The sequence below is a fragment of the Scyliorhinus canicula genome, chromosome 14, assembly GCF_902713615.1.
Source record: "Scyliorhinus canicula chromosome 14, sScyCan1.1, whole genome shotgun sequence".
In the NCBI taxonomy this organism is placed as follows: Eukaryota; Metazoa; Chordata; class Chondrichthyes; order Carcharhiniformes; family Scyliorhinidae; genus Scyliorhinus; species Scyliorhinus canicula.
Genome location: NC_052159.1, coordinates 143,415,662 through 143,559,840, shown reverse-complemented (window position 1 = coordinate 143,559,840; position 144,179 = coordinate 143,415,662). Strand labels below are relative to the sequence as shown.

Sequence of the window (144,179 nt, the reverse complement as noted above, 5' to 3'; positions counted from 1 at the left end):
CGTGTGGTGATATGCATCACTGCAAATACACAAGGGGTTAATGTAAATACATGTAGACTAGCTAGACACTAGAGGGAGCACCAGAGACATGGCACACAGACACTCAACCAATAGATCAGTTAGATAGGACACGACCAATGGGCATTACACCAACGCATATATAAAGGACACAACACACATGATCTTCCTCTTTCCAGTGGAGACAGTCAGTGAGTAGCGACACAGGGTTGATTCAATATTACACCCACCACGTGGATTGTAGCAGACTGGTTAGTCAGTCTAAGTAGCTATAGAAGGAGTAACAGTAGTGGTGAACCCGAGTAATAGAAGTGTAAATAGTTTAATAAACGTGTTGAAGTTATCTCCACGTCTGAACCTTCCTTTGTCAAGTGCACCACAAGGAAGCCGCTTATGCTACGCTTAGAGCATAACAAGACATCAAGGACCGATTGTGCGTGGGTTTCCTCCGGGTGCTCCGGTTTCCTCCCACAGTCCAAAGATGTGCGGGTTAGGTGGATTGGCCATGCTAAATTGCCCTTAGTGTCAAAGTAAGGTTAATGGGGGGGGGGGGGGGTTACTGGTATAGGGTGGATACGTTAGGCTTGAGTAGGGTGATCATTGCTCGGCACAACATCGAGGGCCGAAGGGCCTGTTCTGTGCTGTACTGTTCTATAGTTCTATAGTTCTATAGATTGTTTAGACACGTTCTTTTGTATTATAAAGCAGATGGACAAGATGTATCTCCGAAATGATCAGGAGCAATGTATGTAAAACAGTGTATCCGCATTATCTAATCGAGAATGATTGTAATCCCATCAAGCTGCCGGTACCGATAATCGGTTGCATTGTACTATTCGAATCTCTCGTATCACGTTGAATCATTTTGAATTACTCTGTAATGAGCCGAAACAATATAAAGAATTGCGTGGGGCTTTGTTCAAGAAGAGCGACTTGAACCAAGCTGCAGGTACGGCGGCCAAGTTTAGTTCTCCCACATGCATGTAGCATTAAAAGGCATTTTGTTAAAATCTCATAAGGTCTGAAGAACTCGACTCATTTAACTCTGCTAACAATCACATTGCTGTCTGTCAGTGTGTAAATTAGCTGCCATGTATACCACCGACAACAATTCAGCCGGAGCCCACGAGCTGTTAAGCGCTTTGAGATGTCCTGAGGTCATTGAAGGCACTGGGTGGGATTCTCCTCCCGCTGCACCGGTTTTCTGCTCCCCCCCCCCCCCCCCCCCCCCCCCCCCCGCCAACACCCCCTGCCGGCAGTGGAATCCTCCGTCCTGGCTGCCGGCTGATATGGGTTTTCCATTGTGGGCACCCCCACGCCGTCGGGAAATCCGTGAGTGCACTGCCGGCAAAAGGGAGGATCCCACCGACGGAGATTCCAGCTGACCAAATCAGTCGCATGTCTTTCTTTAATAAGAGTTATTAAGGGAAAACATTTCCCTGGGTCACTGGGGTGCAGCGAACATCAGAGAAGTGGGCATGTCCAAGTGGCATGCCTGAAAGATGGAGCCCGCCCAATATCCCCCAATTTTAATGGTACATTTTTTGTTACAGGAAAGGTAAGCGCACAGTGCAAAAGGACACCCTGAAATTAATACGACTGGAGAATGTCTGCCTGCGGTAAGGGGCCTATTCTCGAAAGGAGGGAGGGTCATCCTTTATGTGCAGTCTTTGGGGGCCTGATTCTCCGCCCCCCACGACGGGTCGGAGAATAGCGGGAGGGCCTTCCCGACATTTTTCCCGCCCTCCCGCTATTCTCCCCCCCCCCCCGCCCAACTCCCGACACGAATCGCTGCCACAGTTTTTTTACGGCCGGCAGCGATTCACAGCTGTTCGATGGGCCGAAGTCCCAGCCCTTTACGCTGTTTTTACGAACGGCAAACAGACCTGGTCTGGCTGTTCGTAAAAACGGCGGGAACAACTCGCTTTTTATAACCATGGCACCGATTGGCACGGCGGTACCACGGACGTGCCAAGGGTGCCATGGGCCCGCGATCGGTGGGCACCGATCGCGGGCAGCGGGCCCGATGCCCGCGCACTATTTCTCCTTCCGCCGCCCCGCAGTATCCATTCGCGGGGCGGCTGAGGGGCATCCCGGCCCGCGCATGCGCGGATTTCGCGCAAATACGTGATGATGTCATCCGCGCATGCGCGGGTTGGAGTCATCCAATCCGCGCATGCGCGGCTGACGTCATATGACGCGTCAGCCGGCGCTAACTCCGGCAAGCGGGCTTAACGAAATTCGTTAAGCCCGTGATGCCGGAGCTTGCGGCGTCGGGCTGCTAGCCCCGACCGGGGACCAGAATCGGTTCCCGGTCGGGAAGGGGCGCGCTGGCGTCAAACCCGCCCGGGTTTGACGCCAGCCTTACGATTTCTCCCGTTTTGGGAGAATCGCGCCCTGGGTGTTTTGCTGTGGCAATAGATTGCCAACTATCCCTGGAACAGCTGCAAAGGAGATGAGATTTTTATTCCTTTAATTTAAATTTAGTAAGGCCCGAGGGTTGAAATGACCTCTATAGTAAAGCCACTCATATATCTAACTATGAATGGGTTTCAGTAGCACTGTGATGCCTGAGTTGGGTAAAAGCCATGCACAGTTAAAATTAAAATGAGCCCTTTAGGTCAGGAAGGTTTTTGTGCTGATGCCTGCACAGTTAGTTGTAGAGGAGCTACAGCTAACCACAATGACTCTTGACGGGGAAGAGTCAGCAGATTCCTGATCTCTGCCTGCAGGATAGAATAGGAAAAATAGCTCAGCAATACAGAAGTCAGTAATAATACCTTTGTTTTGAGTGTTTTCTGTGTGCCAAAGGCTAACATGGACTCTGACAAAGCGTTGTCTCTGTATCTCTCTCAATAGCCTCCTTCTGTAACAATGCTGTGAATCTGCTCCCTTTCGTTCAGTTTGATTTGCTTATTTGACCTGCCAGTAATTCTGGAATTTTCTGCTTTTGTTTAACAAGGTGTTTAGGATTCCGTAAGTCCCCTCCCCCCTCCGGTTAAATAAGTGGAAGCCATCGGGGTAATACAATTTAGGAAGCACCAAAGGATTTGTGCAAGAATTATTGCTATTTGGGAGCCAACATGTCAACAAATCCACTGTTCTCATTCTGTTAAGGTGTGATGATTAGAACAATGCAAAATTGTGGTATCATCCTGAAGAATGGGGTGTATCTAGAGTGATATTGCCATCTAGTGGTGTAGTAGCAGATGGCTTAGAAAGATCACATGACAAAGATCACAACTGATAAGGTTGGACAGGTCACCTGGCACTGCCCATCTTGATGCACAACTCGGCTCCCTTTCAGTAATTCTGTGTTGAGAGTGTGTTTTTTGGTCAATGGTTTGCTGACCCCAGTGGATGATCAGTGGATATGTATGTGTATGTCTTTCTTTCACTTCCTGTCACTGCTAATAAACCCAATTTGTTGTGCCCCTGAAGTCCCATAACCTAGAAGAGAATGGACCAAGAACTAGAAATTGGAATTCAGCGGGATAGTAAACGTGTGGCCTGCAAAGGCACAATGTGCTGAAAGGCCTCTTTTGTGCTGAAAATCTCAGTGATTCCATCCCACTCCACATGTTCAACAGAAGTGATGCAGTATCAGAGTGGATTGTGCAAATAGTCGCATAGCACAAAGGAAGATGGTTGTGGTTGTTGGAGTTCAGTCAACCCAGCCCCAGGACATCACTGCAGGAGTTCCTCAGGGTAGTGTGCTAGGCCCAACTATCTCCAGTTGCTTCATCAATGGATCAGAAGTGGTGATGTCCTCCGATGATTGCACAATGTTCGGCGCCATTCACGATTCTTCAGATCCTGTAGCATGTCCAAGTGTAGCAAGACCTGGACAATAGCCAGGTTTGGGCTGACAAGTGGCAAGTAATATTCACGCCAGATAATGACCATCTCCTACAAAAGATAATCTAACCATCACTTCTTGACATTTAATGGCATTACCATCGCTGAATCCCCCATTATCGTCATTCTGGGGTTTAACATTGATAAGAAATTGAACTGGTCCAGATATGGCAGGTCAGAGATGAGGAATCCTGCAGTGAGTAACTCATCTCCGGATTCCCCAAAGACTGTCCAGCAAGGCACAAGCCAGGAGTGTGATGGGATACTGTCCACTTGCCTGAATGAGTGCAACTCCAATAACACTCAAGAAGATTAATACCATCCAGAACAAAACAGCCCACTTGATTGACACCCCATCCACAAACATTCACGCCCACGATCACTGACACACACTGGCAGCCGTCTGTACCATCTTCAAGATGCACTGCAGAAACTCACCAAGGCTCCTCAGACAGCAACTTCCAAACCCATGGCCACTACCATCTAGAAGGACAAGGGCAGCTGCCAAGTGGGAACACCATGACCTGTAAACTCCCTCTTGGACAATCACCACCCTGACTTGGAAATGTATCTCCGTTCCTTCACTGTTGCTGGGTCAAAACCCTGGAACTCCCTCTCTTACAGCATTTCGGTGGATCTACACCAATGGATTGCAGCAACTCAAGAAGTCAGCTCATCATCGCCTTCTCAAGGGCATTTAGGGGTTGGCAATAAATTCTGGCCGAACCTGCGAAATCCACAATTGAATTAAAAAAACACTTTTTGTTCAACGTGGTCCCACTTTTCATCTGTTTTAATGTATTTGTGTAAAGTCCGCCTCACAGTACATTAAGGACAGTAACCCTGGTTGTCCAGTGTAAATGCTGCTTGGAAGGAAATGTGGGTGGGAGATATGCATACCTAAATTCTTGCCTGGAATGGTGGAATGTATCCTTGTACAATTTCCCAGCATATTGAAGACAACTGTTATGAGCCGGGGTTTAGAGAACCCCAAAGTGTATCATGGAGTTGACCTGACCCACAACTTTTAATAGATTGTGGTATGGGAGCACACGGCCCACTCTACAGGTGTGGTACAGCACAAAAGTAAAAGTATTTTTTAAAGCAAAACAATGTTTATTCTATGAACTCAAGTTAACCTTTTTAAAACATACAGTGAACATCTTAGCAAACATCAATTCAAATACAACCCCTAAAGAATACAACACTAAGTAATCCTTTAAGCTTTCCTTTGAACATTCATAAGACTTAAAATACCTTTTACCAGAAGCACATCAGGTTAAAGTCACTACTGTTATTAGTTTTAAATCACCAGGATCGATTTACAGTTTTTTGATTACAAAGAGAGACTCTAATATACCTTCTGGCTGTGACTGCAGCTATCCAGCTCTGAAAATGAAACTAAAACACACCCTGCAGCAAACAGCCTAAAACAAAAGTAAAAAGCTGACAGACAGCCCAGCCCTACGCACTCTCTGACATCACTGCAGTAATAAACACTCATTTCTTAAAGGTACACTCACTACAGATACTTATATACACACCCATTTATAAACACCCATTTCTTAAAGGTACTCTCACATGACACAACTAAGAGAGCATCTTGGGGACTGGAGCTCAAAACCTCCTTATTGGCTTCTGAGCATTTATGAGAGCTGCTTCACTGGGCCTTTCTGTGGATGTCAGAGTAAATGCCTATTACTCCATGGGAAATTGAAATACAACCAATCCAAATCCTCAATCCTCTAGTTTGTGGGCTTGAATCTAGGAACCCTATGGTTGGAAAGCAAGCTCGGGGATCCGGCAATGCCTTCAGGAAGGAACCCCACTCCGTAGCACCCCCCCCCCCCCCCAAAAACCTTGGGGTGTCACCTCCTTTGTCTGTTTCTGGTGTTAACAGAAACAGCAGCGAACCATTCAGTCCTTTGAACCTGTTCTGTCAGACAATTAGATCATGGCTAACCTTTATCTCAATTCCATCTGTCCAGCTTGTTTCCATATCCTTTTATACACTTATGTAAGGGCGGGACTGTCGCACAGTGGTTAGCTCTGCTGTCTCACAGCACCAGGGATTCGGGTTCGATTCCAGCCTTGTGGAGTTTCCTCGTTCTCCCGTGTCAGCGTGCGTTTCCTCCAGGTGCTCCGGTTTACTCCCGCAGTCCAAAAATGTGCAGCTTAGTTGGATTGGCTGCACTAAAGTGCCCCTTAGTGTCCAAATGTGTGCAGGTTAGGTGGGGTTACAGGGATATGGCGGTGGAGTGGACCTAAGTTGAGTGCTCTTTCGGAGGATCAGGCCCGACTCGATGGACCAAATGGCCTCCTTCTGCGCTGTAGGGATTCCATAAATTCTTTGGAATAACCAAACTGCAGATCTTAGTTTTCAACTTTTCGGTTGACCTAGCTTTGGTATTATCATAACTGTAAGAACTGCAAGGGTTAACAAAGTGTCTAGAATAGCCACTAGAGAGAGCTACCGTTACCAGTATATAAGGCAGTGATGCTAAGCCTTGTGGGAGAGTACATGCAGGAGTTAGCTAGAGAGAGTCGGAAGTACAAATAGTGTGAGTCAGAGAAGATCATAGTTTATATCAGTTTTAAGATTAGCTGGAGATGAGTATAGTTCAAATGTTAATAATCAACTGTGTATTCTTTAGGAGTAGGTATCGAATCCAAATTAGTAGTGTTAATAAATTTATGGCTTTATTTAGGTTCAAGCTATTTTGTGGCCTTTGTGAACACTACGCAACTATCATGAATTCAGCAACACAAAGAACACCATGCTAGCCTCAACTGCTGTTTTTTTTTAGGGGGAGGCATTGGGTGGGAGGGTGGGATGAGGTTGGGGGGGGGGGGGTGCTCAATCTTTCCACGTCCCTTTTTTATGGAGAAGTGTTTCCATCCATTATACCTGATCAGCCTAGAGTCAATTTAAGGTAATGCTCCCTCGTTCTGAATATCGCCCTCCACAGGAAATTGTTTTGCGTTGTTAACCCCATAACCCCATCCACCCGGGGGGGGAGGGGGGGGGCACAGTCGATTGAATAGGAGGCCTAACATTTACAACAGAAATGAGGAGAAATTGCTTCACTCAAAGGGTTGTCAATCTTTATAATTTTCTAGCTCAGAGGATTGTGGATGCATTTAAGGCTGAGATGGACAGATGTGTGCTCTCTCAGGAGATATGGGGAAAGGCAGGAAAATTGGAGTTGAGGCTCTACATCAGCCATAATCAGACAGAATGGTGAGGCAGGATTGACAAGCTATCTACCCCTGCTCCTATTTCTTGTGTTCTATCTAATGCTTTAATTATTTTAAACACCTCAGTGTGATCATCTGGGATTAGAATAGATAAGTACTCGATGACAGGTGACGAAATGATGGGCCAAAGGACCGCTTTACCTCCTGTAAAACTCTAGGACTCCATGATCTCCTGTATTCAAAGGGGATACAAACTTTGTCGAGGCAAGGGTACTTAAATTTTTCGGTTTGAGCCGCAGCACCATTCTTCACCCCCTTCAGGCCCAATATATTCTGACAGAGAAGCGATGCCAAGAACTGAACTCAATTACCCCAGATGTGGTCTAACCAGACCTTTATACCATGATAGCGTTTTATATTCCAGCTTCTTTAGATAACAGCCAACATTCCATTTACCTTTCTGGTGATTTTTGGATCTGTGCCATTTCTGTACATGGACCCCTGTATCTATTTGCTATGCAGTGATATGCCTGTGCACAGTTTTGTATATAGTTGTCGATCAATTTACATAATTATCGATGCAACCTCCAACCAGTTGGTGGCGATAGAGATCTACCATGTGACTCGAGATATCCGGCAGTTGGTGGGAAGTCGTACTAGAGGACAGTTGCACGAGAAGTAGCTCTAGGAGAATGCACTGAATTCAATTATTTTGTTAGCGTTTGTATCATGGTTTGTTCCTTATCTTTCCGCATGTTCATCTTGTTAATAAAACTATCTTAGCAGTCAAATTAGATGCTCTGTATGCATCTGTGCCACGGCCACAACACAGAACATAACATGCTCCTCCACAGTTATTAGTTTCTCACCATTTAGTAAATACTCTGGTTGATCTTTTAGGTCCAAAGCTGAGGCTGTTTAGCACAGGGCTAAATCGCTGGCTTTGAAAGCAGACCAAGGCAGGCCAGCAGCACGGTTCAATTCCCGTAACAGCCTCCCCGAACAGGCATCAGAATGTGGCGACTAGGGGCTTTTCACAGTAACTTCATTTGAAGCCTACTTGTGACAATAAGCGATTTTCATTCATTCATTTCAAGTGAATTGCATCACCTTTCTGCCCCTTTCTGCTACAGACTTGCCCATTGACTCAATCCAAAAATGGCCCTTTGCAACCTCATGCTGCCATCCCCACTAATACCGTGCCTATTGTAATGCAAATGTGGATATATATCTCCCTGTTCCTCTGCCAGTGTCGCTGACAATACGACTTGGCATAACACTCTGTTCCTAAAAAAAACTCAGACTCACCAAAATCAATGCCATTTATTGGAAGTCTTATTTAGAGTGTTCCTATAAAGTAATGTTTAATTATTTGCTTCTGCCAAGCTAATTCACCAAGCCCGCTTGTCATATTCTTTTGATTAATAACCTTCTCCTTTCTCATGGAGTCACTCAAAGCTGGCCTCTTGCCTGACTCTGCTCACTGCTGCCTTCACTATAAGCCCTCCCAGGCTCAATGACCTTTGCACTGATCCCAAGCTCGCTCCTGCCAACCCTCGTTGTAATCCTGATCCCAGGCAGCCAATTAATCTCAGCCAGATTCTTGCTGCAGCTGCCCCAATAGACTAACAAAAGCAGCATTAGGTTCAGTCAGTGCTTTTAAATTCTTCGTTCTCCTTTCAGAGCATGTCACCAACTTCTAGCTATTGCCTGGTCATAACTTCTGTCCTGGGGACACAGTTCCCGAAACAGTTTTACCACCACTTGGCAAAATCTGTATGGTTTACAGACGGGTCTTATGTGATAATGTAACCTTTATTAGTGTCACAAGTAGACTTACATCAGCACTGCAATGAAGTTACTGTGAAAATCCCCTAGTCGCCACACTCCGGCGCCTGTTCGGGTACACTTGAGGGAGAATTCAGAATGTCCGATGCACCTAACAAGCACGTCTTTGGGTACTTGTGGGAGGAAACCAGAGCACCCGGAGGAAACCCACGCAGACACGGGGAGAACGTGCAGACTCCACACAGACAGTGACCCAAGCCGGGAATTGAACTGGGGTCCCTGGTGCTGTGAAGCAACAGTGCGACCCACTGTGCTACCGTGCCACCCATACTTGTCAATGAGGGACATTGGTTAGCTTGGATGGCTGGTTTGTGATGCAGTGGTGCCAACAGCGCAGGTTCAATTCCCATACCAGCTGAGGTTACCATGACTTCTCAACCTTATTCCTCGCCTGAGGTGTGGTGACCCTCAGGTTAAACCACCACCAGTCAGCTCTCTCTCTCTATCAAAGGGAAGAGCAGCCTATGGGACTATGGTGACTATTACTTGTCAATGAGTTAGAAGATTTGTTCTTTTATAAAATAGGGGTGCTTCTGCCATGTAAGTGATATCAAGGCCTCTGATTTACGGTGACTGAGACTGAATAAGTCAATGTTTGTTCTTGTTAAATGGTATTCTGAGATGTATTTTGTGTCTTGTGGATTGAATTCCAAGTTTCTGCCCATTTTGTTCTGTGAAAAATGTAAATGAGTGCCCTCTCTTTGTTTAGTTATGTAATGAATTCCTTCACCAACTTTAAAACGGAAAATATGTCGCAGCACAATCTGTAAGACATGAGGGAGGGTTAGGGCAGGGTTGGGTAAGTGAAATATGGGGGTAGCCTTGGGCTTTGAGGAAATTCTGAGCTATGATAACACTGGGGCATAGTTTGGTAGCATTAGGGTTGTTTTGGAGCTATGGTAGCACTGGGGGAATAGTTTGATACTTTAATTTGACTTTGGTTACCATAGGGAATGGTTCGCGGCTTTGGAAGACCTGAGGTGGGGTTTCTTGATTTGTTTTTTTTGGCAGAAGTGTATTGAAGTTGCAAGGCTTGGATATATTTTCATCTGTTTTCATTATAAGTGAGGGGTGGACCTGGGATTTAATAGAACTGTACAGTGTGAGCCTCAGGCATTGACACGGTCTGGGGTTAGAATGTTTATGGGGGTACGCTATGGCATCTGTGGGGAGAGGGAAATGGGAGGGCTTTGGTCTGATAACCGAGTGAGTGGGAAAGGCAGGGTGTGGTAGGCTGAAAATACCCACACTGATTTGTGGCTGGCTCAGAAGTTTGTACAAAGAACACACTTTGTATTTGTAGTTGGTGGCTAAAAGTGGATCTTGGAATTTGCCTCGTGTCTTCTCTGTATCTCTACATCTCTGTTATTGGCATTCATAATGTTTACATTTTCTTATCAATAATACAGTTCAAATTGAATAACAATTAATAAAAACGTGTTTATTTCCCAAACTAGCACTATAATGTGGCAGTAGACGTGTTTACTCCCTCACTCTCTTTTACAACCTCTCACATGCAAACACGATAATATAAATGGGCCATTCCCGTACCGGCCTCCCTGAACAGGCGCCGGAATGTGGCGACTAGGGGCTTTTCATAGTAACTTCATTTGAAGCCTACTTGTGACAATAAGCGATTTTCATTCATTCATTCATTCATTCATTCATAATGACCCATAATGTCCGAGGTCCCCAGCTTTAGGTTGTTGGAGTGCCACAAGATGCACTGGAAAAATCCTCTCGAAGTTCTCAAGTAAGCATTTACATCCTAATTGTCCTGACACGCTTACTACCCCTGGACAATTGCGCTGTGCTGGGAACCATGCAAAAAAGTGACTTAAATTGCTAACTTCAGGTGGTCCCGCAGGGTAACACTAATAAACATGTTCTAACTTCAGCATAACTATTTTAAACCCACCCCACCTCAGAGGAGACACCCCACTGTCCTCACTCCACACTATTAACACCCCCCCCCCCACTCCCCCTCACAATCACAACCTCACCCGAGCCAGTTCGATTCCTCTCTTGACCGAACCTGGCTGGACACCCTCCACCATCCAACCCCTCACCCCCCCCACCCTTCACAACCCGACCCGCCCCCCCCCCCCCTCCCCGACAAAGTTAGATCCTCCGCCTGCCTCCTTCCCACTTACCGTCCCCCAGCCTCACCTGACCTGACTTAGCCCGACTCCCACTCCCCCCCCCCCCCCCCCCCCCTCCCCAACCTGACCTGGCTGAACTCCCACCCCGACCAGACCCAACCTCCCTGTCCTGATCGTTGTCCTCCACCCCACCTTTCCATTCAGCAGAATCTCTGGTGAAAGTCACTTTTGAATACGATTTGAATTTTCAATTGAATAACAGGTTGTGTTGGGTGATTGTGTTAAACATAAACTCAGCCTCACTATGGTTAAGGATATCCATATAACGTTACCTGTATAAAGTCACTGGAATGTGTCATTCAGTTATCTTTCAATTTGCTGTGTTATATTATTAATAGTAATAATAATAATAACTGCTTATTGTCACAAGTAGACTTCAATGAAGTTACTGTGAAAAGCCCCTAGTCGCCGCATTCCGGTGCCTGTTCGGGGAGGCCGGTATAGGAATTGAACTCATGTTGCTGCCATTGTTCTGCATTACAAGCCAGCTGTTTAGCCCACTGTGCTAAATCAGCCCCTTGTTAGGTAATAAGATGGAAGTCGTTGTGCTGGTAAATTATATGATTCTGTAAGTTATGTGTACTGAACATTCTCACACTCCAGGATCTACCTTCCCCCTCACAAAATCGTCACTCTGGGCAAAAATCCTCAAGTTCCAATCCATCACCATTCCTAAATTGGTACCTTTCAGGATCTCTCAGCCAGCCGCCCTCCTCACCAATGCTCTCACACCCAAAGACCAAATTTTATAACTACTAGCGTGAAAGCCGACGCCAACCACTCTGGTCAACGGCCCCCGAAAGTGAGGAATTCTCCACTTTCTCGGGGGCTAGGTTGACGGCGGAGTGGTTGTCGCAGCTCCAGTCGCACCGAAGGGCCGGCGTGAGTTCACGCATGCGCGGACAGGCGTATTTCCACACATGCGCGGACAGGCCGGCGTATTTCCATGGGTGCACGGGGGTTCCCTTCTCCGCGCCGGCCCTCGGGCAATATGGCGGAGCCCTACAGGGGTCCGGCGCAGAGGAAAGAAGGCCCCCACGGAACCAGCCTGCCCATAGGTTGGTGACACCGATCGCAGGCCAACCCCCCCTCCCCTCCCCCCCACCCCCCCCCCCCCACCCCCACCCCCACCCCCTCCCCCCAGGATAGCCTCCACACACATACCTGCCAGGTCCCGCCATCCGTGAGGTAAGTAATTCATGCCAGTGGGACTGGGCAAAACTTGATGGCCACTCGGCCCATCGGGGCACGGAGAATCACCCGAGTGGCCGCTGTCAACGGCCCCCGACTGGCGTGGCGGGAATCCCGCCGGCCCCCAAAAAACGGCGCCGGAGAATAGGGCAGCGGGCGTCGGGGCGGGATTCGCGCCTCCCCCCGGGGATTCTCTGACCCTGCGCAGGGTGGGAGATTCCCGGCCTTTCAGTTTCATGTTGGAACATAACCAAAACCACCTAATTCCACCTCTGAGATATTGCTCACCCACAACCCTAATTGTCTTCACCACCACGGAAACTATCATGGACAGCTTCATTATCTCAAAGCTTTCTTTTCGCCATCCCTAGATTTCCCAGACTTTAATCCCATCAGTGATTTCCGCATCCTCTGACACCCAATCTGCGTGCAGTCAAACTGCAGCCTTCCCAGGTACTACTTGACCCCAGGAATACCGTCCAACACACACACCATCTGCATTATTCACAGGTTCCAAGATTGTGTCCTAAAGCACCTTTTCATCTTTACCAGAACATTGCTCATCTATCCTTGGCACACCTCTGTAAATTGGAGACCTCCTCCACGACTGTCCATCCAGGAATCCACCCTCCCCCATATTTCCGAACAACAATATAAGTCCACTTCCGTCCTTTTCTCGTCAGTAAGTAAATACGTGACATCCTCCTATTGCTATATCCATAATTGTGATGTAGTACTTTCCCACCTGCGCCTGGGACAGTTTCCCTATCCTCCTCCTTCAAGTGCCATGTCCTAAGAGGATGTTGAAAACCATGGATCCCCATTATATTAGTCCATAACGATGTTGGCAAAGTATTGCGCTGGTTGGCATTGCTTTTTTGCAAAATGGCTGACCAGAAAACTCTCCCACTTTTGACTGCAAATTGGCTTTTGGCCGCTCTGCAGATTTTCCCATTCCTCATGTGTCAATGCCTGATATTGGTGGGACCAGAACATCCAGGCCTTGAACCTTTGCTAGCTTTGATTCGTGAGCACAAAAGAAGTCTTACAACACCAGGTTAAAGTCCAACAGGTTTGTTTCAAACACGAGCTTTCGGAGCACTGCTCCTTCCTCAGGTGAATTCGGAACAGTGCTCTGAAAGCTTGTGTTTGAAACAAACCTGTTGGACTTTAACCTGGTGTTGTAAGATTTCTTACTGTGCTCACCCCAGTCCAACGCCGGCATCTCCACATTTTGAATCGTAATGCAGAGCAAGGCCAATAGCACGGGTTTAATCCCAATCCCCGTACTGGCTGAGGTTGTTCATGAAGCCCCGCCCTCTCAACATTGCCCCTCGCCTGAGGTGTGGTGATCCGCAGGTTAAATCACCGCCAGTCGGCTTTCCCCCTCAAAGGGGAAAGCAACCTATGGTCATGTGGGATTATGGCAACTTTCTTTACTGTACATAGGCTCGGCTGATCCAGTGTAGGATCCCCTCATCAATGGTGGCCTTTTGATTGAGGTGACTGCCAACGTAAACAAACAACAACTTGATGTTGGTTGAGGGATAACTATTGGCCAGGACATCAGGCATTGCTATTCTTCTGCACAAGAGTGCTGTGGGGATCCAATCTGCCCAAGATGGAAGATGGGCCCTTGGCTTAGCATTGTGAATGAAAGATAGCACCTCTGACAGTGCAGCACTCCCTCAGCACTGCACTGGAGTGTGAGCTTTACTTTCTGTGCCCCAGCTCAGGAGTGGAATTTGAACCCTGAACCTAATGATTCAGGATTAATTGTGCTATGAACTAAGCCACAGCTGACAGCCAATTTAGTTTTTAGCTCCATTGACTTCAATAGGAATACTTTAAAACATTTTTGGAGAGACGGTAAGCAGGCTGCCAACTTACTATCATCCATTGTACAATATCGTACAAAGGTTAAGCTGCATCCATGAATTCTAATGTTTACTTTGGTGAAAAATTATTCTCAAAGAAGTTGCTTATTTTTGCAACGAATGAGGTACATTGGCTCTAAAATTAACATGTCTTTCCTTGTAAAATGCAGTCATATCTCATGAGGTGACTGTACACCAGAGAGAGTTGCCATCTGATATCAGTGCATTGTATTTAAAGGTTTCCTGACCTCATGAAAGAAAATATCTGGGCCGGGATTCTCCCCTACCCGGCAGGGCGGGGGTCCGGAAGTCTCCACACCTTTAGGGGACAAGCCCTAACATTGAGGAGCTAGGCCTGCGCCGGAGTGGTTGGCGCTCCGCCGGCTGGCGTGGAAGGCCTTTGGCGCCCCGCCAGCCGGGGCCGAAGGGACTTCGCCGGCCGGCGGAAGTCCGCGCATGCGCCGGAGCGTCAACGGCTGCTGACGTCATCCCCGCGCATGCGCCGGGGAGGGGGGTCACATCTGCCTCTGCCATGGTGAAGACTATGGCGAAGGCGTAAGGAAAAGAGTGCCCCCACAGCGCAGGCCCGGCTGCCGATCGGTGGGTCCCGATCGCGGGCCAGGCCACCGTGGGGGCACCTCCCGGGGCCAGATCGCCCCATGCGCCCCCCAGGACTCTGGAGCCCGCCCGCGCCGCCTGCTTCCGCCAGTAAGGTAGGTGGTTTGATCCACGCCGGCGGGAGAGGCTTGACAGCGGCGGGACTTCGGCCTATTCTCAAAGCCGATTCCCGCCCCAGCCGAATCTCCGGTGCCGGAGAATTCGGGACACGGCGGGAGCGGGATTGACGTCGGCCCCTGGCGATTCTCCGACCCGGCGATAGGCCGAAGTCCCGCCGCTGTCAAGCCTCTCCCACCGGCGTGGATCAAACCACCTACCTTACTGGCGGAAGCAGGTGGTGGGGGATCGGAGAATCCCGCCCCTGGTTAGAAGTGCTGGCAAAACGCAGCATTCTCATTTCAGAACAAACAACAATTTGCATTTATGTAGCCCCCCCCAAAAGGAGTAAAAACATTCCAAGGTGCTTTATAGGAGTGTTATCAAAAGAAATTTGACAGTGAGTCACATAAGGAGATATCAGGACAACACAATAAAGAAGTAGGTCATGAGGACTCTCTTAGAGGAGGAAATGCACATAGCTAGAGAGGCAAAGAGGTTTAGGAAAGGACCTCCAGCACACAGACTACCCGTCATTACTCAAAGTTGCTTTGAGTTTCGGATTGACGTTTCCAGTTTTCTTATGGAACTCCATTTCCTCTTCTGTGAACTATTTATGGTGCTTAATTAAAATTATTGGAAAATTCAAATTTTAGTCGTGTCGAGGTGCTTTATGTTATCAATAGACTGTAGTCTTTGGGTGATAGTTTGACACATTAATCATTCAGTTATTTGGACCTAATATTGGCTCACCCTCTACAGTGTTGGTTATGTTAGTGTTAGTTTCACCTGCTGAGATATTGTGGCATGCCCTCTCTTCATCTCCGCTGTAACAGATGAATTCGCATTTTCCTTGACTGCATCAAACACATTTACACTAAACATGAGCAACCTTAACAAAACACCCCACAAAACACACATAGCATTCTAAAGCATTATCTTTTTTTAAAAAATGAATCAGTCAAACCACACAATGCAGTTATGCATTAGGCTACTCCACCCACAAGAGTTTTTGCTCAACAACAGCCTAGTATGTAGGTTTATTGCAGCCACTCCTAGTTACAGGTCAACGCCAAGAAACTTCAGCATTTTTCACTGTCCTGTGAACAATAGTCAATTTTGTTTCTATGGCAAAAACAGATCAAGGTTTCTCATCAAAAAGCTGGTTAAACCTGAAACACCTCACTGCCATCATATTTGCAAAGTGCTTTAAAGGTTCAAGCGCCACACCCCTATCAAGTTCACTACCCTTGCTATATTATTTGCACCAGTTTCTTTCTTAATAAATCACAGGGGTTTCAGCTGGAGCAATTTCCTTTTTAAGAATTAGTTTGATACGTGTTAATCCATCCATTTCTGAATCATCTCATAGTGACAGCTTCAAATCGGGGGATGAGGGGAAAATATGCCTTCTTTCAGAAGCACGCATTGTTGCCTTTAATGATGTTGCTTTCTTTTCCTGCCAACTGTCTGGATGCAGTCACATTTGTTTTATTTAAAATAGCTTTTTTTTAAAAGAAAAAAATCTTTACATGTGATGCACTATCAATTACGACGAGACGAGAGTAGAGAGTAATCGAGGATTTATTAAGCAGAGATGTGTTGCCTCCTACAGCTGCCGCCGAAATGGCCGCAGCTCGGTGAGCACACACATTTATACTCCGCTTACTGGGCGGAGCCAGCAGGCAGGGATCTACCCGGTCCCTGCAGTACAGGAGCCTTACCGTATTACATCTCATACGTGCACTACATACAAGAGTGGTGACTACCACATTCACATCCTGTGAAAAAAAGTGTCCGGGGGGGGAGGAAAACCAGTTACATGTAATTGAGCATTTTTTAAAAGTGTACAGTTCTGGAAAAGTTCACAAATTCAGCCGGTCGGGTGCCTTGATCCTCCGTTGCGAGCGCCGCAGTCCCGGTGGCGATGCCGGCGCCGGCTTGGTCGCCGGTGACTCTGGGAGTGTGTAGTCCTCATCTTCATCCCCGGGTGGAACCAATTGGAAGGACGGATCTTCCTGGAGCGGGGGCTGTGATGAGGTGCGCTGGGGGGAGGATGGGTGGCGCCGGGGCAGTTGGGGCGGTGGGTGGGGACCCAGCTGGTGCCAGGTCCCTGAGGGAGACTGTGTCTTGGCGGCCGTCGGGGTACGGTAGGCGTACTGCGGGTTTGCATGGAGTAGCTGCACCCTCTCAACCAACGGGTCCGCGGAGGAGAACGGGTCCTGCAGCTGCCAGCCACATTGGGAGCGAAACCCCGGAGATGGACTTCCTGGGGAAGGCAAGGAGACATTCATCGGGGGTTGCATTAGTCGCAGTGCAAAGTAGCGACCGGATGGAGCGGAGGGCGTCGGGGAGTACCTCCTGCCAGTGGGAGACCGGGAGATTTTTAGACCGTATGGCCAGCAGGAAGGCCTTCCAGACCGTCCCTTTCTCCCTCTCCACCTGCCCGTTTCCCCGGGAGGTTGTAGCGGGGAAGCCGAACAGATTGAAGATGGTATTGAGGGCCTTGATGACTGTGGCAGTCGTCATATCGGGACATGGAATGACGAAGGGGAATCTGCAGTATTCGTCGACCACGTTAAGGATGTACATGTTTCGGTCGGACGAGGGGAGGGGCCCTTTGAAGTCCATGCTGAGGTGTTCAAAGGGACGGGAGGCCTTCACCAGGTGCGCCCGGTCAGGCCGGTAGAAGTGCGGTTTGCACTCTGCGCAGACCTGGCAGTCTTTGGTGACCGCCCTGACTCCCGCAATGGAATAGGGTAGGCTGCGGGCCTTTATGAAGTAAAAGAACCAGGTGACCCCTGGGTGACAGAGACCATCTTGTAGGGCCCGGAGTCAGTCCACTTGTGCGCTGGCACATGTACCTCAGGATAGTGCATTGGGGGCTCGTTGAGCTTACCGGGGCGATACAGAATCTCGTAATTGTAGGTGGAGAGCTCAATCCTCCACCTCAAGATTTTATCATTTTTGATCTTGCCCCGCTGTGTGTTATTGAACATGAAGGCAACCGACCATTGGTCAGTGAGGAGAGTGAATCTCTTGCCGGCCAGGTAATGCCTCCAATGCCGCACAGCTTCAACGATGGCTTGGGCCTCCTTTTCGATGGAGGAATGCCGAATTACGGAGGCATGGAGGGTGCGGGGAAAAGAATGCCACGGGTCTGCCTGCCAGGATGAGAGTGGCGGCTAGAGCGATGTCTGATGCATCGCTCTCAACTTGAAAGGGGAGGGTCTCGTCGACCGCGTACATCGCAGGCCTTGGCGATGTCAGCCTGGATACAGTTGAAGGCCTGGTGAGCCTCGGCCGTCAGGGGGAAAACTGTGGAGTGAATGAGTGGACGGGCCTTGTCCGCATAGTTAGGGACCCACTGGGCATAGTATGAGAAGAACCCCAGGCATTGTTTGAGGGCCTTGGGGCAGTGGGGGAGGGGGAGTTCCATGAGGGGGAGCATGCGATCGGGGTCAGGCCCTAGGACTCCATTTTGCATCACATAGCCAAGGATGGCTAAGCGGTTGGTGCTGAACATGCACTTCTCCTTATTATACGTTAAGTTCAGGAGTTTGGCGGTGTGGAGAAATTTGAAAAGGTTAGCGTCGTGATCCTGCTGGTCATGGCCGCAGATGGTGACATTATCCAGGTACGGGAAGGTGGCCCGCAGTCCGTATCGGTCGACCATTCGGTCCATCTCCCGTTGGAAGAGTGAGACCCCATTAGTGACGCAGAAGGAAGCCTTAAAGAAGTGGTAAAGGCGGCCGTCAGCTTCGAACGCCATATATTGGTGGTCCTCCTTGCGGATGGGGAGCTGGTGGTAGGCAGATTTTAGGTCCACTGTAGAGACGACCCGGTACTGTGCAATCTGATTGACCATATCAGATATGCGTGGGAGGGGGTACGCGTCGAGCTGCGTGTACAGATTGATGGTCTGACTGTAGTCAATGACCATCCTGTGTTTCTCCCCAGTCTTTACAACAACCACTTGGGCTCTCCAGGGGCTGTTGCTGGCCTCGATGATGCCTTCCCGCAATAGCCGCTGGAGATCCGACCTGATCAAGGTCCTGTCCTGGGCACTGTACCGTCTGCTCCTGGTGGCGACAGGTTTGCAATCCGGGGTGAGGTTCACAAACAGGGAAGGTGGGTCGACCTTAAGGGTCCCGAGGACGCATACAGTAAGGGGTGGTAGGGACCCGCTGAATTTCAGGGTTAGACTTTGGAGGTTGCACTGGAAGTCCAGGCCGAGTAGCAAGGCAGCGCAGACATTGGGGACGACGTAGAGCCGGAAGTTGCTGAACTGTACGCCCTGGACGGTGAGGGTGGCGGTGCAGTACCCTTGGATCTCCAAGGAGTGGGATCTGGAGGCCAGGGAGATGCGTTGTGTAATGGGGTGTACCGTAAGGGAGCAGCGCCTAACCGTATCGGAGTAGATGAAGCTCTCTGTGCTCCCGGAGTCGAGAAGGCAAGGTGTCTTGTGGCCATCGACTTTCACCGTCGTTGTTGCGGTTGCGAGGTTGTGTGGTTGGGACGGGTCGAGCATGATGGAGGCGTGCTGCGGCTGGTGTTGGTGGGCCCCGGGCTGGTCGGAGGCGATTGCGGGCGATGAGTGGCCCGATGAGGTGCCTGACGAGCAGGGGTGCTGAGGCACCGTCCATAATAGCGCCAAAGATGGTGGCGTTAAAGATGGTGGCACGAGGTCTGATGGGGAAAAGATGGTGGCGCCCACGGGCCGCACAAGGTCTGATGAGGGGAAGACAGCGGCACCCACGGGCCACACGTGGGTTGCAGGGGCGAAAATGAAGGCGCCCACGGGTCGCACATGGGGGGTGCAGGAACAATGAGGCTGGTCACTGCGGCGATCGACCGAGCTTGGCACACCGCAGCAAAATGTCATTTCTTCCCGCAGGCCTTGCAGTGTGCGCTCCGCGCCGGGCAGCGCTGGGGGGTTGTTTTGTCTGCCCACAGAAGTAGCACTTGGCCCCCCCCCCCCCCCCCCCCCCCGGGGTTGGCTGGCTGCCGCGTGGCGCAGGCTTGGGGTTGGCTGGGGGCGGTCGCTGGTGGGGTCCACGATGTCCAGGAGGGGGTCGCCGTGCTGTCGGGGGCGTACACTTGCACATTACGGGAGGCCACCGTTAGCGAGGTCGCGAGTTCCTTGACCGCTGCGAGGTCGAGCGTACCCCCTTCTCAGAGGCGCTGGCGGATGTACGCTGACCCTGTGCCCATAACGAAAGCGTCCCTGATTAAGAGTTCGGAATGCTGAACGGCCGAAACTGCCTGGCAATCGCAGTTCCTTGCCAGGGAGAAAATGCTGCTCAAAATGGAGGCTAGCATCGTCACGTCACCTATTGAGTCATTTTGTGATATGGACCTCATAGACCAAGATATCTAACTGAGGGGTACAAAGGAGTTCCCAGTTGATTATAAGAACATAAGAACATAAGAACTAGGAGCAGGAGTAGGCCATCTGGCCCCTCGAGCCTGCTCCGCCATTCAATGAGATCATGGCTGATCTTTTGTGGACTCAGCTCCACTTTCCGGCCCGAACACCATAACCCTTAATCCCTTTATTCTTCAAAAAACTATCTATCTTTACCTTAAAAACATGTAATGAAGGAGCCTCAACTGCTTCACTGGGCAAGGAATTCCATAGATTCACAACCCTTTGGGTGAAGAAGTTCCTCCTAAACTCAGTCCTAAATCTACTTCCCCTTATTTTGAGGCTATGTCCCCTAGTTCTGCTGTCACCCGCCAGTGGAAACAACCTGCCCGCATCAATCCTATCTATTCCCTTCATAATTTTAAATGTTTCTATAAGATCCCCCCTCATCCTTCTAAATTCCAATGAGTACAGTCCCAGTCTACTTAACCTCTCCTCATAATCCAACCCCTTCAGCTCTGGGATTAACCTAGTGAATCTCCTCTGCACACCCTCCAGCGCCAGTACGTCCTTTCTCAAGTAAGGAGACCAAAACTGAACACAATACTCCAGGTGTGGCCGCACTAACACCTTATACAATTGCAACATAACCTCCCTAATCTTAAACTCCATCCCTCTAGCAATGAAGGACAAAATTCCATTTGCCTTCTTAATCACCTGTTGCACTTGTAAACCAACCTTCTGTGACTCATGCACCAGCACACCCAAGTCTCTCTGCACAGTGGCATGCTTTAATATTTTATCGTTTAAATAATAATCCCGTTTGCTGTTATTCCTACCAAAATGGATAACCTCACATTTGTCAACATTGTATTCCATCTGCCAGACCCTAGCCCATTCACTTAACCTATCCAAATCCCTCTGCAGACTTCCAGTATCCTCTGCACTTTTCGCTTTACCACTCATCTTAGTGTCATCTGCAAACTTGGACACATTGCCCTTGGTCCCCAACTCCAAATCATCTATGTAAATTGTGAACAATTGTGGGCCCAACACGGATCCCTGAGGGACACCACTAGCTACTGATTGCCAACCAGAGAAACACCCATTTATCCCAACTCTTTGCTTTCTATTAATTAACCAATCCTCTATCCATGCTACTACTTTACCCTTAATGCCATGCATCTTTATCTTATGCAGCAACCTTTTGTGTGGCACCTTGTCAAAGGCTTTCTGGAAATCCAGATATACCACATCCATTGGCTCCCCGTTATCTACTGCACTGGTAATGTCCTCAAAAAATTCCACTAAATTGGTTAGGCATGACCTGCCCTTTACGAACCCATGCTGCATCTGCCCAATGGGACAATTTCTATCCAGATGCCTCGCAATTTCTTCCTTGATGATAGATTCCAGCATCTTCCCTACTACCGAAGTTAAGCTCACTGGCCTATAATTTCCTGCTTTCTGCCTACCTCCTTTTTAAACAGTGGCGTCACGTTTGCTAATTTCCAATCCACCGGGACCACCCCAGAGTCTAGTGAATTTCGGTAAATTATCACTAGTGCATCTGCAATTTCCCTAGCCATCTCTTTTAGCACTCTGGGATGCATTCCATCAGGGCCAGGAGACTTGTCTACCTTTAGCCCCATTAGCTTGCCCATCACTATGTCCTTAGTGATAACAATCCTCTCAAGGTCCTCACCTGTCATAGCCTCATTTCTATCAGTCGCTGGCATGTTATTTGTGTCTTCCACTGTGAAGACCGACCCAAAAAACCTGTTCAGTTCCTCAGCCATTTCCTCATTTCCCATTATTAAAACTCCCTTCTCATCCTCTAAAAGACCAATATTTACCTTATCCACTCTTTTTTGTCTTATATATTTGTAAAAACGTTTACTGTCTGTTTTTATATTCTGAGCAAGTTTACTCTCTTACTCTATCTTACTCTTCTTTATAGCTTTTTTAGTAGCTTTCTGTTGCCCCCTAAAGATTTCCCAGTCCTCTAATCTCCCAGCAATCTTTGCCACTTTATACAGTATGCTTTTTCCTTCAATTTGATACACTCCCTTATTTCCTTAGATATCCACGGTCGATTTTCCCTCTTTCTTCCGTCCTTCCTTTTTGTTGGTATAAACCTTTGCTCCGTTCGGTTGATTGTTCCGTTGCAGATCGCAGTGCAAAGGGCGATACGTCATACCGCAACGTTCGGTATCATTGAGCACCGCGCAGGATCAAGGGTTCCTACTGGAAGAGACCTCAGACAATGAGTATCACCGTTCCACTGAGGCTGCTATATTTAACACCACAATTAATAAAAGCCGGCTTCAGCAATCCTGGGGACGGAGGGGCTCTAATATTACTCAGCAGTTAATGATTTTTTTTTTTTTACGTAGCTCAGAACCCTGCGGGAAACCACGGCAAGAGCTGGACTGCAGAACTAAAAGTGAGCGTTTCTCAAACCTCCTTCAAAAATCTGTGCTTGGGCAGATCAGTGGTTAATGTGGGGACTTGACTTTCAACAAAGGCATGTGGAAATTAACACACAGAAGCATGTTATACTGCAATATAGCATTAGCCTTTTGCCTGTATTTGCTCTGGACAAGTAACTTAAGGTCGAAAAACCACAACTTCAAAAACAATTATTGCAAATGGGTGGAATACCATAGTGCAAGTAACATACCACGGCTTATGATCAAGTAGAAGTTACTCATCTTATAAATTGTGAAGTGCGGCATGGTGGCACAGTGGTTAGCACTGCTGCCTCACAGATCCAGGGTCCCAGGTTCAATTCCAGCCTCTGATGAGTGTCTGTGTGGAGTTTGCACTTTTTCCCCGTGTCTGCGTGGGTTTCCTCCGGGTGCTCCGGTTTCCTCCCACAGTCCAAAGATGTGCAGGTTAGGTGGATTGGACATGCTAAATTGCCCCGAGGTGTCCAAAAGGTTAGGTGGGGTTATTGGGTTACAGGGATAGGGTGGGGGCAGCGCCGGCCCTAGGGTTGCTGGCGCCCCCGGCAAGCTGAACTTCGGCGCCCTTGGGAGGGGGCGGGGCCGAGGGGGCGGGGCCGAGCCGGGGGGCGGGGCCGAGGGGCAGGGCCGACGGGGGGGCGGACCCGAGGAGGGGGCGGACCCGAGAGGGGGTGCGGGGGGGGGCGGACCCGAGGGGGGGGGGGGGGGGGCGGACCCAAGGGGGTAGGGGGGGGGCGGACCCGAGGGGGGAGGGGGGGGCGGACCCGAGAGGGGGCGCGGGGGGGCGGACCCGAGGGGGGGAGCGGACCCGAGGGGGCCGCCCTGGGGGAGGGCGGCCACCGCGCATGCGCTGGTTGGCATCGGCCCAACTGCGCATGCGCGGGACCCGAGTCTCTGGCGCCCCCTAGCACATGGCGCCCCGGGCGACTGCCCGAGTTGCCGGTGCCTTGAGCCGGCCCTGGGTGGAGGCGTGGGTTTAAGTAGCGTGCTGTTTCCAAGGGCCAGTGCAGACTCGATGGGATGAATGGCCTCCTTCTGCACTGTAAATTCGATGATCTGTGCCACTTTCAGGCGGCACCAAATCTACTCCTCCCTGTAGAATATCACATAGGAGCAATGCAGTAGAATGGCCACAAGAAAGGCTGGATATACCACATGGGGGAGGCACAGCAGCACACGATGGTAAACAGACACGACACCTTTGACATTAACTTCAATATGGATGCAAAACACCACCGTAATTTTTAAAATACCTCGCCTCAATATCTCCAGAGGCTCTGGGCTCAATTCTGGAAGACATCCAGAGGGGAGCACCAGCGTGTAGCAGGGCTGAGCTGTGTCACCCATGATCCCGGGATTTCTCGGCCAGTTCTAACAGGAGGCTAAGATACAGAGTGCTGCCTCTCAAAGGACAAATTACACCCAGGATCCAGCCATGGTGATAGAGTCCCCATATGCCCAGATTTCCAGCTCTCCCAGCTTAGTTGGGAACTCAGCACTAAACTGGAGTGGTATGTGCCAAGTGAGGTGAGGTATTCCAAGCTCCAATTGGGCACTATGCACGTGAAGGTTATTCCCGCACATATTCAGTACCATCCAACTGATCACTGGAAGACACCAAAACCAATGGGATCATGGACCACAGATTTTTGAAGACCGTCAGTACTTAGTTTTTCCATATAAATGGAAAATGTTGGTTTGCAAAATAAAAAACAGAAATGAAAAGAGAACAGCAAAACCATGCAGCTTGCTGTCATGGCTGCTCTTCTGTTAGATTCTTGACTTCCTCATCATGTGCCACGATTTACAGCTGGTCTCGATCCACAAGCAAGAATATGTCTTTCTCCATCACTGCAGCATCAAAGAAATTGTGATAAAATGCATTTTTAATAATGCCATTGACAAACTAAAACATTTGCTGGGATGGCAGATTATACTAAGGGGATATAAATGCTAGTTGAGGAGGGCCTTTGAGAGGGGACAGAGAAAAGGAGAGGTTAGAGAAGGAAAGACAGATTTTACTATCCAGCCTTAGAGTGGGGCAAGGAGGGATTGTTGCACAAAAGTTTGGGATGGACAAGATCAGGGAGGGATTTAAAGGGGAGGAATGAATCTGTGAAGCATTGGGAGATGGGAGCCCAATGTAAGTCATTGAGGACTGGAAAGATGGATGGCCGGAATTTAGTATGGGATGTTAATTAGGAGGCTGAATTTTGGGTAACTTGGGTTTTCAAGGACGTTACGAATGGGTAAGCTATTTGGCTTCACAATCCTGTTCTGACATTCTATTAGATCAGGTAGGCCATCTTAATTTACCTGCCGTTGCTTCATAAAGCCCGGGTACTCTTTCCCTAACCAAAACCTAATGGTCTCAATTGACCCAGCAACTGCAAATAATGGCTGGTTTAGCTCAGTGGGCTAGGCAGCTGGTTTGTGATGAAGAACAAGGCCAGCAGCGTGGGTTCAATTCCCGTACCAGTTGAGAATTCTGAATTCTCCCTGTGTATCCGGAACAGGCGCCGGAATGCGGCGACTAGGGGCTTTTCACAATAACTTCTTTGCAGTGTTAATTTGTGACAATAAAGATCCTTTCCTGAGTTCCAGATTTTGGCTATCTTTTGTGTGAAGAGCAATGTGTCAAAAGATTGGTGAACTGTGCACTGATTAATTTATGTCGTCTCCTGCTGTTGTCTGAAAATACACAATCCTGCCCGAGACCATAAGGGAAAACCTACTCCTTACCTCCTTCCACATTTACCTTGGGTGCAAGTGCATAGTTCATCTATGTTAATGGTAATCTATTGTGGTACTGAACCTTCTTAGTCCTCAATATTTCCTCCTCTTATCCAATTTATATGCATATTATTGCACATATGTCACTGAAATATTTCAGATTACTTTTGCTATGATTTGAACTAGATCTCTGTCATGTTCCACCATTAATTAGCAAATGTGTAGACAACTGCGTACCAAAGAAAGTAGTATGTACATTCCCCAACCGGAAACCATACCTTAATCGGGAGATTGACAACCGACTGAAGGCCAGGACTGAGGCGTTCAAGTCAGGCGACCCTGAGCTAAACATGAAATCAAGGTATGACCTCTACAAAGTCATCAGGGATGCCAAAAGACAAGATCAGACCAAGATAGAGTCACAGACTAGTGTTACAAACTCTTGTCAGTTGTGTCAAGGCTTAAACAACATAATGGGCTACAAAGCGAAGCTGAGCAGTATCTGGCAGCAGCGCACCCCTCCCCGATGAACTCAATGCATTCTATGCTTGGTTCGAGCAGGAAACCATTAACTGCTCCAGCAGCCCCGGACAAACCCATAACCACCGCCACAGCTTCCGAAGTCAAATCGGCCTTCTTAAAAGTGAACCCTTGGAAGGTGATGGGCTCGGACGGGGTCCCTGGTCATGCACTCAGATCCTGCGCGGATCAGCGGCAGGTGTGTTTGCGGACATCATCAACATCTCCCTTCTCCGTTCCAAGGTACCCACCTTCTTCAAGAAGACCACCATCATACCGGTGCCAAAGAAGAACCAGGCAATGTGCCTCAATGACTATCGTCTGGTGGCCTTGACATCAATCGTTATGAAGTGCTTCGAGAGGTAGGTCATGAGGTACATCAACTCCATACTCCCAGAACGCCTTGATCCACTGCAATTCACGTAGCGCCGCAACAGGTCCACAGCAGACACCATCTCCCTGGCCCTACACTCATCCCTGGAGCATCTCGACAACAAGGACTCCTACATCACACTCCTATTTATTGACTATAGCTCCGCCTTCAACACCATAATCCCAGCCAAGCTCATATCAAAGCTCCAAAACCTAGCCTAGGCTACTCACTCTGCAACTGGACCCTCGACTTCCTGACCCACAGACCACAATCAGTAAGAATGAACAACAACACCTCCTCCACAATAATCCTCAATACCGGGGCCCTGCAAGGCTGTGTACTTAGCCCTTATTATACTCCCTATACACACATGACTGTTTGGCAAAATCTGGCTCCAAACTCCATCTACAAGTTTGCTAACGACGAGACCGTAGTGGGCCGGATCTCCATCAACGACAGTCAGAAAACAGAAGGGAGATAGAGAACCGAGTGGAGTGGTGCAGCGACAACAATTTCTCCCTCAATGCCATCAAAACTAAAGAGCTGGTCATTGACTTCAGGAAGCAATGTATCGTACACACCCCTGTCAGCATCAACGGGGCCGAGGTGGAGATGGTTGACAGCTTCAAATTCCTAGTTGTGCACATCACCAAAAATCTGTCCTGGTCCACCCACGTCGACGCAACGACCAAGAAAGAACAACGGCGCCTATACTTCCTCCGGAAACTAAGGAAATTCGACATCTCCACACTGACTGTTACCAACTTTTACAGGTGCACCATAGAAAGCATCCTCTCTGGCTGCATCACAATTTGGTATGGCAACTGCTCGGCCCAAGACCGTAAAAAACTACAGAGTTGTGAAGACCCCTCAGTCCATCACACAAACCCGCCTCCCATTCAGTAACTCTATCCACACCTCCTGTTGCCTTGGGAAAGTAGGCAGCATAATCAAAGACCCTTCCCACCCGGCTTACTCATTGTTCAAACTTCTTTCATTGGGCGAGATGAGACAGAGTACAGGAATGAGATAGAGAATCTGGTGAACTGGTGCAACGACAATAATCTCTCCCTCAATGTCAGCAAAACAAAGCAGATTGTCATCGACTTCAGTAAGCGTAGAGGAGAACATGCCCCTGTCTACATCAATGGGAATGAAGTAGAAAGGGTTGGGAGTTCAAGTTTTTAGCTGTCCAGATTACCAACAACCTGTCCTGATCCGCCCATGCCGACACTATAGTTAAGAAAGCCCAACAAAGACTACTTTCTCAGAAGACTAAGGAAATTTGGCATGTCAGCTACAACTCTCGCCAACTTTTACAGATGCACCATTGAAAGCATTCTTTCTGGTTGTATCACAGCTTGGTATGGTTCCTGCTCTGCCTAAGACCGTAGGAAATTACAAAAGGTTGTCAATGTAGCCCAGTCCATCACGCAAACCTGCCTCCCATCCATTGACTCTGCCTATAATTCCCTCGGAAAGGCAACCAGCATAATTAAGGACACCACGGACATACTCTCTTCCACCTTCTTCCGTCAGGAAAGAGATACAAAAGTTTGAGGTCATGTACCAACCGATTCAAGAACAGCTTCTTCCCTGCTGTCATCAGACCTACCTCGTATTAAGTTGATCTTTTCTCTACACCCTAGTTATGGCTGCAACATTTATTCTGCAGTCTTTCCTTCCTTCCCTATGTTCGGTATGCATTGTCTGTATAGCATGCAAGAAACAATACTTTTCACTGTATACTAATACGTGTGGTAATAATAAATCAAATCGAATCAAATCAAAATAAAGATTATTATTATCATGATGGAAAAACCAGTAGATGTGGGAACGAGGAGCTGTTTTTATTTCAGGTCAGCTTGTTTCTGAGTGAAGGCAAGTGAAAGATTTCCATGTGGGTGAGGCCTTAATTGGCAAGGAGATGGGTTTCCTGTCAAATTGAGGGTAGCCGGCGAGCTCTCATAGCTAGAGGGCCAATCGGTGGCCTTCCAGCTTCAGAGAAGGACTTGCCTCCAGCACGAGGTAAGTATTTAGGAGGGCTGCTCAGCAAGAAGATGCCCTCTCGACCACCTTTTGAAGCTTTAACAAAAAAAAGGCAATCTGGCGAACACTCCACCACTATTTGGGGCAGAAGGGCAGAATTGCTCTAAAGGGCTGCACCCTCACCCAGACTATCAGAGTTGGTAAGTAGGCCTGTCAGAAGCACTGTTCACCCCGTCTTCTGCTGGGTGCCTGTCATCTTGGAAGCTGGTCAGCAGCACCCCACCCCCACCCTCCCCCCAATCGTACCGTAAATTTGAAAATCCCAGACAGTGGCTTCAAGGAGGCTCTTATAGAGCCAAGTTATCTTCCAATTATCTTCTTGCTGCATGGGAGTGGGTGAATTCCATCAAGCTGTCCAGTGACAGAACAGGCATACTGCATCTGACACGCCAGCTGTCCCGATATCTTTAACCTCCTTCCCCGACTGCAGGTCCTGCCTACATCTATTGATTTCCCTTTAACTAGAATATTAGCCGCATCCTTAATAAATTATAATTCATTTGTCAAACACGATTTGTAAAACCCATGGGCTGGGTTCTCCACAGCCCCGCCCGTGTACGGCGCGGGGGCGGAGAATCTAATTTCATGCCAAAATCGGGCCCGGCGCCTGTCCGCCGATTCTCCGGGACCCGGCTTGGGTCACTGTCTATGCGAATCTGCACCTTCTCCCCGTGTCTACGTGGGTTTCCTCCGGGTGCTCCGGTTTCCTCCCACAAGTCCCGAAAGATGGGCTGTTAGGTGAATTGGACATTCTGAATACTCCCTCAGTGTACCCGAACAGGCGCTGGAGTGTGGCGATGAGGAGATTTTCACAGTAACTTCATTGCAGCATTAATGTAAGCCTACTTGTGACACTAATAAAGATTATTAAAGAAATGAGCCCTCCTTCAATTGAGTCTAATGTAATAGGTTTTGCTTACTAATTATAAAGTAATCATTGGGAAGGATTGGGCACAAGTATCAACCTCCATCTTCCATGGCATCGTTGAAAATGTATTGCATCTGACTGAAAGCATCATATATATTTGGGTACACTCCTACTCCCCAAGTTCAAAATCAGACAGCGTGAGAGCAAAATCTCAAAATTCAATCTCTACATTGCACAAAAAAAGCAAAGAGAAATTTACCTTCTGGTGTCCAATTAAAGAAACAGGGTGGTGCCTTTAAGGTATGAAAGAATGTAGATCCTAAATACTCAAGTCGAACCAGTGTGTTTAATTGATTTAGTAGGAGCGATGGAACAATCACAGAAAATAAAGGCAATGATCTTCACTTCAGGAATGTAGAATGCATTGCGTGACAAAGAATCATTTAACTACAAAAATCTTCTTTGTTCTTCTCGTTGAAAAAGGCAATGTTCTCGGTCAGTCCAGACGTAGCATTCTGAGCATATTTATTGATCGGAATCGTGTTGCAAAAGTAGCAATGTTAATAACGCGAGCCGTTATTAATTCACAAATTGGCCAAAAGTTCAGGAAACGATGAGATAAAGCCCGAGTTACGAATTTCCAGAACTTCCTGGTCATTTTATACAACTCTTGCCCTTGTTACGACCCCAGTGGGGTACCGTGAACCAAAATAATCAAATTGACCTTCACCACTCCCAAATGAAGAAACTGGATTTCACATTTTGTATCGTCTACTTTGTCACAAATCAGAACCCATCCAAATTAATCATGAAATAATTGGCACATGATACTTCAAATAACAGGGTGAATTTCACTTTAAGTAGTCAATGCAAAAAAATGCATCTTGCACAACCACGAGTATTCGCCTTCAGCCGGAATGGGATTAAGTAGGTACATGGTTCCATGATATGCAGCTCTTTATTTATGCAGGGTGGGTCAAGAGTCCTATCTAACAACAACCTTTGTCTCTGCATTTCAAAGGTGCAGTTTTCACCTGCAAGTGTCATGTGAGAGTAGCTTTAAAAAATGGGTTTTTATAAATGGGTGTGTATATAAATATCTGTAGTTAGAGTACCTTTAAGAAATGGGTGTTTATTACTGCAGTGATGCCAGAAAGTGGGTGGAGCTGGGCTGTCTGTCAGCTTTTTACTTTCGTTTAAGACTGTTTGCTGCAGGGTGTGTTTTAGTTTCGTTTTCAGTGCTGGAGCTGAAGCCAGACAGAGCAGGTGTACTGCTGATCTCTCTGCCATCAACAGACTATCTCTTGATCATTTGGTGAATTCAGAATTATAAATGTTCTCAGTAGTGAATGTAAACCTAATGTGCTTCTGTTGAAAGGTGTTCCTTCTGTCTTCTGGATGTCGTTTGGGAAGTTATTAAGGATTACTAAGTGTTGTATTCTTTGGGGGTTGTATTTGAATTGATGGTTGCTAAGATGTTCACTGTATGTTTTAGAAAGGTTAACTTGAGTTCATAGAATAAACATTGTTTTGCTTTAAAAATGACTTTTCCATTTCTGCTGTACCACACCTGTAGAGTGGGCCGTATGCTCCCCATACCACAATCTGTTAAAAGTTGTGGATCAGGTGAACTCCATGATACACTTTGGGGTTCTCTAAACCCTGGCCCATAACACAAGGCACATTTCTATCAATCCTCTCTCCCTTGGGTCACAGCAGTCCAGATGGTGTAGCTGACCAGAGTTCCGTTTCAGCCAACCACCTTGGTTCGCAGTTTGTCCACTTGTGGGAATAGCTCTTGAGCGTCTCCGGTTGATTCACGCAGCTTCCCAGTGTTTCAACTTTTTAGCCAGCTCGTGCATGCCTCCAAGTGCTCCTTCTGTCAAATAGAAAAAATAACCTATTCCTGAGAGAGATTTGCGTTTTCTATTCACAACAATTCAGGGTGTTCCTCTATCTGTTCCAGTCTGCATCCTCTTTGTCTCTGTGTCTGGGTCTTCGCCCTCCAGCTCCTCTGCTTGTAGCTCCCCATTGCGTCTAATTTTCAAAATAAAATGGCAAAGTCTCACGTTCTGACCAAAAGCTGGTGAGTCAGGTTTCCTGTTCAGATCTTCGGAGGCTCTGTCAAAAAAAAAAATCAGGGGGCATGGTTTGCACTGGCATGCTCCACTGAGTTTGGGCACCACCTTTAAGGGTGCACCGATATGTGAAAAAATAAATGTCCTCCCAGCTCCCCCTCCATTCCTATGGCCATGGAAGACCCCCAAGCCCAGAAGCTTCAGGGTGACCCCCCCCCAGCACAGAAGTATCGGGGGCATTCTTCCCCCTTCCGCCCACATGCCCACATGCTGTCAGCGGCACACACCCCTCTTTCCCCCACCATACATAAGAAGAACCCCCTTCTCTGAATTGAGGAGGGTTACCTCCATGGCAGTGGCCCCTGGCAGTGCCCCTATACAGTGCCCCTGATACTGCCCCCTGGCACCGGAAGGTGCTGGTTACACGGGCAATGCCAAATCTCGGCCCTCAACTTCGGAGCTTCCAGGCACCTCCACGATCCCAGCGTGGTCGTCACGACTAGCTTTCGTTTTTGAAAAGCAGTAGTGTTTCGTGTCGGCATGACATCACATTGCCAGGGAGTGCATTCCACGGGGTTGGACTCAATTGCATAAATTGTATTTAATTATATTTAAATTGATGTAAATTCATGTAAATTATGGTTCGCACCATTTCTGGCCTTGAACCTGATCGCGTCAGTGGCGGGAGGTGCGTGGGAAATTTCAATCCAGGATCTTGCTGGCGCACATCCTATTATGGCATTCTCGCAATTAAGAGGCCATGACAGGATTTGCAGCTGCAGATAATGGGCACGCTAAATTCCACACTTTGTGCCTGACTCTCTTTTGTGTCGGCAAACTGATGCACGATCAATTGTACAAAGACAAAGGTTGGATACAACTGTGGCTTTATTGCAGCAAGATGTGTGGCCTCCCACAGCAGCTGGCGAAATGGCTGCTGAATAAAGGACACGCTCCTCCTACTGGGCGGAGCCAGCAGGCAGGGGCTACCGGCGAACCTGTATTACAGATCCTACCTTGCATCACCTAATACAGGTGTAACAGTGGTTTACCACATTCACCCCCTGTAAAAAATGAGTCCGGCAAAGGGTGGTGGAGAACTATATAGAGTAGTGAATTTATGTAAAGTGTTTTTATCAGGGACAAGAAAAAAAAAATGTCCTTTGAAAGTCCGGTGCCAGTTAGAGATTCAACCGGTCTGAGGCCTTGACATTCCACTGGGAACGACGTAGCGGTGGCGACGATGTCAATGCTGGCCTGATGTTGGATGACTCCGGGAGTGTGCCGAAATCCTCTTCGTCCTCTGGTGTGGGCAGGGGAAGGAGGGATGGTCCTGGTGGGGTTCATGTTGGGAGCGCCGGGGGGGGGGGGGGGGAGGGTTGTGCAGGGCCGGAGAAGTGTGTCTGAGTAGAACCTGCTGGCGCCAGGTCCCTGAGGGAGGCAGTAGAGGCAGTATCTTGGCAGCCGTCGGGGTACGCCACATAGGCATACTGGGGGTTGGCATGGAGCAAGTGCACCCTATCCACCAACGGGTCCGCCTTGTGGAGGCAGACGTGCCGACGGAGCAGGACCGGACCTGGAGCTGCAAGTCAAGTCGGGAGCAACACCCCAGACGTGGACTTCCTGGGGAAGGCAAACAGATGTTCGTGGGGTGTGTTATTCGTAGCGGTGCACAGTAGTGACCGGATGGAGTGTAGTGCATCAGGGTGGACCTCCTGCCAGCGAGAGGCTGGGAGGTTCCTGGACCGTCGGGCCAGTTGGACGGCCCTCCACACCGTCCCATTTTCCCTCTCTACCTGCCCATTTCCCCGGGGATTATAGCTGGTCGTCCTGCCGGAGGCGATACCCCTGCTGAGCAGGAACTGATGCAGCTCATCACTCATGAATGAGGATCTCCTGTCACTGTGGATGTCGGCAGGGAAACCGAACAGAGCGAAGATTGTGTTTAGGGCTTTGCTGACGGTGGCAGAAGTGGCATGGGATGGCGAAGGGGAATCTGGAGTACTAATCGACCACACTGAGAATATACGTGTGTCGGTCGGTGGAGTGGAGGGGCCCTTTGAAATCCACGCTGAGGCGCTCAAAGGGGCGGGAGGCCTTCACCAGGCCCGCACGGTCCGGCCGGTAGAAGTGCGGCTTGCACTCCGTACAGACCTGGCAGTCTCTGGTGACCGTCCGTACTTCCTCGACGGAGTAGGGCAGATTGCGAGCCTTGACAAGATGGTACAATCGTGTGACCCCCGGGTGACAAAGCTGTCGTGTAGGGCCCGGAGTCGGTCTACTTGTGCGCTGGCACATGTACCTCGGGATAGGGTGTCTGGTGGCTCGTTGAGTTTGCTGGGAGATACAGAATCTCGTAATTATAGGTGGAGAGCTTGATTCTCCACCGCAAGATTTTATCATTTTTGATCTTGCCCCGCTGCGTGTTGTTAAACATGAAGGCTACTGCCCGTTGGTCAGTGAGGAGAGTGAATCTCCTGCCGGCCAGGTAATGCCTCCAATGCTGCACAGCTTCAACGATAGCTTGGGCCTCTTTTTCGACGGACGGGTGCCGAATTTCTGATGCATGAAGGGCGCGGGAAAAGAATGCCACGGGTCTGCCTGCCTGATTGAGGGTGGAGGCAAGTGCGACGTCTGATGCGTCGTTTCTACTTGGAAGGGCAGTGTCTCACCTGCTGCGTGCATCCCGGCCTTGGCTATATCAGCTCTGATACGGGCGAAGGCCTGTTGTGCCTCGGCCGTAAGGGGAATGTGGATGGACTGAATGAGTGGGTGGGCACTGTAAAGCCCACTGGGCGTTGTGGGAGAAGAACCCCAGGCAGCATTTGAGGGCCTTGGGGCAGTGGGGGAGGGGGAGCTCCATGAGGGGGCGCACGTGGTCAGGATCCCGCCCCAGAACTCTGTTCTGGACCACATAGCCGAGGGTGGCTAAGCGGGTTGTGCTGAACACCCACTTCTCCTTGTTGTAGGTGAGGTTGAGGAGAGTGGCGGTGTGGAGGAATTTAGCAAGGTTGGCGTCGTGGTCCTGCTGATCGTGGCCGCAGATGGTGAAGTGTCTAGGTACGGGAAGGTAGCCAGCAAACCATACCGGTCGACCATTCGGTCCATCTCCTTTTGGAAGACCGAGACCCCGTTAGTGACGCCAAAGGGAACCCTGAGGAAGTGATAGAGACGACTGTCTGCCTAGAAAGCAGTGTATGGATGGTCCGATTTACGAATGGGGAGCTGGTGGTAGGCGGATTTGAGGGGTATCGTTGAGAAGACCCGGTACTGTGCAATCTGATTGACCATATCAGATATGCGTGGGAGAGGGTATGCGTCAAACTGCGTGTACCGATTGACGGTCTGGCTGTAGTCCACGACCATTCTGTGTTTCTCCCCAATTTTAACTACTACTACTTGGGCTCTCCAGGATGTTGCTGGCCTCGATGATGCCTTCCTGAAGCAACCACTGGACCCGATGAAGGTCTTGTCCTGGGTGCTGTACCGTCTGCTCCTGGTGGCAATGGGTTTGCAATCCGGAGTTAGATTGGCAAAGAGGGAGGGTGGGTTGACCTTCAGGGTCGCGAGGCCACACACAGTGAGTGGTGGTAGGGGCCCGCCGAATTTGAGGGTAAGGCTCTGGAGATTGCACTGGAAGTCCAGGCCTAGTAATAGTGCAGCGCAGAGATTAGGAAGGACGTAGAGGCGGAAGCCGCTGAATTATACACCCTGGACCATGAGAGTGACCGTGCAGCACCCCGGATCGTGGCGGAATGGGATCCGGAGGCCAGGAAGATTCTTTGATTGGTGGGGTGGACCGCCAGGGAGCAGCGCCTTACCATATCAGGGTGGATGAAGCTTTCGGTGCTCCCGGAATCCAGCAGGCAAGAGGTCATGTGACCAATGATTCTCACACTGGTCGAAGCGGTGGCCAGGTTGTGCGGATGAGACTGGTCGATCGTCACTGAGACGAGCGGCGGTCGGTCGTTGCTGGTGTCAGAAGACGGAGAGCGTGGGGGGCCCAGGTCGTGAATGCTGTTGGTGTCCATGCCCCGTGGGGAAGACAGGATGTCGGCGCCTGAAGATCCTGCGGGGGACAAAATGGCGGAGCCCATGGCCGCACGTTGCGGGAGCTGGACATGATGGCGGCGCCCATGGGCCGCACGTTGCGGGGGCTGGACAGGATGGTGGCCCCCATGGGCCGCACGTGGACTGAGGGGGGAAGATGGCGGTGCCCACTGGCCGCTCGCTGCCCTGGGAGGTGAAGATGGCGGCGCCCACTGGCCGCTCGCTGCCCTGGGAGGTGAAGATGGCGGCGCCCATTGGCTGCGCGTGGTCCGGGACGAAGATGGTGTCCATCGTGTATAGATCAGGGGTGAGGGGCCGATAGCGGCGACTGCGCGGGCCTGGCACATCGCGGCGAAGTGCCCCTTTTTGCCGCAAGCCTTGCAAATGGCAGTGTGGGCCTGGCAGAGTTGGTGGGGGTGCTGCTGCAGGCCACAGAAATAACATCGGGGACCCCCGGGGTACGCGGGTTGGCGTGTGGTGCAGGCGTACTGGCTGGGTGAAGCCCCGGCTGGGGTGGTCGTCTGTGGGGTCCACGAGGGATAGGAGGGGTGGGCCGTGCGGCCGGAGGGATAGGCCTGAGCATTACGCGAGGCGACCGTCATGGAGAGTGCTAGTTTTTTAGTCTCAGCTAGTTCGAGCGTGGCCCCTTCTAGCAGTCCTTGGCGTATGAGGTCCGACCCAATCCCCGTTACAAACGCATCGCGCATAAGAAGGTTGGAATGTTCGGTGGCCGTAACGGCCTGACAGTCACAGTCCCGGACGAGTGGGATTAGGGCCCGCCAGAAGTCCTCTATGTATTTACCAGGGAGTTTTTTTTTAAATTTAGAGTACCCAATTATTTTTTTTTCCAATTAAGGGGCAATTTAACGTGGCCAATCCACCTAACCTGCACATCTTTGGGTTGTGGGGGCGAAACCCAGGCAAACACAGGGAGAATGTGCAAACTCCACACGGACAGTGACCCAGAGCCGGGATTCATAGATTATAGAAGATCATAGATCATAGAATTTACAGTGCAGAAAGAGGCCATTCGGCCCATCGAGTCTGCACCGGCTCTTGGAAAGAGCACCCTACCCAAGGTCAACACCTCCACCCTATCCCAATAACCCAGTAACCCCACCCAACACTAAGGGCAATTTTGGACGCTAAGCACAATTTATCATGGCCAATCCACCTAACCTGCACATCTTTGGACTGTGGGAGGAAACCGGAGCACCTGGAGGAAACCCACGCACACACGGGGAGGATGTGCAGACTCCACACAGACAGTGGCCCAAGCCGGAATCGAACCTGGGACCCTGGAGCTGTGAAGCAATTGTGCTATCCACAATGCTACCGTGCTGCCCGACTCACCAGGGAGTTGAGAGCGAGTGGCGAGTACGTGTCTGGCAAAGAATGTGTTCATTTTCTATGCGTAGTTTTCTTTGAGGAGCGTCATTGCGTCTGCGTAATTCGGGGCGTCCTGGATCAGCGGAAACACGTTGGAACTCAACCTTGAGTGCAGGATCTGTATCTTCTGAGCCTCCGCCGGAGGGGTGGTCACTGAGTTGTTATAGGCCTCGAAGCAAGCTAGCCAGTGATTAAAGTCCTTTTTGGCGTTGCTTGATTGCGGATCCAGCTGCAGGCGATGTGGTTTGATTCGGAGGTCCATCTTTTAGAAAATTTTACTGCAATAAATTGATGCACGATCAATTGTACAAAGACTCAGATTGGGTACAACTGTGGCTTTATTGCAGTAAGATGTGTGGCCTCCCACAGCAACTGGCGAAATGGCTGCTGAATAGAGGACACACTCCTCCTCCTGGGCGGAGCCAGCAGGCAGGGGCTACAGGCGAACCTGTAGTACAGGTCCTACCTTACATCACCTGATACAGATGTAACAGTGGTTTACCACACAAATCACACAGCTTTTTAGACTGCTGGTTTATTTCTATTGGTTCTGCTTCCAGGTCATGGGTCACCAGGTAATATGTACCACCATTTTTAATTATTCAAGAAAATTACAATTGATCCCTTTACAATTGATGCAAACTCTTAAATAGTCCCTTTGAACAATTGTTTAAAAAGATTACAGAATCCACGGACAAATGTGGGGCTCCAGGGTTGGGTAGCTTTGCTGGAGCGGTGGGAGGACATGCGTGCTGCGCATGTGTTAAGGTGAAAGCTGAGGGCCATCTCACCAACTAAGAGTCCGGGACACGGGACAAGTGCCTCAAAGTTAATGTGAAATCCGGGGTAGGTAGTCAGCCTGCTGACTGTACTATTTCTGGATTGAAGGCTATCACACCCTCCAATGCAATTTGCAAGAAGCTGCTGGATTTTCTCACTAATTACCATTAAACATGCCGCAGAGTGGGTAACAGCATCAATTAATTTTTTAACAGCGTGATAATTATTGCTGCATGGACTTAGAATCAATTCCTCCATTCCCACGAGAGAAAATGGGCAGTGAGACTCCATCGCAGTCCCTTTCTCTCCAGCCCAGGTGGTGTCCTGCTCTTGAAGGTGCTCCTTAACTTTGCTAATTTCTCTTTGACCCACATCCAGGAAGTGAAGGACGTATCCTGCCGGCATCAGTAGTCTCTCTCTACCACGATGTGCCCAGGAACCGTGGTAGCGCGAGTGAAAGATATCTAAATTATGTGACACCTTTCCTGTTCTCTTCCATGCCTCACTGGCATAGGTTGCAGTCGGTATTGCTGTGGACATGTCGAGTCTCAGCTCCCTGGGGAGGGGGACATGGTCGATGTCCTGGGTGTTCTGTTACCCGACGGTAATAGGTGGGAGGGGGAGAGTGGGGCGGGCCTTGTTACTATCTGTCTGTCATTCTCCAGGTCTTCTTGCAGCTGATATGTGGACCAAACGTTCTGCTACTGCTCTCAAGACTGGTGGTCAGGGAGCAAGTGCAATTCTGCAGCCATGTTTGGGATTTTTGTCCACCCCTTCACCCTCTCCGAGGTTTCTCCTCAGTGGTAATATTGCAGGTTTGGGAGGGCTGGGTTCCCCCATGGTTCTTGCTCTCTGCAGTACCCTTTTTGGGATCCTTGCATTCTTCCTTGCAGGGAACAGCTGCGGGTGTATCAGGGCTTGGGTCACAACTGCCAAAGAGGAGGGCCGGGTTTAACAGGATCAAGGCTGCCCTCTTTAAGAAGGGGGTGAAGTTTGGGGTGCTGTACCCTGTCATAATATACATCCATGTATATAATGGAGTGCCGAGAGGCAGTGATTGACACACAGGATGACCAGTGAGCACACAGAACACAGCAGCCAATCACCAGACAGGACACGACCACTATAAAGCCAGAGGGCACTAGTTTTCCCGCTCTCTCGGGATCCAGCCTCTGAGACAGTCAGAGTTCGTGAGCATAGCCAGTGCAAACACCATGTGGTAGTCAGTAAGTCTGGTCAGGCTAGCCTCAGGTCTCCAGTCAAGTCAGCATAGTGTTAACCCACAGTTGAACATGTAAAATAGTTAGATGCTAAATAAAATTGTGTTGCATCTCATCAAGTGTTGGAAGTCTGTCTCTCGCTACACTGCATCAAACGCAGTCCACATCAACCCAGCCTGCCCAACACATTATACCCGGACCGCCTCTGGTGACTTTCACAAGTGTTATTTTGGCCTACCAGCAAAGGCAATGGAGTTCATGAGGGAACTTTGTAGGAGTTTGCGCGAGTTTCTCTTTGTTTGTTCTCTGAAAACCTTTCCCCTTGAAGTGTTTCTTTTGTTTTGATGGCGGGTTTTAGGAAGCCAGGCCTTTCAAAGGGGGATCATGAAGGATGAGTGCTCCCTTTGCTGCTTTTTGGAGAATGTGGGCGGGAGGAGGGCCATTGGGGGGTAGGGATGTTGGAAGCCTTGGGCGAGGCCACCATGCTCGCTGGGTGGGCTAGTTAACGGGAGTGCAGTGGGGGGTTGTCAGGAGGTATATGCCGGGGAGGCGGATGGAGTTGAATTTCGTTTTGGGGGGGGAAGGTTGCTGAGCAGGGGGCGGTTGATGTGGCATAGTTGGAAAAGAATTGATGACGATGGACATCCGAGGGTAGGCCTGGAGGGTCGAGTGGCACGTGCCAGGGGATGGCCCAAAAAGGAATCTGATTGACCGGCACGGAAGGGGGTGAGGAGCCCCCCGACCATGCTGCTCACGTGGAACATGAGGGGGCTGAATGGCCCGGTCAAACGGTCACGTGTGTTCGCGCACCTGAGGATCTGAACGTGGACGTGGCCTTTTTGCAGGAGATGCACCTAAGATAGGGGACCAGACAAGGCTGAGGAAGGGATGGGTGGGGCTTCCACTTGGGGCTGGAAATGAAGGCGAGAGCGGAGGCCGCGCTGGTGAACAAGTGGATGGCGATCGAGGTGGGGAACATTGTGGCAGATTCGGGGGGGACGTTCGTGATGGTGAGTGGGAAGCGGGAGAGGATGCCGGTGAGGTGGGTGCTGGGGGAAGATCCCTGTCCTGGACTCACACCGGGTGTTGATCATGGGGGTGGGTGGGATTTTAATACCGTTATGGAGTTGGGGCTGGACCAGTCGAGCCTGAGGTCAATGAAGGTGTCGGCAGTGGCGAAGGAGCTGAAGGGGTTCATGGAACACATGGTGGTGGAGGGGGGGGAAGGGGGGATAGTGGGGGGGGGGGGGGGGGGGTGGACCTGTGGAGGTTTGGGAGGCCAAGGGCAAAGGAGTTTTCGTACTTCTCCCATATGCTCCAGGTGTACACCTGGTTGATTTTGTTTGTGTTGGACAAGGTGCTGCTGGCGTGGTTGGTCGACTCGGAGTATTCGACACTCGTGGTCTCTGACCACAAGCCGCACCGGGTGGACCTAGGAGTGTACGGTGGGGGGGGGGGGGGGGGGGGAATGGGGGTAACGCCCGCAGTGGAGGCTGGATGTGGGGTTGTTGGCAGATGATGAGGTGTGCGAGTGGCTGAGGGCAGCCATCCTGGGGCATGTTGAGCTGAATGATACTGGGGAGGGAGGTCACGGCTGCCACGCTGTGGGAGGCAATCAAGGCGATGGTCAGGGTGGGCTTATTTCAATTCGGGTGCATAGGGAGAAGATGGAACAGGCGGACATGGTAAGGGTAGTGGATGAGATCCTGAGTGTGGACAGGAGGCATTTGGAGGCCCTGGAGGCGGGGTTGCTGAAGGAGAGGTAGAGGCTCCAGGTGGAGTTCGAATTCGTGTCCATGGGGAAGCTGGTGGGGCAGCTACGGAGGGCCACAGATGCAGTATATGAATATGGTGAGAAGGCGAGCAGAATGCTGGCCCATCAGTTGAGGAAGCAAGAGGCGGGGAGGGAGAATGGCAGAGTAAAGGAGGAGATGGGAAGGGTTATGCTGGACCCGGAGGGGGTGAATGGCGTGCTTGAGGCGTTTTATCAGAGATTACGGTACAGTACGATAGCACAGTGGTTAGCATTGTTGCTTCACAGCGCCAGGGTCCCAGGTTCGATTCCCGGCTTGGGTCACTGTCTGTGCGGAGCCTGCACATTCTCCCCGTGTCTGCGTGGGTTTCCTCCGGGTGCTTCGGTTTCCCCCCACAAGTCCCGAAAGATGTGCTCGTTAGGTGAATCGGACATTCTGAATTCTCCCTCAATGTATGAAAACAGACGCCGGAATGTGGCTTTGTTGCAGTGTTCGGGGTGGCAGGTGGTGCTTGCAAATCACTAGCTTTAAGAGCGCTGCTCCGAAAGCTAGTGATTTGAAACAAATCTATTGGACTTTAACCTAGTGTTGTAAGACGTCTTACTGTACATTTATTTCAGCAGGGGCTTCTGAGTTCATAGTTTGATTGACAATTTAAAGAGGTTATTCAAGGATTAGCTGTCCTTAATATGAGATCTGAACAGAAGTTTGTTTGTTTTTATAAGATATTAACTACTTGAGATTTAAAATCTTCAAATGGGTTTCATGAATGGGAATTTTTGTTAACGATTAAATGTGGAACTGGGAGCTCTATTAGATTGTAAATTTTTCATTTCCATGTGATTCCTGAGGTTTGATTGATTGATTGCTATTTATTGTCACATGTACCGAAGTACAGTGAAAAGTATTTTCTGTGGTCAAGGGAACATACACATTATGTCCATATTGACAAAAGAATAATCAACAAAGTACATTGACAAATGGTACATCAACAAACGGTGATTGATTACAGTGTGGAACAAGGGCCAAACAAAGGAATACATGAGCAAGAGAAGCATATGGCGTTGTGAATAGTGTTCTTACAGGGAACAGATCAGTCTGAGGGTGAGTGGTTCAGGAGTCCAGTAGGTGCGGGGAAGAAGCTGTTCCTATGTCTGAATGTGCGGGTCTTCAGATTTCTGTATCTTCTGCCTGATGGAAGGATCTGGAAGAGGGCAAAGCCTAGTTGGGAGGGGTCTCTGACAATGCTGTCTGCCTTTCTGAGACAGCGGGAGGTGTTTACAGAATCAATATGGGGGTGGCAAGCTTGTGTGATGCGTTGGGCTGAGTTCACCACACTCTGCAGTTTCTTGGGCCGAGCAGTTGCCATACCAAGCTGTGATGCAGCCGGATCAGATCCTCTCTATGGCACATCTGTAGAAGTTTGTGAGAAAGCAGTGAGGTTTGCTCATTGTAGCTACTGGGTGAGTGGTTTTGGAGGTGGCCTGTTGGTGGGGGGGGGGGGGGGGGGGGGGGGGGATGTGGGCAGGGATGACACAGTCCGGAAAACTGAGGCAGGTCTGCCAACCAGCCTGTCTCAGTATTCATTCGTAGCCATCGTTGCCAATGACATGCTACTAGGGTCAACGGGCATGTCTCTATCCTGCCCCCGCCTCCACAGAGTGAAAATTTAATCTAACAGGGCCCTTTAAACCAGGGTTGGTCAGCTGAGTCAGAAGATTTCCCAACTCAAACTACCCGCCTTGATCTTGCTCAATATTTCCGGTTGTGATCGTTCCTGAGAATAACTTAAACTATCGAGTCTCATTTCTTTATGAGGTAAATTATCCTTAAAGATTTTAAATGTATTTTCTTTCTTATTTTTTATTTCTTCTCTCTCTTTTAATCCAGACTTTCTTTCCTCCTCCTTCTATTTTTTATGTCCATGATTTGACTCTAATTCACTTTATTTTCATTCTCGGCCAGTCCTCTGTTTCTTTGTCAATCCCGAAAATGATTGGCTGGGGAGATTGACTGCTGGCCTTGCCATTCACCCAGGGCCCACGTGCCCTGCTGCCCATGTTGCACCATAAACTGCTCACACATCCAGCAAGTTACGCAGCAAGAATGCTGTGAAATGAGTTTGTTTGTCTCAATTACAACCCCTAGTGATCCCAAAATGGAGGTTTATCAGACATGCCAGTCAGAAAAACTATTAACATGATTAATGAGTCTGGCTGCTCACCGTAAGAATTAATTTGAAATTTTGATGGCGGCGGAGTGGGGAAGGGTTTGGGGTGGGCGGGGCGGTGGGGTGGGGGTGCTAGGGGGATGGCTGGGCGGCCGATGGACGGGATGGTGCTCCTGTTCTAAGGTTTAAACCAGTGACCTATTTAGTGCGGGTGGATCGGAGGGGACACTGCAGGTGGCTGTACTTGACCTTGGCACAGTAGGCAACCAAACTGGCAAAAAAAATGTTTCACTGCCCAGATTCTTTACCTTGGTGAAGAGAATATTCGAGCAAACTCAGGGGGTTGCCCCGCTGGCCTTGTGAGTAAAGTGTTGCCTTTTCTGTGGCTCTGCTGTAACTACGGCAATCAGTGAGTTTGCCCTCTTTTTCGGTATCGATATTCTAGTGCTCAGAGTCGCCAGGTATTAAATGATACCACCACAAGGCTCAGCCGGCTATCGATCAAAGAGCCAAACACCAGTTAGTTAGTTCAAGGTCAAGGGTACTTTATTTACACACAATTAGTCATGCAACATAAACACTACTAGCTAAATACACCTATTGACTAAGACAACCTGTGCTTAACTTCAGGCACCCAGCTTAGGTCAGAGGAACAGTGTCCGCTGTTCGATTCTGGATCTATCGAGTCTGTAGAAATAACTGCTGCTCAGCTAGGCTCATCCATCTGGTAGCGAGCGTTGAACTTGGACTTGCTTCTGGTGTTGCTGCGATTGGATATGATCGTTGCCGGGGCACCAGGTCCAAGTGAGGATGAACATATGGTGGACTCTCCTCTTATGCTTGGGGGTTTTTGCGTTGTTTGGGCGGTCTTTCAGTTTGGACCCCACTAATTGGGTGATCCCCTATCACTATGTTCGATTTCTAACCAATGAATGGCCGGATGGCTGGATGGCTGGACGTGTCCCAAGCGGTCACTGACCCTGTTGTTTACGCTTCCCTCGGACAGGGACTGGCGCCGAAATGTTTGGGACTGTACCGGTCGCTCAAATACCAGGCCTTTGTCTTGGTGGAGGTGGGCCATCAAATGCTAATCGGCCCAGCAGCATGCTAATTGGTTGGGGTTTCGATACCGTCTGGACTCCTTGCTTGCAAATATACATTTCAGGCTCTGAGCCTTCCTGAATCTTACTTTATCCGTTTTACCCACTATGCTTTGCGAGTTTCTCTGTTCCTGGTTCTAAGTGGCCATCCCAGATGGCTACAAAAGGCACAAGGAAGTGAAGCACTAAAGTACACACCTGAGAAGCTCCCAACCTGTGCTTGACTTCAGTTCACAGAACCTCGGCTGAATCGGCATGGAGGTCACCGAACCTGACCTTGTTGATCACGTCGGCGGATTTAGCCACGATGCCCAGTCTTAAATGTTATCTCGTGACCTCAGCTAGGATATGTGCGTATAGATTTTGGATGAAAATACAATTGCTTTTGATGTACCCGCATTGAAATCACAGAATAGTTGTGGCGCAGAAAGAGGTCATTTGGTCCATCGGTTCTCCAAACGAACATTGTGACTGAGTGCTATTCCCCTGCCTTTTCTCCATACTCCTGCGCATTGCTTCGATCCAAATAATCATCTAATACCCTCTTGAATACCTCAATTGAGGTACACCGCCTCCACCATACTTCCAGGGAGTGTATTCCAGACCCCAACCATTCGCTGTGAGAAAAGGCTTTTTCCTCACATCACATTTGCAGATCATTTCAAATCCGTGTCCTCTTGCTCTTGATCCTTTTACGAGGAGTAACAGTCTCTCCCCATCTACTCTGTCCAACCCCTCATGATTTTGAACGTGAATCGTTTGAAATTAATTTCTACCAGTTGGATTGATCCAGGCCTCTGGATTACTCATCTTGTGACATTACCCCTGCACCACCATCTCCCTCCAGAAATAAGCAATACACGATGAAAGCTTACAGAAGAAACTTTGGCAAACGAGGTGGCAACTTAGTTTGCATGTTCAGTGGAAAAACTTACAGCATGTAAATGTGCAGAAAAATGTAGCCAAGCTGCATTCTAGGAAAAAATATTTTACTGCTTTAAAATGCTCCTCCCAGAATATATCTGCCGAAGTAGTTTCGAGAGCGAAAGCTTTCTCAACAATAAGCGTGACTTTATCTCATTTGTTTCACTGTGTTCGAATTGCATTTCATCATTAAAGGAATTGGATCTTCCTATTTACAACATTTCTAGTCATAGGACCCAGAGTTTTGGAATCGGTCATCGATAGTAACCCATTCCAAAGTCTTTGAACGACAGACATCACCCATTGTGATGCTATTATTACAGGGGGCTGTGCAAGAGTGTTTCTCATTGGCAATCTGCATGACTAGTCCGAGATTAGTGGAAGTAACAGTGAAAAGGCCTTGGGCTGGATTCACTGTTTTGGAGGCTAAGTGCTGACGCCGGCGTGGGATCTGTGGCGCTTTATGACTCAAAAATTGGCGCTGAACCCTCACCGATCCTGCGACTGGTTAGGGGCTAGCAGCCGCGGTGTGGAAAACTCCCGTCTCCCATGACAAAAACGGCTGGAGAATGGCCGGGCCCATGGCCGCGCATGTGCATGGCAACGACCTGCAGGAGTTGCGCCGTAAAACATGGCGCCGGCCGTGCACAGACACGACCTGCCATATACTGCCCCCCTGGCCACCCCCTACACACTCCACAGCCGCCACACCGGGTTGCCAACCGCCGAGACCGCAAGTGAACCTCGCCGTCGGGAACTCGGCCCATCGGCGACGGTGAATCGCGGAGGCCCCCGGAGAATAGGGGGTCAGGCCCGCTAATGATATGCCAATGGTGCTGAAACGGAGTGTGGTGAATGGCACAGTTACACCATTTTCGGGGTGCCGGAAGATCCCGATTTGGTGTCAAACCGGCTCCTACCGCGATTTTGGCGTCGGAGGGTATTCTCTGCCTAATTGCGTTTCGCGATTTCAGCGTCGGCCGACAGTGAATCCCGCCCCTCGTGTGCCACCTGTGGCTAATTGGCTGCTACCTAACCTCTGTAAGTTCATGTCTCACTCCAGAAACCTAAGTCGAGGCTTCTACCCCTGCGCAGTACTTTTTTTTTGAAAATGTTTTTATTGAAGTTTTTCATTTTATGCATTTTACAATAAACAAAGGCATGTGGATCGGATACAATTTACAAGAGCTCTCCATTAGAATCATCCCCACTCTTCCTTAGCCCACCCGCCCCCCCCTCTTTGTTATTTTAAGATTCTTTATTGGATCACATATTTTACAAAAGGTGACTGGCAGCTATTGACATTGGTGTGGCTCTTTGCCCTCCCCTTACCCCTCCCCTCTCTGTCGATTGGCCCCTCCCCCCTATTTTAGGTCTTTCTTTGGGGTCTTGTCCTTTGTGGCCTTGCTCGCGGCTCTCTATTGTCTGTTCCAGCCATTCCCAACCCCCCCAGCTCTTCTCTCACTGGCCTCCCCACCGCATCCCCCGCCCCCCAACCTGTTCCCTTGCTCTATTTGCTGTTGGCTTCTAACAGGTCCTGGAGAAAGTTTGTGGAAGCCCTCCTCTGACCCTCAGATGGAGAATTTGATCTTCTCCAGATGGGGAAATTCCGACAGGTCAGCCAGCCAGCCTGCAGCTTTGGGTGGCTCAGGATTCTTTGGTGGGTGATTAGGGAAGCAAAAGCAAGGGCGTCAGCCCCTTCCCCGTAAGTAGTTCTGGCTGGTCCGATACCCCAAAGACAGCCACTTTTGGACTTGACTCCACCCTCATCCCCACAACCTTGGACATTGCTTCAAAGAAGGCAGTCAAGTGCCCGCCAAGTCTAGGGCATGCCCAGAACATGTGGTTGGCCGTGCCTCCCTGGCACCCTTCACACGTGTCCTCCACTTCCGGGGGAAACTGCTCATTCGGGTTCTTGCTAGATATGCACCACTTTCAATTGCATGAGGCTTAGACTTGAGCAAATGGAGGTGGAGTTGGCCCTGTTCAGACCTTCGCTCGAGAGTCCCCACACTATTTCTTTCCCTAGTTCTTCCTCTCACTTTTTCTATGTTTCGTCCAGTGGGGAGCGTGCCCTTTCTAAGTCGTCCGTACAGGACCCCACATTTCCGCCCTCGCAGGCTAACTGCATCCAGTAGTTCCTTGGGGTTCATGGGTATGTTGCTGTCTCCTTGCGGAGGAAGTTCTTTACCTCGAGGTATTGCAGTTCATTCCCATTGCGCAGCTGTAGTCTCTCTGTCAGTTCATCTAAGTTCACTATACTGTCCTCTATGTAGAAGTCCATAATGGTTAGCGTCCCCTCCGTCCTGTCTCCGCAATCTTAAAGGAGGCATCTAGCATGATTGGCACGGACATGTGGTTGCTGCAAATGGGGGCCATAGTGGACATTTCGGTTAAGCTGAATTGTTGTCTCATTTGGTTCCAGGTTCAGAGTGTGGCTACTACCACTGGGCTTGCTGAGTGTTTAGATGGTGGGACTGGGAGTTGGCGAGAGCCCGGAGGGTCATCCCTGTCCAGGAGCTCTCCTCCGGCCTTACCCATTCCATTTCTGGTTCTTTCACCCATCCCCTCACTCTTTCTGCTGCCCAGTGGTAGTACTGTAGATTTGGGAGGGCCAGTCCTCCCATATTCTTTCTTCTTTGTAAGACCTTTTTAGGTATCCTTGCCCCCCCCCCCCCCCAAACACACACAAAGAATCAGAGAATTTACAGTGCAGAAGGAGGCCATTTGGCCCATCGAGTCTGCACCAGCTCTTGGAAAGAGCGCCCAACCTAAGCCTACACCTCCACCCACTCCCCATAACCCAGTAATCCCACCCAACACTAAAGGCAATTTTGGACACTAAGGAACAATTTAGCATGGCCAATCCACCTAACCTGCACATCTTTGGACTGTGGGAGGAAACCGGAGCACCCGGAGGAAACCAACGCAGACACGGGGAGAACGTGCAGACTCCGCACTGACAGTGACCCAACCGGGAATCGAACCTGGGACCCTGGAGCTGTGAAGCAACCGTGCTAACCATTATGCTACCATGCTGCCCTACGGGATAATAATTTTGTCAACCGCGTTAAAGAAGGCCTTGAGGATGTAGATTGTAATGGATCTGATCAGGAAGAGGAACCTGGGCAGCACATTCATCTTGATTGTCTGCACCCTCCCCACCAGGGAGAGTGGGAGCGTATCCCATCTTTGTACATCCTTTTTTACTTCCTCCGCCCGACTGGCAGGTTCCACTTGTGGATCTGTGTCAAATCATGGGCAATCTGGATCCCCAGATAGTGGAATTTGCTTTGGGCTAGTTTGACTGCTACTCCTTCCAGCTCTGCCCCTCCCCCTTTTGGGTTCACAGGGAAGACTTCATACTTGCTCAGATCGAGCTTGTTGCCCGAAAAGGCTCCAAACTCTCTCAGGAGCTTCATTAATCCTTCCAGGCCGCTTTGCGGCTCTGAGATGTAGAGGAGCAGGTCATCCACACAGAGTGAGACTCTGTGCTCTCTGTCTCCTCTCCGGATTTCCTTCTGAGTTTCTACCGCTCTGTGGGCGAATGCCTGTGCCTCAATTTCCAGGGCAAATAAGAGCGGGGACAGCGGACATCCCTGCCTCGTGCCTCTTTGCGACTGGAAGTATTCAGAGCTGGTGGTGTTGGTGTCACCCATGAGCTGAACCCTGTCCCCAGCCTCTAGTACCTCAATGTGTCGAAGGCCTCCTTTGAGTCCAGGGAGATGATCACTTCTATTGTTCTCTCCCCGGATGGGGTCATTATCATGTTTAGCAGTTGCCTGATGTTCGCTACTCGCCATCTATCCTTAACAGAGCCCGTCTGGTCTTCTGCCACCACCTCTGGTACCCAGTTCTCCAGCCACCTTTACTATCCTTCACCTGCACGGTCTCCCTCGTGGCTGCCTGCTTTCTCAGCTGGTGAGCCAGCAGGCGGCTAGCCTTGTCTCGTGTTGGTAGAAGGTCCCCCATGTTTGGTGGAGTTGGTGTACTGCTTTCCTGGTGGCTAGCAGGTTAAAGTCCATTTTCAGCTTTTTTCTCTTCGCCAGAAGCTCTACACCTCTGTCCACCTCCAGAATGGAGTCAATCACCCTAGCCTCCATCTCTTCGCTGTCCCTGCTTGCCTTGTGGACAATGATCTTTCCTCTGATCACCGCCTTCAACGTCTCCAGATCTTGGAAGGTGAGACTTCCCCATTCCGCTCGTTAGTAATGTACTTGTCTATGACCTGTGATGTTTTTTGGCAGAAGTCCTTGTTGGCCAGAAGGGCCGTGTCCAAATTCCAAGTGGGACGTTGGGCAAGGCCCATCTCCACCCTCACATCCATGTAGTGTGGAACGTGGTCGGGATCACAATTGCGAAGTATTCCATTCTTACTATCCCTGGAAACACCGATTTCCCAACTACAAAGATGTTGATGCAGGTTTAGACATTGTGCACTTACGAAAAAAATGAGAACTCCTTCTCACCTGGGTGCATGAACCTCCAAGGGTCCACCACTCCCATCTGCTCCATAAACATCCCTAGTTCTCTAGCCATGCCAGTTGTTTTTCCCATTTTGCGGTTCAATTTGTCTGTCAGTGGGCCCTGTACAGAGTTAAAGGTGTCTCCTCCCCCCCCCCCCTCCCGCCCACCCTACCCTGCCATGATCACCAGTGCAGTATGAGGGTGCGCTGCACTACCAGAGTGGTGTCTTTCAACTGAGATATTCAAATGGTGGTCTCTGGTAAAAGTAAAAAGAAAAATCCGGAGGTACTACTTTGAAGAAGCACAAGCAAGGTATCTCTGGTGCCTTAAAGCGTATTATTATAACATTGCTGTTTCTGGGAACTCTCGGCAAGTCAGTGATCACACTTCAAAAGTGCTTGAGTTGCTGTAAAATGCTTAAGAAACCCTGAGATTGTGAATGGTGAGATATAAATGTATGCCTCTCTTTTTCTAAATCTCCCGGATTCCATTCTATGCATATAAAATGAAGATCCTGTTCACACCTCCTCCCATCTCATTCTTTTCATTTTTCTGTCCTGTAACAAGGGCATTCTTCAATTATAAGGCACACCTTCATACCTTGTAGTATCGTGGTTAAATAGGGAAGTATGAGATATTTCGACGTGGAAAGGGTGCCAGGGGGATGAGCTAACAATGAAGGGAGAAATAGTTTTAGATAATGTTTATGCTGAATATATGAGAGAAATGCGGCAGAGGAATAAAATCAAGTGGACGAGATGCAAAAGGCTGAGGTAAAAGCGAGGTTAACATTGATTCAAAGTATTGGAAGAAGGTTAAATAAAATGTTAAAATGCTTATGTTGCAATGGCTCAATGTGAGAGGAAAGGCAAAAAACCGGATGCAATTATTTTAAAGAAAGACTTTTAGACTTCTGCGGGTATTAACCAAAATCTGATGGAACTGGAGAAGAATGGAAATGGAGTTTGTAACATATTTCAGAAAACTGGAGAAAACTAGGCAGCACGGTAGCATTGTGGATAGCACAATCGCTTCACAGCTCCAGGGTCCCAGGTTCGATTCCGGCTTGGGTCACTGTCTGTGCGGAGTCTGCACATCCTCCCCGTGTGTGCGTGGGTTTCCTCCGGGTGCTCCGGTTTCCTCCCACAGTCCAAAGATGCGCAGGTTAGGTGGATTGGCCATGATAAATTGCCCTTAGAGTACAAAATTGCCCTTAGCGTTGGGTGGGGTTACTGGGTTATGGGGATAGGGTGGAGTTGTTGACCTTGGGTAGGGTGCTCTTTCCAAGAGCCGGTGCAGACTCGATGGGCTGAATGGCCTCCTTCTGCACTGTAAATTCTATGAATAAAACAAATTAGGTGAAATTTAAAAAAACAATCCCAGGATGTGGGCCCTGATTGCCCATCCCTAACTGTGTTGCACAACTTGCTTGACAACTTTGAAGCTACTCGCATTAATCTAAGTCAGACTGGGTAAAGATAACAGGTTTGATTCCCAAAAGCACATGAGTTTGTTTTTGAACAACAATCCAATAACTTTGTGATTAAGTTCTCCCTACTTGGGAAGGGGTATAATTACATTAGAAGCAGTTCAGAGAAGGTTCTTTTGACTGCTCCCCAGAACGTAGGGGTCATCATATGAAGAAAGATGGGACAGGTTAGGCCTGTATCCATTGGAGTTTAAAAGAATGTGAGGGGATCTTATTGAAACGTGTAAGATACTCAGGGGACAGGGTGGATGCAGGGAGATGTTTCAAAAATAAAAAATCATTCAAGGGATGTGGGCTTCGCTGGTTGGGCCAGAATTTTTATTGCCCATCCCTAAATGCCCTTGAGAAGGTGGCAGTGATCTGCTTTCTTGAACCGCTGCAGTCCATGTGATGTAGGTACACCCACAGTGCTGTTAGATCAGGTGCTCCAGGATTTTGATCCAGCGACAGTGAAGGAATGGCGATGTAGTTCCAAGCCAGGATGGCGAGTGCCTATCTGCTGCCCTTGTCCATCTAGATGGTAGAGATCGTTGGTTTGGAAGGTGCTATCTAAGGACTTTGGTGAGTTCTTGCAGTGCATCTTGTAGATGGCACACATGGCTGCCGCTACCCGTAGGTGGTGGAGGGAGTGAATGATTGTGGTGGTAACACGCACCCCCCCCTTCCCCCTCCTCCCCCTCAGCTGATCAATCAGTACTTCTCCATGGGGAACACCATTTGGAGGAGGAAGTTCCACAAATATCCGCCTGCTGAGTGGCTGGTTTAGCTCACTCGGCTAAATCGCTGGCTTTTAAAGCAGACCAAGCAGGCCAGCAGCACGGTTCGATTCCCGTACCAGTCTCCCCGGACAGGCGCCGGAATGTGGCGACTAGGGGCTTTTCACAGTAACTTCATTGAATCCTACTTGTGACAATAAGCGATTTTCATTTCATTTCATAATTGTCCATGACCATTCCCAGCTGGATGTGGCAGGACTGCAGAGCTTATTGCAGTCTGATCTGTTAGTTGTGGAATTGCCTAGCTCAGTCTATCACTTGCTGCTTATGCTGTTTGGCACACACGTCGTCCTGTGTTGTTTCATTTACCAGGTTGTCACCTCATTTTTAGATATGCCTGGCCCTGCTCCTGGCATGCTCTCCTGCACTCTCCATTGAGCCAGGGTAGATCCCCTGGCTTGGTGGTAATGATGGAGTGGAGGATATGCCGGGCCATGAGGTTACAGATTGTGGCTGAGTACAATTCTGCTGTCTACAGTGCCTCATGGATGTCCAGTCTTGAGTTGCTAGATGTGTTTGCAGTCTAACCCATTTAGTATGGAAGGAATCTTCAATTTAAAGATGGGACTTCATTTTGCCAAGGACGGTGGTCACTCCTCCCAATACTGTCATGGTTGGTGAGAATGAGATCAAATATGTTTTTTTACTCTTGTTGATTCCTTCACCATCTGCCACAAAACCAAGTTCATAAACGACATCCTTTAACATTCAACCAGCTTGGTCAAAAGCGATGCTACTGAGCCACTCTTGGTGATGGACATTGAAATCCCCCATCCAGAGTACACTTTGTGCCCTTGCCACCCTCAGGGCTTCCTTCAAATGGTGTTCAACATGGAGGAGAACTGATTCATCAGCTAAGGGGAGGTGGGGGGAGGGTGGTCATGGTTGCTGGTGTTACCTGGTAATCAGAAGGAGGTTTCCATGCCCATGTTTGACCTGAGACTTCATATTCTTCATGGATGTTGAGGACTCCCTCCTGACTCTATACCACTATTCCGCCATCGCTGCTAGGTCTCTTCTGCTGATGGTGCTGGTAGTGTTCTGGACAGATTCCATTGATATGACTATGTCAAGTTGTTGCTTGACTAGCCTTTGAGACAGCTCTCCTAATTTTCACACAAGCCTCCAGATGTTAATAAGGAGGAATTTGCAGGGCGGACAGGGCTGAGTTTATTTCTGATGCCGGGTGGTCCATCCCGTTTCATTCCTTTTTGTGAGGTTTGTAGGTTTGATACCGCATGCTCACCCACGTTCCTCTGGCTTTGAAGGTCAGATAGTTTCTTCACAACAATCATAGCCTTCATTAGACTTTTAATTCCAGATGAATCCCACCTGTCATGGTGGAATCCGAGCCCAGATCGCCAGAGCATTCCCATGGGTCTCTGGATTATTAGTCCAATGGCAGGACCACTACACAACCGCCTCCCCTTGGGGGAGAGACTAGAACGAGGCGGCACAGTTTAAAAATCCACTTTCACTGGATTAGCTAGTTTACTTGGCTAGGTGCTTTGCACCTCGTTTCGAATAACACCAATTGTGTTAATTCAATTCCCGTTCCAGCTGAGACAGATGGGAGACCTGCATCCGCGGCCTGCTCCTGAGAATGGAAGACAATGGTAAACCATGCCTGACAGAAAACTCTCAAGTAAACAGCTCAGGATGAAGCCTCAGCAGACGATGAGCCAAGTAACTTTTTTTTTGTGCAGAACATTCATGAAATCTGTTCGGGCCTTTCCTGTTGCTTCCAATATTTCCCATTTATTTTATTTTGCTGTTTTCATTTTTGAGCCATGGATGTTTATTGGACCTTTAAGTCGAGCAGAGCAAGTGAGGAACTCAAAAGTTACAAAATAGTACACCGTTCTCGCTTTCGAACAGCAGAACTCAGACTTTTTGGCCCCCAAGAGATGGGGAGATGGGTTCGATTGGTTGGCTGGTGGCCAATGATTTGGCCAAAGGCCGTATTCTGCCCAGAAACAGGCGGTGAATTTTGTCCTACCAAAGTGGTATAGTTTTCAGAAAACCAAGGAGAACCCATAGCGGGATTTGCCCCGACTAGATCTTCCCAGTTCCTAACCCCCCATTGTCAGTGACGTGATCAGGTTCACGCCATAATATTAAATACATACTTACCGGGTTTGACGCTGTAACGCCTGCCCACGCCTTAGCCTCCACCCAGTCAGTGTGACGTCACGCCGGCACGGGTCACTACTAGTTTTCAAAAACGAGATCCAGTCGTGATGACCATGCAGGGTGCAGAGGTGAGTATGCCCCATGGGTGCCAGGGTGACAGAGGCAGTGCCAGGCTCCAAGAATGGCAGAATGCAAAACTACATCGAAGTCCCATCATGGAAGCTGTTCAACCCAGTCTATAGAATCATAGAATCCCTGCAGTCCAGAAGGAGGCCATTTGGCCCATTGAGTCTGCACGGACCCTCTGAAAGAGCACCCTACTGATGCCCACTCCCCCGCCCTATCCCTGTCACCCCAACTAATCTTTTGGACACGAAGAGGAAATTTTAGCATGGCCAATTCACTTAACCTGCACATCTTTGGATTCAGAGCATTTGGTGGAAACCCACTCAGACACGGGAGAGAACATACAAACTCCACACAGACAGTCACCCAAGGTCGGAATCCCTGGTGCTGTGAGGCGCCTGTGTTCGTTACTGTGCCGCTGTAACCCAGTTTTGGAATTGATCATTATTCCTTTGTACCTTGCTCCTCTGTTGAATTTATACTTGCTTGGGAAAGAAGTGACTCACCAATTGGCTATGTGTGATGTGTTATCAAGGGAGTCAAGGGTTATGGAGCGTAGGTGGGGAGGTGGAGTTATGGCCACAATCAGTTCAGTCATTACCTTAGTGAGTGGCGGAACAGACCCAATGGGCTGAATGGCCGAGTCCTCTTCGTATTTCCTCTGATATCTTATAACACTGAATGCCAAACCATAAACATTCACGCACCATCTGCAGATTAAATTGCGCAACTGTGAATTTTGTTGTGGAGTATATTTGTTCAATATGTGCCTGAGCTGCTACATTAATGATAAGCATTTCAAATAATGAAAGCCTTCCAAGATCGAGTGCTTTGAATGGGTAGGCGGTAAAAGAGTATCAGGTTTACAGGTGGAACACTGGGCGATGCAACCTCTGGCCAGCTGTTTGCTGCTGAACACTGTAGTCTTACCTCAGTAATTTGCTTTCTTAATGACAACAGCTTCCCTGCTTGGGTCCAAGGTCAAAATAGCAGTCAGATGCCAGCGTAGGTCATATGTTCGAACGAAGGAACCCAGAGGCGTCCTTCTCTCCTGTTCAGGAGAGCAGGTTAAAATCCAACCTGCTGGATATGGTGATGAATCCACTCGACCAGGGTTTCCGAAACTTTTACAGCCCCGGAACCTTTCGACCTCCCGACTGACAGAACCCCTGAAAAACATTGGACGGGATTCTCCCTCAATTGGCGTGAAGGCCCGATGCCGGCGCCAAGAATGGCGCGACCCACTCCGCCGTCGGGCCAACCGGAAGTTGCGGAATCCTCCACATTTTGCGGGGCTAGGCCGGCGCCGGAGGGGTTGGCGCCGCGTCAACAGGCGCCAAAGGGACTGCGCGAGTTGGCGCATGCGCTGAACCGCAGGCGTGGTTCTGTGCATGCGCAGGCTGGCCGGCGTGTTCCTGCGCATGCGCGGGGAGGTTCTTCTCCGCATCGGCCATGGTGGAGCCCTTGAGAGGCCAGCGCGGAAGGAAGGAGTGCCCCCACGGTGCAGGCCGCCGGCAGATCGGCGGGCCCCGATCGCGGGCCAGGCCAATGTGGGAGCCCCTTCCGGGGCCGGATCCCCCCATGCCCCCCGAGGACTCCACTAGACGGCCTACCAGCCAGGTCCCGCCCTGTGGGACCATGTCCATTTCACGCTGGCGGGACTGGCCAGGAACTGACGGCCGCTCGGCCCATTGGGGCCCTGAGAATTGCTGGGGGGGCCGCTGCCAACGGCCCCCGACCAGCGTGGCGTAAACCCCGTCCAAAAACCATCACCAGAGAATACGGCAGCCGGCGTCGGAGTGGCGGGGCAGTATTCACGCCGCCCCCCGGGGTTTCTCCGACCCAGCAGGGGGTTGGAGAATCCTGCCCATTATGTTGAAGGGTTAAACCAGAAAATATTGATTGTTTTTTACACAGTAGGCACAAACATACAAAACCACATTTATAAATCTTTTTTCAACTTCATATATGAATACATTTCTTACGATTTACAAGTTCTCTTATTCAACAAATATTTAAGTCTTTCCTACTTTTCATCGTTTTTAATGGGAGGAGTGATGATGCTTTTTTTGTTCGCAAATCTGTTTAATATTTGGAGTGTTGCTGGAGAGCTGGATTTTCATAGCAGACCACACACACATACACACACAGACTTACTCTCCCCCTCTCTCATACCCACACTCACACATACCTCTCTCACACACAAAAGCACACACACACACTCCTGCGTATCTCTCGCACAGACTCACACTCACTCTCTTTCTATACACCCACTCTCACCTCTCTCTCACTTTCACACACACTCACACTCCCATCTAGGGCAGCCTGGTAGCACAGTGGTTAGTACAGTTCCTTCACAGTTCCAGGGTCCCAGTTTCGATCCCCAGCTGGGTCACTGTCTGTGCGGAGTCTGCACGTTCTCACCGTGTCTGCGTGGGTTTCCTCCGGGTGCTCCGGTTTCCTCCCACAGTCCAAAGATGCGTGGGTTAGGTGGATTGGCCATTCTAATTTGCCCTTAGTGTCCAAAAAGGTGAAGTGGAGGTTACGGGGATAGGGTAGATATGTGGGCTTGAGTAGGGTGCACCCATCCCGTTTGCAGCTGGTTTCTAGTTAAAAATCCCATAGTGTTCGCAGCTTTCCCCACTCTCGCTGCCTGGCTGCCTTCAGTCTCGGCCTTGCCTGGGATTTTCAAGACTGACTTTGCTGCTATTTCCAGCTCGTCCAATCAAAGACTAGTGTGCCTATCAGTAGCCAATGCGGTGTGAAAACCACCTTTGATGGGACAAGCTGGAATAACAGCTTTTAAAACATTTTAAATGGCCAGACCTCCCGCAGAACCCCGGTGTTTTTCCAGTGGAACCCCAGGAAATCACCATGCTTCCTCTGTTTGGCATTTCAATAACAAAGAACAAAGAACAATACAGCACAGGAACAGGCCCTTCGGCCTTCCAAGCCTGTACTGGTAAACAATGGTATTGATTCTGGATTAATACCGAATAAACAAAGGGGCAATAAAGAGATATTTTTTTAAACTGGAGAGGCCATTTGGATATGGAATGCTTGAGTATAAATTATTGGTCTTAGCATTGCTGGCTCACGGCGCTGATGTCCCAGGTTCGATCCCGGCTCTGGGTCACTGTCCGTGTGGAGTTTGCACAATCTCCCCGTGCCCCCACAGCCCAAATTATGTGCAGGGTAGGTGGACTGGCCACGCTAAATTGCCCCTTAATTGGAAAAATGAATTGGGTACTCTAAATTTATTTTAAAAAATTAAACGATTCGTCAATCAGAGACTAGAATGCCATTTAACTTTGAATTGGAAAGGTAATTGGAAAAAGTGCAGCATGAAAGTATTTTGGGGGAAAGGGCAGGAAAATAGAGCAAAGAGTTCGAGTTAAAAATCTGGTGCTGGTAAAATCTGCCTGTTATTGAGACAAACATGTAAGAAATCAGCAGTTTGCACTTTCATTTTAAGTTGCAGGTGTCTGTTTCGCAGCTCCTTTGGTCTCTGATTTGCAATCATTCTTGGATATCCATTATTCCCTTTTCCTTTCAAGGGTAGCAATGGGGTTCTGTCAGGAACAGGTTGACTCTCATTGTGGCTCGCCAACAGGTGTATATGTTAGCTACACTGCAAATATGTTTGGGTGGTGAAATCTGCTCAGGTGGAGCTGCACTGATATGGAAGGAATGCAGTTTAGTTGACCCGAGAGGGAGTGGTGGAATGTGGAAACTCTACGAGCTGCCACTCTAGTTTTTTTTTTAAATAAGTGCTTTCTGCTTGCCGGAGATTCCACTGTACCCTCCCTTTTCTCCACCCAGAGGGAGTGAGAGTGTGAGTCAGTACCACCGGGGTGGAACCCTGTCAATACAGGAACAAAAAAAGCTGGGAGTAAGCTCTGCTGCCATTAGCTTCGCCATTCCTCTTGTCAGCACATTGTCGGGGGGGCGGACAGCAGCAAAGAGCATTCAGCAATTAACACTGAAAGCAGAGAAGAAACTCCAGAGGAATTCCTTCGGCGAACAGGCGTCAGGCAGGTGAGAACGAGGTATTATTGCTTGCATTTCTCGTAATCAGCCTGCCACTTTGATAGTTGTGGTAAGATTTGCTCAAAGTTCAGCTGATTTCTGCCCTCTTGGCTTTAAGCGTGGAAGAGGCAAAAGAGAACCTTGACACCTTTGGAATAGCTCAAGTACCAATATTATTTGTCAGAGGAAACTATCTTTTGTATTTGGTAGGCATTGTCAACATTGATCCAGCATCTGCGAATGGATTATTGCTCTGCTGGCTGTAAAAGGTGCTTCCCTTTCTTAAAATTACATTGGAAAGGTCATAAATCTTTCGATAAACTTGAAAGCTGTGTAAACGAACAAAGTTATGGAATTCCTAGGACCAGAGTCCTGCATGCAAAGCAGATATCTGGTGCGGATATTGCCAGTAGACCCGACAAGGGAATGATATTTGATTTATGTTTGTAATTAGAATTTATTTGATGTTGGTATGGGCAGCCCCAAGATGAGGTGCTTGTTCAGTCAAGTAGCATGAATGAAATGCTACTAGGGGCAGCTAGGGGAAGCAGTAAATGCTTTAGGGGCAGCACGATAGCATGGTGGTTAGCATAAATGCTTCACAGCTCCAGGGTCCCAGGTTCGATTCCCGGCTGGGTCACTGTCTGTGTGGAGTCTGCACGTCCTCCCCGTGTGTGCGTGGGTTTCCTCCGGGTGCTCCGGTTTCCTCCCACAGTCCAAAGATGTGCGGTTTAGGTGGATTGGCCATGCTAAATTGCCCGTAGTGTCCTAAAAAGTAAGGTTGGGGGGGGGGGGGGGTTGTTGGGTTACGGGTATAGGGTGGATACGTGGGGTTGAGCAGGGTGATCATTGCTCGGCACAACATCGAGGGCCGAAGGGTCTGTTCTGTGCTGTACTGTTCTATGCTCTATGCTCTAAATGAAAATTGCTTATTGTCACAAGTAGGCTTCAGTGAAGTAACTGTGAAAAGCCCCTAGTCGCCACATTCCGGCACCTGTTCAGGGAGGCTGGTATGGGAATTGAATCATGCTGCTGGCCTGCTTGGTCTGCATTAAAAGCCAGCTATTTAGCCCAGTGTGCTAAACCAGCCCCTACTGTTACTATCTTTCAATTAAGTGACATGGAAAGCCTCTGCTTTTACCCTGGTGTATTCTTAATCACGTTGGGCAATGGAGGAAATAATTGGAGAAACAGGTAAATAAAAGCAGTGCTTGTGAAATGGCCACAAAGCTATTTTTTTACGTTCAAATGTGTCTGTGGTTGATAAGGCAGAAACGTAAATGTGTTTGAGAAGGAAGGTTTTTTATTTGCTGCTGATTAATCACGGGTTTGGTGGCATGCACAAATTAGCTTAGGCAGAAGTGATTTGGGCAGTCAGGTGTCTAACATGCACTGACATTCGTCATAACCACGGTTAGAGTCTCCAACTCAATCTGCTCGAAACTCCAAGTAAGTCGTGTTTTCGTTTGCCCAATATGGCGTGAACGCCCTGCTTTGTGAGTGGCATGCCTCACTTATCTTTGCCCAGAGACTTTAGGCGCAGCTGCAAGTAGATCAACCTTAAGGACCTCAAGCGTGCAGCAAAGGTACACTGGAGTTTAACCATCTAAAATCACGTAGCTTGCCGATAAATTTCTTCCTGATTGCCCATCCGTGACCACCATATCTGTTTTGGAGTTAGCTGACAGGGTTATAGTTGGAACGGAAAGGGAAGAATTTTACTTGCAGTAACACGTCTGCCCGTCCAAATCACATCACTGAGCTGGTCAACCAACAGAAGCAGGTTGGAGTGCTGCCTACCTGTCTCGTTCGGCTATTGGTTGATGGAGAGTGTCGTTGAGTAACAAATTGGTTGTAATCTTCCATAACAAATCATGTGGTCTTGGATCCAACTTGATCCCAAAGAAATCCTACTTATACCTTTACCCAGGAATGATGCGGAGATGCCGGTGTTGGACTGGGGTGAGCACAGTAAGAAGTCTTCCAACAGCAGGTTAAAGTCCAACAGGTTTGTTTAAAATCACTAGCTTTCGAAGCACTGCTCCTTTCTCAGGTGAGACTTCTTACTGTGTTTACCCAGGAAGATAGTCACTAACTGGTCACTCATGACAAACGTGGGTTGATAGCCTTGTCAGACGCATAGAAGATACTGAGAACTTCCTCCAAGTAACATGCTCATCCTAACAAAAGTATGAACTCCCTACATACCAAACGGTGCTGGCAACAGTTCAAAATGCACAAGTTCAGCATTAATCAAGTACAAAACTCTGGATATGTGAGCATGGGTTTGCGCCACCAAAACTCCAGTGATTCCTATGTGCAGCTGGGTTCCAAGCCTCAGAGTCACCTTGTCAGTTATATATTGGACAATTACCTTCACCAGAGGACCTATGTGCAGGACAGCGTGTGGTGTGTCAGCCACCTTGATGTTGCAGATGGCCAAGTCCAGAGCTCATGTTCCAGGTCCTCATGGAAGAGGCTTAGATAAGGAAACTTTTTCACATGGAGCCCAGAGAGGAAGACCCATACGAACCATACAAATACCTTTGCTCCTGAAACAGTCTCCAGTCTTGACCGTAAGTTCACTTCACGACTTGCTCCTGTAGACTGAAGGAGTAAGTTGCAGGTCTGGGATCTCTGGGATTAAGGAGCTGAGAAAGTGATTCATATTTTTCACAATAAATGATGCAAGCTGCAATTTATAAAAACTTTAAAAAAAATTGAAATGGTATTTTGCAGCTAACTCCAGACAAGGGTTCCATATCCTTTTTTTTTACAGTTCAGATAAAATACCACGGGGGTATCACTGTAAATCAGATGTGGCGTGAAACTAAATTGAAAATTAGTTTGGTTTACCTATTCCAGAAGAAATGCTTTGGAAGAGTGGAGTATTTTCATTCCTCCGTGTAATGAATGTAAAATAAAATGGACAGCTGTAGTTGGTTCCGTGAGTTGGTGCCTGGAGCCTGTCGATATGCTGCAGCTCACTGGGTGGCTCCCTCGCTTTTGAATCCAGATGGGTGTGGGTTCAAGTTCCACTCCGCGACTTAAGCATGCAGATCAAAATTGGCACGCCAATGGGGTGTTGTATTTTGGATGGCACATTAAAACCGAGCTCCCAATCCGCAATGTCAGGTGGATGTAAAAGATCCCTTGGACTACTTGGGGATGAGCGGGTGAGTTACTCCTGGTCTCTTGGCTAATATTTATTCCACAATCAACATCGCAAAACTAAGTCATTATCACACTGCTCTTTCTGGGAGCTTGCTGCATGTAAACTTACTGCCATTCTCCCTACATAATAACCGTGACCACATTCCAAAAATGTCTCACTGGCTGCAATATGCTTTGGGATATTCTGTGGTTGTGAACTAGGTGCTATTTAATAGCAAATTCCCCTTTATTGATGCCATTGTGCTAGTTATTGAGTTGGAGGCAGGCCGAGACTTGCAGCTGATTGTACTCCGAGACAGATAGTGCATTTCAGAGTCAACAAATTCCATTTACAGACTCTATTGAAGAAGAATCTCCATGAACCTCAGCAAACAAAACTCGTAGGTAGAATCAGTTCCAGTCACTTGTGACAGTGTAGACTCCAGGCTTGAGTGAAAAGGGAATTAGCCAATGTAGCTACTTGACTGTGAATAGGTAACCCACAGAGTGCCATAGGGCAGCACGGTAGCATTGTGGTTAGCACAATTGCTTCACAGCTCCAGGGTCCCAGGTTTGATTCCTGGCTTGGGTCACTGTCTGTGCGGAGTCTGCACATCCTCCCCGTGTGTCCGTGGGTTTCCTCCGGGTGCTCCGGTTTCCTCCCACAGTCCAAAGACGTGTAGGTTAGGTGGATTGGCCATGCTAAAATTGCCCTTAATGTCCAAAATTGCCCTTAGTGTTGGGTGGGGTTACTGGGTTATGGGGATAGGGTGGGGTTGTGGGCTTGGGTAGGGTGCTCTTTCCAAGTGCCGGTGCAGACTCGATGGGCCGAATGGTCTCCTTCTGCACTGTAAATTCTATGAAAGGGGCGTCTAATAGGAAATCTCAATCAGAGGGAGTGGTGGGAGAAATAAAAATGTGTTATCTCGTGCGGGCTACCACTGTGATGGAGGAGTTCCATCTCACTGGATGCCTGATGTTAGTCCTGTTGTTAGTGGGGAGGCAGTAGTGTGGTGGTATTAGGCTGGACTAGCAAGCCAGGGACCCAAAGTAATGCTCTGGAGGCTTGAGTTCGAATCCCAGCGCAGCAGATGGTGAAATTTGAATTCAATAAAAAACAAATCTGGAATTTAAAGTCCGATTGTCTGGTTCCTTGAGGGGAGGAAATCTGCCAACCTTACCTGGTCTGGTCTACATGGACAATTAGGGGGCAATAAATGCTGGTCCAGCCAGTCAGCGATGTTTGCATCTCATGAAAGAATAAAGGAAACAAAAATCCTAAGGGGCACCAGGCACTTTCTCTCTCAATTGTAAGCATCCAGTCGAAATTCTAAGCATGATGTGCATACTTGTAAAAGACTGAAAGGCCTTTTTATTCTGCTGTTGGTAGACGAGACTCTTGGTGTAATGGAAAATGAATGACAGATAGATTGATGGAGAAAGATGATGTGGAGAATAGAGGACAATATTACGTGCGGTATTTAGATATGAAACTAGTCAGATTAATTGGAAACCTGTTTCCTTTCTCATGCTGGCTACAATAGTCCTATGCCAGTTGGCTAGTTTTGCTGTAGACTTACACCTAGATCCTGCTCACTGTTTGCCACACGGTGTCAAGTTGCAGCCTTGTGCTGAGATGCAATAAACATGTTGATGTGGAAGAAACACTGGCACAGGGAGTGTTGACCTAGATTTGAAATCTGCAAGCTTTGACTGGGAAAGAGTAGAATAGTTTACTCGCCACATAGATTTGGCTCAAATGAGGCATAAGAGCTGGTTGGGCTGGTTGAACCGAATGCAGTGTACCCGATACAATTCTCTGCACATATACTGTATGGGCAATTGATTCTAGCGCTGAGTGTTCAATATAAGAAAGTATTCTGTATATCTCATGCAGATATCTCTGAACAAAAAAGAACGTACATGTACACAGAGTTTTTTATCACTTCATATTCGCAAAGAATGAAGACTTGTGAATGTGCGTCACTTCCGTCGTTGCTGTTTACATTCAATCACAAGCCAGCAATGAGATAAATGACCAAATGATCTATTTTCATTGTGATTGATCAGAGATAGGTGTTGCCCATGTCTATAGGATTCTTCCATATCTGCCTGAGATGGCAGAAAGGGCCTCAACTTAGCATCGTTCACATCTGAAAAAAACGGTACAATTTAAAAATATTACTCATGGGCGTGGGCATCACAGGCGATGCCAGCATTTATTGCCAATGGGAATTGCCCTTGTGAAGGCCGTGGTGAGTCATCTTTTGACGACTGAGTGGCTTGCATGACCACGAAAGAGGGCGGTTAAAAGTCAACCACATTGTGGTGGGTCTGGGAAACACGGAGAGGCTGGCAGGTTTCACTTTAGTGAAGCATCTAGGTTTTTACAACAATTAATGATCTCCTTTACTAATTCCAGCTCTATACTTCACATTCATTTAATTAATTTTGAATTCACCAGCTGCCGTGCTGAGGCTTGAGCTCCCCGCCTGCAATAACATAACCACTATGCTATCATTCCTGACCCTTTCAAAAAATGAATATGGAAAGTTTAAATCTACTGCAATTAGAAATATGCAGCTGATTATGGACTTCCACAGCATAATTAAGCATTTCAGTCAAATCCCTGTCAGTTTGCAGTTTTAATTAACCAATGTTGCTTTGGAATTCATGCAAACACATACAACTTATTTCCTGATCTTCTGGCGGAGGGGGGGGGGGGGGGGGGGGGAAGGGGAGGACCTCCACATGGGCCTCGCATAGCCGGCCAGAAACAGGTCCAGGCAATGATCCATAGAATTCCAGCAGTGCAGAGAGGCCATTTGGCCCATCGAGTCTACACCGACCCTCTGAAAGAGCACTCTAACTAGGCCCACTCCCCCACCCTATCCCTGTAACCTCTCTTAACCTTTGGACACTACGGGCAATTTAGCATGGCCAATCCACCTAACCAGCACATCTTTGGACTGTGGGAGGAAACCGGCGCACCCGGAGGAAACGCACACAGACATGCTGAGAACATACATACTCCGCACAGACCGTCATTCGAGGCAGGAATTGAACGCGGGTCTCTGGCGCTTTGAAACAGCAGTGCTAACCACTATGCCACCGTGCTGCCCCATCCTGACTGTTGGCCTCTTTTCTCTGACTACGCTTGTTGCCAGGCGTGTCTGGAAAGGGAGAACATGGTGTCCGCCAGCACAATCGCGGCCTTCCGTGCCCAGCAAGCACTGCGGGCACTGGGGTTTTCATCGACCCCTTCGGGCACATTTTAGTTTGAGGCTTTAAGTTCTCTTTGAGATTCTGTGGTGAATTATCTTCCTCCCCTGCTGCGTGTTCCTCAGTGGAGCATTGTCGCTGGCAGCTGGAATCTCCCTTCCCGCTACCGGCCAATGTAATTTCCTATTGTGGTCACCCACGCCGCTGGGAAACCCACGGGTGGGGGAACGCTGCCGGCAGAACGGAGAATCCCTCCAGCGGAGAATTCACCCCTCTATTTACTGCGATGCAGTTTCCTTTATGGGGTTGCCTTTTAATTTACCCTCAATTGGTTGATCTAGTTTATTTGGTTAACCCAAAAGAAGCACAACTTCCCTTGATCCAAGTTAAGAATAAACCTAACAGAATTTAATAACAGGATAATAATAAAAATCACCAAGTTGATTAGATTTAATGAAAGGAGTGTATCGGTTATTAGAGCAGGATACTATAGATAGGTGTACCCATTCGTGTCATTCCAGTGTGCATACAACCCCACCCAAAACTTGCACAACCAGTTTTGATCATTTGCAAATACGCACACACACACACACACACACACACACAAACTCCCTGTTTTAAATGTTCATTTTAAATAAGTAACCTCTCCCAACCCAATCATTTACTGCAGAGTTACTCACATCAATTGGACGTAGGTACACTCTCTCAATTTGATGTCACGAGCTGGAAGGAGTTTCTGGTGAAACCAGACCTGAACACAAAGTAAGATATATGAGCAGATCAATGAGACTTAAATGCGTGTTTAAGCATCAGCATATTAACTAATGACCCTTTCCCGCTGTTCCTCGGGGTTTGAGGTGTGACTCCTCTCCTCTGCGCAGAATAACTTGTCTGTTTTCATTGTTTTTGTGCGCCTCTGCTCCTTGTGTTGGAAGCCCTGTCTACGCTTTTGATTCCACTTTTCAGATTAATGGAAAATAAGCTACTTGGAGTCTTTGAAAGTGCAATTCTTCTGTATAATGCAGAAGCTAAAAGCTCAGGGAATTAAATTTTTTTTCATGATAAGTAATTACGTCTTAAAAATCTACGTCTTTCCCTAGCTTCGGAGATGACAGAAAAAAAGCCACTTTTAATCTAAAGTTGGGGGGTGAATTGGCCAATAGTTTTGTAATATAGCAAAGGTAAGTTTGTGTGTGCTGGCCCCCAGCATATGCGATCCCAGCGCATGCTCAGGGGGTTCTTCTCCTCGCCGGCCATGGCGGACCGTTACAGCAGCCGGCGCGGAGGGAAAGAATGCCCCCACGGCACAGGCCCGCCCGTGGATCAGTAGGTCCCAATTGCGGGCCAGGCCACCATGGTGGCATCCTGCCCAGGGTGACATTCTCCGGTCGCCAGGTTGGCGTGGCTGGAGAATCCCGCCCATTAGGTCATATGACCTGAAGCTAGGCCAAAGAGGTAGGTTTTAAGGATTTAAGCAGGAAAGCGAGGTAGGGAGGCAGAGAGGTCAAGGGTGAGAATTCCAGAGCTTTGGGCCTAGGCAACAGAGGCATGACTACCAACAATGGAACAGTTATAATTGGGGATGCACAAGGTATCCGCATTAGAGGAGCGCAGATATCTTGGAGGGTTATGGGGTTTGAGGAGATTACAGAAATAGGGAGGGGCAAGGCCACAGTGGTATTTGAACTCTCGAACAATAACCTTGAGGTTTATTTGCAGTGTAATCGTTTGGAAGTGCGAGTGAACAATGATACCATGATGGCAATGGAGAACCTGGAACCTTGGCACACAAGAGATCGACAGTCTATTCCCTTACTAATGTGGTTTAAGGATTCAGAAATAAATAGGAATGGCAGAGATGGAAATAGAGGTGAACTATTATCAAACAAGGTTTACAAGGAGATATAACGTGAGTGAAAGAAAGATCAGATTAGGAAAGAGAGAAAAATGAATTAGAAAGAAAAAGTAAGATGAAATGTAAACAATTCAAATATTGAATTTTGTAAAAATCTCAAGAGGATTTGCAGGAGGGGGAATAAAGTTAAAATTGTTCTCTTTCTGGATTGGAGAGATTGATTGCAATATTTTAGTAACAGTGATCAAGTTGCTCGAAGGTACTCACGTTGTTAATGATGGGCCGTAACCTACTGTGGCATGTTTAATGGGCAGTTAAAGTACAAGTGTAGCACGTTCTCTGGGGGAGACACCATTTGTGTGAAGCAAATAATCGATTGGCATAAATTGACCAGACAATTTGAGAGGATTGTAATTTATGGAATATCTATTTTCACTGAAACTTGCTGACAGCTTTATGCGTCAATAATGACATATGCCATGAACTCAATGTTATTTTCTTCAGGAAGATTTGGCCTATCCAAAAATGTCACCATCATCATCATGTGTGCTCTGCCTGGAGGTCCTTGGCTCAGAGTAGTCTTTCCGTGTCTCTCTATCCTGTGCCAGTCATATTGATTTGAATAACTCACTACGGCTTTCAATCCCGCAACTTTCTCTTCCTTGTTTCCCTTGAAATCTTCCTTCCACGATGTTTCTTACTGATCTGTGTCCTCCCGCGATGCCTGGGAGTCTCTCGTCCAGTCTCTCTGCTTTTGGCTGATTACATTCATCAGATCTGTTCTCTTTACTCTCATTGCACCTCATCATTTGTTACCTTTTTTCTGCTCATATCCTTCTTCATTCTCCTCCAAGCCCACATTTCAGAGCTATTTCGCAAGTTGGGCTTCTCTTTCTGTAAGGTTCAAGTCTCACACCCACACAAAACAACACTCCATGTCGACTCTCTTTACAAGTCACCTCTTGAGTTCATTCAACTTTCTGATGAGCAACTGCCTCCTCTTAACAAACACGGTATTTCCCGCTGCGATCCCTGCTCTTTGTTGCAGCTTCCATCTTCTCAAATACTTGAATTCTGTTCTTGGTTTTTTTCCTCTATGAATATATGAATGTTTCCTGGAATTTCTAATTGGAAAAGGAGCTTGACAAATGTGTTATTTATCACCAGTCCTCTTCAATGTCTCTGCAGAAGCAATGATCAAAGAAGTGTTTGAAGATATGGAATCTGTCATTAAGATTGCTGGGGTGGTGGGGGGTGTTGGGGATGATAACATCAATTAGATTTGCATTTGACTCGTAGCAAGCAAAGGAGGATTACGAGGAAATAGCTATCATAGAATTTACAGTGCAGAAGGAGGCCATTCAGCCCATCGAGTCTGCACCAGCTCTTGGAAAGAGCACCCTACCCAAGGTCAACAATTCCACCCTATCCCCATAACCCAGTAACCCCACCCAACACTAAGGGCAATTTTGGACACTAAGGGCAATTTATCATGGCCAATCCACCTAACCTGCACATCTTTGGACTGTGGGAGGAAACCGGAGCACCCGGAGGAAACCCACGCAGACACGGGGAGGATGTGCAGACTCTGCACAGACAGTGACCCAAGCCGGAATCGAACCTGGGACCCTGGAGCTGTGAAGCGATTGTGCTATCCACAATGCTACCGTAGCAGCAAGAGTAAACCTTGAAAAGAATGGGAACAGTGGCAGAACCAAAGTGGAACAAATCTCAAAACCGGCAAGAAATATTCATACATTCACGGAGGAAAAGAACCAGGGCAGATGCAATTGCTGGATTTAGCTTACCTCCCAAAATGTGTTGTAAGGAGGGAGAGGATTGGTGAGGCCAGGCTGTTTGATTGTCTGCCAATTTCCTTGAGCATTGGAATGTCACTGTAGATAGGTGCAGGTGGAAAGATACAATTTATAACCTCCACCTCGAAACTCCTTCCTTAACCAGTTGCACGGAATTAGAATCTGAATCACTGCACTAAACCGGTTTAGACACTGCCAGCTAATGATGTGACTCAAGTCTTTTCACGTTGTTTCATGGGATTACACAAAGAGCAACTGCTGGGAACAAAAATAATTGGCTCGTGAGGTTGACCTTGGACAATCGCACAAAATGAGCGATAGTGACTCGGCAGCCCTTTTTACCCTGGGGTTTCCTGTCCACTGGCTGGATATGGAGAAGAATGAAAGGCGAAAATAAAGTATAAAACGGGTTGCCCACGCATTATAATAAAAGCAGAATACAGCGGACGTTGGAAATTGGAAACAGAAATAAAAAGTTCTGGAAAAACCCAGCAGACCCGGCGGCATCTGTGGAGAGCGAAGCAGAGTTCACGTTTCTAGTTAAATATCGTGCTTCTTCAGAACCCATCCAGTTCAAAATGCTAGCTCCGTTTCTCTCTCCCCAGATGCTGGGGTATTTCCAGCACTTTCTGTATTTATTGGCCACGCGCCGTGGCCCCTTTTGCATTAACGGCGAGACAATGTTCACCCCCGTCATAAATGATCCAGTCTTCCTCATCCACACAAATGACAAATCTTCCGCTATTTAAGGTCAACAGCATCTGAACGACTAAGTAACAAAAGTACTCCTTTAGCCGCAGATAACCTCCTCACAATGGAAAGTGAAATTGATCTTCAGTGGCACAGCAAAATAGGCAATGATGAGCCGGCAGCCCATGTCGTATTCCACCTGCTTTTCTCCATTGATAGAAATTGCAATTACTCCAAATAGTTAAACATAGCAAAAAGCCACACTTCACTCACACCAGCCAGTGAAAACCATTCCTGCTCTTTTACTTGATTTCTTTAACTTCTATGTTTCTCAATAGCTCTGTCTAAAACTGAATAGTGATTAAGTGAGCGCTGCTTGCATGGACTGCAGCATAAAACAATCATGTGCTATAATGAGGAACTAATGAAATGAAATGAAAATTGCTTATTGTCACGAGTAGGCTTCAATGAAGTTACTGTGAAAAGCCCCTAGTCGCCACATTACGGCACCTGTCCGGGGATCGAACCGTACTGCTGGCCTGCTTGGTCTGCTTTAAAAGCCAGCGATTTAGCTGAGTGAGCTAAACCAGCCCCTGTTCATTATATATTTTTTAATTCAGCTACCCATCCCAACAGAATCCCTTATTGCTGTTTGATGGCAGCCTACATGACACATCTCAATACTGAAACAGAGCAAATTCAGCCTCGGGGTCAGGCTATTGCTGGCAAGGCTTATTTTTGCCCATCCTTGGTTGCCCTGGAATAGATGGTGGTGGGCTTCCTCATGTACATTTACAGTCTGTCCTTGTGGTGGAGGGATATTGTTAGGGAGGGTTTTGCAGGAGTTTCATTTAGTTTGACAGTCGAGGACCGATAATAAGTGTCCGAGTCAGAAGAGTGCATGACTTGTAGAAATTGGGGTTGCTGGTGTTCCCATGCACTTTCTGTCCCTGACTTTCCAAAGTGGTGGAGGTCGTTGTCTTGGGATGTGCTGCTGAAGAAGCATTGGCAAATTTCTGCAGAGCATCCTGTGGCTAGTACACACTGCAGCCATTGTTTGTCGATACTGGAGGGAATGGCTGTAAAGTCAATGTATGGGGTGTCAATCAAGTGGACTGCTTTGTTCTGGATGTTATTGAGCTTCTTGAGTATTGCTGGAGCTGCACCTATCCAGAAAAATGTGTGTACTCTATTACATAAGAACATAAGAACTAGGAGCAGGAGTGCACAATTCAGTCCCTCAACTCTGCTCCGCCATTCAATACGAACATGGCTGATCTCAGCCTCAACTCTATTTTCATGCCCGTTCTCCATAATTCTTCAGCCAATTACTAATTAAAATTTATTCACTCCTTAAATTCACTCAATATCCCGACGTCCACCGCCCTGTGGAGTAGTGAATTCCCCAGATTTTTCTCATTCATTCATGGGATGTGGGCGTTGCTGGCTGGGTCAGCATTTATTGCCCATCCCTGAGAGCATTTAAGAGTCAACTACATTGCTGTGGATATGGACTCACATGTAGGCCAGACCAGGTAAGGACAACAGATTTCCTTCTCTAAAGGACAGTAGTGAACCAGATGGGTTTTTACGACAATCGGCAATGGTTTCATGGTCAGCATTTGACTTTTAATTCCAGATTTTTATTGAATTCAACTGTCACCATCTGCCATGACGGGATTCGAACCTGGGTCCCTAGACCATGACTCTGGGTCTCTGGATTACTACTCCAGGGACAATACCACTGCCTTCCTCCTTTGAGAAATACTTTCTCCTCATCTCTATTTTATCTTAAAACTATGACCTCTCGATCTAGATTGCCCCATGAAAGGAAGCATCCCCTCTATGTCCACTTTGTCAATATCTTTTACACCCGTGACCTGTGCCCCATGGTTAGTGAAGAGGCTTTGTAAAGCCAGGAGACGAGTTATTGACAGTGAAGGAGTGAGTCACTGATCCGCCACAATATCCCACGCATTTAAATGGATTTCCAGTTCAGTAATTGAACAGTGGTAAACCCTTGAATGCTGATGTCTCCAAAGCCACAAGCTTTCCCGAGATTCCAAGCCAGTGATGAGGACTACCACCAGACTGTACACCACTAAGTTCCTACTATTAGCCCTGTCGGTGTGTCAAAATACATCCAGTGATGGCGATAGAAGAGTCTGAGACACTGACTGATTCCGATGTCAGGTGATTGATGGAGGAGCTTTCGATGGGGCCTCTCAACTCTGGAGCTAAAATTAGATGTTAGTGACGAGGATTTTGCGAGAGCATCTCGGCTGAATGTACTGTTATTGCGCCCTAGTTCGATATCTATGTAGTAGCCAAGTGATCTGTCCATTTCTATTCTCATTCTCTTTTCTAGTGACTTGATATGACTGAGTAGCTAGCTCGACCATTTTAGAGGACAATTAACAGTCAACTATGTTGGTGTGGCGTGGCAGCCTCATAGAGGTCAGGCTGGTTAAGGATGGGAGTTATCCTACCCTAAGGGACACTTCATTGGAAAAAAAGTAATTGGATACTCTAAATTTATATTAAAAAAAGAGTATGCACATTCTCCCTGTGTCTGCGTGGGTTTCCTCTGGGTGTTCCGGTTTCCTCCCACAGTCTAAATATTTGCAGGTTAGGTGGATTGGCCATGCTAAATTGCCCTTGGCGTCCAAAAATGTTCGGTGCGGTTACTGGGATAGGGTGGAGGTGTGGGCTTAAGTAGGCTGCTCTTTACAAGGGCTGATGCAGACTCGATGGGCCGAATGGCCTCCTTCTGCACTGTAAATTCTATGCTTCTGTGATTCTATGAGTGAACCATTTTTTAATGTAAACCATCCCGTTTGTAAAACAAATGAACCACTCCCTCGTAGCTGATTCATCCTCCTGCCCTTGAGCCTGCTCCACAAAGAGGAGTATAAAGGGCAGATGAAAAAAAGATAGAAACGTTTGCATTTCGAAATGTCAACCACAAATTTTGTGTTGTGGGTGACAGCTTGTTATGTGAAAACTTGTTACAAATGTGCATTGTTTCTACTGACCATCAGTTCATCAGTGTCCAACTGCTTTGTCCAATACCACAGTCAGAAATATATTTTTTTAGCATCTTACATCTGTTATGAGAACTTATTAATATTTTATTAATTGTCTTCAAAATACAGTGGAATAAATTACCTTATCTATTCTTCTTCTGGGAATTTCCGTATTAAAATACTACTCTGACTCATATTAGTCTATTCACAAGAAGGATGACTTAATAGAGAATCGAGGCAGGGAAATAGTTATATTTATATCACACGTCTCACAACTTCCCAAAGCACCAAAGTGCTTCAGAGCTAATGAAGGAGTGTAGCAGTCAAATTATACATAGCAAGCTCCCACAAACAGCAATGTGATCATGATAATACTCTGTTTATAATGATCATCATGAAGAGGAAAATAATGGCTAGGGCAGTAGGAACAACTCCCCTGTCCTTCTTCAGAGAGATGTCATGGGTTTTCTTTCACCTCCTCCCGAGGAGCCTCAGTTTTTGAAAGATGCTGCTTCCGACAGTGCAGCACTGGACTGAACCGGAGTGTCAGCCTGGATTTTTGTCCTCAGTACCCCTTGGAGTCAGACTTGAACCCACAGCCTCCTGACTCAGAAGTGTGAATTCCACCAGTCGAACCATGGCTGAGACGAAGGTTGCAAACTTATTCAAGATATTTAAAGGTTAAAAGAAGGAGCCACTGGAGTTGTTCCAAATTCAGCAGCTAAACTGTCCAAACGATGATGGGCGAGATTCCTGGACTCCTGGCGGTGTGTTTCTTGGCGATGGGAGGCGCCCCGGCATTGGCCAGTGGCTGGATCTTCTGGTCCTGCTGTTGTCAATGGGATTTCCCATTGAATCCACCCCACGCCACCAGGAAATCCACACCAGGGGCTCACTGTCAGCTGGACGGGAAGATCCTGCCAGGTTGAGCTGCCGGAGTAGATCTCCCAATGCTAACCTCTCCAGTCATGTGGCGATGGGAGGGGGTTTATTTGATTTTGACATGCGGTGCTGGTTGTAACTTTAAAATGACCCCTTATTATTATCGGATGATTCTATTTGCCATCCTCCCAGTCTCGTGTGGACTTTTTCCTGACACTCGGAGGGTTCCCCCTCTGACATTGCAGAATATACCAGGTCAGAATGTTGGATTAACATATGCAACTGCTGAGCAACAGTCGGTCACAAGCGACACAGCAAAACCCGACCACTGGTGCCCTGGACCCACAGTGCCATCCAAAAGGCACAAGAGTGCCCAGAGCTAAATGGGGTATGTCCATCATGCCGATAAACCAAGTGGATACCCTCTGTATTAAGAGGGCTGGATTTTGCACTCCCTCGCTGGCTTGTCGGTGGGGGGCGTTATTAATCTAGTGGATAGCCTGCCCACTGCCTACTCACTCAGCCCTCCCTCCACCACAATCATTCCAGCAGCAGGGGTGGCTTTGGGTGGCCTGTCCACCAATGGCCAAGTGGTGGGAGGGACCCACTCCAAACTGGTTGGTGATGGGCAGAGGTGGGCTTCCTCCTTAATGAGTCCCCCGGGCCAATTGGGGTTCCCCCCCCTCTCCCAGTGTTATTCCTGCCCATTCCCCCGCCCCACCCCATGGCCTCTCAAGCCCCAGATCCCCACCCCACTCATAGGAGCTTGCCAGCTTGACCAGTGACAAGAACACCAAACACTGACCCAAATCTCAATCCAAGACTACTCTGAGGTGTTGGCGAGCTTCAGATTGACCGGCAGTTACCTGAGGTGGGACTCCCTGATCCAGAAAGATGGAAGCCCTGCCTCAAATCTTGACACAGAAGATGACTGTGAAGCAATTGCAGGGCAGCCAGTCATCTCCTCATTGGGCTTTCCGCTCGGCAGGGGTGGGGCAGGGAATCCGGCGTTTCAGATAATTCAACCTGAAGTTTCTTCAACTTTCTTACATGGCTGATGGCAGAAAACATTTAATTGCTTGACCGCGGTAGGAGAGCTCAGCACCTTACTCTCATGGGGCATGCCCCACTCTGCCTAAACCTGCTCAACTGAATTTGAAAGTGCAGCATTCTTCCACCCCGCCCGCCGCAAGAACCCCACGGGCAAGAGCCCGACAATGGAACAATCCATTGATCTCGGGTGGGACTCTGCAGTTGCCTGGTGTACAGGGCCAGAGAATCCCGCCCTATAATACAAAACAGCCATGATCACATGTATGAGAAATTTGTCATTTTTAAGTGATTGGGGGTGGGATTCTCCGTTGCCCAACCCCAAAATCTTAATCGGCGATCGGGCGGAGAATGTGATTGTTATGCGCGCCACTTGCAGTCGGAATGCCGTTGGCGCCTCATCCGGCCGGCCCACTCGCGATGTTACGCTCCCGATGGGCAGACTTTCCGACGGCGCGGGACACGTGTCCTCACACAAATCATGAACCCGGCGTGGCGGCTGCGGACTGTGTCCAGCGCCGCCACACACAGCCGGGATCCGTGCTGCTGGCTGGGGGGCTTCCGTAAGGGCTGGGGGGGACTGGTGGTGGTTTGTCCAGGGGGTGGGTTGTGCGACCGCGCACGGCCAGCGCCATGTTGTACGATACGGCCACTGCAGGTCGGCAGCCGTACACCTGCGTGGCCTGGGACCTGGCCATTCTCTGGCTGTTTTTGGCATGGGATGTGGGGTTTTGGTCGGCGCTGGTGCTAGCCCCTCACTGGTACCGGAATTGGTGAGGGGTGTGCGCCAATTTTTTTCCCGTAGACTCACGGATTATCTGTTCGAGCAGGCACTTAGCCGCAGGAATGGAGAATCCCACCCAGGGTCTCCGGGGAACAGAAAGTATGTGGGACATTTTCTCTCAGCCCAGGCCGGGCCGGAGAATTGCCGGGACGGGCGCGAATCGCCCGACGCCGACCCGACACCAGTCCGCTGATTCTCTGGAGAGCGGAGAATCGGCGCAATTGGCGCTGGTGTGGTCGGCACGGTGCCGGTCAGGGGCCGCTCTATGGCGCCCCTCCCCAGCAATTCTCGGCCCGGGATGGGCCGAGTAGCCGTACAAAAAAACCCGAGCCCCGCTGGTGCCGTTCATACCTGGTCTTACCCGGCGGGACCTCAGTGTGAATGGATCCAGGGGCGGTAGGGGGGGAGGCCTCCGCTGTGGCCTGACCCGCGATCAGGGCCTACCGATCGGCAGGCCGGCCTCTTGGGCTGAGGGCCTCTTTTGGTCTGCGCTGGCCTCTGTAGCCCTATGCCATGTTGCGTCGGGGCCTGCGCAGAGAAGGGAGCCACTGCGCAAGCGTGCAATCGCGCTGGTCCCACTGTTCATGCGCGCGTTGGCGCCGGCCCCACTGTGTATGCGCAGGCCCGCAGCATCCATCTGACGCCGGTGATCAGCAGCTGGAGCGGCGTGGCTGCTGGCCCCCTGTAGGGGTCAGAATCGCTGATCGTGAAGCCATGTTGACGCCGTCGAGAAACGTGTGAAGAGTTTTGCAGGAACATGTGCTTTTGTTTGTGTTCAGAATTAAGTCTGTAGCAAAACACAACAGTTTCTTTATGGCATATAAAGGGTGACTACATGGATAACATTAGAGTATTGCACTCGAAAGTTATACAGGCAGTACTGGAAATTGAACAGCAGTCACCTGACATTCTTCCTGTAATCCGATACACAGAGAGAGTTGCCAGTATATAGTTACACTTCAGGTAACTCCTGCAAGGTTCACATAAAATAGCCCAAAGTTCAGACAACTCAAAATGCTGACACTTCTTATAATTCAGACAATACACCTGCTAACGTTCCCTCAACGTGCACAGTGTTGCCCCCAGAAAGCTCAGACAATGCATAAATTGAATGGCCTCAACCGTTTGGACAACGCACAGTTGTTAATCTGGAAGTAGTAACAATCAGTGCTAACATCTCTGGCACACAGCTGGCCATTAGAAGCAGCTACCTGTCTGCGCCATTTAGAGTCATATTCAGTTTTGACTCAAAGAACCATTGTGCTTTTTTTCCAAAAGCCTTGTGTACTGCCTGAAGTTTCTTATAAAGGAAATCGTGATGTTGAGAGAAAAGCTGATTACATGTTCACAAAGGTACAACCGATAAATATTTTTAATTTTTAAAATATAAATTTAGAGTACCCAATTATTTTTTCCAATTAAGGGGCAATTTAGCGTGGCCAATCCGCCTACTCTGCACATCTTTGGGTTGTGGGGGTGAAACCCACGCAAACACGGGGAGAATGTGCAAACTCCACATAGACAGTGACCCAGGGCCGGGATTCGAACCCGGGTCCTCAGCGCCATAGGCAGCAATGCTAACCACTGTGCCACAACCGATAAATATAACCGCCGATGCTGAAGTGTTCTTGCTGTAGGACGTTACCCAAAGTAGGTTGTGGAGAAGAAGGCGGCTTTTCAAAGTACAGGTGTGAGCTTCATTGAGTCAGACTTCCCTTCAGCAACCCTTAACGAGCTCTAAGCCCAAATTAATCCAACATCTGAATCGTGATTCCATATTTAGGAATGCGTTCCCTCAAATTTGCAGATAGATTGTCTGATGTGCAAGTCTTCTCTCTCAAAGATAACACCCAATCTCTGTAGCTGTTTCATGCTTTTCATTTTTTTTTCTCTGCGATGTCAATGCTGTCATTGTCCATTTGATTTGTACTAATATTGTTCCTCGAAACTGTATCCTGTAATTAATGAGTTGAACAGATGACGAACAAAGCACTTCAGCTAAACTTTGCCTTGTTTGCTTATAGGTGAACCCGTTGAAGAGTTTATCTTCATTGAAGAAGTGAGAGCAAGTTCAAATCTTTGGAAATGGCGTTATTTCGCAGACTTGCAGACAGTTTCACAGACAAGAAAAGCACTCAAGCAGGTTTGTAACTTTTGACTTTCTCGTTGCGATTTATGCACATATAGACCACAGCCGAGATTACTGGTCCGCCAGCTGCGTTTATCGGCACGGCACGCCCCCGCCGACAGCGGGGTTCCCCATTCCCACAGCCGGCCAATGGGGTTTCCCATTGCGGCCACCTCACGCAGTTGGCAAACCCGTGCGTTGCCGGCGGACTGGTGGATCCCGCTGCCGACGAATTCCGCTGCCTATATTCTCATATATATTGTGAAAATATATTTTTACGATTGTCCTCCAATGGATGTCAGTGGGGACGTCAATGAATGATTAAATAATGTCACAAAGCATCCAGAACGTTCAGAAAGTAGGACTCACCATTTAGTGGGTAGTGTGAGCATTGATACACCCAATAGTCTTTTGTCATCTCTCTCTTCAGCTGTTTTTATTTATGTCCAGAGTTACATCAAGGGTAGGTAAGAACATCTTGCCCCTATAATAGTAAGGTATATTTTAAAGATGAATGAAAACTGAGAGCTACGTTTTTTTTTATTGGACTATCTTTTGTAAAAGCTTTTGCCCACTGGCACATTATAATAGAATATAATAGACAAAGCATGGTTAGCACTGCTGCCTTACGGCGGCAGGGACCTTGGTTCGATTCTGGCCTTGGATGACTGTCTGTGCGAAGTTTGCATGTTCTCCCCATGTCTGTGTGGGTTTTCTTCTGGTGCTCTGGTTTCCTCCCGCAGTGAAAGATGTGCAGATTCGGTGGATTTGCCATAATCAATGTTCAAGGATATGGGTATAGGATGGGGGAGTGGGCCTAGGTAGAGTGCTCTTTCGGAGCGTCGGTGCAGACTCGATGGGCTGAATGGCCTCCTTCTGCATGATAGGGATTCTGTGGATTGTGAAATGATCCCAAATAGATTCCAATTATCACATTCCCTGATTTATGAAATAACCATTCAAAAATGATGGGCTGAACTTTTAGCCTTGAGGTAGGTAGATGGAATTGGAGAAATGCCTAGCTTGGATCGTTTGCCTCGGAAGTAAATTCCCACATGGATGTGATTTCTATTTTGGGGGTGGTGAGTGCGGGCTGCAGTCGCACTAGCTGATCTGGGAAAGAGTTTGCAGGCAGCCAAAGGGGCTGTCAGGTGCTGAGATGGTATATTTTAACAGGCCTGCCTCAATGCTTTGAGACCCCATCACTGTTAAAATAACAACAGAAAGGCCCTCCAAGCCCTCACCCCTCATAAAACCTCACACTTCCCATGACAAATCCATATCACCTCAGACTTCATCCACTCCATGTGGTTCCTCTTGCAGCCCATGCCAAGCTATAGCACTTTCATTTTGATAAACCCACTACCTGTGTACAATGTCTGCAATGAATGCAATAGTGACAGTAGGTTGAGTTCAAAATAACTTTTAAAAATAGTCATTCCTTGATCACTTCCGACTATTTTAAAAAAAACCTCATTTTTACTACAGCGCAATAAAATTTTCTATCGCCAGAACCTTTAAAGTATCAATAGCTGAAACTGTTAGCACTTGAAACCTCTTTATCATGAATAAAACAAGATTATGAAATTGACAGTAGTGATCAGAAAGCCAGAACTGTCAACTAAGCAATATGGTCTCGGAGTTCGGGTGTTTCAGTACTCTAATGGGTGCCTAGGCTCTCAGCCAAGAATGTTTGAGCCAAGAGCCCAGAAATCTATTAGACTGGGCAATGAGGGTCATTGGGGCTGTTTGGGAGGGCATAGCTGTCTTTGGGAGACATAAGAGGTCATCATGGCTGTTTGGGAGGGTTTGAGGGGCCATACGATTTGGCTGGGGGGGGGGGGTGGATGAGAAGGGCCCTTCGAACCTACCTTTCTAAGGGTTCCCTCATGCAGCTTATGGTTTCCAATACCTCCTGAGCCAAGTGTTTGAAAAACAGGCCTGGCTTCATGAAAATTACAGAAGACCAGCCAATGGAGCCAACCATTTGGGAGTACAGTGTGCAGGCTTTTGACCGGAACAAGCCTGCATCCTTAAAGGACACCCCTACAATTCAGAAACTCTAGGAATGAGATTGGCAACCCCAGAATTGGGTTCTGGCCGCTAATTTTAAAGGGCGCTTAAGTCATCCCTGCTGTGTTATAATAACAAAGGCATAGTACAGTATCCCTTTCCTTTCTAAAGATATTCTCCCTGACAATTTTGTACCCACACATTTGTTGCGTGTGTTGCTCAGCTTCTTGTGCAGTTTTAACTGTTGTTCTCTTGTTTCACAGAGAGTAGAATGGGTAAAAAATAGGTCGATTGGTACATGCTGGTTTGCCAAGCAAGAGTTTTGCCAGTGAGGGAATAGTTGCACTTATAGGTATCGCTCTCTGAGGTAACATTGCAATTTGTAGACCTGGCTTGGTATGTCTACATTTGAGAATTCACCATGCAAATTGTTTGTTTGGTCTTTGTACCATAAGGAAGACACATCCTTTCCCAATAATCCCCTTACTGAGGATGATTTTTGGGTGTAATTGATAATGTATGACTGCAGGAAATTAAAGAGACCCTGACATATCTTCCTTATATTAAAGAGCAGGCATGGCTTTAATATCTCTCCTTTACTTGGATCGAGACATGCGCCAGCAGTGGAATTAATAGCACCTGAGAAATTGGTCTTCTGAACATCAAATGGCACATTTCAGAGTGATCAACTCTTTCATTGCGTGCTGCTGGCATTAATAAGTGCAGATTGTGGTCATGTTCTTCGCACAATGACAATGCCATTGGTGATACAGTGGCAGCCTGGCTCTGTGCATGTAGTATGGTCCATGTGACCTTAAAATAAATCTTGGTGGACAGCCCAAAAAAGAAAGTATTGAAAACTGTATGGTGCAAAAGGTATGTGAAATGTATAAAGATCTGGGAACTTCTCCATGAGACGTACTGACCAGTCGTCATGTATGGCTTCAAGAACAATTTTGCACCAGCAAATATTGTATTTAACTTTTCTAATGTGAGTATTTTGTAAGGATAACATTTCAAAGCTGTGTTTAAGCATCATGGATCAGGGTATCCTCTCAATGATCCATCCTTCTTCATGACATATGCAACTGAGCTGCACCAGTCTGCATGTTCTTGTACTCTTCTAATGATCCTGTCTTTCTCAACTTTGTCTAGTTCGACCTTCAATTTATTTTTTTAGTGGATGCGGCACTTATGTGGTGGATCAATGGACAGACTTGCATTCTCTTGAAAGAGTAATGTTGCACATCCTTTGAAACTGCCAATTGTGTTATAAATATTCTGGATATTTCGATATTCAGCCATGAACCAAGGTGGCAGGAATAGTTTCTGAGTTTGATCTGCTGTATGGGATCTGACTAATTCAGTGGACTATCACTAGTGTGAAGTCACAGTATATTGGTAGACCTGTGATTGCCAGGTCTTTTGGTCTCCACGATGTAGGACATTGTGGCACACCGGAGGATTGATTTTACTTGCACTGCAGGACTATGGAACCTGCACAAGGAATTAGTGAACCATTGTACACTGAACATTCCACAACAGTAGGTTTCACTATGGCCCTCCATGGGTGCGATTCACCGAACAACTTGCTTAAGTTCATTTGAGGCAGGTTTTTCAGGGAGTTTCCCGCAGACTCTGCCGCTATTCAATGCCACTTAGTCATCTTATTAGGCCCTGGGCAGTACTCCTGCCAGCTTGGCAGGGCCACCCAGGCACCGGAGAAATGCCAGAGTGGCAGTGTGAAGGTGCCAGCTAGGCAGTGCCAAGATGCCCACATTCTAGGAAGAGGGTCAGGGGGGCACCCTGCCCTGTCCCTGACCACTTAAGGGTCTCTAATGGCCCAGGAAACCCCATGGGTGCCATTCAGCCTGGGCTGCTGCCTGGCCGGGGAGGCCGGTGGATCCAACCCGGCTCCAGCAAGCGCCGCTTGGTCACACCCCTTATGGCCATGATCCAGATTCCAACGCCTCCCGAGACTTTGTGGATCCTGCAAGGCGTAAATCCTGCTGGGAAGCCCACAAGATGCCTCTCCCAACATTCACCGGCTGCACCGCACTCGAGTGAGAGTTCTCCGTGGCGTGTGAATTGCACCCTATGGGGGGTGATTCTCCGATCACGGGACTAAGTGGCCGCGCCGTCATGAATGCTGGCGCATTTCACGACGGCGCGAAACGGGTGTGGGGACAACTGATTCTGGCCCCCCACAGGGGGCCAGCACGGCACTGGAGCAGTTCACGCCGCTCCAGCTTCCCTTCCCGGCGCCAAATGGGCGTCGCGCCAACCCGCGCATGCGCAGTTGGGCGCCGCCAACTCATGGATGCACTGCTGGGTGGTGCCAATCCGCGCATGCGCAGTTGGGCCGTGCCTCAGAGAATCGCGTGCCGGCGTCGGGGCGGCGTGGTGCAGTTGCGGCGATTCTCTGACCTGGCGCGGGGCTTGGAGAATCGCGCCCTATATCTTTTAGAATTCACTGGGGTAGAACGTTGGCACTTGCCCCTGTGTCAATCGCGGCCAATAAGGCATTTACCAACTTTCTTGGTCAGACAATTTGAACCGTGGCAAATATTTTGGATGGTGTAATAGCAGCTATGTTTTCCATTAAATTGATGGTGGAAGACATCTGTTCACTGCTCTTTGGCTCATCGTACAGATCATAGTTACTATCTGGTTTGTCAATCACCTCTAGTATATGTTTCTGACGGAATACCAAGTACTTTACTGCTTGAAGGTAGCCATTGTGTACATTCTGTGTGGGATCACTGCCTGGCTCTTCATAGCTGATCAGCCTTTGCTCAATGGCCCTTTCTGCCACGTGCTTTGTAGATTTGATGGAAAGTTACACATTTCCCTGCTACATGCAGGAGGCCACACCTTCCACATGCCTTGCCAGGCTTGGCTGCTTTAAAATGTCTGGGCTGAACTTTGGACTTGTAAGCTCTATCAACCTGTGACGGTCGCTGCATACCTACATCCATCCTTGAGTGACTGTTCAATGTGCTTTGGGCTTGTCTAACAGATTTTGCTGGAATGCTTCCAGTGGAGTGGATTGTTGCTGTTGCCAACTCAGTGATTCTTTTTGCTACTTCTGCGGTTGAAAAATCATAGTACATTCCCTTTTCCCCACTGACAGTGGTTTATGGATTGTGTATGCGACTGTAAGAATGAAATTAACTCTAATTGTTCGATATGGAAGCTTAACCTGATTCTTAACCGGTCTTTCAATGTAGCCCATATCTTTTTGAGATCCTTTCGCTCTTCTGCTGTTCATCCTGACATGTTAATGATAATCTTTTTTATTGTCACAAGTATGTAGTTACTGTGAAAAGCCCCTAGTCACCCCATTCCAGCGCCTGTTCGGGTAAGCCAGTACAGGAATTGAACCCGCGCTGCTGGCCTTGTTCTGCATTACAAACCAGTTGTCTAGCAGACACACTGAGGTCTCATGCTTAAGAAACAGTCACCGGCCCATGTGTACACATGTACATGGATATGAATCCCAATGACATCAGCAGCAGGACTGTCTGTCTGTGTTCTCATTCAGGCCAATGTGAATGGAGGCTGGGTCACGTGACCCATTTCCCTTAAAGTGACAGCATGCTGCTACCCCTTAAAGCCATATTTATAGTAATAACCTTTATAATTGTCACAAGGAGGCTTCCATTAACACTGAATGAAGTTACTGTGAAAAGCCCCTAGTCGCCACATTCCGGTGCCTGTTCGGGTACACGGAGGGAGAATTCAGAATGTCCAATTCACCTAACCGCACGTCTTTCGGGACTTGTGGGAGGAAACCGGAGCACCCGGAGAAAACCCTCGCAGATACGGGGAGAGAGTGCAGACTTTGCACAGACAGTGACCCATGCCGAGAATTGAGCGTGGGACCCTGGCGGTGTGAAGCAACAGTGATAACCATTGTGCTACCGTGCTCACAACAATCCCAACTCAATGAAGACCATACTAAAAGGTATTTTAGGACCTTTGACTTTGACTGTTTGGACAAAGCGATCAAGACTCATAAGGTATAGTTGGAGGAGGAGCAGTTACAGAATGATGTATTTTTATTGGATTAGTTAAAACGTTACCTTCCATAATCACTGGCAAAAACCTTGACTTCAACTTCAGAACAATTCATTTTCGAAAGTAAGGAAGGAGTGATTCCCGCAGGTTTTAGTTCCTGCTCTCTCTAGATTTGGCCAAACGACATCCATGTTCAAAGTAAAAACACGTCAAGGGCTGAACCACTTTAATGATTCCTTTGATCAGAATTTATAATTGTATTTATATTAATCATAAGCAATTGGTAAAACAAATTGACTTACTTTAGGTGGGTGTGTAACCGGGTGGGTGGATCTGATACTAACACTCCAATATCCAAACGTGCAAGTAGGTTGGGTAGATTTTATGAATTACTACTTCTGGCACATCAAGATGACATATTGGGAATTCAGATAGGTAGAGCAGTCTGCCCTACAAGATTTTACCGCCATTCAAACTCCGTTCTGATTGCGATTTATATCCCTCTTCCAATAAACTTGTTGACTAGGCTTTTTGGGGCAGGCCTTGTGATTGAACTCTTAGGCCGGGATTTTGCTGCCCTGCAATGTCGGGGCCAGTTACGGGGAATGTGGCAGGCCAGCCAAACGTCCGCTGGCTTTCGACGGGAAGGGATGGGACGATCCCGGTGACTGGCAGGGCCAGGAAATCCCTTCCTTGGGATAGGCAACCTGACATTTCTAATCGTCAGTAATTCACGTTGAGCTTTCACACGAGGCTTGGCATTGTGCTGCCTGAGCCTTTCCACTTGGGACACCTCAGTGTTCCTTGGGATAATTTAGCTCATTTGTTTTGTCCTCTCAATCGTGTGAATTGTGAATGAAAATGTTTCCTGATTGCGAGCTGAAAAAAATCCAACACCGTCAAATACATCACAGTGACCGAAATCCTCGGGCTGTTGTGATTCTCCTTGCCTGCCGGCGACGCACGCCCACCCGTGGGTTTCCGGGTGGCATGGGATGGCTTCAATAGGAAAGGCTGTTGATATGTGGCGGTAATCTGGAATGCCGCCACCAGCGAACGGCGCAACACTGAGAAACACGCAGCTGGTAGACTGGGGAATCTCGTCCAGTGTGTTTTTGGAAGTAATGAGGGGAGGGCTTTCATTACGAAGTCAAAATTGCAAACACTAGCCAGTTATGCAGCTACTTGCTCGTAGCCACTTATGCTTTCCCCACTTGGCTGCTACATATCATCTCAATTAGATGCAAAGCAATGTCTCTTACACGCAAACAGTTATCCTAAACCAGGGCAGCACATTTGGAGAGACATTGCAGAACAGGAAACAAAAATCTCATAGGTGCTGCAAGAAAAAGCAGAGCACTTGAAGTTTGGCCTTTTATTCTGGAAGAAGCTCTTGACACCATGTCTGCTATTGCCCTCAGTGGCAGAACTGCTCAAATCAAAGTATTCATTTCAGAGGCCAAATATAGATTATCGTTCACCCTGATCCTTTTGCAAACAGCGGGGGTCTGCCGGCAAACCAGGGCGGCTCAAAGGAAAATTAAATAATTTATTCAAAGACCCTTCAGGAAAATAAATTGTGGAATTTGCACATTCTCCCCGTGTCTGCGTGGGTTCCGCCCCCACAACCCAAAAATGTGCAGAGTAGGTGGATTGGCCACGCTAAATTTCCCCTGAATTGGAAAAAATAATTGGGTAATCTAAATTTATATAAAAAAAGGAAAATAAATTGGAGGCACTTTTGGGCTGTTGGCTGCGAAAAAGAGACAATCTTGATATTTTAAAAACCTGTTCCTGGGATTCCCTGGGCCATTTAAGTCTGGGGAAGGAACACTTATGTGTCGCTACTTTCTCACAAGCAGAGTAAACCCAATGGCACCCAGAGGAGAAAGTCTATCTTCATTTCCGAGTCGGGGTGATGCGTGGCTTGGAGGGGCACTTGCAGATGGTTGTGATCCCATGCATTTGCCACCCCTGCATCTAGGTGGTAGTCATCATGGGTTTGGAAGGTGCTGCCTAAGGAGCCTTGGTGAGTTCCTGCAATGCATCTGATGCAACCGAAGCATCGGAAACCAAATTCTTATCGAATAGAGCTAAAGGGGCAAGTGAAATGTGGACTGGTGTACAAAGTTTTAGAAGTTATAGTATCGTTCTGCTTAGACCCCATATGGAATCGTGATTTCGGTTCTGGTTACTGCACTTCAGGAAGAGTATATCACCTTTGGAGGGGGTGCAGATTATATTCTCCAGAATGATACTGCCGTTAAATGGGTTAGAAGTGATGATGGATTGCATTGAGTATTCTCTTGACAGGACAAGATTAAGGGACGATCCAATTGAAATGTTTAAAAATATTGAAGTGTTTGCTATTAAAGGATAAATATTTCCTGTGGTGGGGGAGTTTCAAGCAAAGGCGTATAAACATTAAAATTGGAGCTAATTGTGAATTACAGAAAAGGAAAAGGATGGAAAATAAAAGCGGTTGGTGTAAGAAAGGACTAAAATATAACGAACCTGATAGAACATAGAACTGTACAGCGCAGAACAGGCCCTTCGGCCCTCGATGTTGTGCCGAGCAATGATCACCCTACTCAAACCCACGTATCCACCCTGTACCCGTAACCCAACAACCCCCCCCCCCCCCCCCCCCCCCCCCACACACACACACACCCAACCTTACTTTTTAGGACACTACGGGCAATTTAGCATGGCCAATCCACCTAACCCGCACATCTTTGGACTGTGGGAGGAAACCGGAGCACCCGGAGGAAACCCACGCACACACGGGGAGGACGTGAAATGGCTTTTTCCATGACCTACCCGGTTACTTTCTGATGATAGGACTTTGCTTTCCCCTGTGAAGTCTCTTCAACCATAATTGTTGACAAATTGCAAATCCTCAATTTCAGATGATGACAGGGATCAGGTCATTCGGGAAACAAAGAAGAAGTCTCGCGTAATGAATGATAACGTCTGGATTAAAAGTAAACCAGAGGAAACTCAGTAAGTGTTGAACTGCATCCTTTAAACAATGGTTAAAAAGATAAGGGACCGTCGCTTCAACATGTGACACTTTCAAGTTATTATTCTGCTTGAAATGAATTTCAATTAATTACACTGATTGATTAAATTATAGGAAATTCTGTATTTTTAGAATGACAGAAAAGAAAAGTGTGTATGCCTCAGCTGGATTCTCCGATTCTGCGGCTAAGTCTGCAGCATCCGTCTGGTCTTATGACCAAAAAGTTGGCACCGCCCTTGCATTGATGCTCTGCCCGGTGGGAAGCTCGCAGCCACGCCACGTAAAGCCCTTACCTGCCAATACAGGTGCAGAATTGCCAGGTCCGTGGCCGCGGCGTACAACATGGCGCCGGCCACACCCGGAACCTGCTTGCCAAAGACTGCCCCCTGTAACTCCCCTTGCCACTTCCAGACCACCCCCCCACCGCCCCTTTTCCGGCGTAAAAATGGATTCTCCGGCTGATCGCCGAATGCGATTTCGGAGTCGACGACAGGATAATCCCGCCAATAAACATTTTTTTGAGGTGACAGAATTCCTCAATTTGTCCTTGAATAAGCGCTGGCCAAGAGGAGCTGAGACTGAACGGAAGGAGGGAGAAGCTCTTAAGTCAGTTCGCCAGCATCTATCAACAGTACTGATGAGCCAGCTGCTGGCAAGCACATGTCAGCAGGTCCCGCGCAATGACCCTGATTCCAGTTGTCTAGCGCTCCTCCCGATAAGATATCCCTTCACTCGACATCACTGCGTCGCAAACAAATCTGGTTTCGGCGCCGCAACTCATTTTCTTACACCTCAGATCAAGAGATTTAAACAGGCAAATGCGTGTGAGGGTTGAGAAGGAGTTTGAAGAAGTTCGGCTGGGAGCAGAATCGGCAAGCTTGAAGAGACGGGATTTTATGAAGCACCCAAATGCAGGGAACCAGCCGGGGTAAAACTGTCAGGCAAGAGAATTCCACAACAGGCGGCTCAGAGATCCAGGTCTACTGGTGGAGCTCAGGTGGTGGGATCTAACGATAGTCTTAAGCCCGGAGTCCCAGTGGTGTATGACCAGAAAATATTTCACAAGCATGATGGGGATTAGGTAATCGTGATGTACCAAGGTGGGGACAGGTGAACGCACGCACAGCCAGCCATCATGGAGCTATGGAAATGGGAAGTGCATCAGAGACCGGGGTCGGAAGGTGTCGTAAATAAATTGACCAGTGTGGCTACCAACCACATTTAAAGGGCAAGACTTCAGATCAACAAATTATTTTATTCTTCCTTGGAGTAAAACGTTGATGTTTTGATTGATTAATACCAGATCCGACATGTAGCAACCAAATTACTTTCCAAGTTGTGGATAAACGGACTTCAATAATGAGCCAATGTGTTTGCTGCAGTTTCACCAAAGTGAAAGCAGTGTGTGGCATCCCAGGCACGCCACCTGCCTGCGCCGCCAACCGCCATCTACCCCACCTGTGACAGGAACTGTAGGTCGCCCATCGGACTCAGTCACCTGAGAACTCTCGTGGAAACAAGTTGTCCTTGACCCCGAAGAACTGCCAAAGAATAAGTATTTTGAAGATACTCACCTAGGATTTAAGGATCTTTGGTGCCATTGTGTTCAAATACCACTGAACATTGCTCTAAAATAGTTACATTTTCAAATTGCTCCTCCTGGTCTTCTGATCGTCTTAACCCAGCCCCTCAGCCCTGCGTAATCTCCCATTTTGATCCTTTCCCATGTCAATTATCTCCTCAGATCATCATCCCATTTATCTTTTTGCCTCAGGTTCCACTCTACATTAACCAATTTAATTCTGATTGTGTGCACTCAGTTCTTCCAGGCCCATTTCTCCCTAATTTATGCAATATTACTGTATGCTGATTTCTACCACACCCTTGGATAAGGCAGTGAGAATCTTGATTCACTTAACCCTTGCCAATACAAATTCTTTCATGTCTGTCACAAGTCCAGTCAACTACTTTAATTTATTACCATTGCCAGTTCCTTTACTATGGTTATTGGCATATGTGGACTGACAATCAGCACTGACCTCAAATAGAACTTCCATTTGTCCATTGCTATAGTCCGAAATTTAATGATTAACTACCCAGTAGCTAACCTGGGGCTGGTTTAGCTCACTGGGCTAAATCGCTGGCTTTTAAAGCAGGCCAGCAGCACGGTTCGATTCCCGTACCAGCCTCCCCGGACAGGCGCCGGAATGTGGCGACTAGGGGCTTTTCACAGTAACTTCATTGAAGCCTACTCGTGACAATAAGCGATTTTCATTTCATTTTTTTCATGTTCTCATATCGTCAACCCCAGCCCCGTCCTGCCAAAGTTGTGATTCAAAAGTTAGGGGCAACTTTTATTTTGAGGTGTGTATACATACATATTCAATAAAACCTGCGTTTTTTTTATTCACAGACAAATACCAGCTGATGTCAACTATGGCAAATCTGTGCTAAAACCAGTTAAATCTGAGGAAAACCTGAACAGGTAGAAATATCCGCTGCTGGAAATTTTGAATCCGAAATTCCATGTAGAAAAGTGCAGCTTATTTTCTGTAGCTGGCTTAATGGTTCTGCATTTGCAACTGATTCATGCGTGAGAATCCTTCCAATTCTCTGGGCTTTCCTAAACTGTTTTCACATTCCTTATTCTGTTATTCTTTGTCTTTTTCTCTCTCAATCTGAATTTTGTCCTTTGGCTTCCCTGCTGATTGCTATTCGCATTTGAATAGACCACTGCACATTCGCTTCAAGGTGTGCACTGTACATGCCCGGTTAAAAAAAAAATACTTAAAGAAACTGGTCTTGGTGCTAAGTCAAAGGAGTTGTATGTTGTTGAAGCATAAAACGAGCACTATATTTAACGATGAGTTCTGAAATATTGTGGGATCTCCAACTACATAAATATTAACCGGTCAACTACACTGCTATGGGTCCGGTGTCACATGTAGGCCAGGGCAAGGATTGCAGACTTTCTTCCCGAAAGACAAACAATCGGCAATAAGTACAACAATCTCAAAATTGTAATGTACTACTGTTTATTCCATGGGTGGCATGGGCAGCACGGTAGCCCAATGGGTAGCACTGTTGCTTTGCAGCGCCAGGGTCCCAGGTTCGATTCCCGGCTTGGGTCATTGTCTGTGCAGAATCTGCACGTTCTCCCTGTGTCTGTCTGGGTTTCCTCCGGGTCCTCCGGCTTCCTCCCACAAGTCCCGAAAGACGTGTTGTTAGGTGAATTGGACATTCTGAATTCGCTCTCCGTGTACCCGAACAGGAGCCGGAATGTGGCGACTAGGGGCTTTTCACAGTAACTTCATTGCAGTGTCAATGTAAGCCTACTTGTGACAATAAAGATTATTATTATTAGAAGTCCGGCCACCTCAGAGAGGGTTGTTGCTTTGCATCATGTTTGCTTTGTATGCTTTGTGTTTAAAACCTGCTTCAGATTAATTGGTTTATTATTAATTGGGAACTATTTTCAAATTGACACCATCATTGGTGAAAAGACCTGAGGGTCATCAGCGTTTTTAGTCAATAAAAATATCTCTGGCTCATGGAGGGAGGTAAGCTGGGTCCCATTATCCACTTGAGGGTGAAAATATGGAGTTCTGCCTTGCCTATTCGTAGAAAGGCAAAAGGACAGACTATGGAATGTAGGTCATTTTATTTGAAGTTACCGCTTGCTTTACTTGTTGTCGAACGCATATCTTGGATCAATTTCGGCAAATGCGGAAGGAAATGTTTATTTAATAAAAATAACTTTAATCCTTCGTGCTCATTTCTTTCTATCTTTGGGTTAATAGTAAGGCCCCAATAACATACACATTTACAAAAATGACATCCCCATGTCCCTTGCGAAAGGCACTGATCTAATTTTGAAGTCAAAATGAATAGTTTCTCTTCAATCGTTAGCCTGATAATGTGCTTTAAAATTCTATGTTCCTTTTTGTTTTGTTTGATAGTGTGTAGTACGCTGGTTGTAGCATGTTCCTCTTCATGTTTTCTGAGCATACTTTTGTCTTGTTTATTCAGTGACCCGAGTACGACGAGCAGCTCGAGACCAACAAAAGCCGATACCTTAGATGGCCGAAAACGGTATGGCTTGATTGCAGGTTTTCTCAGCAGGATATAGTTGTCTTTTTTTTTGTTAATAAACGAGTTGCAATGTGAGGGTGGTTTTCAATGTAGCTGATGAGCAACAAAGCCTTCAGCATAAAAGTCAGGGCGATTGTGGCGGTACGGTGGCGCAGTGGTTAGCACTGCTGCTTCATGGCATCGAGGACCCGGGTGCGAACCCGGCCCCGGGTCAATGCCGTGTGGAGTTTGCACATTCTCCCTGTGTCTATGTGGGTCATCCCCACAACCCCAAAAATCTGCATGGCAGATGGATTGGCCACGCTAAATTGCCCCTTAATTGGAAAGAATAATAATTGGGTACTCTAAATTAAAAAAACCAAAAAACCAGGGTGATTGCCTCATGATGTCATCGTCTCAAGTTGAATGGGTTTTAACAGATTCCCACAAGGAGTTCCAAATTCCGTCATTCCTACATTGAAAAATGGAATTAATCCAACCTTCTCTACTGGAATCATGACTCCTGCTGGACAAAGGTAGTATAACATTAATACTGCGTGTAAGGACCCAAGAATATCTTCCTTCCATTAGAGTTGGACAACGAAGATGAACCTTGCAGTTTTGCGGCGTTAGCCCATTAAAAAAGGTTGCGTTTATGAATTTTGTGGCACACAACGCAGGAAATCGTTCCAGGTGTGAGTTACAGTGCTAATGTTCATTCTTGTTTCAGTAATGTTGAATATACATTCTGACAGACAACATAGCGCAATCGACAAAGACAGACATTAATGTTTCATTTGTGCCCAACCCAGTGAGGTGCCTTTGCACTGGAGGTGTAAATGTAAGTTTGGATCATTCAATTCCAAGTTGACAGAAATCATACCATCAATTACAGTGTGTGGTAGGGGGAGCAGAAAAAGACAATCTCTAAAGTTTTCCTACATTAACACTCGGAGAAAGATTTATGTTTTGCCAGTGGATATGCCAAATATACAGTAATCACAGGTCCAGGTCGATAAGCAACACTGCACAAACAGCTTGGTAGATGCAATCTACCAGCACGGTAGCACAAGTGGATAGCACTGAGGCTTCACAGCGCCAGGGTCCCAGATTCGATTCCCTGGTGTGTCACTGTTTTTGCAGAGTCTGCACATTCTCCCCGTGTCTGCGTGGGTTTCCTCTGGGTGCTCCGGTTTCCTCCCACAGTCCAAAGACGTGCAGGTTAGGTGAATTGGCCATGCTAAATTGCCTTAGTGTCCAAAAAGGTTAGGAGGGTTTATTGGGTTACCGGGATAGGGTGGAAGTGAGGGCTTAAGTGGGTCGGTGCAGACTCGATGGGCTGAATGGCCTCCTTCAGCACTGTATTATCTATGTAATCTCTTTGTCAATAATATTATTTTATCATATAGCAGTTTGAAATTCAGCTCCGCAGAGAGAGAGATCTGGGACTCAGAATTGGCTGAATTGAATTATTAATGCAAGTAGGTTTTCGGGGGGGGAAAGCCAGGCAGCATCTGTGGAGAGAACGGACAAGCTGACGTTTGAAGATCGGAATCCTTCCACAAAACTGTTGCTTCACCGAGTTCTGTGAAACAAACTGATTAGAGCACGTAAAAAGGAATATCTTATTTGCTGCATTGAGGAAGGTATACATTTCAACTGGCAACTTGTCTGTCCTCCCCACAGGTGGTCCATCACCTTAGTGTCTCCAGCATTTTGGGAAAGTTTTTGTGGAATGTTTGAGGACGTTTCAAATTAGAATTTATTTGAATATATGAAGAAGGCAAGCAAGCAGGGCATTAGAGGAATGCTATGATGGTTTCACATGAAAATAGTTTGGATATTTACTGGGAGTGGTGAGCAGAGTGTGGTTTCGATGGAGTACAATTATATCAACGCAAAATCTGGAATGACAGGTTAGACAAAATAAGGAAAAATCATAGCTGGACCTGTTGAACAGCAGGTTTTTCTAACCTCCTGAGAGTAACTTAAAAGGGAATTGTTATGAAATAGAGGCATTTTCTAAAACTCAGACGCAGGCCTAGTCAGCTGGATGATGTCATGTTTTTAAAAATTATTTCATGGGATGTGGGCGCGCTGACAAGGGCGACATTTGTCACCTCTCCCTAATTAACCTTGAACTGAGTGGCCATTTCACAAGCGAGTAGAGAGTCAACCACTTTGCTGTGGGTCTGGAGTCACAGGGAGGCCAGACCAGGCAAGGATGGCAGATTTCCTGTCCTGAAGACCACTGGTGAACCACATGGGCTTTTAAAACAATTGATGATGGTTTGATGGCAAAACTTTTTAATTACACGTTAAGAGGAACACGCTGCAACTAACGTCCCACATATTATCAAGCAAAACAAAAAGTAACATAGAATTTTAAAGCACATTATCAGACTAACGATGGAAGATTCACAGCTATTCATTTTGCCTCCATAATGAGTTCAGTGGGCTGGATTCTCCATTTTCACGCTATGGCCATAGGATTTGTGGTGTTTTACGCCGTAAAAGTCGGCGGCACCCCAGCACCGATCCTCCCACCGGTGTTTGGCGAGCAGCCGCGCCACGTAAAACGCCCAGCCTCCGTGATAAAAACGGCCAGAGAAATGCCGGGGTCCATGGCCGCACATACGCAAGGTGATGACCTGCAGCGGTCGCGCCGAACAACATGGTGTCGGCAATGCGCGGACCCGACCTGCCAGATAGTACACCCCCTCGCCATCCTCTGGGCCCCCCCCCCCCTCCCCCACCCGTCCCCCCCAGCCCTAACCGAAGGCCCCATGCCAGCAGCACGGCTCCCACCTGACTGTAGCGGTGCTGGACATAGTCCGCGGCCGCCCCGCCGGGTTCCCAACTGCTGAGGCCATGATTCAACCCCATCGGGGCGGAGCATCGGTGGAATGCTTTAAGGTGACGTCCTGAGGCCGTCCCAATGGCTTGCGGCACGCTCCTCCATAAAGCTGTTTTGGAAGGGGCGGAGCGTGCGAAAACAAGCCCGCCCCCGATTCTATCGTAAAAAGACACTCTCTGTCCGATCACTGATAACGAAACCGGCGCCAGGGAATGGAGAATCCCGCCCAGTGTCTTTCATGAAGGACGTGCGGGATGTAATTTTTGTATTTAAATTCCACCAGCTCTCATGGTGGGTCTGAACCCATGTCTCCCGATTTATTAGCTTGGGTCTCTGAATAGTAACATTACCCTGATGCCATTTTCTTCCCCTATAAGCTTCAAAGTTGCCAGGTCAAGCTGTAAAAAGTGTTACAATGATTGTTGAGGAAGATTTCACACTGTTCTTTGAACATCTCCCCACAGATTCATATTTGTAAAATGCTGCTGAGTCACATAGAACCTTAGAATTCCTACATTGCAGAAGGAGGCCGTTTGGCCCATCAAGTTTACACTGAGCCTCTGAAAGGGCACCCTTTCGGGCCCACTCCCCCACCCTACCTCCCTGACTCCACCTAATCGACACATCTTTGAACACTAAGGGGCAATTCGGCATGGCCAATCCTCTTAATCTGCTCAGTTTTGGACTGTGGGAGGAAACCGGAGCACCCAAGGAAACCCACGCAGACATGGGGAGAATGTGCAAACTCCAAACAAACAGTCACCCAAGGCCAGAATTGAACCCGGGTCCCTGGTACTGTGAGGCAGCAGTGCCACGCCACCAATAAAAAATAGATTTTATGCGAGGTATCAAAACTTTTATGATGAACCATGGTGATATTTCTCCTCAATCTGGAAGATTAGTTAAACCAAAGCATGGGAGATTTTTCATTACATAAGGGGTTCTGATGCAGATCAGAGTTTCTTTGAAAGATGGTGAAAACAGGAGTGAATTCTTCTTTAATACCAAAAACCTATCATAAGACATGTGTGAAAAATGATCCAAAGATATGAACACAGTTATGCAGTTCCGCAGCTTCAGTGAATGGCATCCAATGATTTTCTATGAAGGCTGAGTTAGGTGAACATAGGGACTTAAATAAATTATCATGCTGAATTGTACGTTATACAGTCCAAAGTGGTGATGATTCGAGACAGGTTCAAGGAAAAAACATTAAACAGGAAATTATTGGAGAATATTCAATGGCTGGAGAATATATGAAGATTTTCCAGTGTTCAGCACCCATTAAATTGATGACGATTATGCTGTTTTTAAAAAAGATTTCCTCTTTCTAATGCGAAGATAATTGAAATGGAAAATGTTGAACTCCATTGACATTCTGTGAATGGGATCACTGGGGTTAACCTGCAAGTTTAGTAATGATCATTATGAGACTTTAACTCCTCCAATTCCCCACAACTCAGGTACAATAGCTAATTGGATTGTACATGCAACCACCCCGCTTGACGTCAGCACACAGGGAGATGAAAACTGGGATCTTCCTGTTTCTGTTTTATTTGGCTTATTTCCACCCTCATCCGTACATGCACCATCAGAGCGGTTTCCTTCCAATTAATCTTTTTAATATTCATTTTTACCGGACATGAGCACCGTTGGCTGGGCCAGCATTTGTCACCAGTTCCTGACTGTCCTCCATTTCAGAGGGCATTTGAGAGTCAACCACATTGCTGTGGATCTGGAGTCACATGCGGACCAGACCAGGTGAGGGCGTCAGATTTCCTTTCCGAAAGGGCATTTGGTGGCTGGAGTTTACAGTTTTCAGTGGGATAAGGGAGGCTGAATGGCACGTGAGTGGGCCGTGGGCTTCAGCACCCGCCATGTCAGCTCAGCGTAGCAAGCGCCAGATGGTCAATTAGCAGCTGCCTGGCAGGAGGCCGGGCAGCTAGCGGTGTGGATTTGCCGGACTCCACCTGCCCAATTGGGAGTCAGGGGTATTGCCGTGAACAGGAAATCTGTCGCAATGTCAAATTTCAACCCCCCTCGTTCTCTCAATCTCTTTTTTCCCACTTACGGCAGGCTCAGAAAGATTCATCAATACAGTCCAAAAACATACACATGCTGATACCTTCAGCTGCAGAACCTGCTGTTCATGCAGTCATAGAATCATAGAATTTACAGTGCAAGCTATTCGGCGCATCGGGTCTGCACCGGCCCTTGGAAAGAGCACCCCCACTCAAGCCCACATCTCCACCCTATCCCCATAACCCCACTTAACCTTTTTGGACACGAAGGGCAATTTAGCAAGGCCAATCCACTGAACCCGCACATCTTTGGACTCCAGGAAGAAACCCGGAGCACCCGGAGGAAACCCACGCAGATACGGGGAGAACGTGCAGACTCCGCACAAACAGCCGGGAAACGAAACCAGAACTGTGAAGCAACTGTGCTGACCTCTGTGCTACCATGCTGCCCTTCACGGTCCCAATGGAAGACCTATCCTTCTACCCTCGTGTGCCCCTTCCTCATACCTGCCGTAAAGCACGCTGAAATTTTTTCCCATCCGACTCCTGCAAATCGGAGTGGGCAATGAAAAATTGTAAACAGCTGGCTCTTTGACAAGCTCGATAGCTTGTTAACTGTTTTATTTCACCAGGGCATGTGGGCTTCCTATCCTGCTGACTGCTTGCCTTCTGTAATATCTGAGACTAGAACAATGATGTTGAATTGCCAACCTGATGTCATCACGCGATTTGACATTTTGCCGCAATAAATTCCAGCCCGGTGAAGAGACTATTGTAAACGTGACGATATGACTTTTTATTTAGAGTTTAGTGATACTTCTAATGCAAAGGGCCATTGCAAAAAATAAACTTTCAAGTGTTGCGTTATTGACGTGTTGTGAAAACCCAGATTTATCCAATCAAATGTGACCAGGGGTGTTTTTAAAAAAAAAAATACATTTTAAGGCCGAACTGTTCTCTTTGTCAGCAGCACTTGGGTAATTAATGGTGGCCGTAGCAAAGTTGTTCTCAGCCGATTCAGATCTGAAGAGTTCCTGGACAGGTAGAGATGCTGGTGATACCAGTACTGTCGACTGGCATTGAGACACGTGAATTCCTGAAGTGATTCTGGCTTTCCCAATCACCCTGAATCAGCTTAATTTCATCGGATGATTACTTATGGATCAAATTTAATTCTTTCGAAACATTTAATAGCAATGACCAGTTTTGAAACCGAGCCTTCAAATGACACTTGCTCGTCGATTAATCCTGGTTCCGTCAATTCCTTTCTGTTCAAAGTGACAGAAATAATTCATGAAATGAAATGAAAAATGAAATGAAATGAAAATCACTTATTGTCACGAGTAGGCTTCAAATGAAGTTTGCTGTGAGAAGCCCCTCATCGCCACATTCCGGCGCCTGTTCTGGGAGCTTTAAATTATGACCTTTAAATTAATTGAATGAACGTTTAACATCTGAAATTAAATTGTAGAATGCTTGAAATGTATAGTCGGACACTCAATAGGTGAAAGAGAAATATTGATGAAAGGTTACACCTGAAATTATAACATGTCTGATATTGTTTCGCACTTTTTAGTTTCATTCCTCCAGTTTTAAAATCTGATGAATTAATGTGAAAATGTACCAACAGCAAAATCTCATTTTAACACTGATAGTTTTATTTTTGCATAGGGATACGGGCAGCACCAGTGAGCTTAGCAAGACACAACGGGCTTCAACTTTGGATAGACCTAAGAGGTGAGATCATAGCAGCAACTGTAATAATAATGGGCTTGGCAAAATGGAGGTTACATTCTGAAGCCCACATGGTTATAGCCGACAGTACTGGACCGACTCAATAAATCAGGTGTGAATGGTTTCAAGTGGTCAGTGGCGCATGTGGAGTAAGTAGACGGGAAAGTCAGGACCGCAGGTCTTGGGAGATCGGCAGTCAACCACATAATAAATGATATCCATTTATTATAACACACCAGTGTTACGCTCTGATGCTTGGCCGGTTGGAATAAATGCACTAAAGAATGTCTAGTTCCAGACTAGTTAAAGCTTTTATTGTTGAACAACTGCGTGGGTAAGATAACTATAAGAAAAGACTACTAACTATACTAAATTAACTACGAGCTACTACAAAATGTGACTATCCACTACCAACTCCTCGAGGTGACAGTGTCACGTGGTTGTTCTCTACCACCACCTGCTGGTTGGAGGTCTTGTCTATCACTGCATACATGACTGCTTCTGCATATCATCACAGGAGGCATTCATGGTTTATTCTTTATCCGCCATCATTCTTGGATTTTTGTTGTGGTTTGACAACATAAATTATTGCTTAAAATACAAAAAATTAACTTTTGCGATTGCAGATTTAGCATGAGGCCTTGGAGGAGCACTGTGAGGACATCATGAACATGGGTTCCCATTACAAAAATCTTAACTGTTCAATCTTTGCCACTTGAAATTCTTCCCCTCATGTCAGAAATGAGTATCGATGGAAAATAACGCCTGGTTGATATAGCAGTTCAATAAGGGTACAGGTTATTTTGCTGATGAATGTGCTCTGTTACCGTAGAGTAGATACAGCAACAGCAAAGCAACTGTGAATAAATAAGCAGTGCCTTTGTCATTCTGGCTGAAACCTTCATCATTGCTGTGCGATGGACTCCTTCAGCCAGATATAAATAATTATTGTAATTTTGGCAACCTTCACTTGAGCCAGAATGGTCATCCTCCACATGGGGTATTTAAGGTAAGGGGCAAGAGGTTCAGAGATGATGTGAGGTAAAACATTTTTACCCAGAGGGTGGTGGGAGTTTGTAACTCACTGCCTGAAAGGCTGATGGAGACAGAAACCCTCATTACATTTAAGAAATATTTAGATGTGCAAGGCATTGAAGGCTATGGAGGACTTGCAGAAAAATGGGATTAGAATAGTTAGGTGGTTGCTTATGACCGGCGCAGGTACTATGGGCCGAAGGACCTTTTCTGTGCTGTATGACTCCTTGACTCTGTGAGCAGATGTATGAAATTATGCCGTCTCGATACCTCTCTGTCGGCCCACCTCCCCCTCCTCCTTTAATAACTCCTGAAAACCCAACCCCTCCAGCCAGTTTTTAGACGTAACTCCCTCTGATACCATTTTTGGCTTGGGGTTCGAGTTTTGCCTGATTACTCTTCTGTGGTGGGCCAATGGCTGTCCTTCTATATTAGCACTGCCACATTAATGCCAGTTGTTGTTATGCCGACATCTTAAATGTCAAGATGGCAATGCGCCAACGCTCATACCCTGACAAGCTGCCTTCAGGAAGGCTTGGGTCACTGGTACAACATGTTGCGCTGCTTATTTCCGCAGGGCTGCCTTCAATACATCCGAACCAGCGAAGGCATTGGCGCAATTGTGCACAAGGGAAGTTTTGCTAATGCCTGGTTTTCAGTTAGCATTAGTATGGTTTTACATTATGCAAGAAAAGCAGATATTTTGTTACTTTGGTGAAACAAGAAGAAGACTTGCATCATTCTAATCCCGACGATCTGTGCAATGTGAGGCCAGGGCCTTTTGAGTAAATGTGTTTAGCTTTATATGTTTCAGATATAGAACTGTTCTTTGCGTTAGCAGCTCAGAGCCAGCTCATGGACATCATGAGAAAGTTGTGCTCAGCCGATACAGATCTGAAGAAATCCTGAACAGGTAGACACGCCAATTGCGCTGCTGGCCAGCTCCATCCGAGCTGCAGCGAATGCTAGAAATTGTCCCAGTCGTCCGAATCACTTCTGAAATGGAGGCGACGTGGTGAGAATGATGGAAACATGCTGTTCATTTTATGAGTAGGCTGGGCCTGACATTGCAGCATCTTTTGTTTGCTCATGCTGTCCGCCCACATCATAGGATAATAAACAGCACGTCATTCTCGAGCAAAGATCATTTATACAACTGGTGCTTTGTGAAAGGTATATTTTTTTTAAGGTGTTTTCTTTTCAAATAAACTCCTGCTGAAATCCAGCACTGAACTCTGGCATATTTGAGGCATTATTTTGCAGCTCCGGAGCCGATTCAGTTTGGACACAGGGCAGATCCTCTACCCGTTAAGGGCAGCTGGTTGCTTCATGGGTATTGCATGAGCGGTGACTGCATTGGACTCACACTGGGGGCTGGGGTTGGGGAAATCCCCCCCCCCCTCCCCACCCCCACCCCCCCGCCCACAAATGTTGTACCGACGACTTCAATCCCGGACCCAAGCAATTTTCATGAGGGGAGGAGGAGAGTGGGTGGGAAACTGAGAATTTCTTCAAGTTTTATTAGCCTTTTCCTGAAGGGGAGGGAGGGGGGGTTCCTTTTGCTCCACTAAGCCACTTCACTGCAAATTATAAGTTGATCTTCCGCAATGTTCTCCTGTTCTCTTCTCCCTTTAGTTTGTCTGCATTCGCTTTGCCCCAAAAATCTCCCGCCCCGTGAACATTTGTAACAAATCAAAGGCGAGTTTCCAATGAGCTCCTCAGGTGTCTCAGTTGGCCTGAATGTAGCTGTTGACGGGTTCAAACCCCCCCCCCCCCCCCCCCCCCCCCCCCCCCCCCCCCCCCCGCCCTGCCTCCACCCACAGCGCCAGGGACCCAGGTTCGAATCTGGCCTTGGGTGACTGTCTGTGTGGAGTTTGTACGTTCTCCTCGTGTCTGAGTGGGTTTCCTCCGGGTCCTCCCATTGCCCAAATTTGTGCAGATTAGATGGATTGGGCCATGCTAAATTGCCCCTTGGTGTCCAAAGAGGTGTAGGTTAGGTTACGGGATTGCAGGTTGAGGGTGGGGGAATGGGCCTAGGTAGGGTGCTCTTTTGGAAGGCTGGTGCACACTCGATGGACCGAATGGCCTCCTCCTGCAGTGCAGGGATTCGATAATGCCCATGGCACTTTTCTGGCACCTATCTGGAGATGTGGAGGTCCCACTGCCAGCTCCGTCCCCATGACACTTAAGATCTGCAGCTCGCCCCTAGAAACACCTATCAGTCTTTCTCTCTGCCGTATCACTTTTGCTGGGATTTTGAAACCAATCTCAATATGGAATCCATGAGTGCTTCGTTCATATTTCCTGCAGTGTCTTGCTCTCTTCTTTGGGTGCCTCCGTCAGCTTCCCCAGAGAACGCCCACCCCCACCACCCCCAGAACCCCTCCTCCCCCATCCAAATGAATTTTTGACTGCAATTGTCATCCGCAAATCATGATAAAACTCTTATCACATTGGAGCGCAGCGAGGTCAAAGAGTTTGCCACACAAACACCAGTTGTATGGATCAGAGTAATTGGATCATTGATTTTTAATCAGAATGTGCACTTTTTCTGGTCAATATTTATTTATGATGTCATTGATAATGCTTTCAAGTATCATTTACTTGTTGATTTGAGCAAATTTGTCAGTGACGAGCCTGCTATCAAATTGCTTTCCTTCTGACAGGAATTTTCATGACATTGACTAATAATGTGCTTGTTGAAATGCACAGGAGCAATATTCCCGAGATTATGCCATTCGGCCTTTCAGGATTGTCTGCTACTTTCTGTTGGTTTGTTACTGGAGCTTTATCGATCAATCCCATTTCCCAGCCTCTTTTCCACATCGACTAGGACCATTACTTCTCAACCAAATATCTCTCTTTCAATTCCTTAAATTGATTTGGCACCTGTGGCTTTAGAACCACAATAATTTGAACCATATGAAGATCATACGTTGTAGTGTCAGTATATTTTGACATATTTTGAGAATACAGAGCGAATTACTGACATGTGCACTTCAACAGATGTTAATGCTGATGGTGTTGCCGAACACTCTCCATATCAGAGCATTATTGAGAATATTAGTGATATTGTGCAGAAACAAACGTTGTCAAACTATGCCACATGTCAAGGGAGTTTAAACAATGATACCATGCGAACATCATAAGTCAGAGAACCTGTCAGCAATCAGAAAATGTTCACAATGTCATGGAAATACCTGTGGTTTTCTCAATAATTCAAATTTTATTTCATAAAATGATTCTAAGTGATGGACAAATATAGTTTCATGAATTGAAATTCCTGACAGTCAATAGGATTGGTGCCTGTCCCTGCATCAACTGATTTTCCTTTCAGTCAAGAGCCCGGTAATAAAGTTCTGTCGACATTCAATGTGGGAATGTTTTAGAATTATTGCATTAATCGCAATAACCTTAAACACAAACTAATAGCGTGGCTTGGATCTAATAATAAAGAATGTTCCTCTTAACCTCAATAATGTAGTCAAGCTTGTTACCCTATTGCGTGCAAGCCAAAATGTTTGTTGAGAAAGACAATTCAGGCTAACAATAAAACCGTCCTCCGAAATGTCACCTTGTTGGCTCTGGATATGCACTGTGAATGTTTTTAGATTCTCGGGCAGGATTCTCCCTTTGGGGGACTAAGTCCCCACGACGGCCGCAAAACGGGCGAGGATCACTCCGGACCTTTTCCTCCTCGGGGTGATTCCCCGTTCTCCAGGGGGCTAGCAGGCCTCCGGCGTGCGTCCCACAGCTCTGGATGCCAGCAGAGCCCTGTTGGACAAACCGCGCGGCTGCGCAAGTGGACGGCGGCAGCAAGTGGGTCCGCGTGCGCGCACGCCGGCACATCTTGGCGCGGGCCACACAGCCGACCCGCACTGAGGAAGATAGGTCGCTCCCGGGTGGCGATGGTCGATCGGTGGCCCCCCCGATCGCGGGCCTGGTCGTCGTCGAGGCCCCCCCCGCCCCCCCAGTCCAATCCCCACGCCCCCCCCCCCCCCCCTTCCACCATAAGCCCACACCAGCCACGACTCAAAGTTCCCGCTGGGTGGAACCACATTAGAACCGTGCTGGCGGGTCTCGGCAGGCACTCGGCCCGTCGTGCGTGGAGAATTGCTTGCCGGCGTGGGGGCCTATTTTAGGCAATTGTCCGCCACCGCGCCAGACGCGATTTCACCGCGGAGGGTCGGAGAATCCCGTCCCTCATGTCCCCCAGTCTCATGTTCCTCGGCGGCGTGCCGATCATTGGCAGCGGGATTCTCTGTTCCCGTATCGGGAAACCCAGCGGGAAAAGAGAATCCCAACACCCGGAGAATTCCAGCCCATATTTAATTAGCTCCAAATCAGACAGTTGAGAAACCTGCAACAACTCGCATCTATATAGTGCCTTGAACAGAAACAAAAATTGAAAATGCTTCCCACCAGCATTATCGAACAACATCTGACCCTGAGCCAGATGAAGAGATATCAGGGCGGGTGACCAAAAGATTGGTCAAGGAGTCAGGGTGCAAGCAGTGCCTTAAATGAGGAAAGCGAGGTTTAAAGGCGAAGAGGTTCAAAGAGAGTTTAGGATCTAGGCAGCTAAGGACATGCCTGCCAATGGGAGAGATTGGAGGGTTGCAGGGTTGGAGGAGATTACAGAGCAAGAGAGGGGTAAGATCATGCAGGGATTTCTAAACAAGGAGAAGAACTGTAACATTTATTTGGAAGAGACCAGGAGCTGACGTCGGTCAGGGAGCACCGGAGTGATGGGTGAAAGGACTTAGGTGCAAGTTAGGATACAGGTAGCAGAGTTTTAAGGTCTCAAGCTTGTGGAGGACAGAACCTGGGAGGCCTGCCTGGGGTTCATTGGAATAGTCAAGTCTAGAGGTAATTGAAGAGTGTTTCAGCCACAGAATACCGTTAACATCCCTCATTGCAGCCCTCCAATTGGTTTTAGCTAAATCTAGGATTTCTGCTCCAACTGGTAATCCTTTTGACAAAGTGATCACTCTTTGCCTGAAATGGATTTCCCGTTATCTGTCCTTAGATTTAATAGCTGCTGCCATTTACTATGTTAGATACCTCGGCAAGATCACTTCCCAGATGCCTGCTTTCAATTCAGTAGAGCATAAAATTTTGCAGTACGCATGATTGTAGCAAAGCAGAACAAAATGATCACATTTAATCAATGCTGATAGCGTTCTAATCAAGATGCCTTCTAAATTTCATGTCTTTGAATTGTGCTTTGCGAATTGTTCTGACTCTTGTTGAAAACTGCCATGCTCGCAGTGCGAAAAGAATATTGCTTTATTGCTATGCTAACTGAACTTTTCTGCATTCTTGTACTTGTTCAACACAGGGACACAGGCAGCACTGACATCAGCAGCCCGACGAGCAAGTATTCGAGTTTGGACAGAAGGAGCAGGTGAGATGGAAACGCCACAGCAATGTGGGATATATTTCCCCCCAAAATGGGTCATACTTTTGTATCACACGATCTAATATTTATAATCCCACCAAATTTAACACTTTGATCTTTGGAATTAATGTTAATAAATGGACACAATAAGAAGTCTTACAACACCAGGTTAAAGTCCAACAGGTTTGTTTTGAATCACTAGCTTTCGGAGCACAGCTCCTTCTTCAGGAACCTGGGGCAGGATTCACCGACCCCCTGCCGGGCTGGAAAATCACCGTGGGACGGCGTGAATCCCGTCCCGTCGCCGGCTGCCAGATTTTCCACCGCTGGTTTTACGGCGGGGGCGGGAATCGCGTTGCGCCGGTCGGGGGCCGTTGGTAGTGCCCCCCCCCCCCGGCGATTCTCTGCTCCGTGATGGGCCGATGGCCGCCCGTTTTTGGCCAGTCCCGCCAGCGTAAATCAAACAAGGTCCTGGCTCCCCGGGGGGGGGGGGGGGGTTCAGCTGCGAGTCGCTCCTAAGTGGCTGGTGCCATGGAAACGTAGCAACAGAGAGACAGGAGATGACCATTCGGCCCATCGATCCTGCTCTGCCATTCAATTAGATCATGAAAGACCATCGACCTCAATTTACTGATTTCAGTCTTGATCATTGAGCTTCCACAGCACTCTGGAATCGGGAATTCCAACAATTCCCAACCTTCTGAATAAGGAAATCCCTCCTCATCTCCCTCGTAAATGGCCCTTATTCTGAGATGATGTCCCCTGGTTTTAGACTCACCAGTCAGCAGAAATATCTCAACTACATCCATCCTGTCTCGCCCTGTATGAATTTAATACGTTTCTATGAAATCATCCCTTGTTCTTTTAAATTTTAGAGAACACAGACCCATTTTCCTCAAACTCTACTCATACCATAATCACGCTTCCCAGGGATTAAGCTGGTGAACCTTCATTGCATTCCCTCCATGGCAAGGATTCCTTCCTTCGATAAGGAGACCAAAACTGTGCTCATCACTATTGTGTCACTCGAAAAGTTTATTGACTTTGTCCTCCTGGGCTTGTTTTCATGTTCTCCTTAAGTACTGTCTCATGTTACTTTAATATGGCTATCAATCCATTAAAAATTAATGGTTCAACAATCACATAGTTCAGAAAGAATTTAATGGAAATATATCAAGAAGTGAACTAAAAGTTAAGAGATTCTGGAACATCAAGTCGGGTTGTTTTAATTCACTTTCTGTACCTGTGACCTCTAATATTATTTTTAGAAGCTTTTGCCTTCTTCCAGTCAATTAACAAAGAAAAAAAACTTACTGAGTATAATGACCTCCAATTAGCATTATTGGTTGGCCAATTGGAGTATGAGCTCCCTCAATGATAGCTCATTGAGGGGGCCCAAATAAGCACCTGTGTAGGCTTTGTGATCCAGTCTTAAGTTGACTGGAATGCAAGCAGCACTGTTTGGAGCTGCTCTTGTATATAATTATTGGCAATAAATATTGGTGTGGTGACGGAACTCCTGCCTCCTGTGGATTATTACACTGAGAGTAATTTTGACTTTGAACAATAGGGTGAAACAAAAAATATTGGATCACTCGCCCATTATGCATCTCTCCCACTTTTAATCTTCAATAATCATTAGTGACCTAATCCATTGAGCAAAAGTAATTAATTATTCTCTTCTGATGTAATTAATTCTTGCCCATGGTTGCATAATAGCTCACAGGTCACTAAGTCCATGGACACTAGTTTGAAAGCCTATGATGTAATACTAAGGCAGGAGATTAATTAAAGGGCCTTATCAAGTAACAAGTGATTAAAATTGAATACATGAAAAAAATTATAATGATTAAATTAGCAATAATAAGGAATTATTACCTTCTGTTGCTATTAAGGCTCATCTGTTGCCTGGTCAAAACCTGTGTCAAAGCATTTTCCACTTATTAAAGTAGGTTTAGTTGAAAGTCACACTGAAGTCGATACTGGGCTCAGTGCTTGTGCTACAACCCTTAAGATACATAAGTGACTGTAGGAGGCCTTGTGGCGCAGTGTTAGCCCCCCTAACACTAGACCAGAAGCGCTGGGTTTGCGTCCAACCTCAAGAGTTGTTGGCCAAGGAAGGAGCATTCAATGCGGTTCAATGGGCTGATAACTAGCTCTGAAATCCTTCCCCCACTATTCCCCCAAAGGATAAAAAGCAGTACATGTGCGTGACGATATTGGGATGCGTGGTGTAGTGGTATTGTCACTGGATTAGTGATCCAGACACCCAGGTTCTGGGACCCAGGCTCAAATCCCATCAGATGGTGAATTCAATAAAAATCATGAACTAAAAATCTAATGATGACCATGAAACCATTGTTGTAGAAACCCATTTGGTTGACCAATGTGCTTTAGGGAAGGAAATCTGCCATTCATACCTGGTCTCTCAGTGACCCCTGCCCCTCCCACAGCCCTTCCAAATCTCCATAACCTCCTCCAGCCCCTACAACCCACCCCAACTCTGTAACCTCCTCCAGCCCACTACACCTCTCCCCATCTCAGTGACCTCCTCCAGCCCACTACACCTCTCCCCAGCTCAGTGACCTCCTCCAGCCTCCTGCAGGCCTCCCTATCATTGTAACCTCCTCCAGTCTCCATAACCCTACTTATCTCTGTAACCTTCTCCAATCCCCTACGTGCCTTCTCATCTCTGCAAACTCCTCAAGTCTCTACAACCCTCCCTATCTCTGTAACCTGCACCCTCTACAATGCTCTCCAAATCAGCAGTGCTTAGCACTGCTGCCTCACAGCGTCAGGGACCCAGGTTCAGCTCCCACCTTGGGTGACTGTGTGGAGTTTGCACTTTTTCCACGTGTCTGCGTGGGTTTCCTCCAGGTGCTCTGATTTCCTCCCACAGTCCAAAGATGTTCAGGCTAGGTGGATTGTCCATGATAAATTGCCCCTTAATGTCAAAAGATGTCGCCGAACAGGTGCCATAGTGTGGTGACTAGGGGGTTTTCACAGTAACTGCATTGCAGTATTAATGTAAGCCTACTTGTGACACTAATAAAAATTATTATATATTATTATTAAGATGTGCAGGTTAGCTGGATTGTCCATAATAAATTGCCATTTAGTGTCCAACGGTGTACAGGTTAGCCGGGGTGCCAGGGTTACGGGGATAGGGCGGGGAGTGGGCTTAGGTAGGGTGCTCTTTCAGAGGGTCAGTGCAGACCCGATGGGCTGGATGGCCTCCTTTTGCACTGCAGGAATTCTATGATTTTCTGATTCTACAATCCTTAATGCACTGATGTCACAATGCCAGTAACATGGGCTGTATTATAAAGGTCTTTACTCCAAGATTCCACTAGAGGGTGCTGCCTTCTGCTGTCTCATGATAAGTGAATTTTACGGATTTAATTTTACATTTTCAACCAAGCTTGCCTGCAAATAGCATCAGTAGGTTAAATTATTTGTCCTGCAGCTTTCTTTATGATTTAGAAGATTTCTTCATTACCCAACTAACTAGCTGTGTGCTTTCCAGCCCTAACCTCCAGGCTTTCGAAGCTTTCTGATGCGATTAAAATTATTTTATTTGAAAAGTGATTAAGCATAATTATTCTCAATATAAATAAAAGATTTAATTAATAGATAATCCTAATATTAAACTGATGTGTAGCTCTCGGACGATCGATCGATTTACTGATTTGAGTTGAGGGCAATTATATCAGATGTCCACCATCTACATGACACAAATCAGGACTGTGATGGAATACACTCCACTAGCCTGGGTGAGTGCAGCTCCAACAATGCTCAAGAAGCTTGACACCATCCAGGACAAAGCAGCCCGCTTGATTGCTCCTCCTTCCACAAACATTGAAACCCTCCACCACCGACGAACATGGCAGCCGTGTATTCCATCTACAAGTTGCGCTGCAGTAACTTACCAATGTTCCTTAGACAGCATCTTCCAAACCCACGACCACTACCTTTTAGAAGGACACAATTGTTCACAATTTACATTGATGATTTGGAGTTGGGGACCAAGGGCAATGTGTCCAAGTTTGCAGATGACACTAAGATGAGTGGTAAAGCGAAAAGTGCAGAGGATACTGGAAGTCTGCAGAGGGATTTGGATAGGTTAAGTGAATGGGCTCGGGTCTGGCAGATGGAATACAATGTTGACAAATGTGAGGTTATCCATTTTGGTAGGAATAACAGCAAACGGGATTATTATTTAAACGATAAAATATTAAAGCATGCCGCTGTTCAGAGAGACTTGGGTGTGCTAGTGCATGAGTCACAGAAGGTTGGTTTACAAGTGCAACAGGTGATTAAGAAGGCAAATGGAATTTTGTCCTTCATTGCTAGAGGGATGGAGTTTAAGACTAGGGAGGTTATGTTGCAATTGTATAAGGTGTTAGTGCGGCCACACCTGGAGTATTGTGTTCAGTTTTGGTCTCCTTACTTGAGAAAGGACGTACTGGCGCTGGAGGGTGTGCAGAGGAGATTCACTAGGTTAATCCCAGAGCTGAAGGGGTTGGATTATGAGGAGAGGTTGAGTAGACTGGGACTGTACTTGTTGGAATTTAGAAGGATGAGGGGGGATCTTATAGAAACATTTAAAATTATGAAGGGAATAGATAGGATAGATGCGGGCAGGTTGTTTCCACCGGCGGGTGACAGCAGAACTAGGGGGCATAGCCTCAAAATAAGGGGAAGTAGATTTAGGACTGAGTTAAGGAGGAACCTCTTCACCCAAAGGGTTGTGAATCTATGGAATTCCTTGCCCAGTGAAGCAGTTGAGGCTCCTTCATTACATGTTTTTAAGGTAAAGATAGATAGTTTTTTGAAGAATAAAGGAATTAAGGGTTATGGTGTTCGGGCCGGAAAGTGGAGCTGAGTCCACAAAAGATCAGCCATGATCTAATTGAATGGCGGAGCAGGCTCGAGGGGCCAGATGGCCTACTCCTGCTCCTAGTTCTTATGTTCTTATGTTCTTATGTTCTAAGAGGAGCAGATACCTGGGAACCGCACGACCGCTCCGAGTCACTCAACACCTTGCCTTTCCTTCACTGTTACTGGGAGAAAATCTTTGAAATCCCTCCCTAATCGCACAGTAGGTGTACCTACACCTGAAAGACTGCAGTAGTTCAAGAAAGCAATTCACCACCACCTTCTGAAGGGCAACAAATGCTGGCCTAACCAGCGCTGCCCACATCCCATAAATGAATAAAAAATATTTCTCATTGAATGGGCAGAGCAGCTAAAATGGGCCAAACGGCTGGTTATGGTCTTATGTTCTTAACCGCTGCCATTTTAAATTTTATATCTTTGATGCATGATCAATCACTACTGAAGCGAGATTGTAGTCCAATTGAAGGCTTTAATGAACAAATAGTTACCCCAGCAGCTCCGGTACAGAATGACTGCTGTGGGTGAAACACAGACCCTTATGCTCTGCCTGCTGGGCGGAACCAGCAAGCAGGTTCTACCACTCATACTACAGTATAAGGTACATCCCACCTAGGTACCGCAATACCCCTAATATAGCCTACCACAATCGTTTAATCTGATTTCATCAGATTTGCAAGATTGTGAATTGAGCATTTGATAAAATGATCTCAAGTGATTTGGGCTGATCATTACCCACACTCTTTCTAACCATAAGCTATGTTTTTGCAACCAGCACTTCAAATGAATTATTTAAATTATGCTTTAATGATTGAAATCAATAGAATTGCTAACAAACTGTGACCTGAAAGCCTGTTTCTTTTTCAGGACCAGTTCATACAAAGGAGATGATGTGCCAACGATGTGAGTGTTTAATTCTTATCTAATTACACATAAGTTAAAAGAATTTGAATAGGATTTTACAGGGTTGAGGGCGGGGGGGTCTCACACAACAGACAACTAATGGCGGTCACAGCATTAGTTGACTTGATACATACTCCCCTGTGCTAGCCTACACCTCCCCCGCCCCCTCGGACAACACCCACCTGAGGAGGAAGTTCATCCACTGAAAGCTCTTGGCCCATCAAATGACCAGCAGATCTTTGTTCCCTGCAGCGCCACTGGGAGCAGTGGCCACCACTGGGATTGCAGCCAGTCCTGGAGAAGTGTTCATCAATGGAGCCTGTGGGTGGTGGTGTGCTGGGGTGGCTGGCGAAGGGAGGAGAACCGTGGTGCAGGAAGACTTTGATGGGAGGGTTTGGAATTCTGATGGGCTTAGGGGGGGCTGTAAAGGATGTACCCATTTGTCACAAGCTGTGGCCAGGGCACTGTCCAGCCAACCCTGACTAACTTGGGGACACAAAGTCGCCGAGCCCCTTGGCATGTTCATCCCATTTACCCAGAGCATTCAGCAGCGGCTGTGAGAAGGTCCTCATTGAGGAACTCTTGGACTCTAATATTTCAGTGGCATCTCCTGCTTCTGCCACATGGGCACTGCCAAGAGCAGGGCCTGAAGGGGGAGGAGGGCCCTGAAGGAGGGGCCTGAAGGGGGAGGGGGGCTTTAGCAGCCCGATAACAGGTATCGAGGGGATGCCTGATGACAGCGAGAAGTGGGGGGTTGTGCTGTCGTGTTATTCTGAGATCGAGCCTTCCTTTTTAATGTGCGGCCTGATCTCTGAGAACCAACCCTTGCTGGCATGTTTGGATCGCATACATCACATTTACAGCAGGGATCACCCATGGCTCCAATGTAAATAATGCAAGCGTGGGAACACTCTGCTGGGATTCACATTTGAACAGCTGGCACGATTCGCACCGATTTTCACACCCGACATGACAATTGGCCAATTATTCGGGAGAATTCCACCCTATGAATTTGTTCACATGACCTCCTATTGTTTATCCTGCATCCTGCTTTGTTAGCATCATTGGGCTTGCAGATGTAGCCAATGGTACTCTCACCAAGGTATTAATTTATATATTAAAATTAGCAAAGCGATATTCTCTCCAACGCATAATAAACTTTTATTGGAACATAAGAACAGAAGTAGGCCATTCAACCCCTCGAGCCTGGTCCGCCAGTCAATTAGATCACAGCTGACTTCATTTACTGGCATTATCATTGACCCATATCCCTTGGTAACATCATCTAACAAGAATCTATTGATCTCAGTATTGGGAGATTCAATTGACCTCGCATCCTCAAACATTTGGGGGAGAACGTTTTCGATTTCTACTACTCCTGTGTGAGGAAATGCTTCCTGATTTCATTCGGGAATCTAATGTTAAGATTAGGCCTACATTGTTGTGGATAAGGAAATGCTCTTAAATGATTCATTTCCCGAGCCAATATTTGCTGATTTTAAGCTTTGCCGAGCACATTTTGAAAAATTGAATATTTTTTGTTTTGCAAATGCGTCTTCTCTAACTTCAATTCTGTTGCAGGACCATAATTACATCTGAACCAAAGTCAGAGAGTCCAACCAGCAAGGGGTAAGGTTTTCAGCTGAAATTGTGGCTAACTTCTCGATTGGCGCGGTAATCTTGGTGGTTTTTTTTTTGGTGCGCGTGCCTTAAAGGTAAACCCAAATCATGTCAACTCTTTGCATTAACAAACGCTGGCACACTATTCAATATTTTCTGCATGATATTTCAGCAGTCACCAAGACTTGGGGAATTACCCCTGTATTTGTAATTTGGAGTCAGAATATTTAGTGCCTGGGGCTAACCTACCCAGGCGGAAAATACATTTGGGACCAGTATTCTTACGTCCCTGTTTTATTGTTTTTATCCCTTCCGGAAAACTTGAACTTGTTTTATACCATATTCCAAAGATCGCTTTGTTTTTTTCTTCTTTCTCAGCTTACAGAGCAGGCCCAGTCCTGATGGTCAAGTAACAACACAGGAAAAATCCCCTACAAAGTAAGCATCAAGTTCTGTTTCAGTTTGTTTCATGAAACTAGATACGCTTAAATTTTTGTTTATCTGGACTTTGAACTTGAATCCCTTGTGCAAATGAAGCTTTAGGGCAGTGCTTGGATGTTTTTGCAGGAAGGGTTTATTTTGCAGTATTGTACTCGCACATTGTCCACCATAGGGCCCCCATTTTAAGTGTCCTCGCATTGTTTCTCCAATAAGTATCCCTTGAGAACATGGGTGATGCCTTAACCCACCGCTCCACCAACTAAAGTCGTGACCGTCTTTATTATTCTGAGATAGCGACCTGTCAACTTGTGAAGTGTAAAATTCCAAAAATATTGTAATTGTGGTCCAAACATTTTTACTGGCCTCTGGCAAAGCTCTTGCCTAGGGCAGAAACATCCAGTTGTGTTGTGTATGCATGTTTGTTCCTAGTTGGAACAAGGTCACTTTAAGAGCCTGATCATGTGACACATTGACAAAATTATTGGCCACTCGTGTGGGCAAATGGGCTGTCTATCCTAACAGCCTGTAGAGTAAACACACTTCCAATAAAGCTCTTGTTTGTTCACACCTTCGTGGTCTGCAAGCCTACTCTTTAAAAATACCACAAATTGCTTTGGCTTCATGGAGCACAGAGGTCTGTTTCATCAAGGCCTTGCTGCAAAAGTAGTAATCCACCTTCCACTGGTTTTTACATCCCTCAAAGATCTGACACAAATTTCAGTGTTTTGATTTAGGATTAGAATAGAATCTACAGTGCAGAAGGAGCCCCCCCCCCCCCCCCCCCCCCCGGGCTCATCGAGTCTGCATCGACCCCCGGAAAGAGCACCCCACCCTTTTTGGAAACTAAGGACAATATATCATGGCCAATCCACCTGACCTGCACATCTTTGGACTGTGGGTGGAAACCGGAGCACCCAGAGGAAACCCACGCAGACACGGGGAGAACGTGCAGACTCCGCACAGACAGTGGCCCAAGCCGGGAATCGAACCTGGGACCCTGGAGCTGTGAAGCAACTGCGCTAATCACTGTGCTACCGTGCTGCCCCTTGATCCACAGACGTGCCCAGAAGAACTCTTTGCAAATCCCTCAGCCTATGAAGTACAAACAGGACAAAGTAGCGAGTGACTGTCTGGGATTAAGTGACCAAGGTTGGGGGAACTGCATGTTGACCAGAGGCCACAGTTTGGAGACCCCTACATTGTTACCTAGCCTCTGGTTTTATACCTTTAGAGTCCTTCTATGCCATGAATCTCAGGTGAAGAGAGCTGCTAAATGATGCACCCTGAGCTCTGATAATTCCGCCATCTAAAAGTGCTACTGCGATGTGTGTGCCAATGGCCTGAAGCAGCGGCCCGTGCCTCCGTGAAGAAAAACAAGGGCTGCATTTTGCGTGCCCCCCTGAGGAATGGTTTTGACAGGGGAGGGTGGGTATGTAAATTAGGGCGACTGCACACCTACCATTTACCTCTGAACCCGCATAATACAAGGGGCTGGCTGGGTGGGTTCCGAAATCAGCAGGGCCGCCCTTTGCGGATTGGTGGGCAGCTCCCCACAGATTGAATCCCCCTTTTCTTCCTACCCCCCTGTTACATCACTGCCACCCCTCCCCGTCCCTCTCCCTAACCTTCCCATACCCTCGCTGCCCAAGACCCTGGATTTATTTGGCTCCAGGATCCACTGGGCCTTCTTCCTTCTGCTGGGAGTCCTGGCAGTGCCTGGTAACCTGCCCCTGGTACTCTTGTGACTGATGGAACTGCCAGCCGATCAGATTGACTGGAAGCCCCGTGATGGTGCGACCTCTGCCCCATAGAGGAGTGGAAGTCCCACATTGCCCCTAATCAGCCTGCCTGTAAGCGAGTTTTGGCTGCAGGATAGGCTGGCCTGAAATGGGTCAGCTCCACGCCAACTTTGCTTCTCTTAACCCTCTCTTCCCTACCACCCTCACCCCGTTTACATAGAACATAGAACACTACAGCGCAGTACGGGCCCTTCGGCCCTCGATGTTGCGCCGACCTGTGAAACCATCTGAAGCCTATCTGACCTATGTATTATAATGTAAAGGTACTCAGCAGAGCAAGGGCTAACGTGGGACTGGAGAGTGGCACAGGCCACAGTGTGATGTATGTAGTCACACGGTTTGAGAGCAGTCTGTAAGAACACTCTGTAACGAGTTAACCTGCATGGTGGAAGCAACTCCGGGCATGATCATACTTGGAACTGTAGAGCTGTAAATAGTTAAAGCCTATCAAGAAAGATGTTTATGTTTCAACGCACAAGCCTCAAGATCTCATCAATGAGACACCACCACAGCAACATAAATGACCCATAGTATGGCATTTAGTATCAAATTTATATTTTAAATTTTAAATAGAGTAGCTGCAGACAATTATGATCTCTGTCTTTGAATCTATGCTTATAGGGTTAAAACAGTGACATTATGATATTTTCCATTAACAGGCCAATTCTGAAATGGGGTAGCCAGAAAGATGAAAGTCCTGAAACTCGCTACGAGCCAAAGACTTCAACACTGGAACGAAATAAACCAAAGTGAGGAGATAGATAGCTTTTAGATATTGTTTGTCTTATGCTATATAGACTGATTGATAACGTAATCACTGCATGGTTACTGGAAAAGCATCTAATGTGTTAATAACAGAGAACAACATGGTGCTTTCTTCAAGCATAATCCCTGTGGGGATTATGATGTGGCGATGCCGGCGTTGGACTGGGGTGAGCACAGTAAGAAGTCTTACAACACCAGGTTAAAGTCCAACAGGTTTGTTTCGAATCACTAGTTTTTGGAGCGCAGTTCCTTTATCAGGTGATCCTGTGGGGATTAGACTAGGAAAACAGGAAAATACTGACTTAAAGGAAAAGCAACTTCTATAAGGATACTTATTATTTTAAATAATCCCCCCAATGACTGTGCGTGCGTGCATGCATGAGTGTGCGTGCACACGTGTGTGTGTGCATGTGCGCGCATAAATATTTCCCAGCCCAACCAAGTGTACCGGTTTCAGATACTCCTCCTTCCAGACTGCTCTGGTAAGGTCATGTTTTGGGTGGAGCTGCAGATGTCCCTGACCCATTATCACCATTGGCATTTATTTCAGAATGTGAAGCTAATTGATCTGCGACTGCTTGTCCGCTCTGCATGCAAATGCAAACTCTGTAAATTGCCACTGTTATGATCGCAAGATAGGTAATTGTGAATCAGGAAAAGGAATCTCCCCTCTCTCTTCACTGAGAGGAATTATCCTGGCCAATGCTCTTGCTGGGCTGAGCTGCTTATTGGATGAATTCATGGGGCTGAGATTTTGGGCCTTGCTGATGTTGGGACAGAGGCGGAGAAAGCCTGAAAAATACCAAGGCAAAGCGGCTTGCTACTTTCCTGTCCCTATTCCGGCCATTGGCCATTTTGGTTGATATATGTTCAGGGCCCAGGAAGGCTGCCAGCGCTCAGGTGTTAGGCACATAATTAGGCTCATTGAGAGCCTTGTTGAGCAGGGATGAAATTTCCTGATGGGGCATGGGGTAGTGGTGGTGGAAGGGGCATGGTGCGGGGGGAGGTGGTGATGGGGTAAATCACCTGCCTTGAGGTAGTCACCCTGTGGCAAGTTGGAGTGCCAGAACTTCTGGCAAGCATACCAGCTGTCCCTAGATGCCTGGATGGGGATAGAGTCAAAGGCCTCCTTATAAAAGGGCAAGGGCCTTCCCCTTCCCACACCTCCCTCCCCCACCTTCCCACAATAGTAGCCTGCTTCTTCCAATATTTTTATAATTAAAGTTTTTAACAAATGGTTGGGAGAACCCCCTTCTTGTTTAGTACTTGCCATGGACTGCAGGCGGATACCCTCGCGAACTTCCTCACCAACCTTAATTGGACAGGAAACCCATTTCCATGCTATTTAAGGGCACAGCTCTGTACAACTCTTGGCCGTAATTTGCCGGCCTTGTCGCACCTGACTTGGTGTCGGGACAAGACTGTTGAATCGCACAAAGGGCTTCTCGCGGGATGTACGATGCTTGAAACACCTTGCGAGATTTAATGGAGTCTCGCGAGATGTCGTGCTCTGGATCGCGTGCTCACTGGGCGGGGTCCAGATCAGCATATTTAAATGAATCATTAGGCCCAGTTAAATATGCATTTGCAGGATTGTAATGGCGCCTGAGATCTAACGGCCGTGCCTGGAAGACCTCGCCAAGGCGCCGCTTAGTACCGGTTCCCACAAATGTGGATCAGTGGTAATGGCACCTGGGGGGTGACAGGGAGTCTCCCAGGCCATTAGAGACAGGGCAGGGTGGCATTCTGGCACGCTCTCTGGCACCTTGGCACCTCCAGGCTGGAAGGAGTACTGCCAGAATGCCAGGGAGGCAATGCCAGGGTGCCCGGGTGTCGGGGATTGGGCTGGAGGGACCTTACCAGGTAGAGCGGGATTGAGGGGGTGTTCCCAGGGGCCTCTCAAAGGTGGAGGGGGGGGGGGGGTGAAAATTGGGAGGGGGGTGGGGGAGTGCTAAAAAAGGGGGGGATGGAAGATCGGGGCAGCCGGACAAAGTAGCGCCCTAATCTGCGAGGAACCTTTCCTTCTGGGGTCCCGGCACTGGAGCCATTGAGAAACACCCCGTTAACTGCGCCTAAAACCAGACATAGGCTTCTTCCGGTCAGACCGCACCCCTTGACTTTGTTCATTTCCCAAATGAGGCGAGTTGGGAAGTCCCAAAAACGTTCACGAAAACCCGTTCCTGTCTCTGTGGGGAAGAATTCAGTCCGTGGAGACAGCTGAAAATGAAATGAAATGAAAATCGCTTATTGTCACGAGTAGGCTTCAATAAAGTTACTGTGAAAAGCCCCTAGTCACCACATTCCGGCGCCTGTCCGGGGAGGCTGGTACGGGAATCGAACCGTGCTGCTGGCCTGCTTGGTCTGCTTTAAAAGCCAGCGATTTAGCTTGGTGAGCTAAACCAGCCCCTGGAGCAGCTGGAGCAACAGCTGGAGTAAGACTGACATTGACATCTTTAAGACTGACATTGACTTCTTTGAGACTGCCATTGACTTATATTAAGACTGATATTGACTTGTACTAAGATGACATTGACTTGTATTAAGTGCCAGGACTGTAGCTATAACCCAATCTCCTCTCCTGTTTAAAGAACACCAACTAAGACTGAATCTGAAAGTCTGATTGATTTGACACCTCCCCCTGAGAGGAAAAGCAAGGGGTAAGTTCTGCATTCCCCTACACTGTTGCTAACATTTTCGTGGTGGGTTATTATCACCGCTACGCTTGACAGCTTCACATGTTTGCTCAGGCCCGGACTTTGGCGCTTTCCTCTATCAGTTATTTTGTAGATCTCTGAACATATTACCCATATATCCTGCTTTTAATGTCAGTCGCCCAATATTGCTGAATGAAAGAGATATGCTGTCAAAGCTTTTCTTCTTGCACTCAGGAAAAATGCAAGAATGCCAAATTTCAAAAGGAGCGGTAGTTTATACTGCATTAGGGAAAGGGTGCTGAGACGTTGGCAAGTCAACTCTGATTGATGGAGATGTTGACATAGGGAATGCACCAGGAATATATTGTTGCCCATGCTTTTGTTTAATTCAAAAAGTATGCAATGCCTGGAGATGTTCTTCCTGTTTGCATCTGCTCTGATGAGTGCAAGATCAAAAGCTTTGAAGGCATTTCTCTTTCACAGCAACATTCAAGCAACTAATGGCCCAATACTTGTTTAATGTTATGTCCTACTGTACATAGTGTTACTTCCTCCAGTCTACAATTTCCTCTCCCGTTCTCTCCTAAAAGTATTTCCTGTTGAAATTGTCATGGTTCCATGGGCACTGCCCCTGAGTGTCAACTGAGTGTCAACTCTTCATGTGCAAACAGTATGAGCTGGCCAACAGTTCACCATGGGCAAGTTAACTAAACATCAGCATAAGATCATCCAATCTACCGAGGTCATTGGGTTCCTGTTTAGGACGGTCATCAGCTCTGTTTCAGAAGGCAAATAAGATACTAGTTTAAAATAAATAATTTACGAGATTGGCCAGCATTTATTGTCCCCCAGTTGCCCTTCATTTGTGGTGGTGAGCTGCCAACTTGAACCATTGCAAGTCCTAATCTGTAGGTACACCCACGGTGCAGTTTTGTTTGTAACGGTTGAATACAGACTAGTTATGCAAACCAGGACGGACGGTTTCCTGCCCTAAATGGTCATTACACTTTTAATTCTAGGTGTTTTTTAATCGAATTTAAATTCCACCACCTGCTGTGAAAAATACTTATATTCTTGTGGATTAAACAACTCATTAAATCAGCCTACAAAAACACTCTGGGGGTGGGAGGTCACTGGGAACACTTAAAATTGACGCCCAAATATACATTGTGTGAATGTGGCTGGAAAACAACATTTTTTTTCTGTTTTCAGATCCAATTTTCTATCTAATTTTGGAAGCAAAAGTTTAATTGATCTTTCACTCACTCCGGAGAAAACGAATACAAAGTAAGATAGCTCGTCTGGCTAACAGGGTGGAAAGTGTCATTGAATGTTGTATATTGACAACATTTTACATTTTCATGTTTTTGGGACTCGTCCTTGAGAGCTTTCAGAATTCGTCCCATTTCTCCGACACCTTGCCCCAAATGTCGCTGACGCATTTAATTAAATAACCCTGGTGAAGAGAAAATGTTTCTGTATTTTCTTTACCACGACCCTGCTCCAGGCTAACAATTAACCCCCCCCCTAATGATGTTGCTAATGTTAGGAGGATGCTCATAAAGGCCCCCCCAATTCTGCTGATAGTAAAACTTAACAGCAGCTGATTAATGAATGATGACTCCCCACCGGAGTTTTAGTTTACGTCTCTCTATCGGTTGAATGTATGTGGAGTCGTCCACAGCAGCAGATATTTGTTGACACATCCATGCATCGCTCCTAGGATTTCTAAACCGATTGTGTAAATCAGCCATTTCCAGCATGGCCATGGGGGTCTGTTAATCTACTCTCACTTCCCACATGAGTCTTGCTTTGCTGACTCCTTGATCTGCTGCTGAATTGTTGAGTGAATTTTCCAGTTAAAGGAATCTTCTTGAAACCTAGCGCTGCCTTGGGCAAGTGATCTTCAGTTAGTGAAGAAAACCAAAATCCATTCTGATCTCCCATAAAATAAAGCATTCTGCGTCCAGCCATAGCTTTGTCAGTACAGAACTCTCTGAAGTTCAGTTGATTTTACCTGAATCCAGAATTTATTTTAGCATACCTCCACACACACACACACACACACACACACTCTTTTTTCCGTTGTGGGAATAGTGGAGAAATGGTGGGAGGATTATCAGCGCGTTTGGCAGAACATACATAATAACAATTGGATTTACAAAAGGAGGGACAGATTACAAATGCTGGCAAGGTATGGGAAACGTCTTGAAAACACTGGTTAGCCCTCTGTTGGATTACAGGAGCACCACACTTTAGAGGCGGTGGCACAGCGTTATTGTCACTGGACTACTAAACCAGAGACCCAAAGTATTGCCCTGAGAACCCAAGTTCAAATCCCACCACCTGCCGAAGGTGAAATTTGAATTCAATAAATATCTGGAATTAAGAAGTTTAATAATGACCGTGAAACCATTGTCAATGGTCGTTAAAAACCCATCTGGTTCACTAATGTCCTCAAGGGAAGAAAAATCTGCCAACCTTACCCGGTCTGGTCTACACGTGACTCCAGATCCACAGCATGGTAGTAGACTCTTAACATCCCCCTCAAGGACAATTAGCGATGGGCAGTAAATGCAGGTCCAGCCAGCGACACCCACATCCCATGAACGAATTAAGGAAAAAAAAACACTTTAGAGAGCATGTCAAGCTTTTGAGAGAGTGCAGAGGAGAATGATATCAGAGATGACGGGTCTCAGCTGTTCGGAGAGGTTGGAGAAACTGGGATTATCCTCGTTAGGGCAGAAAAGGTTAAGGTGAGTTGTGGATGTGTTGTGCAAAATTATAACAAACTTTGATAAGATTAAATAGAAGAAATGGTTTGCATTGGCAAGAGGTCCGATTACCAGAGGGGATAGATCTAAGTTAATTGTCACCAAAAATAAAATGGAGGGTGGGGGAATGAAGATACCCTTTTTATTCCTTAAATGTATTGTCTGGAAAGGTGGTGGAAGCAGATTGAAGGGCAACTTTCAAAAGGGAATTGGGTAAAAAAAAGGTGGGGGAGAGGGACTAACATGAGAGCCTGCACATTTTTGGGTTGTGGGGACGAAACCCACGCAGACACGGGGAGAATGTGCAAACTCCACACAGACAGTGACCCAGAGCCGGGATCGAACTGGGACCTCGGCGCCATGAGGCCACAGTGCTAACTCACTGCGCCACCATGCTGCCCTAATGATTCTATTCTATGACTACATGACAAGCACGTCACTGAATTTTATGAGGCGGAAAGTATCTTGAGGAATTTCTGCAAAAATGCAAGGTCTCTTTTTCCTTTGTAAGGTAGTATAAGACTGTCTGAGCATTACAGTAATGTTGGAATTGTGGCTTTTGCCAATTCTGCTCTTGTTTAAGAAGCCCGGTTACCACTCCAACGACTCCAGTCAGAACTTCAAGTCTGATCGAACTGTCACCATCCATGCCAGCCAAATCTAAGAGGTAAGTTCAGAAGTGCCCTTCGTACAGCTGACATTTTGGAGTTGGATCAGGTTGGTTGGCACCACTTCAGAGTCCCTCAAATGCATGCTTAAATTATTGGTGCTCTGCCACTCTTTGTTGGCACAGTTCCCCCCCCCCCCCAATATGATGATCTGCTGGTGACAAACAAACAAAGAACAAAGAAAAGTACAGCAGTTTTGTTTTAGGCTGAATGTGAGGCAGTATTTGCTCCTGAATCATGCATCACAGTTCACCTGGGAATGGTTAATCAGATACCCCGCTGACAAGTGCCAGACTCTTGACAATATTGTCTACCTGTTTGTGGGCAGGTGTATCATTAGCACATGAGTATTAGGGTACTGAGAGTAATTAAATTCAAAACAAATAATTACTTTTTAAAAATCGATGTTCTCTGCAGTAAAGTCTTTGAAACGGTCTTTCATGATATCTTTTTACCAGAAACAGTGGTGCCTGGGACAATGCCAGCTATTCCAAAACAATCCTTGATCCAACTTCGAAGAAGCTCAGTTATTACATAATACAAACGTGTTCTTTCATACAATTAATTCTGCCCGAAGAAAGCAACCATTTGCATTATTCCTGATATGGCGAGGATATCACTTGAGTGATCAGCCTCCCAGATTACCACCCATGTAAAAATAATCTCCCCGTGATCCTAGATCAATCTTGTGGTCCTCCTCAGCAATGGATCTTCAGTCAGTCATTTGGAGCAGGTAAAGTTGTGCAGTGAGGGGTGCTCTAACAGGCGAAGGATGGAGAAAAATAAAAGTAAAGCATGAATTTTTGAATGTCACTTAAGTATTTAAGTGCAATATTTGAAAAAAAACTATATCTTTTATAGGAGTAATACTGAATGGGATAAACCCAGCCAGCACACCTCTACAAGCTCAAAATCAACATTCAACCCAAAGAACTCCAGGTATTGTGACAGCAACTTCAACACAGTAGTGTTGAGTGTGAATCGGTGTAAATATTTCTCCCAACGTGGGAGCAGTTTCCAAGATTGGATGGGTTGAATGGACTTGGGCTTTGTGAACCAATTGATGCAACCTTTGAAGCTCTGAGCCAAGTGATGGCATCATAGGTTCATAGAATTGTTCTGACGCAGAAGGAGGCCATTTGGCCCATCATGTCGGCCCCGGCTCTCCAAATGAGTATTATGGCCGACCTTTTCACCATGTCCCTGCACATTGTTTTTTTTTTTAAATTTAGATTAGCCAATTATTTTTTCCAATTAAGGGGCAATTTTAGCGTGGCCAATCCACCTACTCTGCACATTTTTGGGTCGTGGGGGCGAAACCCACGCAGACACGGGGAGAACGTGCAAACTCCACACGGACAGTGACCCAGAGCCGGGATCGAACCTGGGACCTCAGCGCCGTGAGGCGGTTGTGCTAACCACTAGGCCACCGTGCTGCCCTATCCCTGCACATTGTTGCCTCAATTGAACCTGTCTCCACCACACTTCTGGGCAGTGCATTCCAGACCCGAGCCACCCGCTGGGTGAAAATGTTTTTTTTCTCGCATCGCATTTGCTTCCTTTGCAAATCACCTTAAGTCTGTGCCCTATCGCCTCCCATATCAGCCTCCCCGAACAGGCGCCAGAATGTGGCGACTAGGAGCTTTTCACAATAACTTCACTGAAGCCTACTTGTGACAATAACGATTATTATTATCATTATTATTATTATTATCGTTCTTGTTCCCAAGAGGAGCAAAGATGTACCTGAGAGTCAAGGGGGTTGGGATGGAATTAGTTGAGCCAGCCGGCTTGGCCTTCTATTGTGAAGATCCAAATGTAGCGAGCATGGGCATGCTGTGGTGTAATATTGTGTTGCATAGCAGGGGCTGGAGTGACTGTAAGAATGGGATGAAATCATCCATATTAAGCCACTGTGCCTTTCAGTGGGCAGCGCTTAACACTAGCCTTATTCTTCCCTTGATAAGGGCAACAATGTCGTCTGAGACGATGCCTGTTTTGGTTCTCACTGATGTCTGCACATTTGTCATTGACTGATGCTCAGATGTAGTAACCCTGGCCTGTTTCTTATCTGAGACCTTAAAGACCAGCTGAAATAAAGGGACGATCATCACGCTCTCCTAAGCAGTCGGCTTTCAGTTAGTTGAGAACTGACCAACGGATGCAGCGTGACTGGGGCACTTCGAGATGGGAGGGACGGTGAAAAATAAATGTAAATCCTTAATTTTTAGAAATCATTCCACTTTGCAGTGTGGTATTTGAAACATATTTTTCTTTTTCACATGCTTAGTGAAGACTGGGATGAACTCAACTCCAGCCCCACAACAAGCACAAAATCAAGCTTCAACTCACGAAACCCGAGGTACTGCGATAAATGACAATGTTCCTTAGTTAGTTCCTGCTAAGGCAATTTGCAGGTTGTAACGAAATTGCATGTACTTATCAAGATTGCAACGGAAAGGGTTCAGGACATTTTATTGTTCATAGGTTTGGGAATTTTCTGAACATTGGCAGATTCTCCGTCAGCGGGAACCTTCCCTTCCCCGGCAATGCACTCACGCCCTCGGGTTTCCCGAAGGCGCGGGGGTGGCCACAATGGGAAACCCCATTGGCCGGCTGCCGGGACAGAAGATCCCTCTGCCGGCAGGGGCACGCCGTGCCATAAAACGGGTCTGGCGGGACGGAGAATCCCGCCCTTTATGTTTTACATTTGTGTTTTCTGATTTATCTCCCCTCTTTCCTGAAAGTTGCTGACAGCAGTTCCACGGTGAGTGGGACTCCTTCACTTCCTTGCTCAAGTGACTGGGCAGTGAGTGAGCGACAGGTTGGAGGATTTCCCTTCTTCAGCTCAGAGCTAACGGCTCAGAGTGGGAGCCGTGGTTGATTTCCCAGCGCTAGCCCAAGTTTAACCAATTGTATTGTTCTGTCCATGTCATTTGCTGAGTCGACAGTACAGTTTCCACCTTGACCTTGTCCATGAGCTTTGTAGGCCAGAGAAAACCATTGGCTGAATTTTACAGCCCCTCCTGCCGGTGGAATGTTTTGGTCCCACCGAAGTCAAAGGTCATCTGAGCGACTTGCTGTATTTTCCTGGCCCGCCATGATGGGGCCGTCAAATTCTGCCCATGTTTCAAAGGCTGTCTTAAAGCCAAACCAAAAGCTGCAACCTTTCATGGTCCCAACCTGGGTCCTTCCTCCATTTGTCAAGAGGCGTATCCTCCTGATTCCAGATGGAGCTGCCATATCCCAAGAGACCTGGGTTATCTTTTATGCCAAATACTTCTTTCCCTGAAAAGCTCATCATCTTTTTTTCATTTCAAAGCTAAGATCATCAAAGACTCAGATTCCCAATTTATTTTTAGTCAACAACCACTTGCACTTAACTAGCCTCTTTAAAATACAAACAAGAAGCTTTTCTTGTCTTTTGTACAGGAGTCTGAGTCGGTGTAATGGTTGCACTAGATATGGGAGTAGTATTCAAGGTTTGATGAATTGGATGGACCTGGCCAGTTGCCTGGCCAGTCCATCCAATACATCAAATGTAAGACAGGCTGCTGGTTGACTGTCCCCTTTTATCAAAACCTCAACAGATACTTTGGGGCCATAGCGAGGAAATATGTCACCAAGGAAAGGGGAACTGGTTCAATCTGTCACTCTAGCCTCATACTGTGAAGTTCCTGAAACTCAAGAATAGAGAACATGAAAATTGAAGATGTAGAATTGCAATGGTGGGGGTGAGACTGTCGCAAAGGGTCTACATAACCCTTTTTAAATCACTACGCTTTACAGTAGGATGTTTTATATTTGCTTTCCCTTTTGAACAGCAACAATGAGGACTGGGACAATACCAACACCACCACGAGCACAAAAACCTATGATCCAAAATCAAGAAGCTCCAGGTATTGCACAATACAGCCACGAGATTCACGTGAAACAATATTGAATTAATTTAGTTCAGTTGTTGGGAACACATGGTGAAATGTTGGGAAAGATATCGCTCCACACTTTTCTGTAAGATTGTCTTCAGTAAAAATGGGAATGAGAAAAGAATGGGTGGCACGGTAGCACAGTGGTTAGCAGCGCCAGGATCCCAGGTTCAATTCCCGGCTTGGGCTCACTGTCTGTGCGGAGTCTGCACGTTCTCCCCGTGTCTGCGTGGGTTTTCTCCGGGTGCTCCGGTTTCCTCCCACTGTCCAAAGATGTTCAGTTAGGTGGATTGGCCATGATAAAGTGCCCCTTAGTGTCCAAAAGGTTAGGTGGGGTTACTGGGTTATGGGGACAGGGTGGGGGCGTGGGCGTGCTTTTTCCAAGGGCCCGTGCAGACTTGATGGGCCAAATGGCCTCCTTCTGCACTGTAAATTCTATGATTCTATGTAAGACAGGCTGCTGGTTGACTGTCACCTTTTATCAAAATGCACAAATTAAAAAAAACCTTTGTTCCCTTTCCAAATGTTTATCTCATCCTCTGAAGGTGTTTACTTTTAATGGAGTATAACATGGTTTCTGGAGGTCTAGGGGTGCAGTGGTAGTGTCCTTAACTGTGGGCCAGAAGGTTTGGGTTCAAACCACTGCAGTACTTTGTCCAGCATAACCATGGGCTAATCCAATGGACGTCCATGGTCATCAATGCCCTCTTTGGGGCATGAAATCTTGAAGGAGGAATGGCATTTCCTGGGCATTAGCATTGCTTCAGTTCTTGATCTGGGGGATCATTTTCTGAATTGAAGCGTCTAGACTGAGTGTCAGCAGGCAGTTTGGTCATGCAGAGGACTTCAAGGCAAGAGTAACATTGTCCTCAAAACATGTCCACACATGGTCATTGTTCACCAGAAGTCACTGGCTAATACAGTGGAATATGAGCGAATTCAGATTACGAACTCTGGGCGATCTCTTCCGCCCCTCTTGGCAAGATGTTGGGCAATCTTAGGCCTTACCTGACTCCCCTGGCTGAGATTTTGTGATTATTTTTAAAGTTAGTCTTCTCCATGAACTGTGGTGGGGGGAAAGAAATAAACATTGTTTAGGCTCCTTTTCAGTTGTGGCGAGTCATGAGGATTGCGAGAAATTGGTCCTCGGGCTTCATCTAAATAATGGCGGCCGGCTTCCGGGACCTCTCAGTCCCAAAGGCAGCTCACCCAGTGAAGGAACCAAAACTTTGGCCAGCTCTCATGAGCCATGTCTATCTGATCACAAACACCCCAAAGGTTACCAGCTTTGGACCCTTCTGGAATTCACAAGGTCAGTGAGGAGCCAATTATTTATAGCGGACAGGTGGACCCAAGCACTACCATGGGCACGTATACAATACTCTCCTTCCTCGTGTACCCGGAAGACCCAGTGCCCGGCCATCATTTGGGGTGAGGTCACCCCAGCCTCACCCAATCATATTCTCTCAGCTTCCAGGCTAGGAGGGGGTAATCAGAATTTCCGTTTTCCATTACCAAGTCTTTCTTCGCAAGACTTTCCTGGTCTACTCTTTTGTGCCCATTGGCTCTTAATCTTCTAAAAAGTACATGTCAGCCTACAGATTCAATGCCATTGTAGACCTCAAGAGGCATGTTTGTTCTTTATTCTTTCCGGTCCAATTAAGGGAAGCGTCAGAAGGCTCTTTAGTCGTGCCTGAACGGAGAATTGTAAAAATTGTATTTTTGTAGTTTATGCGACATTATAATTATTGAAATGCACTTTGTCTCTCTTTAATAGGAAGGGTGGAAACTGGGAGATTACCAGCCCTACTACCACTACAATCACAAAATCATCTCCCGATTCCATTTTGAAAAGCACCAGGTATTGCTTCGCTCCATAAAGGATTTGTTGCCTGTCATATTTGTCTTCAAATCGCTATTCAGTGAATGTCTCAAGTAGGTTGAAGCACAATGCCTAATGGCGGTAGAACAATTATCTGTCTGACAAAAAGAACACAGTAAAACAAGCAGGAACCGGGAGACAATCGGGGCTCAAGGGAAGTGCGGAGATCTTTGCAAAATGTCTTTTTTATGGTGGAAGGTTAACCATTTGATGCCCAGAAAAAGATCTTGCTGGAACAGGTTTCAGAAACCCCATCACTGAGGCATTTCATTCTTTAAAGTAACCCATTCTAACACCGTAGAAATGATTTTAACAACAAAAGTAATAAAATGTCATATCAGTGAGGAGCAATAAAACAATACTCTAAAAATCACCGTGAAACAAATGACACAGGGTTGTGCTGCCACTAAAATTTGCGGTGCAAATTTACACTCGTTCATAACCAACATTAATGTTTTGCAGGGGAGTGGAGTGTTGCTATTAAGCAGCAGAGCTTTCTTGGAATTGGTGCAAAAGATTGTGGGTAAAGCAATGTAAAAATGGGGGTGAGTGCCTTTTGCACCGAAAATCAGGACTCACAACGTTGTTGCAGCACAAAGTATCAGAAAAGTGCAGGCAAATTGTATAAACAAAATGAGAGAACATATCAGTAATTGGGCTTTTCATCTTAGGTCCTCGACCGAGTATGCTCAGCCCAAAGATGAACCTTCAGACTACAAGTCACCGACCTCTTACAACAAATCAAGCAAGACCTTCAGGTACTTACAGTGCATATCTATCAACATTTCATTGGGGCTCAGCTACAACCAATCATGGTCAACAATGAACCAATTAGCATGTACTTCAAGGACATCAAGTTAAAGATTGATTTTAAAAAGTGTAAAATCTGTATAGAGCTGTATTGTAATTTGGTGGTAGCACAGAGAGAAGGCCCGAATTTTCGTGGCGTGAGGCCGTTTAAGAAAGTATGTGGGACCTGATTCCGGGGATCCTCTCATTCCTAGTGCCAGCAATTTTTGCTGGTGCAGGATTAAGGTACAGGCTCACTCCAGACCTGGTTAGCTCCATTGCGGGGATAGACATCTATTATTCTCCCACAGTGGGAGTTGGGCCAGTTTTTGGAAGACTCATGGTTCACGACCCCTCCAAGGAGTTGTGAACCATTGTCTGGATTTGGGAACTTTTTGAAAGATAAGTTTAAAAAGTATTTACCTATGCCCCTTTCATGCCTCAGTGGACCCCATGCCAACCCCATGCGATGTCCAAGCCCTCCATAACCCCTCCAGAGCCTCCATGTCACTTCCATGACATCCATAAACCTTGCATGCCCACGCATCCAGTACGCACTATGTATCAACGACCCATATAACAATACCAAGTGTCAAAATGCTGAGGAATAAAACACCCATTCATAAATATGCTTTGAAGAAAACTGAATTTGTTACAGCCCTATAGCAGTAACAAAAGCTTAACTCACTTCATACCTCTTAATCCTGTCCAAACAAACATATAGACATTGACAAAAGAGATCACAGAAAGAATAACATATTGGAACCTCATAACAATGTCAATCAAAAGTAGACATTCAAATTTGTTTTGTCCAAACAGACCACTGCTGAGCTAAAGCACTTGTTAATCACATCTGGGGGTAATTTTAACTTTATTCTAATTTTTAATGTTGTAACTCTATTATACGCCCTGTTATTCTGATTTGTTCCATTTCACACAATTGGCTGATGCTTGCCTTACCCCTCAGAGTCTTGGTAAATCCTTTAACAGTTCATATGTGGAACACAGCGACACTTCATTGATTTATAGTGGATGTGTTCAGTGAGATATATATATGCAGTTAGCGCAAAAAACTCTACATGGATGTTTGTCTGTTTCAGCTCTAATTCACGTAATGATCAAAACCCAGACACAGAACCTGAGCCGTATAATTCTCGATCATCCTACAAGGAAAACAGGTATTTATATCAACCCGCATCTACTGTTTCTCTTGTCCTCTCTGTCCATTCTGGAGACTTTTTAACCAATATAGCCCATCCTTTCTGATGGAGCAATGCTTTCCTGCTGAGTCAGCAGACTGCAGTTGGAGTGGTGAAGACCTCATTGCCCCTGAGCTACAGAGAAGCCCTGCTTCTTGTAAAGACATGGGCCTGGATTGCCCATTGAGAGTGTGCCCGGCTACTGCTGCTAGCGAGGGCGGAGAATTTGACGCTCCGCCAAATAGCCTATTCACTGCAGTGGGTCCGGAGAACCCCAGAGCCGTGAACGAATGACAAGTCCTGTTCATGATCAGCTTTCTTCCCTGCATGAAGGAGTAATCTGATGACACTCACTGGTTCGATCCACACATGAAGAATGGCCGCTGGATTGCCAATATGACCCATAAAGTGCTTTGTTTCTTACCTGTTCAACCCACTTTTTTTCTTGAAGGCATTAGAATCCAATTAATATCTTATCAGTGGCAGAATATGTAAAATAAATTAAGGGCTCAATTGTCCAAAATTTTGTGAATACTCTTTATTCAAAGCTGACATCATGTTCAGCAGGCTGTTTTTTCCTTTGGAGAAAAATGTTATAATGTTGCTAATGAGGTGCTTCATAAAATAGGTTCCCACAATAGCATGTAAGGTGCAGAAATGTCTTGACGTTGGTTATCATTTTACCACTACTGGTGTTCAGATCACTTAAGTGTACCGAGGAGGGCATGGTGCAGAAAGCAATGCGCTTTGGACCATTCACGTGTCTTAGTGCAGATGGAAATTCTTCATGTCTGTATGGTTTTGCTAATGTGAAGGTACAAAGGTAATGTTACGATCCCAGCTAATGTTACCACTGGACAGTCAAGTCCCAGAATGGAACCCTGGCTCAATCGACCATAACTTTTATTTTTTTGCTTAAAGATGTAGATGAACAGAGTCACAGGACTGCCAACTGAATTTTAACAAAAGAATAAAACTTTTATTCAACAAGAAAAGATTAACTATAATGCATTATTCAGTCACCCCACCTATATCATTACACATGTACACAGATTTGAAAAGATAACACCAGTTACATAAATGTATCTTATACTTGAATGTTCTCAGTAAGTACACAGGCCATGTAAGCCAAGAGGCCAACTGTGGTCAGACACACCACATTCTGTGACAAAGTGACAGATGCTGCCCACTATAACTTCTGGTCTCACTGGAACTCTCACTTCCACACGAGTGTTTCCAAACTCCACTCTCGGAAAACCACGCCTTAGAAACTTCTCCCAAATAATGCTTTCTATCAGATATCTTCACCAAGGATTCACTTCCAGGACTTCAATCTCTCCTTTCAATATTCCTCTGCCCTAGATAGCCATGTACATTCATGCTTCTACTTAATCTCTCAGGTACTCATTTATGCCAACTGCTTCACAGGCTGTTTGAGACATTGCCACACTTTTGATTTATCTCAGATGTCTGGCTTCTTTCTTTAAATTTGGGTCTTGCAGCTGTCTCTTCAACTCAGAGCACTCTCTCTGCTTTTTGCTTAGCTTCACCCAACAGGACCATGTTCAACTTCTTGTTCTTTTTTCCTTCACCTTTACAGTATTCCAGAGACATCATTTGTGACCCAACTCCTTGAAAATCGCTTATTGTCACAAGTGGGCTTCAATGAAGTTACTGTGAAAAGCCCCTAGTCGCCACATTCCGGCACTTGTTCGGGGAGGCCGATACGGGAATTGAACCCGCGCTGCTGGACTTGTTCTGCTTCACAAGCCAGCTGTTTAGCCCACTGTGCTAAACCAGCCTTGGTTTCTGGACCTTCTTTTATCCTTTTGGGAAATTTGCTTTTTGAAGCTCTCTGATCCGGTCCAGCTAATTCTGGATCCAGCTTAAACCTAAAACCCTGTCTAACCTAAGGTAGCCTGTGATTGCGAAACAACAGCCTAGTCCTTCTTTAAACGCTATTTGTTTTCACATCGTAAACTATCTAATCACAATGCAGGCACAGTTTAAAATGGGCAAAACTCACAGACGTGCAGGCACCTTTGCTTAACATGAAGCTAACTAACATTTTAACCATTTCTTATGCATAAACACAAAACTAAACTTACTTAAAGCATTACCTTGTTTCTATTACGCACAAATACAAATCCAGATGATTTAAGGCTGTTTCTGTTTCCTGACAGTAAACCATACCAAATTTGATAAATAAACAGTGAATGGTGTAAAAAAAGCAACAAATAGGGGTGATGAACGTCAAAGAATAAAGATGAATGGTTGCTGTTAAAGAGTTCATGTTAATACTGTGGCAATTCCATGGATTAGCTTGGGGGAAGGTTGTGTAATACTTACTTCACCCAGGTTAAAGAGACATTCTCCAGCTAGTTCTATGGAGAGAGGGATGGAAGTTGGCATGCTACTGCAATTGCTGACTTGCATCACGATACACTTTGATGTGCATATAACCAAATCTGCAGACTTGTCTCAATAAACTTTCAAATCACGTTGTTAGCGCTGAATTATACGCAGATCAATAACAGCGAGGTGAAACTTGTCTGATATATTGAAAACATTAAAGTTCCAAAGAAACATATGCAAATATGAAGAGGAATGCTGAGCAGAATATATTTCACTGAGATGCAGCAAATGATCAATTATATTTATATCCCAGCCTTCCAGATAAGAAGATTGCTCAAGCTGATGAGACACCATCCTACCGATCATCAAGTTATACTCCGCAGAAGGACAGGAACTCCAGGTACTCCCCACCTTGTACAATATCTCACCGGGAATTCTCTCCATCTTCAGCATCTCGCTAGTTTAAAACCTGGGATGACTGCACTTCATTTCTGATCAAGACAAATATGTAAAAATGTGCTTGCTGGGCCATAGAGTGGATAGAGCGATACATCCCAAGACTCTCAGCCCTTCAATTACCTCAAGGGCACCAGCAGTGGCCCAATTTCTGTTCTGCCTTCCCTTTAGGATCCACTGGCCTCATGTTAATGAGTTACTGGGCTCAGCATTTGTGAATCCTCCAATCATTCCATTCTAGCGCTGGCATGCCGATTTCTCGGCCACTGACCTCTCGTGGAGGCGGAGGGCTTGAAAGGAGATCATTCTGGCCAATCGGGCCGAGATAGCTGTATGCGTTCAGGTGGCAGAATTAGAAGAATGTCAATTCCTGGGAACTGGATCTTGCTCTGCCTGTTTTGGGTGTTAAACAAAAATCCCAACTTCTCAGGCCAATGCCCTGTGCCCCAAAAAACCCTGGAAAAAATTGAATCAGGGCATTTTACACATCTGGCCCTGCTCCACGCCACTGCAAATAAAGGAATAGCTGCCAACTGCCCGAACTGTTAATCCCTCAATCGGCCACCAGCCATTGCCTCCCCCCTCTTGATCCCACTTTCTTCTCCTGCCTCTCCAACACCTATCCCAACATGCCCGCCAAATGAGACCTACCTTCTGACAATTTGACCACTGCCAGTGAGGGAAGCAACCTCTCATGCCTTAATCGCTAATGGGCACGGCACGGCGGCGCAGTGGTTAGCACTGCTGCCTCACGATGCCGAGGACCTGGGTTTTATTGCGGCCCCGGGTCACTGTCCGTGTGGAGTTTACACGTTCTCCCCGTGTCTGTGTGGGTTTCACCCCCACAACCCAAAGATGTGCAGAGTAGGTGGATTGGCCACGCTAAATTGTCTCTTAATTGGACAAAATAATTGGGTACTCTAAATTTAAGAAAATAAATAATGCCTCAATCGCTAAGAAGGCGGGAGGCCCAATTTTGCACACGCTTTTGGGTTTCTTGGTGGGGGGGACACGTGTTGCCTGCAAGATGCCGGATGTAAGCCCAGGAAACCGGCCCGGAACAAAAATACAGATTTTAAGAGATGATCACAGAAAAATTAATGCAATTCACTGTTTGTTTCTGCAGCTCATCTCTTTCAGATGGCAAGAGTCCCGCCAAAGTGATAACTTTAACCACTGCCATCACCAGTGCTGAAAAGTAAGATACAAAGCCATTATTTTCAATTATTTCAATTTTGTACCATTGAGACATTGCCCAACTCATTGAGGTGCTTGTTCAATGTTGCTGAACTACTTCCCTACTGCTTATAATAATATCATTTGCGGTTCTGTGCACAGTCACATCTGACTTAAATAAAAGTTGTCTGAGTTGAAATCATGGGAGTGAATATTTTGTGGGGCACTTCAGATTTTAGGTTTTCTACGGGCCATTAGATGCTGTCGTTCTCAGGCAGGGAAATCCTGAATATCACAACAATTAATGACGAACATTTTGATGTCCATGATGTTGGTACTAGAAGGGTAAAGAGGCAATGGCCCTGGATAGAAGCCATGGCAAGCACAGATATTTTTTCAGCAACCTTTGGGTGTGTGCTCATGGCGCGAGAAAGATACTGAGATGCGAGCACGTTGGGGACTTGCATTCCAGTTTAATTAGTATCAACCTTATTTGGTAAGTTATTCCTTACGGCAAAGTGCAAAATTACAAGCTGTAGTTGTTATTGCTTTGAGAAAGATTGTGAGGCACAGTGAGTCAGAACAAAGCATTTTCATCACTGGGATTTAGGTATGAATCCAGTTCAGTCTAGCAGGATGGAAGTGTCTTCCGTTAACCCTAACCCTAACCCTAATTTCATTTTCTAAGTGAGGTGAGTTTGGTGCAGTTTTTAGCCAGATGAATGGGGCCCATCTGTTGCATTTTCATTTTCAGAAACATTTTACAAACACATTCGCAGTTTATAAATTCTTCACTCTAGATTATGAAATGCGACCCCACACAGGACAGGAAATGTGATCAGGCAGCATCTGTCAGGAGAGGAAAGAGCTAACGCTTTTTTCTCCTGACAGTTGCTGCCAGACCTGCTGAGATTTTCCAGCATTTTCTCTTTTGGGATGTTGCGAATAAGGGCAGGCAATAATGGTGATCTGCCAGGACCTTGGCAATAGCTTTGAAAAAATGTTTGATTGTCGTCGTATTAAACTCTGGTGTTTGGTTTGCAGGAGATCTGCGGATAAAAACCAGTGCAGCCATTGCTACAAACCCATCATCAATGGCGCGAAAATGATCTTGGCGGAACTGAACATTAATTGCCATGCAGCGTGCCTGAAGGTATAAGATGGTCTTGCAGAATAATAAAACTGCTTCTTATAGATTAGTGTACTGTCATAGCTAACCAAAAAAACCAAATAATATAATTTGAACCTGTGGTAATTTGCTGAGCTGTAATATGGGGAGTTGTGTCCACCTTTTCCCTATTAGCCTGCGGGAAGGTGAGGGATATCAACTCAGGATTAATCCGTCCTTCAAAACGTGACCATGGTGAAGAAATCGTCATGGTGCAGTGTCACAGACCCGTATGTGCACTCTAACATTTTGACCTTGGCTGATAGCATAGAATAAGATGCCTGACTTGACCCAAAGTCGAAGTTTTTTGTCCGTTTAACCATCAACATCAGGCTTGTCCAACCTTTGGGGGGGGGGGGGGGGGGGGGGGGGGGGGGGGGGGAGGGGGTCACATTTCCATGTTTTTCTCATGCAGGAGGTCAATGAGCAGATTTTGGAAAGATACGAACAGAGGAAGATGCACAAATTTTTCTAAGTTGACTATGAGGAAAAGAAACGACTCGCTGAGCAAAAATAAAGCAAGATCAAAGGAATAAATTTATAACGTGAAGAAAAGAGTAATTATGATTTAGAGGGTAAAAGGATGAGTGTGTGTGTGTCCAGATCACCCCAATACCTCAGGTTATTTTCTCACTTGTGAGGTAGCAGTGCCAGTTGCTTGTGAGAACAACACCGTGCCACCATGCCGCCACTAATGAGAAAACAAGCCACGTATTTCCTCACAGTTTTTCCTCATGTTGATAGTCTCTCACTTCCCAACACAATGAGTTGGGGAATTACAAGCGTGTGCCCACCTGTAGAATCTCTTCCCAATTATGAATCCCACCCCCGCCGAATTCTCCGGCATCGGGGATTTGGTGGGGGCGGGAATCGTGCCACGCCAGTTGGTGGCCGCTGGCAGCAACCTCCCCCGGCAATTCTCCGGCCCGCGATGGGCCGAGTGGCTGCCCGTTTTTGGCGGGTCCAGCCGGCGTAAATTACAACAGGCCTCCCGGGTCCTCGGGGCGGCACGGGGGGATCTGGACCCAGGAGGTGCACCCACGTTAGCCTGGCCCGCGATTGGGACCCACCGATCCGTGGGCAGGCCTTTGCCATGGGGACACTCTGTTCCTCCACGTTGGCTGCTATTCCTCCGCGATGGCCAACACGGAGATGACCCCCCCACCCTACGCATGTGCTGGGATGATGCCAGCACACACTGGCACTCCCGCGCCTGCGCCAACTCGCGCCGGCCGGCGGAGGCCCTCGGCGCCAGTTGGCGTGGCGCCAAGCCCCTTCCGCGCCGGCTGGTGAGGCGCAAACCACTCCAGCGCCGGCCTAGCCCCTTCGCGCCGGAGTTGCCCGCCCCGCAGAATCCCGCCCCAGGTTTTATTAATTGAATTCCACCATTTGTAAATTGTAAATTCCACCATTATGGGTTTTGAAACTATGTCCCCAGCGCATTAATATGGGTCTCTGGATTATTAGTCCAGTGACATTACCACCATGTCCACCATCTCCTCTAAACTGTTTGTGTCAATGTTGCTTGCTCCCACTCCAACCCATCCTCAAGGTGTATTTGAACATCGATGCTATAGGAAAAGGCTATAGACAATTCCACCATAGCAGCTTAATATCAGAACTATACTTTGACCTGAATGGGAAGTGAGTGACATGATGGGAGATCATTTAGTTCCGGTCTGTGGCTCATACAAGAAGAAGTATGCTTATACTTAATTTGCCTTTGTTGGAATGCTTTGCACTGATTGCAAAGAAGTTTACTGTGGTTCGCAGAATAATTATAATCATGTTTTCTTTTTTTTTTGCAGTGTCAAATTTGCAACGCAACTCTCGAAAATCTGAGTGCTGGAGACAGTTTCTGGGTTCACCACCGTACCGTACACTGTGAACCCTGCTATGATAACATAAAGGGTAAGTGGCAGGTAATTTTGGTCAATAAAATATTAAATCTTGCTCTTCTAATTCAGTAAAAGCTGAATCTCAGTAAAAGCTCCAGCTGTTGTGAAACGGTCTGCAGAAGCTGGGTGCTATTGCAAATCACAAGAATGCACAGAAAGCCAAACATTTTGGGGCAGCACGGTAGCACAAGTGGATAACACTGTGGCTTCACAGCGCCAGGGTCCCAGGTTCGATTCCCTGCTGGGTCACTGTCTGTGCGGAGTCTGCACATTCTCCCCGTGTCTGCGTGGCTTTCCTCCGGGTACTCCGGTTTCTTCCCACAATCCAAAGACGTGCAGTTAGGTGAATTGGCCATGATAAATTGCCCTTAGTGACCAAAAAGGTTAGGAGGGGTTACGGGGATAGGGTGGAAGTGAGGGCTTAAGTGGGTCGGTGCAGACTCGATGGGCCCAATGGCCTCCTTCTGCACTGTATGTTCTATGTTGTTCTTATTACAAAGGAACAGGAGTAGGCCATTCAGCCCATCAAGAAAATAAGATCTTCGCTGATCTTTGTAAACTTGTATTTCTCCAGTCCTTTTTCAACGCAGGGATGTCGAAATTAGTTCTAATTTAGGGAATGGGGAATCCGATTTCCGCATGACAAGCTCTCACAAACAGCAGCGAGATGATGACCAAACAAAATCTTTTTCTGATGGTGATGGAGGGATACATTTGACCAGCACACATGGGCAGTACAGTACCACAGTGGCTAGCACTGTTGCTTCACAGCTCCAGGGTCCCAGGTTCGCTTCTCGGCTTTGGTGACTGTTGCGACTCTACACGTTCTCACCGTGTCTGCATGGGTTTCGTCCGGGCGCTCCAGTTACCTCCCACAAGTCCCGAAAGACGTGCTTGTTAGGTAATTTGGACATTCTGAATTCTCCCTGCGTGTACCCGAACAGGTGCCGGAATGTGGCAACTAGGGGCTTTTCACAGTGTCTTCGTTGCAGTGTTAATGTAAGCCTACCTGTAACAATAAAGATTATTATGAAAAAGAACTTCCTTGCTCTTCTTCAAAATGGTGCAACGGGAGTGTTACGCCCATTTGAGAGGTTCAGATCGGGCCTCAACATTTGCAACACTGCACTTCAGCACTGTGGCTTTCATTATTGACCGATTGCTCTGAAGATGGGTTCACTGGGTAGACCAATGGGGGGGGACAAGGTGGTTGGAGACAGGAGGAATCATGATGAAACTTCCCTGAAAAGCAGCCAACCAGATCCAGCAGGGTTGTTGCCTTTCTACACATCCATAAATGGACGTGGGCGAGAGTGGAACAAGATCTGGGGCATTAACTTGAGGTGAACTTGCATCAGAGGCAGAAAACTGGCCCGATTTTCTTGCAATTGGGCAGTCAATACATGGATGCCTGTATTCCACCATAGTTGAACTTCAACTTAACTCCTTGGCGTTAGCTTTGCTGCTGGTGAAAATTCTTTAAATACCTTAAATGTTAATGAGCAATGCCTTTGCAACCTAAAGTACAGATTTGGGCGAAAGAGACAATAAAAAAAGGATCACACTACGTCCACTTTGAGATTCCTGGACATTTCACTGAAAGTGCAGAACTAGCCTTGGAGTTGCCATCGCTGGACCTCACTGTACTCATAGTCTGATAGACAATGGCTCAACATCCTTTGTTTTAGAAACAAAATCAACACCTGACTCCTGACTCCTGTTGCGCTGCCACGAACATCCTTCTGTAGGAACAGTTAAAAATTGACAGCACAACAAGTCCTATAGTGATGTTATTTGCAGCAATCCCATTGCCCCAACTTGAAAACGGAAAAGCTGGGGAAATTCTGCACTCCCCTGCTTAAGCTGACCACTTCCAAATTTCAGAGCAAATGTGTCAGTTCTCCTACTAAAAATGTGATAACCCCTCTTAAATATACAATTTACTTCATTAGTTGGGCCAAAGATGACTCTGCATTGCCACATAGACCGTTCCATATGGTGACAGACTAGAATTCTGTGTCAGATTATACTGTTGGCTGCACGCAGCAGAAATGAAGGTTGCTGTACATGACACAAAACTTTCCATTGGTCTAGTGCAACATTACCGTTGCACCTTAAGCCACAAAGTTCATGGAATAGATCTAAGCCAACTATTATTCTTTTGATATATTTTACTTTTACATATTTTATCTTATTAAACTTAATTCATTCACTGGTGTAGACCTTGACCTTTGTGTGATAATGGAAAATGGGTCGCAGAGATTTGATTTTCCATTTTGCATCGCTCCCCATCTTTCCTCCCACTAAGACAATGAACATATACATTCCAAGAGATGCAGAATGGGCTGCTGATTCACCACGACCTGTTTTCTACGGTCATACGAAATCAAAATCTATCCCATTCTTTCCTAAAATTGTGGGATCTTTTGCCAGTCTACCTCTCCTTCTGCTGACAATGTTCAAGCCTTTAAAATTCAAGTGTGGCGCCAATTTACTAACTAATTTGCCCTAATTTTTTTTCTACTCTTTTCCACCTTTGTTATTTGGTGTACTGTATTATTGACCTTGGCTTTACACATGGATTTCTTGAAAAAAAACCCAAAAACATATTTCAAGCTACTTGTGTGAAAAGTCACCTACTTTGCAGTGATATTTTATCTTCTGGAAACAATATCAAGTTATAAAAAATGTATAGATTATTGGCCCGGATCTTGCAGGCAGCAACTAATTTGTCACAGACCTTGCAAAAAAGATGCCCCTAAGTATCCAGCAATCACTATGGTGGGTTGATTTCCCCTTTCCCAAAGTAAGTTTGAATCTGGCACCAGGTTGAAGGAATCGCCAGGTGCCTAGCAACAGTGATATCATCAAGCAAGGCAAACAGCCAATCACATTGAAGCATTCTCGTAGACAGTAACCTAGTAAGTGAAATGCCCTTCACTTTGTAATACTGGTTTATGGAGAGTGATGTACATGATTTGGACAGATACATGAGATTTTTGTAGAAACTAAATGATCATAAACAATCTTGGAAAATTGATATATTTTAAATGTTCATTTTTACACAATGGAGAGATTTGCTATCCAATAAACATAAAATTAGTTTCCAGGGCCAGAGAGATTTTCATTAAGTAATTATGACTTTTGTATATTGTTAAAAACATGGGTACACTTCATTCAAGAAGGTATATCAGTTTCTATTGTGAGACTATTAGCATCAGAAGGGCAAAGACTCCTCAGCTCAATGATTTATAATCGATTGAAACTATGGTGACTTCAGCAGGGTATCCAATGGGGAAGTGTGGACTCAGAAAACAATTTATGGATTTCTGTGTTTAACAGCTTATGCACAAACTCAAGATCGTGGAATCATAGAATTTTGATAGTGCAGAAGGAGGCCATTCAGCCCATCGAGTCTGCACCGACTCTCTGAAAGAGCACCTCACCCACATCCACTCCCCATTCCCGTAACCCCACCTAACCTGTGTATCGTTGTACACTAAGGGGCAATTTAGCATGGCCAATCCACCTAACCTGCATATTTTTGGACAGTGGTTGGGCAGGGGGCGGGCGAAATGGAACACCCGGAGGAAACCCACGCAGACACAGGGAGAAAGTGCAAACGCTGCACAAACAGTTACCCGAGGCCGAATCGAACCCTTGTCCCTGGCGCTGTGAGGCAGCAGCGCAAACCATTGTGCCACCGTGTTGCCGTCTCTTTTTACGCGGTCTGACAGTGAATACTGACAGCTTCCCCCTCATTGCCGCTGCAAAATCCAGGCCATTGTGTTCATTCCTTAATGCAAAATAGATGTACATGTAATTAAAAACATGGACAAAGGAATGTTTTAATGGTTTTTAAATCTGAATAATATTTCTACATTTTTTGCAGTGCAAAGGTCATACTAAACTGACACTCAGACAAGAGCACCGGCTGAACAATGACAACTCTACACTTTGAGATTTATTAGGGTTAGGTGGATCTTTTTAGACTGCTTTATGAATTTTAGAAAAATCTCTTATACAAATTGTAATTGCTTTTTCTAATTGTAATTTCTGAATTGTATTTCAAAATGAGGACTAGTATTTCCTAAATACTCCTTGTATATTTTATCCTGGGGCAAACTGCAACAAGGGACCTGTATCATGTGAAAGTGAAGTCGCTTCCTAAAGAATATCCTTGAAATATTTTTTTCTGTTTGACCAATGTACATTTAGTCAAGCATAATAACACCCAGTGTGCTTTCTTTTTCAAAACAATGTTCACCAGCCCATGTTATTGCAACTGGATAACTATTATGTGTTTTTGTGTTCTTTCCTATATGTAGAAAGCAGAATGTGTTCCCCAAATGATAAAAGATCGACAGGTTAGGTGACAAAGTAAAATGACTTATGCCGATCAATTTGAAATCTTCAATGTTCTGCCTGTAACACCAAAAATATATCCAGATTTCTGGCAGAATTGCATGACTTGAAAGTAAAATACATTGAAAGAATGGCATGCGTTTTATTGGAGAGTTCAGACCTGCTCAGTTATTGAAGCAGCATCTCACGACTACTTTGCTGCAGAAATGGTGTGTTTAGCACCACAGCTTATTTGGTAACTTGTGAACCATTTTTACTTTTATTTGAAAAATTTGAGGTAAATAGTGTTTGGCGTGACATTTGCCACACAGTAACATCAGGACATTGATGATTGTGCTAAGTACCCACCCTAATTACTATGACAACACTGTGTCTTTAATAGGCAGGCACTGTTATGAATTCAGTATTACGGCGTTTCTGAATTTTAACTATCAGTTTCAGGCAAACTGAAGATTTGTGAAATTCTTCTTCAGTTAATTTGAGAAAAAAAAGAGTTCTTTAACAGCAAGGAGCAGGAATTCAAAATGAACATTGAAGCTAATGCCATCTCTTCTATATATAATTCTTTATTAAATTGTGGTTTTAAGGAGGTTTATGTTTTCTGTATGGTAAAGAAAATCTGTAAATGTCATTAGCATTTTATTTCATTTCTTTGTGGATATCTGTGTAACAAACAGTCTGGGCCAGATTTTCCTCTTACAGGAATAGTTTTGCATCTGATTATATCTCCTCTTCACATCGCTGGCAAGATCATTAAAACATGCTCACAAAAGCATCTACCCAATCAAGTTGTGGTGACGTATTTTTGCACCGTAATTTATAGAGATCATTCTGTTTGCAGAGAGGAGTAATCAGGCATTTTCAGGACTGGGGCGCAGTCTTACAAGTGATTTGAGCTAAAATCTGTATAACCTTGCCCTGCTCCTGGCAGCAGCAAGCAAAATAAGGAAAGAGTCATGGTTCTGCGACTTGTAACACCACAACCAATTGCTGTCAGCAAGAAAATCTGGCCTACCGAGTTTCACATTTTTAAAGATAGCTTAGGTTTCAATGTACAAAGGCATTATTCATATTAGTTGGGACTTGAAAAGAAAGTGGAATCAATAGATCCATGGCAATCATATCTTCAGAATTCTTTCATATCACATATATATATATATATTTTGCATCATCTGTAGAAGTGCAAAGATTCTCTGTCCTCCCCGGCGGGAGGCGGTTCGCCATTCGCCGACGTGAGATCTTCCTGTCCCGCTGCTGTCAATGGGATTTCCCACTGAACCCACCACATGTCGCTGTGAAGCCCGCGGAGGGGCTGCGCCATCGGCGGGGCCGGAAGATCCCACTGGCATGAACAGCTGGAAGATCTCACTTTCATGTTCACTGGGGAGTTAACCCGAGAGGCTCAATTGGCATTTATTGAATTGCTGGCTTCCCAATTGCATCACAGGAAATGTACAGTAAAGTTGAAGACATTACAAGGTGGGCTGAAAGGCCTGTTTCCATGCTGTAAACATCCATGACATGAGCTTTTATAAAACCTTTGAAAGCTTGTCCTGCCTTGAATTCTCAGCGCCTCTTATCACCCACAGTGAATTTAGATTTAAACAAAAGAATTCCTGTGCTGAGAATAAGTGCATTAGCAGAAACAATATTCTGATGCCTCTATCATTTGTCAGAAGCAAGCAACGAGAACCCCCTTACAAAATGATATGTGTTCAGTAAAATGTGCTATGTACTAATGCATGAATATTTAGGAAGAGAATATGTTGGCACAGAGGTAGTTTGTTAATGAGCTGTAATGTTGTGTTAATAAAAAAGAAAGAACTGACCAATTGGTAAATACTGTTGTTCTTAATTATGCAGGTGTTCCGTTAGTCACTTGAAAATCACCCCACTTCTCGATTTTTAAAAATTATTTTTGAAGTTTTATTTGACAGCCAAATCCTTTCTGATAACATTCACAAAATTGTATCAGATCATTTAGTCAATTTCATGCATTAGTTTACCTTACATATATTTTCCTTTCCTTATTCATCATTCGGTACTTTTGAAAATATTTTCACTCTATTCATGTATATTCAGTACCTCAAAGAAACATTGGATTTAGCTCAATGAAATTTTACCCAATTCTCCAATTCGTGCCCCTGATGTGTGAGACTACTTGTACTTCTCCATTGGGCAATGAAAATATCGAGACCAAGTTCTTCAATTTCTCTTGTAAACGTAACAGCTCCCATCATCCCCTTCCAATAATGGCTCCAGCTTCAGTTATCCTTTTCAGGTTCTGTACACTGGCTGATATTAATGATGCACATCTAGTTTAAATAATTTATTACGAAACATCTGCGTGGTAAAGGTAACTAGAATCAATAAGATAACAAACTACTAACACTAACTAACCATTTAGAGCTACTGCAAAATATGTCTATCCATCAACGCAACTTACTACCAACTCCCCAGGCACAGGGCCAAGTGGTAGGTTTACACTGCCACCTTGTGGTTGGAGGTTGTGTATAATATTATGTACAGAATTGCTTTTTGCAAATCGTCACAGTCCTTCAGCAATTCATGTCCTCACTTTGGGAGTAAAATTCTTTCTTTTGATTATTCAACTGGAAATTGCTTGGTAAAACGATCAATTCTGACATCAAATGCTCTTGCATCTCTTCTGTTAAGAATGCTGTCTCGAAGAAATACAATTATTTATTTTGTGACAAATACCATTTTTCCCCCTCAGTAACTTAGCTCTTAAGAGCAACCCTGATACGTCTTGATTATTGCTCCCATGTCTTAGGGAGGTTCTGCCAGTGACTCCATTTTTTGTATGGCTGGACAGAATGCTCGAAAAGGTTTGCAGTTCAATAAGCAATCCCTGTCAGCTTCTGCCTCAAAACTCTACACCCACGACCATTCTTACTTTTCACTGTTTTATCACTACGTATATGAGGGCGGCAAGGTGGCACAGTGGTTAGCACTGCTGCCTCACGGTGCTGAGGACCCGGGTTCAATCCCGGCCCCTGGTCACTGTCCATGTGGGATTTGCACATTTTGTCTGCGTGGGTCTCACCCCTACAACGTATATATGTATACGTATATGTATCATATATGTATACGTATGTGTGTGTCCGTGCATCTCTATTGAACAATATTGAACTATCCGTACATAACGTCTTGTGTTACAATGGGTAGCATCCTTACGTCCAAGCCAGAAGCTTAGGACTTAATGGCCAAGAAAAATACATTCATGATGTGGCCAAACAGGTTGAGTGTCAACCTCCAAATCCTCCCAACACATGCCAATGGCAGGAGCTAAGAACGGGAGAGGTTTCAGATCAGCCTTTTGATGGAAAGAACTTTGCACACTCTGTGCATTGAAGTCCTGCATGTAAGTAAAGTCGCCATCACCCCAGATGACCAGAGGCTGCTCTCTCCTTTGATGGGGGAGAGCTGACTGGTAGTAATTTAACCTGAGGATCGCCACACCTCAGGCAACGGGCGAGATTTGGAAGGCGAGTCTTGATGAATAACCTCAGCCAGTACAGGAATTGAGCCCGCACTGTTAGCCTCACTCTGCATCACAAACCAACTGTCCAGACAACTGATCTAAACCAGCTAGAAGCATATAGACGCAGGTATGTGCACCCTAATTTGTTGTGTCAGGGCATCTCATGGTGTCACTGTTACCTAGACTTGCCCTTGTATGTTGAGGTTTTTAAACATTTGAGAGGCAAGTTGTTGAAAGTGCATGTTGTTAACAGTGCAGCAAAGGAAAGGAAACATGACATTAGGAGCCCAGATGAACAACACAATCAACAGTACACCTCCTTCATCAATTGGATTGAACGATTGAGAAATGAACAGCACTAGGATAGAGGAGAAGGTCGAATGGGTGAATTCAATGCTAAACCAGGTACAGAAAAAGAAAGAGAGGTCAGAAGAATAGGCAGGCAAGTGGCAGATGGAATTTAATACAGACCAGGGTGAGGTGATGCAATCAAGCAGAAGGGAGAGGGAACGGAATGCCTTATGGTACAGTTCTAAAATGTGTGCAGGAACAGAGGGACCAGGGATGCAAGTGCAGCGATCTTCAAAGTTGGCAGGATATAGTGAGAGAGAGAGAGAGAGGTTAGCAAAGTAAGTGGGTTCTTGGGCTTCAGAAATAGAGGCATTGAGTACAAAAGACAGGGAAATTATGCTGATACTTTCTACAGCTCTGGTTAAGCTACAATGGGACTACTGCATCCAGGTCTGGTCAACACACTTTAGGAAGGGTATGATGATCCTTGAAAGGGTGAAGAATAGATTTACCAGAATGGTTCCAGTTGTGGGGATTTTGGTTCCACAATGTTAGATTGTAAATGCTATGGTTGTTTTCATGGGAACGAAAGAGATTGAGGGGAAATTTGATTGAAATGTGCAAGATTATGACAGACTTGAATAAAATAGACAAGGAAAAACTGTTCCCATTAGCTGATGGCACAAGGACAGTGATTGAAGGTTTTAGGCAAGAGATACGGGGGGGGGGGGGGGGGGGGGGGGGGGGGGGGGGGGGGGGGGGGGGGAGTGTGAGAAAGAACTTCCTTATGCAGCAACACTGCCCATGAGCAGTAATTTCAAAAGGAAATTGGATAGGCATATGAAGAAAATAAATGTGCAGGGCTATGGAAATTGAGTGGGGGAGTGCGATTGACAGGGAGCTGGCATGAACCTGTTGGGCCGAAGGGCCTTTTTCTGTATTGCCAATTCCTCTGGGACTCTATGAAAGAAGGATAGAGTCATGAGATGGGGGAAATAAAAAATAATTTGTTTCTAATTTAAAGTTTTACATTTTAAAATCTCTGACAACAATTAAAAGTTAAAGGAATGAGACTCCAGACTTGTAATTATTAATTGTTAGCAACAGAGCAATTAATTGACAGCAGTGTACACCTCTCACATTATGCAAATGGTACTTAGGATGAAACAGGCAAAACGTAATATTCTTTGGTGAGTTTAGTTCGTATGTGCAACTTTACACGAACGGCATGTCTGGTGGCACATGTTCGATATCGGCAATTAACGGTGCATCTGCCATCACCCGGAATCTGGCGACAGCATTTGTGCACGAATGACCACCTTGCTGTTCCTTTTTTTGTTTAGACACAAGGAAAGCTGTGGTCCACTGATCAAGAGCTGCATGCGTGTTGAGGAACATACGCAGGTTAATGTGCTAAACATGTTGAAGCATATTGACAGCAGTAGACCAGTAATACATTTAAATATTTAGATGGAAGAATGGGGAGGGCAGTAAGGGTGTTTGCAAAGCCATTTGTGGTCAAGAGGACATTAGTCCATTGAAATGGGCGGTGCTTTAATGGGCAGTAGGACCAGCCCCCCCCCCCCCCCACCCCCCAAACACCCTTAAAATAAAAGCTTTCAGGGATTGAGAGGAGAGGAAAATAAGTCTCGAATGATGGTGTTGTTAGTGGGAGAGATGGATGAAAGTAGGCACACATTGGCAGACAGGATGAGTGCTGCAGTTTGAGAGAGAGAGAGAGAGAGAGTTGGCACAGATTGGAAGAGAGAGGAGGGTTCTGCAGGAGTCGCAGTATTCGCCAGCTCTTTGTTGTGTTGGAGAGGGAGAAAAAGCTAGGGGCTGAACTGGAGGCAGCAGCAGTAGCAGCTCTTGTTCACCCCCATCGACACACACACACACACACACACACAGCAAGAAGGAGGGTTTTTTTTTGGGAGGGATGGAGGTGATGAAGGTGATGGGGGCTGCAGCCGGGGATGTCAGCTCCAAGGTGAGCGCCGAGCTGGAGGTGAAGAAGCTGCAGGAGCTGGTGCGGAAGCTGGAGTGGCAGAACGAGCAGCTGAAGAGCCGGGCGGGCGCTGCCTACCCCGCCGCTGGCAGCCCGGTTTACTGCGCCGCTCCTGGCCCGGGCTCGGCCGC

The 144,179-nt window shown here is 46.9% G+C and overlaps 2 protein-coding genes across 8 annotated transcripts in view; both read left to right on the top strand.

Annotated features, from left to right (window-relative positions):
- The first annotated feature begins 57,543 nt into the window (after positions 1–57,543).
- On the top strand, positions 57,544–140,072 carry scel (sciellin). 6 transcript variants are annotated; one of them, XM_038817977.1, is made up of 26 exons: positions 57,544–57,738; positions 76,233–76,351; positions 85,279–85,372; positions 87,805–87,876; positions 89,421–89,483; positions 96,012–96,077; positions 97,951–98,022; positions 102,451–102,516; positions 108,274–108,309; positions 109,891–109,938; positions 110,308–110,367; positions 112,829–112,918; positions 115,523–115,591; positions 116,801–116,875; positions 118,946–119,029; positions 119,892–119,969; positions 121,321–121,392; positions 122,855–122,929; positions 124,734–124,817; positions 125,510–125,596; positions 126,728–126,805; positions 129,495–129,581; positions 130,764–130,835; positions 131,858–131,966; positions 133,790–133,892; positions 137,772–140,072. In XM_038817977.1, the coding sequence occupies exons 2-26, from the start codon at positions 76,294–76,296 to the stop codon at positions 137,786–137,788; spliced, it is 1,815 nt and encodes a 604-aa protein (XP_038673905.1). In that variant the 5' UTR covers positions 57,544–57,738; positions 76,233–76,293; the 3' UTR covers positions 137,789–140,072. The 6 variants fall into 6 exon arrangements, with proteins under 6 accessions (XP_038673905.1, XP_038673902.1, XP_038673903.1 ...); XM_038817974.1 differs by having other exon boundaries at positions 97,924–98,022; XM_038817975.1 differs by having other exon boundaries at positions 57,544–57,749; positions 97,924–98,022.
- A 3,606-nt stretch (positions 140,073–143,678) lies between these two features.
- slain1a (SLAIN motif family, member 1a) overlaps positions 143,679–144,179 on the top strand; it is a 119,321-nt gene continuing 118,820 nt past the window's right edge. For both annotated transcript variants that reach the window (XM_038818960.1, XM_038818959.1), the window contains exon 1: positions 143,679–144,179. This exon is cut by the window's right edge and continues 171 nt beyond it. In XM_038818960.1, the coding sequence (XP_038674888.1) occupies positions 143,980–144,179 (200 nt within the window). In that variant the 5' untranslated portion in view covers positions 143,679–143,979.

Bases quoted from the DNA above. Each gene is read 5' to 3' on its own strand.
- scel (XM_038817974.1), top strand. From the start codon at position 76,294: ATGGCGTTATTTCGCAGACTTGCAGACAGTTTCACAGACAAGAAAAGC. The intron at 96,078-97,923 runs GTGAGATCATAG...TATATGTTTCAG, and splicing joins ACTTTGGATAGACCTAAGAG to ATATAGAACTGTTCTTTGCG. The intron at 119,030-119,891 runs GTAAGTTCAGAA...TATCTTTTATAG, and splicing joins ATGCCAGCCAAATCTAAGAG to GAGTAATACTGAATGGGATA.